Genomic DNA, 116,567 nt, shown 5'->3' with positions numbered 1-116,567 from the left:
GTAGTTAATCTCAAACATAGATTAATCAAAAACTAGATTCTGTAATGTTTACTGTTGTGTAGTGGGCTTCAGAAGGCAAGAACCAGACCAGCATAGCTGCAACAGCATTTATTGACTCAAAACTGGAAGTGAGGAAACTAAACATTAGATCTTGAGGACAGGGGTGGGATTCAAATTACTTAACAACCGGTTCTGTGGGCATGGCCTAATTTGTGAGTGTGGCTTGGTGGCCATGTGAGAGCACCTTTTACCCAAAATCAGGCAAAGCAGACTGAGTTGCTCGCAGAATCACAAGATTCACTCACAGATCTACCTTTCTGCAATCTGCTGCCTGAGTCTGCACTGAAAAATAGAAGCTTCAGTCCTAAGGAGGGTTCAGCTCTGCTCTCAGGCCACTTCTTCCCCACCGCCCCCCAATCCCCTGAATACCAGCCCTGACTGGGCCTCAGGGAAGCCTCCTGGGCGAAGGCAAAGCAGTACAACAGCGATTTAGATTAGCTAGAAAGCAGAAATCTGACAGGAGGGGAGGGGCCAGCCAGTGGTGCGATTTGCCAGTTCTCCAAACTGTACAGAATCATAACAACCGGTTCTATAGAACTGGTCTGAACTGGTAGAATCCCACCCCTGCTTGAGGACCTCTTGCTAACACCTCTGCCATTAACCCCTGGATCTATTCGGCGTACTTCATTGGCCATTGTCCTTTTCCTTGGAGGCCAGTGAGGTCTCCAAGCTTGGCCATGTGTCAGACCTGTGGACTTCAACTCCCAGAATTCCTCAGCCAGTATGAAAGTGAGCAAACTCACTTACTGTGACTGGCTGGGGAATAGCCCAGCCCTGCCTGGCAGCTTCCATTTCATTTTCATAATGATCCAGGCAAGAATAATTGTCCAGAGAGGTGACAAATCCCACTGACAAAAGTCTACATACAGAGGGTGTTCCTTTGGTCGAAGACTTGGAAAAGCGAATAAATAAATAAATGTAGGGCCCCGATGAAAGTTTGATGACTAAAAGGCAACCGGATAGATCTACTGTTCTCCTTGGCTGGTCAAATGAGAAAAGGAGGTTGAATATGATACGATGTTGATAAGCTAAAGAGGTGAGTGGCTAAAAAAAAAAAAGGCATTTACATCATTGAAATAAGAGCCGTGTCAGAATGGTATTCAGCAGGTGGTTTTCTTGCAGACTTTTCATGACCCAGCTAGGTAACATCATCAGTGCTAGGAGGAGGAAGACCAGAGCTGGTATTCAGCCAGTTTGGACCACTTCTGGAGAACCGGTAGCAGAAATTTGGAGAACCGGCAAATCCCACCTCTGACTGGCCCCACCAACCCCATCTATTCTCCGCCTCCCATTGAGTCCCAGCTGATTGGCTGGGTCTTCTTTGGTTGCCTTGCACAGGAGAATGGAGCTGAAAAGCAGGTTAGTGGGGTTGGGAGAGAATGGAAAGTTGCAGTATCCTTCCCCCAGGAGTGAGGAAGGAGTGGAGACTATGCAGTATCCTTCCCCTGCCACGCCCACCAAGCCCACAGAACCAGTAGTAAAAAAAATCTGAATCCCACCACTGACCCATGCCCTATTTATTTGCTTGCAGATGAATGTGAATACAAGTCGGCTAGTTGCAAAAGTTATAATTAAGGCAATGTTAGTTCTAGGTTTTTTTTTTTTTAAGTAGTAAAGTCGTCTGTAGAGATTCTCAGTCATCCAGGTCATGGGAAAACTGCAGTCTTCCAATATTTGAGGGGCTGCCCCAGAGAGGAGGAGGGGGTCAAGCTATTTAATAAAGCCCCTGAAGGCCAGACAAGGAATAATGGATGGAAACTGATCAAGGAGAGATTCAACCTGGAAATAAGGAGAAACGTTCTGACAGTGAGAACAATCAACCGATGGAACAGAAGTTGCCCTCGGAAGTTGTGGGAGCTTCAACACTGGAAGCTTTCGAGAAGAGACTGGACTGCCATCTGTCAGGAATGGTGTAGAGTCTCCTGCTTGGGTGGGGGGTTGGACTAGATGACCTCCAAGGTCCCTTCCAACTCTGTTATACTGTTAATCTTCCCCTCAAATGGAGCTGCGGATGTTTTGAGTGGATGTTTCTTTCTTTTTCTTTTTTGCTGGGAAATTTGCAATGATAAACGTGGGTTTTATGTTACAATGCTGGGAAGCAATTGTGGTTATAGAACTCCAGAAGCAAAACAAAAACCCCAAATGGACATCCTCTTCCAATTCAGTTAAGCGGACTTGATGTAAATTTATAACAATGATTAAGAATTAAACATCATTAAGTAGAACATAAAGAAAATGGGTACCAACATGGAGACAGCCACAACTTCTTGGCTTTCAGAAGTTGTGAGTGCTCCATAAGTGGAAGTTTTTAAGAAGAGCCTGGGCAGCCATTTGTCTGAAATGATATAGGGTCTCCCAGGGGTGGCATTCAAATTTTTTTTAACAACTAGTTCTGTGGGTGTGGCTAGGTGGCCATGTGACTGGGTGGATGTGGCTTTTTTTTGCAGCAACCACCACCACCCCGTTGTTGTTGTTGTTTTTGCCTCCTGGGCCTTTGGGAAGCCTCCTGGGTGAAGCAGTAAGACAGTGAGGGGGATCCCAGAACAGCTGATCGTCAGAACAGGTGATTGTTGGGAGGAGAGAAAAAAAGGAAATACCTTAAAGAATGACTGGGCGGAGGAGAACACAGTCAGTGATGTCAGGCATGTGCAATAAGGACTGACTGGCCAGGGAGGGGGGGGGCAGGCAGAGTGGGGGGGGGGGCATCCAGGGGCACAATTTGCTGGTTCTTCAGAATTACGCCATATTGTAACAACCGGTTCTATACAACAGTCCAAACCAGTAGAGTCCCACCCCTGGGGTCTCCTGCTGGAATAGGAGGTTAGAAGACCTCCAATATAGGAGTCGGATTCTACCGGTTCGGACCGGTTCAGGAGAACCGGTAGTTACAGCAATGATTTGGCCGCATCCATACACCCCTGCTCTTTTCTGTCCTTTATTTCCGGGGTTTTCAGCTCAGCCGATTTGCCTGGCACGGCAATTCCGCTCGATTTACTCACTGGGGCTGCATTTGAAGGTAAGTATTGGACCTCAAAATGGACATTTTAAAATGCTGCCCACCTGTGCAAAGTGCTCACAGAACTGGTTGTTACACCAGTGGAATTTCACCCCTGCTCCAATATCCCTTCAAATGCTGGTATTCTGTATTCTATATGACTCTTTAAGTTCAAAGATAATTAAGGACAACTGGAATAGAAAGGCCAAATCATTTGGCTTCAAAAATAACAACAACAACAACAACAACAACAACAAAAGGAAACATATAAAATAATAGGTTAACAGAGTTGGAAGGGACCTTGGAGGTCTTCTAGTCCAACCCTCTTTTTAAGCAGGGGATCCTAGACCATTTTAGACAAATGGCTGTCAGAGGCCTGAGGTATATCACTTCAAGTGAGACCTGGTGATTCTGAATTTTTCACTCTCTTAAAAATTCATTTGAGGAATATATTAAGCACCCTTGCTGCTGTCTTCATTAATGGGTCGGTATTTTTTATTTTCTGTGAGCTGACTTGAAAGACAAAACTTGCCTGATCAATAATCTTTTTGGGAAATGTAAATCAAGGATCTGTCTTCAGAAATCGATTTTCTAGCTCTGCATCTTCAGCAAAAACCTGTGATGACCCAGGGTGTGGCACAAAGGCAACATAGTCAAGATAATCAGTAGGAGTCCCTTTGTTAGCTACAACTTTGCTACCCATGTCCTGGTTACTTTCTGGACTGGAGAAAAACTCTCTCAGGAACAGCCTTTGGCTGCAGAGACTCAAGTCCAAAACATGGTCAAGAAAAGCTGCAACTATAAGTCCAATTCAAGGCAAAATGAGGTAATTAGTCCAGCAGAAGAAGAGAACGAATTCCAGACATGAAGGAACAGCAGTAATTCAACACAGGAACACAGATAAGCAAAGCCAACACAAGATAAACTCACGTTTGTTCCCAGCAGCTGCCGCACTCAGCATGCATCTCTTTTAAACTCTTATTCCCAGATGTGGCTAATGAAGGGAATCAGGACCCTTTCCTCCCCCGTAAGCCACCCAACCCACGTTGCTCTCTTCTCTGTTCCTCCCTGTGTGCCCTAGAATGATGAGGGAGTGGGCCTAGATCTTCCTCTGAACCCCCTCTCCCTTGTTCTACCACTCCCCTGCTCTGCTCAGCTGGACTTTGCCCTTCCCCAGTTTCCTCCACAGCCAAAGGAGCCACACTCCCACTGCCTGTCAGCTGTTTATCTTCCTCCTCGGATTCAGACTCCGACAGGGGCATGACAGAACCATCAAACCCTTAAGGCAGGAGAGAGAGAGAGACAGAGACAGAGACAGAGACAGACAAAGACAGAGAGAGATTGTAAGTGGCTAACTTCATTTGTTAAGTGAGTTTGGCCTCATTTTACAGCCTTTCTTGCCACCGTTGTTAAGTTGTTGAATCCCTGCAGTTGTTAAGCTAGTAGCCCAGTTGTTAAGTGAATCTGGATTCCCCATAGACTCTGCTTGTCAGAAGGTCACAAAAGCGGATCACACAACCATCATAAATATGAACCAGTGGCCAAGCGTCCGAATTTTCATCACGGAGCCATTGAGATCTTGCAAGAGGTTGCAACTGTGAGAAACAGTCGTAAGGCACATTTTTGAATGCTGTGGGAACTTTGAAGGTCACTAAATGAACTGTCGTAAGTCGAGGACGACCTGTGCTAGTTCAGGCCATTACTAAATATATCTTTGTTGCAGTTCTCTCCTCGAATCGAATAAAAATGTAATCATTTGGAATGGTTAAGAATATTCAGTGTTCCATTTGTCCTTAGGTATTCTGAGAAGTTATTATGGCCATGATCATGAAGAATCTTTCAATTTCCCTTTCTCAGCTATTTTTAACAGTCGGTAGATTTCTGCCTTCAGATTTCCATAAGAAAATCCTAAATTATACCATTATGCATAGATAAGGAGATTTTATTTATATATATATATATACTTTTCAAATCCACTGCAATGAAGAAAATATGAAGAGAGTATCATTTAACCACACTAGGCCAATCATTATTATCTATTTAGACCATTTAGTCAAAAAGAAGACCACTCTAAATGTACTTTCATCCTATAAAGAATGAGTAGATGGGAGGAGGGGGAAAATCACACTGATGAAAATAAATCATTGCAATATAATGCACCTTTTATCAAATTAATAGACTGCCCACCTGCATCTGCCAATCATTCTCTTGCACAAAAGACACAAATGCATGAATATACTTGTGCACATATATTCCACCTCTTCTTCCCGAACAAAAATCAAAAGAAGAAAAAAATACTGTGAGGGAAATGCGATGCGGCTGGGATGAAGAAAAAGGATAGTAGCAATAAGAAAGGAAGGAAAGAGATAAGGGGGAAGAAAATTGTGAGAGGGGAAGGGAAGGGAAGGGGGAGAAGAGAGGGAGGGAGGGAGGAAGGAAGGAAGGTAGGATGGTAGGAAGGAAGGAAGGAAAGGAAGGAAGGAAGGAAGGAAGGAAGGAAGGAAGGAACGAACGAACGAAGGAAGGAACGAACGAAGGAACGAAGAAAGAAGAGCGAGGGATAGGAAGGAAAGGGGAGAAGAGAACAAAGGAAGGGAGGAAGGAAGAGAAAGGGAGAAGAGAAGGGAGGGAGAGAGGGAGGGAGGGAGGGAGATATCAGGAGGGAAAGTGGAAAAGAGAAGGAAGGGAGTCCGTTTCTTAGTAGCTACTTAACTAACAATAATTCATCTGGAACAGTAGAATGTAGGATGGCCAAATCTAGCTTAGAACTAGAGAAAATAGAAAGCCACTTCAATTTTGTAAAAATAATGAAATCAAATCATCATCATCATCATCATCATCATCATCATCATCATCATGCAATACCTGTGCATTTCTGAATGTAACACATTTATAATTGTACCGTAAGGTTTATTAAATTTATACCTTTAACAAATAATAACAATGATTTACGGAAGGTGGGCAACAGCTGTTTTATAAGGACTGCAGGTAGGCCAGTGAGCCCTACTTAACCCCAATTATTACTTCTGTTAGAAAAATAACTGGACTTCTAATCGACGGCTTCCAGGAAAGACCCAGAGAGGATTTGGCTTCATGCCTTCACACATTATTGCCATCTGGCTGTTTTGAAATTTTGCAAGCTCTAAACACTAATTATGTAGCAACTGATAACTCTATTGGCCTTTGGGGAAACCAAATGGGCAGGCCAACGGCCTAGTCATCCTGGCATTAGCTAAAGCCAGTGTGCTCAGATAGCCCCAAAGTAGGCCATTATTTATGCTGGGAGAGGTGCTCAGGGAAGGACTAGAAAGTTCTTGAACAAAATTCATGAAGAACTACAATCAGTGATGGGATTCAACCGGTGTAACAACCAGTTCACTCAAACCAGTCTGAACCGGCTGAATCCTACCCCTAACTACAACTTCTCTCCCCCATTTGCCATTTCCTCACTCTTTACTAGTCTTCCTGATAGCTTTACTTGTTCTGTTGGCTATATTCCTTCCAAGTGTTACTATTATCCTTCCTTTCTTTCTTTCTTTCTTTCTTTCTTTCTTTCTTTCTTTCTTTCTTTCTTTCTTTCTTTCTTTTTAAAATTTTTGGCTTAGCTTTTTTGCTGTGTGGCTTAATTACCTCTTTTTTATTTGTTTATGCAGAAGGTTTATATGTAACCTGGTGTTTCTTTTTTCTTTTTTTAATGTGAATTGTGCAGGCTCACGAGGTTTTTAAAAACCCTAGAAAGATAAAACCAGGAAGAGAGCCTAGAATAATAAAAAGTAATAAAAAGCAGCCATGAAAAATGCACGGAATTAAGACAGGGCGATTAAAATAGCATGATAAAACCAGCAACGGAACAGCACAAAAACCAAGGTCTTTGCTAAAGGCTTTTTACGAGAATCAATCTGAATAGAGCTGGATGGGACCTTGGAGGTCTTCTAGTCCAGCCCCCTGCTTAAGCATGGGAACTAATAGAATCTCAGACAAGTGACTGGCCAGTCTCTTCTTAAAAACCTCCCCACAGCTTCTGAAGGCAAGTCATTCCACCAGTGGTGGGATTCAAAAATTTTTACTACTGGTTCTGTGGGCGTGGCTTGGTGGGCATGGCAGGGGAAGGATACTGCAAAATCCCCCTTCCCTTCCCACCCCACTAACCTGCTTTCCAGCTCCCTTCTCCTGTACAGGGCAACAAAAGATGACCCAGCCAATCAGCTGGGACTCGAGAGGCAGAGAATGGAAGGGGGGTGGAGCCAGTCAGAGGTGGTATTTGCCGGTTCTCCAAACTACTCCAAAGTTCCACTAACGGTTCTCCAGAACTGATCAGAACCGGCTGAATACCACCTCTGGTTCTCACTGTCGTACATTTGCAACGAGTGAAATTGTGGGTGGGTGCTTTTTTTCTGCAGTGGCTTCCAATGCCCTTTTGAGAATAAAAACTTTCCATGAACGGAAGAAAAACGAAGCATGAGGTGGCAAATTTTAAACAACATTACCCCCAAAGCCTAGTAGCAATGCTTTGCAAAGAGTCCACAACTCAAATGATTCAGGTAGGATTAAAGCAAGTTTGAATGAATTGATGGAATGCTGGGATAAAGTTGTAATCAGATCGTTTTTCTGATATTTCATTCATCCCGCAGTCTCGTGTTTTATGATGCTCATTATCTCCGGCAAGTTATTTTGCATTCTGCAGGAGGACGTGTTTGCTGGGAACGTACTGTTTGTTGCAAATTCTTTCCCCGTAGAACGGCGGCGTTTGGAACGCGGCGTGTGCCAATTCAATCCCGCTTTCCCGAAGATATATTTAGGAATTACTTTTGCTCTGCAAAGCATGGTTTCCACGATGACAGCAGGCGGTAGTTTAGTGGCAATTTTAGAATCAAACATCCCTGTAAATTATGTACAGCACAATGGAATTTTACAAAGCAGGTTCTCTTTTTTAAAAAATAAATAAAATAAAAGAGAAACCGGCTTCCCAGTGGATTGAAATACATCATTTGCTCATGTCAGGCTATAATAAAATGTTCTTGCAGCCCTGTCCCATTGTGCTAATTCTTCACCATGGTGGTAATTTCATTTCAAACACATTTTTTCATACTCAAATAAATGGATTGTGAGCTCATATGCACACTGGAAAATGCAAGAGGCAGAAGCTGGTGGATGATTCGTTTCTAACTAATTAGGTTAAATTTAATGATTGTGTGTGGAGCCCCTTTCTTTCAAGTCATCCCTCGCTAAGCTTTGCTTTCTTCTATGACTCTTCCACTTTCCTGATTTGGTTTACTTTTTAGTCTCTGCATCCTTCCGTCAGACAGCGAGCTGCTGGGGCAAGATCTGAGGCAGGTAGCGGGCTCCGTCACACATTTATTTTATTGATTTGACAGAATAACAGAGTTGGGAGGGACCTTGTCAGTCATCTAGTCCATAACATGGGACTGCCATAACGTGGGAAAGTTGGAGCAATAAAGGGGCATTTTGAACTATCAGCTGATTATGCTGCCTTTGTGCCTTGCCCTGGGTCATCACACAGGTGGATCATGTCTCAAACCTCACTCCCAATCTCCCCATGAAGGAAACCTAACGTCAACTCATAAAATATTTCTATGGTCTTTTCTGAGTTGCCAACAGAAAGGGAGGGGGAAGGAGTGCAGCAGCTTGCAAAACCGAAAGTGCATTCCACAAATGTTTTCCAAGATAGTAACTAGGTGACCGAAGTTTCTGCCATGCAAAATTCTAACTGGAGAGCTTGATGACTCTGGGCTATGGATGTGTCCCATTGGAGAATATGAATTATGATACACCCGAGGGGTGGGGGGAAACCAGGGTCAAGGGTGACAAAGAATGATGTGTCTCAGAGTCGGCTGTACCCAGGCAATGCTGGCATGTTAACTCCCAATAAATCCTTTTGAAGTTTTGAAAATTCGGCTAGGGACTCATGATTTAAATGGGGGTAACTGCCAGAATCCTGACATCTAATACCATGGAACCTTGGGTCACAACCTTGGGTAATCCATTCCAGGACTATGGTCACAACTGATTTGGTTGTGACCAGAAGCACGATTGTCTGCACATGCATGGACAAGAATTGGTGTCGAACGGTAAATCGCCCATGGCAGGAAAAATCACCGCAGCTGTGTCTGGTCACCACCTGAAGATGTGTTTGTGACTAGAAACAAAACTTTGCAGAAAATTCTGTTTGTCACCTGATTTGGTCATGAACAGAAGTGTTCATGACCCAGGGTTCCACTGTACATCCTGCTGAGAAAAAATGCATTAACTGAGCATTAGGACTGTGGCATCCTTGGTGCTCTCTGAGCTTGGTGGTTTTCTTACAGACGTCACATTACCACTATGTAACGTGATCAGTGCTGGAAGAGAGTGGGGTTTGCTCTCTTTTTATATGCTGTTGGCTTGCTCTGTCAGTATTGGTGAGAGTATTCTTCGTGGTTTCCTGATGAGGTATCCAGATAAGTAGAGAATAACACCAAGGTTAATCGATCAATTAATTGTTTACTTCTTGACCCGCAATCAAAAAGTAAGCAATAAACAATACGCAATCAAGGAACTACCAACTCAGACAATCAATCAAACAGTAAACAATGGCCCAGTAAGAAATTACCAAGAAGAAACCAACACTCCCACGAATACGAACAATACCAGCCACTAGTATATAAACAGAGAGTAAATCCCACTCCTTTTTAGCACTGATGATGTTAGCTAGTTTAGAAATGATACATCTATAAGAAAACCATCAAGCTCAGAGAGCACCAAGGACCTCAGATTTCAACGCTAAGCTCCAACTATTGTCTTCTACTAGTGTTATTTAAAACCAGCTTATTTAAACCTGGCTTATTTAAAACCAGTTCTGCAGGATGGGGTAAACAGTATGGATTCATTCACATGATGCACAAATCATGGTAATATTTTGCTTACCAATGTTTACTGAATAGATCAAACTGATTTATCTGGCACAATGGGTTACTTCTATGGCTTTGGAGAAATTCAGGTTCAATCTCTGCCTTGAGGAATTTTAAGTTTAACTGAGTAGGAAAGTCTAATAGAATAGGTAAATTTAATTGATTAAGGTTAATGTTAAGATAAACATGATTGTGAATTCTGTTGTGTTACCTTTCAAATTTTTTTTTGTTTATTGTAGCAATATGAATAAATCACGTCTTCTGAAAGGAGTCAGAATTACCAGGGCAGCCATGTGAAAAATATTCATTTATTCAGATGTGACATACCATAGCATTGTTCAGTTACTTTCTTTATTCTTGTAATATGGCTCCTTTATACTGACATAACTGTGACACATTATAATAATTTGCTATAAAAATGACAATAAGAATCTCAAAGGAATGCATTTCAGAGCAATGCGTGGTTTCAATATTATTATTTTTTAAATTTTTATACTGACATAACTGTGATACATTATAATAATTTGCTATAAAAATGACAATAAGAATCTCAAAGGAGTGCATTTCAGAGCAATGTGTGGTTTCAATATTACTATTTTTTAAATGCTACCATATACGGTATATGTACAACTTTTTTCTTTTTACAACCCCTGTAATCCCTTAATTTGAGGTAGAGTCAAGGCGACTGAATAGAGTTGAGTGTTTACTGGCTGGACGCCCTTCCTAATGCCTACAGGGGGTTCACAGCAGTGGTGGTATGCTTCCGGTTTGGACTGGTTCACCTGAACCGGTAGTAAAAAAAAAAAAAAAGCCTCATACGATCAGCTGAGAAGAGGAAAAAGACAATCAGCTGAGAGGAGAAAGAAGAGAAAAGTGCAGGATTGGCCATCCCATCCACCCATGTGCTTTTATCTTCTTTATCCTCTCAGTGGATTGGCTATGCAGGCCTCAGCTGGTGTGTGGAAAGCTGCGTGTGAACTACCGAACCAGTATTGGAACAGATAGGATCCAACTGCTGGTTCACGGCAGCTATTTTCTCTTTGCACTACAGCTAGTCCTTGGCTTACCACAGTTCATTTAGTCATTCTCATCATCATCATCATCATTTAACAACCCCATAATCCCTTGTGATGCGGTGAAGTCTGGGTAAATGAATGGAGCTAGCTGAGTGTTTTAATGGCCGGATGCCTTTCCTGTTGCCAATGCAGAGGTTTTTTTTTTTTAGCATATATATTCTCAGTGTGCCCCAAGAGAGAGAAATAGCTGCCTCTACCTAGTATCGAACTCACAGCCTCCTGATTGTCAGACGAGAACTCCACCTCTAGGCCACCACACCAATTCATTTAGTGACCGTTCAAAAGTTACAACGGCACTGAAAAAATGTGACGGAGGACTGTTTTTCACAGGTACAACCATTGCAGCATCCCCACAGTCATGCAATCAAAATTCAGGTGTTTGGTAACCGGTTCATATTTAGGACTGTTGCTGTGTCCCAAGGTCACGTGATTCCCCTTTGGTGACTTTCTGTTAAGCCATGTCAACAAGGAAGCCGGGTTCACTGACCCACCGAATTCAGCGATAAACTTATCAACTGCAATGATTTGCTTACAAAAGTGGCAAGAAGAGGTCGTAAAATGGGGCAAAACTCATTTAGCAACGGTCTCGCTTAACAACAGAAATTTCGGGCTCCATTGGGGGACGCGGTGGCTCAGCGGCTAAGACACTGAGCTTGTCAATCAGAAAGGTCAGCAGTTTGGTGGTTCGAATCCCCAGTGCTGCATCATGCAATGAGCTTCCGTTCCTTGTCCCAGCTTCTGTCAACCTAGCAGTTCGAAAGCATGTAAAAAAAATGCAAGTAGAAAAATGGGGACCCCCTTTGGAGGGAAGGGAACAGCATTCCGTGTGCTTTCGAAAGCTTTGAGTCCTGCCGGCCACATGACCGTGAAGACGTCTTCGGACAGTGCTGGCTCTTCAGCTTTGTAACAGAGATGAGCACTGCCCCCTAGAGCCGGGAACGACTAGCACATAGGTGCGAGGGGAACTTTTACCTTATTGTGGTCCCAAGCCAGGGACTACCTGTAGTCCTTTGAGTTGTTCTAGGCTCTGGTGGGTGTTGGATTTGATGGTATCCAACCACTGTGATCTGTGGTGGCCTGGTCTCCTTTTACTGCTAACTCTTTCCCACAGAATTGCTTTCTCCCGTGAATTCCCCCAGATGACATGGCCAAAATAAGTGACTTTTGTCATTTTGCCTTCCAGGGACACACCTGAGGTTATGTGTTCCCATGTTTGCTTGTTGGTCACCATCAACATCTTTGTAATACTGTGGTACTACAGGGTCTTCCCCCACGACCACCAAATACTCTCCTGGCAGCAAACTGTTTTTTTAGATTCGTACTATTTCCCTTGCACTTTCTAAAATGTTTATATGCACCTTTTAAAGCGAGCAAGCAAACAAACAAACAAACCGTTCAGCTTTTCATGCTTTTAAAACAAACATTTACAGCTCAAAGTTTCAACTCTGCAATTACAAGCATTCTCTTCCTGGTTGTATTTCATTTTCATCCATTAGGGAAATAAAATGTAAATCGTAACATCTTGTATTGTTAATGAAGTTTAATGCATATTGGGGGCAAAGAGAAGAGAACAAAAACCATTAAAGGGAACAAATGGATGGCTACAAAAATTGATAGCGGGTTCTCTCTCTCCTCCCCTCCCTCCCTCTCTCTCTCTCTGTCTTCAATGCAAGACTCTTTGGGGATCATTGTTATGCTTCAGGTTTGTTCTGTTCAACTACTCACATCTATTAAGTGCCCACCATGCACACGCTAGTCTTCTATACAAGCAGTTAGACCAGAGTTGTCCAACCTTGGCTACTTTATTTGAATGCTTTATTTGGCCATGTGCTGTTGTACACATGAGGAATTTGACTCAGGTGGTGAAGCTCTCTATGCGCAAGCAAAGCAACAAAGGAGTAGGAGAGGATTGTGCATAAGCGCACGATCGTGCCTACCGTCCCTGTCCTATTCTCCCCATTTATTCATATCTATTTCCTGTACTCATACTCATGTTTATTCTTAGACCTATTATCTTGTAAATGATTGACAAATCAAATCAATAAATAAAATAAATAGGATAGGATAGGGCAGTGGTAGCTAATCTTTTTGGGCTCCTGTGCCAAAAATTGCACGCGTGCCAGCATGCACACACTTATGTTCTAGCATCCAGAATGCAATGCATGCCACCCCATCCCCCCCATGCCACCCCCTTACGTGCACTGCACCTCACAGCTGATTTTTGGGCTGGTTTGAGGCCTGTTTTGGTCTCCCAGAGGCTTGGAAAAAGTATTACAGGAAGTGACCAAATGGGCCTATTTTTCAGCCTGCAAAAGCTTTCCTCAAGCCTCTGGGAGGCCAAAAAAGGACTCAAATGAGCCGAAAAATCAGCTATGAGGCACGCACATGCACAGTGAGATAAGTTTTCCTGCAGCTCGCATGCTGGCACAAATGGCTGTGCATGCCACTTGTGGCATGCGTGCCATAGATCCGCCATCATGGGGATAGGGTAAGGTAGGGTAGAGTAGGATAGGGTAGTATAAGTGAAGGGTGGGACAGGGCAGGGTAAGGTAGAGTAGGGTAGTGTACTATATCATACCATAAGGTAGGGTAGGGTAGGGTAAGGTAAGGTAGCATAGTGCAGCATAGCATAGGGTAGGGTAGAGTAGAGTAGGGTAAGGTAGAGTAGTGTAACATAGCATAGCATAGAGTAGAGTAGGATAGGATAAGGTAGGGTAGGGTACCATAGCATAGGGTAAGCTAGAGTAGGATAAGGTAGGGTAGGGTACCATAGCATAGGGTAAGCTAGAGTAGGATAGAGTAGGGTACGGTAGCATAGGGTAGGGTAGGGTAAGGTAGAGTAGCATAGCTTAGAGTAAGGTAGGATAGGGTAGAGTAGATTAGGGTAGGGTAAGGTACCGTAGAGTAGCATAGTGTAGGGTAGGGTAGGCTAGGGTAAGTTAAGGTAGCGTAGTGTAGCATAGCGTAGCGTAGGGTAGGGTAGAGTAAGGCAGGTTAGTGTAACATAGCATAGCGTAGAGTAGGATAGGATAAGGTAAGGTAGGGTAGCATAGCATAGGGTAAGGTAGAGTAGGGTAGAGTAGGGTAAGGTAGCATAGGGTAGGGTAGGGTAAGGTAGAGTAACATAGCATAGAGTAGGGTAGGATAGGGTAGAGTAGATTAGGGTAGAGCAAGGTATTGTAGAGTAGCATGGCGTAGGGTAGGGTAGGGTAGGATGGAACAGGACAGGACAGACAGAACAGAACAGAACAGAATTCTTTATTGGCCAAGTGATTGGACACCCAAGGAATTTGTCTCTGGTGTATAAGTTCTCAGTATACATATAAACAGCAACTGGACTTTCTGGTTTTTCTTTGAAAACATTTCGCTTCTCATCCAAGAATTCTTCCATCTTCTTCAGCTTCTCAGATGAGAAGCGAAACGTCTTCAAAGAAAAACCAGAAAGTCCAGTTGTCTCTTCAAGAGGCACCTTTGGGAACAACCATGACCTGGAGGGATGAGAATCTCCATAGACATATAATCAGCAAGTCATAGGTGATAAATCATAGTTACAATCATTCATCATATGTTACAAACCACAACTGATCAATTATAAAAAACCAACAGAAGAAGCTCGTAAGAAAGATGAGAAACGATGAGAAATGAGACAGGACTGTGGGAATTAAGTGTTCTGCAGAGTAATGGCTGGTGTGTGTGTGTAATGGTACCCATGCTGGCTCAGGAATTCTGGGAGTTGAAGTCCACAAGTCATAAAAGCAACCTAGTTCCCACCACTGCAGTCGAGAAAAGACACTACCTCAGGTGGGATTAAAAATTTTTAACAACTGTTTCTGTGGGTGTGACTAGGTGGGCATGGCCATGGGTGGGTGTGGCTTCTTTTTGGGCAGCATATACACACACACACACTGGGATTTTTTGCCTCCTGGGCCTCAGGGAAGCCTTCTGGGTGAAGCAGTAAGACAGCAAGGGGGATCCCAGCACAGCTGATCATCGGAACAGCTGATTGTTGGGAGGGGAAAAAAAGAAATACCTTAAGGAGTGACTGGGCGGGGGAGAACGCAGTCAGCAATGTTGGGCATACGTGCGATGTCACACATGCGCGATAAGGACTGATTGGGAAGGGAGGGAGGGTGGAGAAGAGTGGGCGGAGAGGGGCAGGGCCAGCCAGGGGCACAATTTGCCGGTTCTCCAAACCGCGCAGAATCATAATAACCGGTTCAAACCAGTAGAAACCAGTAGAATCCCACCCCTGCGCCACATCCTGCTATGACAGCAAAGCTCAGAAAATGGTTATGAGGGCCAAAAGGCCATAGAGTAAACCACAAGGATAAGCAACCAAAACCTGTTGTCCTTCCATAGCCAAGGTGGAAGCGAAGATTTTGGAGGCTGAGAGGCTGCACCATCCAATAATGATCAGGACCATCAGAGTCCCAAGGACGCCTCTGAAAGAAGAAGAACAGTTTAGGAAAGGTCAGGAGCAAAAATATCAGGACTCCCATGTTAACTTTCAGTTACAATTTGTCCTTCAAAAATCTACTCAACCAATGGTGACTGAACAACTTCACTTCTACTTCCATTGACCAACTCCAGGGAGGTTACGGAATGAGCTACAGCTTGTGAAGACACAGGTAGTTCTCGACTTAAAGCAGTTCGTTTGGTGACTGTTCAAAGTTACAAGGAAACTACCAAGCTTAGAGAGCACCAAGGACGCCACAGTCCTCCTCCTCCTCCTTTCTGCAAATCCCACCCCTTTCTAGCACTGATGCTGTTATCTAGTTTCGTCATGAAATGTCTGCAAGAAAACCACCAAGCTCAGAGTTCACCAAGGACCTCACTCCTCCTCCTCCTCCTCCTCCTTCTCCTTTTCCCCTCCTCCTTATTTCCTCCTCTTCCTCCTCCTCCTTTCTGCAAATCCCACCCACTTCTAGCACTGATGCTGTTCCCTAGTTGAGTCATGAAACGTCTGCAGGAAAACCACCAAGCTCAAAGTTCACCAAGGACCTCACTTCTCCTCCTCCCCCTCTTCCTCCTTTTCCCCTCCTCCTTATTTTCCCCCTCTTCCTCCTCCTCCTTTCTGCAAATCCCACCCCCTTCTAGCACTGATGCTGTTACCTAGTCTGGTCATGAAATGTCTACAAGAAAACCACCAAACTCAGAAGACCCCACAATTCAACCCGAGCTACAAATACTCTGTCGAAAAATGCATGAGCGCCATTTCTTCCCATTCACAACATTTCAGAGGATACTTACTGCAAAGAGAAAAATACGGCGCAGGTGGACAAGATCACCATGGGCAATAGACTGTAGCCAAGCACACTGGCGACGCATCCGTGGGAAACCCCTGCAAGGCTCATCAAATTCAACAGAGCATGGATGGCTAGGCAGCCGATCACACTGCTGCCGTAGACGTAGCCAAAATGGACTTTTCCTGCCTGCAGAAATGAGCAAAGAGAAGAGGAAGGTGGTTGGGTTAGAGAAGCGAGGCTGTACCCTATTTTTCAATCTGGGGTGTCCTCGACTTATGATGACATCTGAGCCCCAGATTTCTGCTGCTAAGTGAGACATTTGCGAAGGGAACTTCACCCCCATCTTACGACAGTCCTTGCTATGGATGATCCGTGAATCACTGTAGCTGGTCAGTTAGTAAACAGTGGTTAAGAGAACCTGGCTTTCCACCGAAGGTCACAAAAGGGGATCACATGATCCCGGGACACTGCAACCATCGTAAATAGGACTCAGTTGCCAAACATCCAAATTGTGACCCTGGGGATGCTGCAACGATCGTAAGTGTGAAAAAGCGTCATTGGTCACTTTTTCCAGTGCCATTGTACTGTGAACGATCACTAAAGGAACCATTGTAAGTTGAGGACTACCTGCATGTGTATCCGGTGTGTAACATCATTAGTGTCTGAAATGAGTATCTGCTTCCTCTGCAGTCGGTAAGATTTTCAATAGTTTTACTGTGTTTCCCCCAAAGTAAGGCCCTGTCTTATATATTTTTTTTGCCATCACAAAGGCACCAGGTCTTATTTTGGGGGAATGTCATCTACTGATTAATCTCACTTGCGTGGGTCACTACCAGCCTCCTTTTCACTGTCAGAGAGAGGCCTTCAAGAACTCCTTCTTCTGCGACCAGCAAGACTAGCGAAAATGTTTAAAGATAAATCAACAAAATGTTGGAAATGTCACCAAACACCAGGAACCAGTGGATGTATTCAGCAGGTTCTGACCAGTTCTGGAAAACTGGTAGCAGAAATTTTGAGTAGTTCAGAGAACCGGTAGTGGAAATTTTGAATAGTTTGGAATACCACCTCTTACTGTGCCCACCCTCATCTATTCTCTACCTCCCGAGTCCCAGCTGATTGGCTGTGTCTTCCTTTGTTGCCCTACAAAGGAGAATGGAGCTGGAAAGCAGGTTAGTGGGGTGGGGAGGGAATGAGGATTTTACAGTATCCCTCCCCTGGAGTGGGGTGAGAGTGGAGATTTTACAGGATCCTTCCCCTGTCACGCCCACCAGGCCACACCCACCAAGGCACACCACGCCTGCCAAGCTACACCCACAGAACCAGTAGTAAAAAAATTTGAATCCCACCACTGCCAGGAATATATTATCATATGTGGTGGACTTGCACAGAGGCTAAAAGGTATTGGACTAAAATACACACATGCTTGGAAAAAATGATTAAACAACATATAGAACTGAAACCTGAAATATTCCTATTAGGAATGGCACCAGAAGGTTATAGTAAAGAAAAGATTTATTTAATTATACATGTACTAACAGTGGCTAGAATTGTATTTGCCCAAAATGGGAAAAGTGATAAAATACCGATAGAGGAAAAAATAATTGAAAAAATATTTGAATGTGCAGAAATGAATAGATTGACACTAGAAATTTTTTTAAAAAGAAGTTGAATATTACATGGTATGGAATATGTTTTATCAATAGATAGAGAATAGAACCTAAAAAAGATTTGATGTATTTACAGAGAAATTAGAGAAATTTAAGCGAAGTTATAATGTGTGATATTATTATTGTATATGGGAATATATACAGGAACATTGATGAATTGTTAGATTTGATAAGAAGAATATCATTTATAATATTTCAAATAATTGAAATACGTATTCAAGTCAGTGCACAATTGAAATGGAGTGGTTTGTTGTATATTAAAAAAAAAACAATAAATGTTTTTAATTTTTTTTTAAAAAGGAACTTCTTCTGAGGCTGGCAAGGCTTTCCTGAAGGCCTCTGCATCCCATAACTAAGCTCAGGATCGATCATCAAAGAGATAGCAAGTGAAAGCCAGCATTGGAAGAAACCGAAAATCAGTTGCGTCCCATTGAAGTGTTCAGGTTTTATGCACAATCCCTGAATAAAAACAACAGTTCTGCTCAGTTTCCTAATCCGCAGTGCATGTGCACCTATTTTCATTTAAATTAACCCCTTCCCTTTTGAACATTAATAATGTCAGAGTACAATGTGTCCAGTAAGTTCCAAGATGAATGCTTTCAATTACCAAAGCAGGTGGCAAGGAAGGAATAACAGAACAATAGAGTTGTGAAAGGGACCCTGAAGGTCTTCTAGTCCAACCCTCCCTGCTCAAGCAAGAGATCTACCGTTCCAGGCAGCTGGCTGTCCAGTCTCTTCTTAAAAACCTCCAGTGATGGAGCACCCACAACTTCTGAAGGCAGAGCTGTTCCCCTGATTAATTGCTCTCACTGTTAGGAAGTTACTCCTTAGTTCCAGGTTGCTTCTCTCCTTGGTTAGTTTCCATCCATCATTTCTTCTCCTGCCTTTGGGAGCTTCAGAAAATAGTTTGACCCTCCCTCTTCTTTGTGGCAGCGCCTGAGATATTGGAACACAGCTATCGTGTCCACCCCTAGTCCTTCTGTTTATTAAACTAGACCTACCCAGTTTCTGCAACCGTTCTGCATATGTTTTATCCTCCAGTCCCCTAATCATCTTTGTTGCTCTTCTCTGCGCTCCTTCTAGAGTCTCAACCAGGGGTGGGATTCAAATTTTTTTACTACCAGTTCTATGAGAGGGTGCGCTTCCCACATGCGTGCGCACTTTGTGTATGTGCGCACGATTCAAAATACATCAACTTCAAGCACTACAGCTTACCTTCTAGGGCAGCGCAGGTAAGTAAAACAGCTGAGGCGCGGGAATCTACTGTGCCATGCGAATCAGCTGAGCTGAAAAACGTGGAAATATAGGACAGGATAGGGTGGGGCAGGGAGACGGAGTCAGCTGATCGTTGGAGCTACAGGTTCACTAGAACCAGTCCGAAAAGGCAGCATACCAGCTGTCAGGGCTCCGGTAGTGACCCCCATTTAAATCATGAGTCCCTAGACGGATTTTCAAAGCTTAAAGAAGATTTATTAGAAGACATGATGGTGTTACCTGGGTGTAGTCAACTCTGAAACACATCATTCGTTGTCACCCTTGACCCTGGTTTTCCCCCACCCCTCTGGGTTAGCCTAATTCATATTCTCCATAGCCCAGAGTCGTCAATCATGCTCTCCAGTTAGAATTTTGCTGCGGCCGAACTTCAGTCACCTAGTTACTATCTTTGAAAACATTTATGGAATGCGGTTTTGGTTTGCAAGCTGCCACACTGCTCCCCCACTCCCTTTCTGTTGGCAACTCTAAAAAGATCGTTGAAATATTTTATGAGTTGACACCACCACTGGTCTCAACATTTTTTTAATAGCGTGGCAACTCAAACTGGATGTAGTATTCCAAGGGTGGTCTTGACAAGGCCTTATAAAGTGGAAGGAATCTCCAGGTATGACTTATGCTACATATTTCTTTTTTAAATATCTCAGGCCGGCTATAATATTGGAGTCCATGATTGACCGTTAGGTTCCCTTCATGTGGAGAAGTCTAACCTACCAAGAGCCACGTGGATCCCAGAGCCAAGCAGAAAACCAAAGGCCCAGCCAGGTCTGTCTCATTCATAATGCCGGCTTCAGCTGGCTTCACGGGGTTCAGCACGGTTAATGTTTTTTGCCAAATGTGGTGGAAGTTGATTCCCAGCTCTGCAACAGAAAAAGATTCATTAGGTAAGTGGGGTAGGAAAAAATCTCTTGGTAACGGTGCATCAAGGATCTCAAGAAACAAAAGAAGAAGTTGGGTGTGATGTTCTAATGACTCATAAGATAATTGAACATCTTAATTGGGTCTCCAACTGTAGAAAGTCAGCACCCACCTATCCTCCTGGAGAATGAAATATTTTGAGGGTTATTCAGGATAGAATATTTCCCCTAAAGGAGAAGTGGGGGGAGGTAGAAATCTTAAGGGAGGTAGAAACTAGCCCCAGTTTCCCTGCCCCAAGCAGAAACTGAGGAGGCCAGCTTTTAGAAATGCAGATCCGGTAATCCCGTTCAGAAAGACTGGGTCAGGCAGAAACTCTAGAGAAGCAACCCAATAGGCAGGCTTAGCTCAGACAAACACCTAGGATTTGCACTTCCCTTTTTGCCTATAGAGCCAGCCATGACCGCTTTCTTTCTTAAGCAGCCTCCAACTTTATTCCCAACTTGGAACTGGAATTGGATTTTTCTTCCAACACAACTAAGGAGGGACGGGATTCTAAAATGATCAACATGAAATCCATGTCAAATTAGGACAGGGAAAACTGTGCAAAAACAAAACTATACTATAGGATTACTATAACTGAACATTCATGTCGTATCATGAATGAGATATCAGCAAAGAGTTTGGACTAGTGGTTAAAGCACCGGGCTAGAAAGCAGGAGACTGTGAGTTCAAGTCCCATTTTAGCCATGAAAGCCAGTGGGTAACTTTGGACCAATCGCTAGGAGAGCATGAGTTCTAGTCCTGCCTTAGCCATGAAAACCAGCTGGGTGACTTTGGGCCAATCAGTAGGAGATGGTGAGTTCTATTCCCGCCTTAGCTATGAAAGACAGCTGAGTGACTTGACTTTGAGCCAATCCGTCTCTCTCAGCCCAACTCACCTCACAAGGTTGTTGTGGGGAAAATAGGAGGAGGAGGATGGTGTGTTGGATATGTATGCAGCCCTGAGTTAGTTATAAAAATAATATAATACAAAACAAATAAATAAAAACTAAATGTTTCTCTGTTGCATTCTGTTCATTTGGATTTTGCCAGGACAAATATGGTATGCTTTGATTTACAAAACACGCGCACACACACACCTTTACAAAATGAACAATAACCTTAAAAACATGAATGATATCAAAGCTGAATGATATCAAAACCTGGGGATTTTTTAAATAACTTTTTAAAATAACTATATTATAAAATATAGACAAAACAAGATATATATTTTCCCAAGGTGACTGAGGGAGTCCCATGTTAGATATAAGCTTAATAATGGAATTGTTTCAAAGATCGTAAGGCAAAAAAACCCAAAGATTTAAACGGATATATCTTACATTGATTCAGAGAAATCAAATTCGGTTTTTACTTGTACAGATTTTTTTTTAAAAAAAAAAAATCCCCTTCAAGGGAATTAAGTTAATAAAAGACAACGGAATTATGGAATCAAATCCCCACATGAGTATCTCATAATGCTATTTTCTCATGAGTAAAGGGACCAACATTTAGCATCAATATTTTGTAGGGTTAAAGGCACGTTTGGGACTCGATCCTTGAACAATATTCTATAATCTGCAAAATTGGGGGGCTCATTGGGTCATCGACACTCGTGGTACAGTGGCTGGGAGGTAGAGCTCTTGCCTCACAATCAGAAGCTGTGAGTAGGTAGAGGCAGATATTTCTCTCTCTGGGCACAACAAGAATATATCTGCTGAACAAAACTCCACCTTGGTGACAGGAAGAGCATCCGGCCAGTAAACATTGAGCTCCATTCAGTTGCTCAGACTCCACCCCGCGAGGGATTATGGGATCATAAAAATAAGATGGTGATTGGGTCATTGACACTAAATTTCAAGGAGAGCCCAAAGGAAAGATGAGATATAACAGAAGTTAAAACAAATATCCGTTGTGTGGAACTTGAACAATTATGAATCTCTGTACTTCCCACCAAACAATTGCATATGCAGTGAGACTTTTGATGGTTTATTATTCGCTTATAAATTCTCTTAAATGAAATGAAGAAATAGAAGGATAAAGGCCTGTTAAAATACAAATCGATCCTAGACTTCCAATTAACAATTTATCTTTATACCCAAGATCAATTAATATTAAACCATCAAGAATACTTTCGAGGAAATCAATACAATGATAAAAAAAATTACATAGTTGTAAATCCAGTTAATATTTCTTTTGCTGAACCTGACCACATGTTCTATTAATTTTCTTCAAGGAGGTTGCTCTTAGGTTTCGGCTAAAAGGACTAAAAGATATTAATTCAATTTTCTCTTGTAAGGGATTTGTAGAAATAAAATTGGTGCAGATGTTATAAACCAAGTAGTGCAGTTTCTATATCTTTTTAACTTGTCAGTAACATCATTTAACGGGACGCGGTGACTCAGTGGCTAAGATTCTGAGCTTGTCGATCAGAAAGATCGGCAGTTTGGCAGTTCGAATCCTTAGCACCGCATCACGGAATGAGGTCCCATTACTCATCCCAGCTTCTGCCAGCCTAGCTGTTCAAAAGCACGTTAAAAAAAAAATGCAAGTAGAAAAATAGGGACCACTTTGGTGGGAAGGAACAGCGTTCCATGTGCCTTTGAAGGCGTTTAGTCCTGCTGGCCACATGACCACGGAGACGTCTTCGGACAGCGCTGGCTCTTCAGCTTTGTAACGGAGATGAGCACCTCCCGCTAGAGCCGGAAACGACTAGCACGGATGTGCAAGGAGGGGAACCTTTACCCTTAACATCATTTAAGGAAAGTTACTCTGAAGTCAACCAGTGTATGATTGCATTCCTAAGTACAGGTATTCTTCCACTTACGACCACGACCAAGCCCAAAATGTATGTTACTGAGTGAGAAATTTATTAAATGAGGTTTTGCCTCACCTTAGGATTTTTCTCACCGCTTTTGTTAAGTCAATCACTGCAGTTCTTAAATGAACAAAATGGTCGTTCAGTGAGTCTGGCCTCCCTGTTGACTTTGCTTTTCAGAAGGTTGCAACAGGGCATCGTATCACACGACCCCGGCAGTGGTGGTATGCTGCCAGTTCACACCGGTTGTAGTGACCCGGTAGTGCTAATCAGCAGTTGGGGGCCCCCCACCCTCACCCTCTCCTGCAGAGGTGTTATTCAGCTGGTTCGGACCAGTTCTGGAGAACCGGTAGAGGAAATTTGGAGTAGTTTGGAGAACTGGCCAATTCCATCTCTGACTGGCCCCGCCAGCCCCATCTCTTCTCTGCCTCCCATTGAGTCCCAGCTGATCGGCTGGGTCATCTTTCGTTGCCCTGCACAGGAGAATGGAGCTGGAAAGCAGGTTAGTGGGGTGGGGAGGGAATGGGGATTTTGCAGTAACCTTCCCCTTTTTCCCCGAGTTGATTCTTATTCCTTGACTGTTCCCTTCTCCTGGCAGCTCTGCACATGCGCACACTAGAAACAGGCTCCAGCTTTTCTTCTGCCCCACTGATCTCCAACTCCAAAGGCAGCTGATAACAGTCTGGTGGCCCTGGCTCCCTCTCTTCTCTGCCTCCCATTGAGTCCCAGCTGATCGGCTGGGTCTTCTTTGGTTGCCCTGCACAGGAGAATGGAGCTGGAAAGCAGGTTAGTGGGGTGGGGAGGGAATGGGGATTTTGCCCAGGAGTGGGGGTTTTGCCATATCCTTCCCTTGCCACGCCCACCAAACCATGCCCACAAAGCCACACCATGCCCACAAAGCCATGCCCACAGAACCAGTAGTAAAAAAAAGTTTGAATGCCACCACTGTACACTGGATACAGCAACCATCGCAAGTGTGAGTCAGTTGTCAAGCATCCAAATGTCAATCATGGACCGTAGGTATGCTTGCAAGGATGAAAATGGTCCTACATCACTTTTTTCCCTGGGCTGTTGTAACTTCGAACGGTCATTAAATAATTTTGTACACCGGATTTTACGCTCTTTGACATACCAAACTTAGTGGTTGTGCAGCAGAGTAGATCTACTGAGAGTCGCAGGAACATTTTTTGACTTTTGGAATAATTGACCCTTAAAAAGAACCTATGAAAATTTATGATGAAATATGTAAACGAAATGATAAGCATTTTGTTAATTATGGGCATCTTCGCATGGTGTCTGATTATGCCGTATAAATACAGAGGGAAAGGCAACGTGATGAAATCAGAGTGCAAAATTTATTGAGATGCTGTCATCTAGAGGCAATAAAGTGCATGATGCATGTGCCATAAATATGATTTTATGTCTTTATTTCCCATGCAAATAGGGGTGCTGTCATTTCAAACCTAAACATGTGTCTGTGGTTACAAATGCAAGGCAACAAATTAAAATGGATTTCCCCCCCCCTTCCCATGTTTGTTTGTTTGTTTTGCAGGAAATTAGCACCCACCTCTCTCCTAGAAAATTGAAATATCCTTGGAAATATTAAAAAGGCAGAATATTTCCCCTAAAAGGAGTAGAAACTCAGAAGCAGAAACTCACCTCAGAAGTAGAAGCTCACACCCACCTTTGTTAATGGGTGGGCCATTAAGGCTTGGGACAGAATATTTTACATAACAAAGATCTCCAGGTAGAGCTATAGGAATTGCCCAAAGCCTTTTCATTACATCATTGTCCAGCAAGGCTTTCAACCAAGCCTGGGACTCAGGACAGCCTACAGAGTTGCCCCTGCATGGCCTCATGGGAGTCTGACAACCAATCAGAATACAAGCTCAAATTCAAATCCCAACAGAGGGTATAAAACCCAGGCACTCTCAGCCCTCCTCCTCCTTCTTGATCTTTTCCATCACCTTGGAGCATGTGATCAGCCTTTTCACTTTGGAGCTCCAAGCCATGTGGTCCTGCCCACCATTAAACCATCATTCCAAACAGCCTCCATGTTTCCAGTGTCTTTTTTCCCCACTTGGAACTGAACCCAGAAGGATATTTTCTTCCAACAGTTTAATTTGGCACCTTTGGACATGAACATCATTTTAAACACATTTTACTTCAAAAGTTAAGATCAAGCTAGTTACAACTTCGGTGTGGCTTGTCTCAAAAAGAAAGATGTAAAGGTGTAGAGTAGAGGATCATTTGGTGATCATTTGGGGAGCTTGTGGGCTTCTTGCACTGGAAAGTCAGAACTTGCGCAATCTACATAAATGAATTTTATTCTTAGGATTTGGATATGGCCAGTCTAGAGAAAAGAAGGACTAGGGGCCACATGATAGCAATGCTCCAGTACTTGAGGAGCTGCGACAAAGAGGAAGGGGTCAACTTATTTTCCAGAGCATCAGAAGGTAAGACAAGAAGCAATGGATGGAAATTAATCAAGGAGAGAACCAACCTGGAATTAAGGAGGAACTTCCTAACAGTGAGGACAATTAACCAGTGGAATACCTTGCCACCAGACATTGTGGGTGTGTCATGCCCCTGTTGGAATCTGATTCCGAGGGAGAGGTAGAACAGCTTACAGGGAGTGGGAGTGTGGCTCTGGTGGCTGTGGAGGAAACTGGGGAAGGGCACAGGCCGGTTGGGCATTCAGAGGAAGACCCAGGTCCATCCCCTCTTCATCCTAGGGCACACAGGGAGGAACGGATAAGGGAGCAACGTGGGTTGAGTGGTTCACGGGGGAGGAAAAGGCCCTGATCCTCTTCATGGGCTGCAGCTGGTAAGACTGTTTAAAAGGGCAAACTGAGCGTGGCAAAGTTGCTGGAAGCAAACCGTGAAATTATTCTGGTTTGTCAAGTCTTATCTGGGTTCTGGCATCCTCCCAAGGACGTGTGTTTTGTTATCTTTTGATGTTTTCAATCCCTTATCCTGCCCTGTCTCGCTAATTGCTGCAGTGTGGTTTGTGTTGGTTTTGATTAATAATTTATAGGTACGTTGAGTTTGGATGGAATTTCTTCCCTTTAAAACCTGTTCTTGGGAGAGTTTTTTTCTCCAGCGGATGATAATTGGACATTGGAGGCCAAGCTGGGGGAATTAAAGGGACTTTACCTATTTTTGTGACTTTGTTGCTTTTGTGTCATGCCCCGAGTCATCACAGGGTGCTTCATCACTGGATGAAGAACAAACTGGACAGTCGCTTGTCTGAAATGGTATATGATCTCCTGTTTGAGCAAGGGGCTGGACTAGAAGACCTCCAAGGTCCCTTCCAGCTCTACTCAGATTGATTGAATACTGGCAGATTGTATGTAGAGGCTAAGATGTTGGGCTGACATCAAGAAGACCCAGAGTCTAGTCCTCCCTTCACCGTGGAGGCTGACCGAGCGACTTTGGGCCCGTAACTCTGTGTAGCCCAATCTGGACCACAAGGATATTTTTGTTGTGGGGGAAAATAGGAAGATTTGCTATCTTGAGAAGATTAGATTTGAGCTAAGTGTGGTCCTTTCTGATTCTACGTTTCTAGGATCTTGAGCTCCTGAAGGAAAGGGGAAATATAAACCCAAGAAAGAAATATGTTGATCTTCAGTAAAGGTCCAGCAAAGTAAAGATTTTATGTACTTTATAGAATTCACAGTATTAGTGAACATAATACATGACTGGGCAGTGCTGTGGCCCGCCAGCAGCCAGTGGAGCTGGCGGCAGAGTCGGACAGCGAGGAGGTTGGGGAGGAACGTGGGCCAGTCCTGGAGTCTGGGGAAGGCTCTGACGAGGGCTCTGCATCAGAAGCAGAGATAGGGCCAGGGCCATCCGACAGTTATCAGCTGCCTTTGGAATCAGAGATCAGTGGGAAAGAAGAACAGCTGGAGCCTGTTCCTGATGAGCTCATGCACAGAGCTGCCAGAAGAAGGGAATAGTTAAGGAATAACGGTCAACTCGGGAGTAAAGGCACAGGTGAATAGGGAATGGCCCCTCCCATAGGGAATAAAGAGGACTGAAAGGGGAGTGGGGTTTGCAGGAGACAATTAGTTCAATTCATTAAGGTGAAAATCTGTTCCTGACTTGTTGCCAAGTATTGTCTGCTACAGTGTGGCATTTGGAAGATATGGCCTGGCAACTCTCCAAGCCTGATAAAAGGTCCGTAGTTGTGAAATCTCATGAAAGACTGTTGGCTGGGACTTTGCTGGAGAGGAATTCCCTTTAACCTAAAATAAAAGGGGTTTTATCGGGACAAGAAGTTGGCTTCGTGATTTTGGGAAGCCTGGGCCAGAATAGGCAGGGGGAATGAATGGAGAACAAGAGGAAGGTAAGGTAAATTATTGGTTAGCCACGAATCTGTGAGAAGCATTCATCAGCCAGAACATACAAATGGTATAATTGTTTAGGTTTTGTACCTTCAAGCAATGGTGGCTCATCCTCCAAACTATCGAAATAACTCTGGTTGGATGGGAACGGAGAAGCATCTGTGGGTTGGAAGATCTGGCCTTCAAGTGGCTGAGAAGAACAGGCATCGGATGGCAGCCAAGGTCCTGGCTGGAACCTGGGACAAAGAAAGCATTCAAAACAGGGGCTGCTGGAATGGAGACCTTCGTGGGAAGGTAAAGATTCAGCGAAGGTTTCTTTAGACCCGGAGGGACATCCAGATTCGGCCACTTTAAGACTTGTGGACTTCAACTTCCAGAATTCCTCAGCCGGCATGGGAATTGAAGTCCACAAGTCTTGAAATGGCCAATGGAAACCTATGCTTTAGACCGTTGGTTGTCAACCTTTTTCTTCACCATGGACCCCCATTAAATACCTTCTTTCCTTCCTTCTCCCATCTCCCCATCTCCCTCCCTTCATATTCTCTTTTTCCTTCCTTCTTTCCTTCTCCCATATCCTTTCCTTCCTATCTCCTTCCTTCCTCGTCTCCTCTTCTTCTTTCTTTCCCTCCCTCCTATTCCCATCTTCTTACCTACCTTCCTCCATCCCTCCCCTCCTATTCTCTTCTTCCTTCCTTCTTCCATATCCTTTCTTCCTCATCTCCCTCCCTCCCTCTCTCCCTCCTTCCTCCCTCCCTTCCTATTTTTTTCTTCCTCTCTTCTTCCATCTCTTTTCCTTCCTATATCCTTTCTTCCCCATCTCCCTCCCTCCCTTCCTTCCTATTCTCTTCCTCCTTCCGTCTTCCATCTCCTTTCCTTCCTATCTCCTTTCTTCCCCTATCTCTCTCTCTCCCTCTCTTCCTTCTTCCTCCCTCCCTCCCTTCCTATTCTCTTCTTCCTTCCTTCTTTTATCTCCTTTCTTTCCTATCTCTTTCCTTCTCCCATCTCTCTCTCCCCCTCTGTCCTTCCTTCCTTCCTTCCTTCCTTCCTTCCTTCCTTCCTTCCTTCCTTCCTTCCTTCCTTCCTTCCTTCCTTCCTTCTCCTGCACTAACTCACCAGCAGAGTTGAGGCACTGATGAGGTGGAGGTGGTAAATGGGCTACATCGTTTTATTAGGGCAGCCAGTAGATAAACTCTCAAAAGTCCTAAAACATGGCACTGTTTAGCTGGATTTCTTCCTTTAAATAGGTACCATAAAGTGTTCAACTGTGCAAATAACTAGGTTTATTTATGTAGATTGCAAATATATGCTCCATTTCGTTGCAAATTTAATGCCATGCTAAAATGAAATAATGTACATTCTCACTTTTTCCCGGAGTTTTCGGTTCTTCCAGAGCTTTCCCCTTGATTGTCAGCAACATAGTTTGATTGGTAAAAATCGATATCGAACTGCAGAAAGTCTGCCATCCTAAGAAGGGTTTAAAAATGCTCATAAGCACTGAAGACTTAAGCGTTTTACCCAGGTAAACATTTACAGAGCAGTGAAAATTGCCTATCGGGCCAGGGGCAATTTTATTTCTTGCTAATTAGCAAATTGTGTTTCAAATCCAAGCAGGGTAACCTGCTTCAATCTTACCCACCTTCGTTTCTTTAAAAATATTTTACACAACAATTATTCCATGCGGCAGTTTTACTTCTTTCCTAATTAACAAAAATGGGTTTGCCAAATACAAAACAAACAAACAAACAAACAAAAAATCTGATTTATTTTTAATAAGTAGGGTAAACTGGGGGGTTTTAATGGGAAATATGACATTTCCTATGAATTATGCACAAATATAATTAGGAGCTGAAATGTCACCATTCCTAAAGCACCTCCAGATATTTTTAAATTTTCAATTGTGCTTTGAAATATCATTAATATTTCTTGGAAGTACTGAATCTGAACAGAAACAAGCCATCCACAAGCTGTTTTCCCTCATTTAAGAGGTGCAAAAGCTAAGAACAGCTGCGTTTGATGAAACTAGCCCCTTTAATAAAATTAATATTTAAAGAACCTACCTTAAAAACTGATTCAGTTTTACAAACCGCCAAATCAACCAACTGTTTCCTTATATTAACCCAGGTGATCCTGGGCTATTTATAACATCCTAAATTTGGCCTCCCAAAGGACAGAACAAAAAAGCATGTGAGGCAACATTTCCAAAAGGATTGACTTGCCAACAACACTAATAACTGAAGAGAAAGAAGACATCATGACCATTGGTTGTCAACCTTTTTCTTCACCATGGACCCCCATTAAATACCTTCTTTCCTTCCTTCTCCCATCTCCCCATCTCCCTCCCTTCATATTCTCTTCTTCCTTCCTTCTTTCCTTCTCCCATCTGCTTTCCTTCCTATCTCCTTCCTTCCTCATCTCCTTTTCTTATTTCTTTCCCTCCCTCCTATTCCCATCTTCTTACCTACCTTCCTCCCTCCCTCCCCTCCTATTCTCTTCTTCCTTCCTTCTTCCATATCCTTTCTTCCTCATCTCCCTCCCTCCCTCTCTCCCTCCTTCCTCCCTCCCTTCCTTTTTTTCTTCCTCTCTTCTTCCATCTCTTTTCCTTCCTATATCCTTTCTTCCCCATCTCCCTCCCTCCCTTCCTTCCTATTCTCTTCCTCCTTCCGTCTTCCATCTCCTTTCCTTCCTATCTCCTTTCTTCCCCCTATCTCTCTCTCTCCCTCTCTTCCTTCTTCCTCCCTCCCTCCCTTCCTATTCTCTTCTTCCTTCCTTCTTTCATCTCCTTTCTTTCCTATCTCTTTCCTTCTCCCATCATCTCTCTCTCCCCTCTGTCCTTCCTTCCTTCCTTCCTTCCTTCCTTCCTTCCTTCCTTCCTTCCTTCCTTCCTTCTCCTGCACTAACTCACCAGCAGAGTTGAGGCACTGATGAGGTGGAGGTGGTAAATGGGCTACATCGTTTTATTAGGGCAGCCAGTAGATAAACTCTCAAAAGTCCTAAAATATGGCACTGTTTGCTGGATTTCTTCCTTTAAATAGGTACCATAAAGTGTTCAACTGTGCAAATAACTAGGTTTATTTATGTAGATTGCAAATATATGCTCCATTTCGTTGCAGATTTAATGCCATGCTAAAATGAAATAATGTACATTCTCACTTTTTCCCGGAGTCTTCGGTTCTTCCAGAGCTTTCCCCTTGATTGTCAGCAACATAGTTTGATTGGTAAAAATCGATATCGAACTGCAGAAAGTCTGCCATCCTAAGAAGGGTTTAAAAAATGCTCATAAGCACTGAAGACTTAAGCGTTTTACCCAGGTAAACATTTACAGAGCAGTGAAAATTGCCTATCGGGCCAGGGGGCAATTTTATTTCTTGCTAATTAGCAAATTGTGTTTCAAATCCAAGCAGGGTAACCTGCTTCAATCTTACACCTTCGTTTCTTTAAAAATATTTTACACAACAATTATTCCATGCGGCAGTTTTACTTCTTTCCTAATTAACAAAAATGGGTTGCCAAATACAAAACAAACAAACAAACAAACAAAAAATCTGATTTATTTTTAATAAGTAGGGTAAACTGGGGGGGGTTTTAATGGGAAATATGACATTTCCTATGAATTATGCACAAATATAATTAGGAGCTGAAATGTCACCATTCCTAAAGCACCTCCAGATATTTTTAAATTTTAATTGTGCTTTGAAATATCATTAATATTTCTTGGAAGTACTGAATCTGAACAGAAACAAGCCATCCACAAGCTGTTTTCCCTCATTTAAGAGGTGCAAAAGCTAAGAACAGCTGCGTTTGATGAAACTAGCCCCTTTAATAAAATTAATATTTAAAGAACCTACCTTAAAAACTGATTCAGTTTTACAAACCGCCAAATCCAACCAACTGTTTCCTTATATTAACCCCGGGTGATCCTGGGCTATTTATAACATCCTAAATTTGGCCTCCCAAAGGACAGAACAAAAAGCATGTGAGGCAACATTTCCAAAAAGGATTGACTTGCCAACAACACTAATAACTGAAAGAGAAAGAAGACACATAATTTTTCAACTATCGGTCATTTTTGCTCTTGAATCTAAAGTCCTCGTTATCTAAAATTGATAAAGGAGACACCAACAGATATTGCTAAACTTACACAAAAGAGGGAATATTTGAGGATGTCAAATGCACCAAAACCGCGCAAAAGTTGTACTTATAAAAACGTGTGCAATAATTCTGTCTGTAGTCAAGAAAAACCCAACAAAAGCTATTCGAAAAGAGAGGATCCTAATCAATTTAACGTGGATTAGAATAGTACAGAATTGGAAGGCACCTATTTGGAAACAGAAAGAGTATTTGCTGTGTGAGCAAGAAGGAGACAGCAAGGAGCCTGGGCATGGCTTAGCTCACCTGTTCTGTACTAAAGCTGCTCAGTGCTGTGAAACTAAAACTGAAACTCCTCTCCTCTGCTTGTGTTTTGCATTTGGAAGAGATTTCCTTTCAGGTGGGGAGGGGGAGTAGAACTCCTTAGCATCAGAGCATGTTAATAATAATCATATAGAAAATATTAATGCTATGATGGTCATTTTGAACAATTCTTTCTTAGTGAGCACCTAGAAGCTAAGAGGAACATGCATGCCAAATTTGAAGTTTGTAGGCTTTATGGTTCTGGAGATTTTGTGATAATTCATGAGGGGTATTTTACTGTTATATATATAGAAGATTATTCTTCATAGCTAATGTCCCAAAAGTTGATGTGAGTTCCTTCAAAGGTATAATAACGCATCTCTTTTGTAAATCCAAAATAAGAAAATTGTCCATATCACTTTTCTGAATTAAAAGCCACATATCCAAGTCATTCTTTGGGTTTGTTATTTGCTTGTCCCATTAAACTATTGATACCTCAGTCGGTTTCATTTGTTGGTCTAGTAGACAGGCAGTCCTTGACTTGTGACCGCAATTGCGCTCAAAATTTCTGTTGCTAAGTGAGGCACTTGTCTTATGTTCAGGGGAATGGGGTAGCTTTTCAAGACAAGGAAGGAGGTAAAAATTAGGTGGCCATTTTGTTTTATTTTATTAAACATTTTGATTCCTAAAAGCAATAATTTCATCTTTCCATTACTATACAGAGCATTAAGCATCTGCCCAGCGAACCTTCTAAGCAATCAATGCATTTTGGCAGCAACATGGCATGGGTTTAAATATAATTTCTTAAATGTATTCAACAGTGTATTTAAATGCTAAGCATTTCAACTATAAGAACATCCTTGATTTCCTTTGCGGTATGAATTTCGCCTGATGCTGCAAAATTTCTAAAAGGTGAAGCAGAAACAGAGAATTTATCTTTTGGGTCAAATAACCATAAGTCAGGATATGTTAATCGCTGCTCTTTTATCCAGTTTGCTGAAGAGTTCTGCTATTTCTTGGCTGCACTTTGAGGTCCTCAATGTACAACGGTTCATTTAGTGACCATTTCAAGTTACAATGGCTCTGAAAAAAAGTGACTCAGTTAGGACCATTTTTTTCACACTTACGATAATCGCAGCCTCCCGGTGATCAAAATTCAGGTGCTTGGCCACTGATTCATATTTATGATGGTCTCAGTACCCCGGGGTCACGTGATCCCCTTTTGTGACCCTCGGGAAGCCAGATTCACTTAACAGCCATGTTATTAACTTGTGATTTACTTAATGAAGACGGGAAGAAAGATCGTAAAATGAGGCAGAACTCACTTAGCCAACGTCTCACTTAGCGTAAACATAAATTTGGAGCTCAGTTTTGGTTGTAAGTTGAGGACTACCTATAGGGTTATCCAGATTTTTACCGATAAAGGTAAAGGTTCCTCTCACTCATGCGTGCTAGTCATTTCCGGCTCTAGAGGGCGGTGCTCATCTTCATTACAAAGTTGAAGAGCCAGCGCTATCTGAAGACATCTCCATGGTCATGTGGCCGGCAGGATTAAACGCCTTCGAAGGCGCATGGAACGCTGTTCCCTTCCCACCAAAGGGGTCCCTATTTTTCTACTTGCATTTTTTGCTTGCTTTCAAACTGCTAGATTGGCAGAAGCTGGGACGAGTAACGGGAGCTCAGTCCGTGATGCAGAGCTGGGAATTCGAACCGCCGAACTGCCAACCTTTCTGATTGACAAGCTCAGAGGCTTAGCCACTGAGCCACCGTGTCCCTGTTTTTGCAGTTGGGGGAGGCCTAAATAGTATTTTGGCGACTGTGGTCAGTGAGAAAACCAAGGCAGGAAAAATTAAATTCGGGGGTTGCATAAAACTCAAAGTCTTGGGATATTCTGCCACAATGCAAAAAATGATGCGTACCAGTTCGAGAATTCTTCCATATTATTTTCTTCAGAATGTTTATATGTCATTACGTGAGTTTCTGAGTTACTGAAAAACATAATGGGCTTTATTAGCAAATCATTTTAAATGCAGCAGGCTGTATTATTTTTTTTAAAATTGCTATAGCCAATTGGCCTTTCAGAAAAATTGTTAAAATGACAAACAAGATTGTGTTGTTAATATCTCCGGCTATTCCGCTGTGCTGAAAACTAATAACACTAATTGTAGATGTTAAAACAAAAAACAGGCGCAGGGTACATTCCGAAATCTATCTGCTACTACTTGCTATAATAGAGGTAGTCCTTGACATACGACCGCCACTGAGTCCAACAAGTCTGCTGTTAAATGAGACATTTGTTAAGGGGGCTAACAAATGACTGAGAATCTCCATAGACTTTTACAACATAATCACCAAACTGGTTGTAACACCGGTTGAATCCCATCCCATCAACTAGGTACATATTTCTTGTGCTTACCATTATAATTCATGCTTTGCTTACCACGATAACAACAATCACATTTTCTTGTATTATCCAATATAATCTATTTTTTAAAGAATCTTCTTATTGCTTTATATATTCATCTTGTCCATTTTAATTTATGTTATTTTCTAACAGTTGATAAAAATACATCCCATCCCATATAATATTCAATTTCTTCTTTTTCTTTGATTACCATTGTTAACCTATTCATTTTAGTTTACTTTATTATCCAATATTTTTTTTTGTTTTTATGTTTTAAAAAACATCTCTTTTGGTGAACAATGTGGTTCCAGGCAGGGGTAGGATACGACAGGGCTAACTACCGGTTCGGGATTCACGAGCTTCCCTGCAGGCCGTGAGCTGCGTGCCTGTAAATCGTCATCAGCACGCTATGTGCAGAGAAGCAGCCTTTGAAACAGCCCTCTTTTCTTGCTTTTCTAACTGCAGCTGTGCCTCATTCGGCAGCTGAAGTTGAAAAATCAGGAAATAAAGATCAGGTAAAAGCCCGTGTGGGTGGGCAGGCAAAAACATCAGCAGACATAAAACCGGTTCTATGTCTGCTGGTCTTCAGAGCTCCCGGTTCTACAGAGGTGGATGGAACCGGTAGAAACCCACCCCTTGTTCCAGGTTTTTACATTTCAATACAAACATGACCACAGTTACATATTTACCTTTCGTACACAATTTCATATCGGATTATTACTTATTCTATTTTCTTTTAAATATTCTCAATGAAAATAAACACAAACATGCATCCTTCACATTCTGTACATTGAACTGAAAACCCCTGATATTGCATTAATATTGCACTCTACAGTAGAATCCAATAGAGTTACTGCTCTGGGATATAAGGTGTTTTTCAGCCTATTTGTCCTTGTTTTTATTATTGTCGTGTCCATTTAACAGCAGACATTGTAACTTGGAACACTCACCAAATGCATCATTGTACAGATGTTTTACAGATGGTATCTGCCTCCTTCAAGGTTAGCGAAAATGTATCCCAACATGAATCCAGCATGTTGGAAGTGTAAAAAGAAAAGAAGGTTCATTCTACCACATGTAGTGGTCCTGCACAGAGACCCAAAAATATTGGTGAAAAATTAAGCAATGGTTGCAAGAAATTATTAATGAACCAATACAACTAGAACCAGAACTATTTTTATTGGGGATATTCAAAAAGAAATACAGGAGAAATATAAAATATATAGTATTACATATTCTAACTGCAGCCAGAATTGCTTACGCACAGTGCTGGAAACATATATGCATACTACCAGATGAATTGATCATTCAAAAAGTAATGACTTGTGTTGAGATGGATAAATTAACTCTGATGTTACAAGAGAGAGAGGAGACCGAGTATTATAAGACTTGGGAAAAATGGTATGACTGGATTAAGCAAAGATAGATAAATGGATGATGAAAAAATTAATGATAAGCAACATATAAACTAATGTTTAAATTGCCATAAATTGTACATATTTGTAAATAATCCACAAAATAGTAGTATAAGACGAACACCACAAATTATTGAAGTTAAGATATTTGTACTCTTTGGTTTGTTTGTTTGTTTTTTAAAGTTATAAAAGACTGTTTATTTTTTTTTAAAAAACGCATCGTCGTACAGTGAGGACTACCTGTACCATCCACCCACCACTGAAGTCCCCTAAGCAAGCCGCAGCAACACAATTTTGCGTTAAACTACGGCTCCCATAAACCTTTGCTGCTGGCCCCGCCCCGCTGAGGCTGCCGGGAGCTGTAGTAGCTTCTTCCTCCTCCCTACCCACTTTGCGGCTAAGCCAATGAAACGCGTTCGCCCGGCTCTGTCCGCTCCAGCTGCTTTCTCCAGTTCCCGCTCCTTTATAGACTTATAAAAAGTGCAGAGTGATGGTATCTTTTATTTTAATCCCAGGTTGGCACTTCCGAGCTTTCTTTTCCACCTCCAAACCTTCCTAAGAGGGTTTTTTTTAAAAAAAGAGTTTTCCCAGGAGAGGAAAATCGATTTGCAAGTCCCAGCTGCGACTACTACATAACTCACCCCAAAGGTAAGCAGCTGCAAGGGAGGGGGGTTGCAATTGAGGAGGGAAGCAAGGAGCAGAGAGAAAGAGAGCAAGCAATTGGGGGGAGGGAGGGAAACTTCCTGCAAAGGTAAACACACAGACACCACTTTTCTCCCGCGCGTGCCGTTGCAATTGCACCATTGTCGTTGCAATGGCGCATTAACGGTGCATTGCAATAATTGCACCCGTTTGTGCAAAGCCAGGGACATCCCCCTCTGCACCTTTCTATTTCCTCCCAGGTGGAGAAAACCGACGTTGTTTCTTGGCTGGTACGCGTTGGTTTGCACGTGCTCCGTCCGGACCGGACCGGACCGGTGGAGGAGGAGGGCGCCCCAAGCTTTTAGCTGCGGGGAGGTGGGGTCTCTAGGCTGGGGTGGTAGGAGGGCCTCTCCTCTTGCATGAATCCGGATCCTGAGAAGCGCCAACGCCGCTCTGTGCAGGTATCCCTCGACTTGCGACGCTGTGCTTCGTTTAGTGACCGTCCGACATTCACAGCGGCGGTGGAAAAAAAGGGGACATAGTTAGGACCTTAACCCTGAACCCTAACCCGTTTTTTCCCAGTCATAAGTCCATAAAAAGGTACTTAGGACCCTTTGCAAGCATCCCCGGGTCATCTGGTCCAAGTGGCATTTGGCCACTGACTCGCACTTAGGATGGTTGTGTCCCCGGGAGGTCGCGGGATCCGCTGTTGTGACCTTCGGACCAGCCGAGGCCATGGGAAAGCCTCGTTTACACTTCACAACTAGTTTACTGACTTAATAACGGCAGTGATTTACTTAACAACGGTGGCAAGAAAGGCCGTAAAATGAGGCCCAAACTCACATAACCAAAGTCTCACTTAGCGACAAAAATTTGGGGCTGCATTGTGGTCGTAGGTTGAGAACGTCCTGTACTGCTACATTATAGGAATGTGCCTCAGTCTCATCATCATCATCATCATCATCATTATTATTATTGTTATTATTATACACAAAAATGACTGTGTACACAGCAAGCAAGATAACTATGCTGAGTTTCGTTTCACAAATCACTAATCTAACACTTCCCAGGTGTTTAGGACTTTGTGATTTTATTATTAGTATTATTTAGTGTGGAATTGTTGAGTGTTTTTTTTTAAAAAAAACACAATTCTTAATATATAATGTATATAAAATACATTTGTTTGCCTTATATATGCAACTCTGTTGCGAGAGCAAAGACTTTGGAAAGGCAGCATTAGAGAAAGAGTAAAACTTCCTTTTTAAGAAACATGATGTCTGGAAAGGACAAAAATACTATTAGGAAAGAAAGAGAATTAAAAAGAAACACAGGACAGAAAGGAATGGGAAACCAAAAGGGAAAAAAAGGAAAGTCATCCTCAACAAAACACCAACACAACTCAAGTTTTAAAGTTTAGCTGCTTTTATGATAATCCACTTGCCTAATTTTATATTTAATACATCCTGGAACTGTTGCATGTTTAAATAGGGAATTAAACCATATAAACTCATGTTATTTATCCAGCTAGAGACAGGAGCAACCAGCTATAAGCATTGCCAAACCTGGAGAAGCTGAATGCTACAGATTGCTCTTTATTTATAGATTTCCCAAATCAAATATTTTCCTCGAATTACCACCACAATTGAGCCCAAAATTTATGTTGCATCATGTATACTAGTATACTAGCTTGATACCCGGGTTTTGTACCATAACACTATTACATTTATCACTCTACTAGCTGGATACCCATGCTTCACTAGGAAACTATGCAGTCAGACTTAATTTTGGGGGAGGAAAATAAAGGGGAAAATAATTCTGCCTCTGCCGACCAGCACCCATCAGTATTCATCTGGCTAGCATCCTGTCAGTTGAAGGCTGGAAACTGAAACAGTATTTGCTGTGTGAGCAAGGAGACAGCAAGGAGCCTGGGTGTGGCTTAGCTCAACTGTTCTGTACTAAAGCTGCTTGGTGCTCTGAAACTGAAACTCCTCTGCTTGTGTTTTGCATTTGGACCAGATTTCTTTCCAGATGGCAAGGGGGAGTCGAACTCCTTAGCATCAGAGCATGTTAATAATAATCATATAGGAAATACTAATGCCCTGATGGTCATTTCGAAAAATCCTTTCTTAGTGAGCCCCTAAAAGCCAAGAGGAACATACGACCGGGTCAGTAACTTATCAAAACTGCGGTGCTTTGCTTAGCAACTGTTGGTTAGAAATGTTGTAAAATGGGGCAAAAACACACTTAACAAATGTCTTGCTTAGCATGAAGCTCAACCTTTCTCTCTGTAATGGTCTGTCAAGCTTGCTGCCATTGAAACTGTTATCCCTTATTCTTTTTAGGGCAACCTCCTATCAAGAGAAGACAAAGGAGTGAAAACCAGAAGCACAACGGAAAACCAGAGAAGAGAAAAAGAAGAGGAAGTTTAAAATTTCAGCTAAATTTAATTTACGGCGACTTCATTCACGATACGCCTCCATATTTTTCGTCGCTGCCAAGTCACTCTTTGCATCTCTCGTGCCATGCCTTACGACTCGCTCTCTGGGAAGTGACCTATCTCCCAGGAAGGAAGGAAGGAAAGAAGAAAGGAAAAGGAAGAAAGAGAGAGAAAGAAAGAAAGAAAAAGAAAGAAAGAAAGAAAGAAAGAAAGAAAGAAAGAAAGAAAGAAAGAAAGAAAGAAAGAAAGAGAAAGAATTTGCACCAAAACAGATTCCTTGTGTGTCCCATCACCACTGGGCCAATTAAGAATTCTATTCTATTCTTCTATTCTAAAGAAAGAGAGATAGAGATATATAGATATAAATATACATACTGCAAATTTAGGGAAAGGAAAATGGCAGCAACGGATGTGTATTTGTAAATAAGAAAAATAAAGCTGGCTTTTTTGCACGATTTATCCAGCCTATCCGTTTTATGAAGAAGAAATGGACACAGTAATAGATGCTGGGTTTTTTTTAACAGACAGACTAACTGCGTTGGAAGGGACCTTGGAGGTCATCTAGTCCAGCCCCCTGCTTACACAGGAGACCCTATACCATTTCTGACAAGTGGTTGTGCAGTCTCTTTTTAAAAGCCCCCCCCCCCCCATCCCTACTTTTTTAGTGTTCTTTATAAGAATACCTACTTCTGTCTTTTGGGGGGAAATTGGACTAAAGTTGCTTCTGGTCATTATAGAAATTGATCGCTGTAGAAACATTATTTTAAATAATAGGGTTCTGTAAACATTTCTTTTGTTCAGCCCGGACATTGATCTTGGGATTAATCTGGAAGGATGCCTTCATTCCTGAAAAGGGCATTATATATCTCCATCAGGCATCCGATGCCCCACAATACTTCTTTTCTTTCGTATCTTTCTCTTCTGACATTAAAACCATCTCTAAACCATGCTGCTCCCTCAAGGAAATATTGCTCCAGGACAAACAAGGTGATTGTAATTTGTTACTTGCTTGTACGGTTGGAGAGAGAGCAGGTGCATCTGTTGCATAAATGCATACAGTTATTACCTTTAAGTCAGGGGCCATGTTAAAAAGTTTGATTCCAAAGAACAGGAAATACAAATTATTTTTTTATATATTTTTATTAATACATTTTTCTTTAACATATATAAGCGTTTGGTGAACAGTGTATCGTCTGGGTCATTTTACATACCGGTATACATAATAATAGTAATAATATTATTTACTCGTATATAATAATAATCTTCCAACACTTAATTTCTACTTTTTTTTTCTAACCATTGGTAAAAAGAATCTCAAATTAAAAACTATTCCGTGTTTTCTTTATTCCTTATTTTTAACGCTAACCTACCCATTTCTGCGCATGCTAATATTTTTTTGATTATATTTTCATCTGAAGGATTCCTCATTTTTCTAGTTTTGCGCAAATAACATCCTTGCTGCCGTCAAAACATGTAATATTCAATATGCATTCCCTCTATTATATTTTTCTGGCAAAATACCTAACAAGAACATTTCTGGCTTTATGTTGCTTTGTCATTTTTTCTAACCATGTTTGTATGTTCATCGGGAAATATACATTATTATGATCCAATCAGAAGATAAAGGTTTTTATGAAAGTACTCTTTTCATGAAACAGTTTTTAAACAGCTTTTAACTAATCGGTGTTTTTCTTCTTTGATTTTTTTTTAGGATACAGTGGATATGTCCTTGTTCCCTGCAGAAAATATTCGAAATTTTAGCATAGTAGCCCATGTGGATCATGGAAAGAGTACATTAGCTGATCGGCTGCTGGAAATAACAGGTGCAGTAATTTTAATAAAATGTGTGCCTCTCTATTTGCCTATTTGGTTATGTGTTGTAATGCCAAGTTTCTTGTATTTTCTGAAAATATTTCAAATATCCGAGACCTCCATGTTTAAAATGTTGTGTTTCTCCATGGAAGTGACTCTTAAAATTTAGTTTATTGACAACTTTTAAGACTTGTGGACTTCATTTCCCAGAATTCTCCATCCAGCATGACAGCCTTGCATGGTTGGCTGGGGAATTCTAGGAGTTGAAGTCCACAAATCTTAAAATTGCTAAGTTTGGAGGTGGCTGACATATTCATTTGGAGTCAAGAAACAAGGAAGTGTTGAGATTTCTGTTCTATTTAGACATGATAAAATTAGGATTGTTTCATTTACTGAAATGGCATTGTAGGAAAAAAACATTGGCAGACTGGCATTGTAGGAAAAAAATGTTTACCATATATACTCACAGCTAAGCCAAATAGTTTGTAAAATACACCCCAAAAGATTGGCTTTTATGCAAGTGGTAGACCTTAATGACCGCAGGTGGTTTCCTTAATAATGGCAGGGGAAGTAGAATTGTAAATCTTGTCACAAGACATCTTGGTTAACAACCGCAGTTATTCACTTAACGACCTTAGGAGGTAACAGCAGAACCTTTTAATGATTCTTTACGAATTCCGTTCCTTCCCAGTTAAAAGGCTGTTTCAAGCTAATTGTCTCTGATAAGAACGCGCCTTGCCAAGGTTGTGCAAGGCTGCCAAGAACACTAGATAAAGTAGCCAAGGAATATTTCAAACACAAAGAGTCTCCAAACACCAACCAAGAATGCTTCCTGCAAAGAACTCTGGTTTCTCAGCTGGCTTTTATCTGCTTGAAGGAGGGACCATTACCTTGCAGCCTTACTCCTGAGTCGCCTGTGCTGCTGCAGCTGCTCTTTCCTTCAAGCAGCCCTGCGCGGATGCGCACTGGGCACAGGCTCCTCGGGGACCTCTTCATCACTGCTGTCAGCCTCTACCATCTCCAAAGGTAGCACTCCACTCCCTGATGGTCCTGGCCCCATCCCTGCATCACACACAGGCCCCTCATCCGAGTCCTCGCTTTCCGGGACCTCAGCCATCCTCACCTGCTGCTGGCAAACCACAACAATAATGATCATGAGCGCTCTCTCTCTCTCTCTCTCTCTCTCTCTCTCTCTCTCTCTCTCTTTCTTTCTTTCTTTCTTCATCATCCTCTAGGAGCAATTGCCAAAGCTGACCATAATAAGCAGGTGCTGGATAAATTGCAAGTGGAACGCGAAAGAGGCATTACGGTGAAAGCCCAGACGGCTTCCCTCATTTATAACCACCAAGGAACAAATTATCTCTTAAATCTCATCGATACACCGGTAGGTGCCTTGCTGGTTATGACTCGGGCTTCTTGCCTTACTTGCCGCCTTGCTAACTTCGCTTCCTGGGCTGCTCACAGCCAGAGGCTGTTGGAGGTGTGTGTGAGAGCTTTGCTGAGGTGTGATTAAAATTTTTTTTATAAATTCCTTTTTCTTTATTATCATTTGTGGTGGAGTTCCAAAGAGGCCCCAAAATATTGGCAAAAATTACATAAGTGGCTGGAAGAAATATGTGGGATGAAAATAGAACATAGACCGGAGGTTTTTTCGGTTAGGGATTAATATGAGGAAATATCACAAGGAAAACTTACTTAATAATCCATATAATTACTGCAGCAAGATTGGCGTACGCACAGAAATGGAAAAATAAAGATACTCCAAATGAATTTGAAATACTTAGGAAAATTATGATGTGCGTAGAAATGGATCAACTAACAAAGGAATTAAAAAATAAAGGAGGATTTGACTTTTAATAAAATATGGGACAAATTTTATGGTTGGCTAGAGAAGAGGAAGATTCAAGAGAATAAGGAATGATAATATTTAATGTATATTTGTATGAAATTGTGTATTATTATTATTGGATAGCAAAGTAATGACAAAGATCGATGTTAGGAAGACTGTGCCATGTTCAACATTTTTAATGTATTTTTTGTTTATTTTTGTGTTTTGTTTAATAAAGAAAAACTTTTTATTAAAAAAATTATTACCGGTTCTGTGGGAGTGGCTTGGTGGACATGGTGGGCATGGCTTGGTAGGCATGGCAGGGAAAGGATATACTGCAAAATCCCCATTCCCTCCCCAACCCACTGACCTACTTTCCCGCTCCGTTCTGCTGTGCAGGGCAACCAAAGAAAACCCAGCCGATCAGCTGGGACTTGGGAGGCGGAGAATAGATGGGGCGGGGCCAGTCAGAGGCGGTATTGGCCGGTTCTCCGAACTACTCAAGATTTCCGATACCGGTTCTCCAGAACTGGTCTGAATCGGTTGAATACCACCTCTGCTTTGCTCCAGGTCTTGCAGTAAACATGGGGACTTGGGGGGCAAAGTTGGAGCAATAAATGGGGAGTTAGACCTATTCTCTGGCTGTGTTGCTTCCGTGCCTTGCCCTGGGTCATCAGAGGTTTGAAATTCTTCTGATAAATAAGCAGTGCGCCATTTGAGAACTTGACGGCAATCTATTGATGCTCTTCATCAGACGTTTCTTCTCTTCTGCTCAGGGTCATGTGGATTTTAACTATGAAGTGTCACGGTCACTGTCGGCTTGCCAAGGAGTCCTGTTGGTTGTAGATGCAAACCAGGTAGGCTTTCAAAATTAAGCCGGGTTTTGTTTCCGAAGGGACGAAAAGATTTCCAGTTCCAAATACAGGCAGTGCAAAACTGGCTCACCAGACAAATCATCATCTTCTTTTAATCCCTTGCTGGGTAGAGTCAGGGCAACTGAATGAAGCTAGCAGAGTGTTTTATTGGCCGGATGCCCTTCCTGTTGCCAGTGCAGAGTTTTGCTTGGTAGATATATTCTCATCGTGCCGAGAGAGAGAAATATCTGCCTCTTCCTAGGATTGAACCCACAGCCTTCTGAGGTGAGAGCTCCATCTCTAGGCCATCACATGACTCTTGGCTCACCCAAGAAATGGCCCGTAGAGCTCAGAAAACAACGCGAGCCGCTGCCGCCACCTCCTCCCCCTCCTCCCGAGCAGACTGAAAGCAGCTGGGGCTGAGGAAACGAAGCCACCTCGGCTCGCATTGTTTTCTGAGATCACGAGCCTAGAGCTCAGAAAACAACGCAAGCCGCTGCCACCACCTCCTTCTCCCCCTCCTCCCGAGCGGACTAAAAGCAGCTGGGGCTGAGGAAGCGAAGCCACCTCGGCTCGCGTTGTTTTCTGAGATCTAGAGCCAGTGCGCTTTCATTGCACGGCGGAGTTTCTTGTTTCAGGAAACACCGGGCGTCGTTGCTGCCCCCTGAGGGGAGGGCGATTCTGGGCTGCGCGATTGGGGGACTTCGTGGCTTTGGGTGGGTGGGTGGGTGGGTGGGAGCGAGGACGGACGGAGTCCGCGAAGCAGGGCTTGCCTGCCCTTGCTGGCTGCCTCTGCTTCCTTAGGGGCGGGAAAGGGGCTCATCTGGACCAAGTCTCCCCCTCAGTTTCCCCTGAAGGATCTTCCGTCGCTTTTGCCTTCTCCCTGTGTCTTCCCTCTGTTAAAATCCCCCACACACACACACTTATTTTCAGGCGGATAGATTTCATGTCTGAACATTCTCACATGACAGTGGGTCTTTTTTCCCCCTAAAAACAGTTAAATAAAGAAAAAACAATATATCCTCATGCAAGAACTTTTCTGCTTCCGATTACCCCCATGCTTACAAGTTGCAAAGGAAACACGGAAGCAGGGAAGCGGCTGCCCAGCTCTGGAGCTCCACACCATTTTTCTTTCAGAGGGGAATCTCACTTGAGTATAAGCCAAGGGGGGTGTTTTCAGCACAAAAAATGTGCTGAAAAACTCGGCTTATACTCGAGTCAATAAGTTTTCCCAGTTTTTTGTGGCAAAATTAGGTGCCTTGGCTTATATTCGGGTCGACTTATATTCGAGTATATATGGTATATATATGTATATATGTATGTACGTACATACGTACGTGTGTATGTGTGTATATATATATATATATATATAAAAGAAGGGTCCCTCTTGAGATATCATCACTCATGTGGCCTTTGGCAACGTGATTTTTAAAATTGGGTTAAAACACAACCAAGTAAGTCAGAGTCTTAGGCTCCTGTCGTATTGGGGGTTTAGAAAATCTGTAGAGATTGTTCTCCTCCTTTGGCTTTCTAATTGCCAATTGGCTTTAGTATTGATTTTTAATTTAAGGGTAAACAAAGCTTTTTTAAAAAAAAAACCCATTCATCTTCTTGGAATTGCAAAGGTGGAACCTAAATGAAAAATATAAACTAGTGCAGTGGGAGAGAGGAGAGGAGAGAATTGTGTTTCCATTGTGACACTTAAAAGATGGACCACTTAATTTTAAGCAGGTTTTTTTTTTAATGTTTGTATTGTACATTTTTCTTTATTATACATCACATTTCCAGTTTTACAACAGCAGTGTACTGGCTATATCAAGTCCATTTTAAAATATACATCATATTATACGCTGTGGTTATAACCATTATTCTCACAGTCATACAGTATCGTCTCTTTTAAATACATAGTATTGTACGTCATAATTAAAACTATGGTTTTCATATTTGTACCATGACACTCTATTACATTTATCACTCTACTAGCTGGATGCCCATGCTCTGCTATGAAACTATGTGAATGGACTTAGTTTTTGGGGAGGAAAATAAGGGGGAAAAAATTGTGCCTCTTCTACCAGCATCCATCGGTATTCATCTGGCTAGCGTCCTGCCAGTGTGTGAGAGAGTTGAGAGCTGTTTGGAAACTGAAACAGTACTTGCTGTGTGAGCAAGAAGGAGACAGCAAGGAGCCTGGGCGTGGCTTAGCTCAACTGTTCTGTACTAAAGCTGCTTGGTGCCGTGAAACTGTAACTGCAATTGAAAGTCCTCTCTTCTGCTTGTGTTTTTGCATTTGAAGAGATTTCAAATGCAAAAACACAAGCAGATGGGGAGGGGGAGTAGAATTCCTTAGCATCAGAGCGTAATAATAATAATAATAATAATAATAATAATAATAATAATATAGGAAATACTAATGCTCTGATGGTCATTTCGAAAAATCCTTTCTTAGTGAGCCCCTAGAAGCCAAGAGGAACATAGATGCCAAATTTCAAGTTTGTAGGCTTTACGGTTCTGGAGATTTTGTGATGACACGTGAGTGGCATTTCTATATATAGATACGTTTACTCTATACTCACGTACAGTCCGTTAGTGAAATTGCTTACAGTATATATTCTTACTTATATCTAGATACCTGTATTTATTTTGTTAATCTTTTTTTGTTTTGTTTATTTTGTTAATCTTCTTTTGTTTTTAAGTTACTAGTCTCTGCACCTGTTATTTAACCATAAACAGGTATTCTTAAAATGGGATGAAGTGCTGGGAATTTAATCAATACAAGTGTTGTGTTTGTTGCTGGAGTAGTAAAGATTTATCAACTAGCAATAAAATGTTACTTGCTCTGCTTCTGCCATTTCTTTACAGCTAATCTTTGTTTCATGAGTACAAGCAGAAAAATGTACGTTGACTTCTGTTGTTCCATCAACAGGTTTCTTGGGGTTTTTTGTTCTGTGTAAGCTGCTATTTTATTTTATTATATTTTTGGCAACAGCATAAAATGTTAACTGCAATCTGTTGGAAATTCTGGTGTGTTTTTTTTGTGTGTGTGTTTTTTTAGGGTATACAGGCTCAAACTGTAGCCAACTTTTACCTTGCATATGAAGCCCAGCTCTCAATCATTCCTGTTATAAATAAGGTAAGATTTCCGCATTCTCCACAGCCTCAGTTCATTTTAGATATTTTGCGAATTGCACAGGCGGTCCTTGCGTTACGACAACAAACTGAGCTCAAGATTTCTGTGGTTAGGTGAGATAGTTGTTAAGTGAGTTTGGCCCCATTTTACGACTTTCCTTGCCACAGTTGTTAAGAGAATCACTGCAGTTGATAAGGAACTCACCGTCTCCTGGTGCTTGGCCCAAAGTTACCCAACCAGTTTTCATGCTTAAGGCAGGACTAGAACTCACCGTCTCCTAATGATTGGCCCATAGTCACCCAACCGGCTTTCGTGCTTAAGGCAGGACTAGAACTCACCGTCTCCTGGTGATTGGCCCAAAGTTACCCAACCAGTTTTCATGCTTAAGGCAGGACTAGAACTCACCGTCTCCTAATGATTGGCCCATAGTCACCCAACCGGCTTTCGTGCTTAAGGCAGGACTAGAACTCACCGTCTCCTGGTGCTTGGCTCAAAGTTACCCAACCAGCTTTCATGCTTAAGGCGGGACTAGAACTCACTGTCTCCTAGTGATTGGCCCAAAGTCACCTAACCGGCTTTCGTGCCTAAGGTGGGACTAGAACTCCCCATCTCCTAATTTCTAGCCTGGTGCCTTATAACCAAACTGGATTTTCTTTTTAAAATGGGAGTTATTTTGGGCACTTTCTAAGACTACACTTTTATTTGTCAAGCTGTTTCACATATTTGCTCTAAATAATCTTCTTTGCCTTAAAAGATCCAGATGTTTATTCAGATTATTAGTAAAAAAATTATAACAACAATAAATGCACAAATATCACCTCATGCACAGCCCACCTCTAATACCAATGAATATGTTATCTTTTCTCATTTTCTGGCAATGGAATTCCAGCTTTGCTTCATGGTAGGGGCTGATCTGATTTGAATTAATATAACAGTATCATTATTTTGCAGATTGACCTCAAGAACGCAGATCCAGAGATGGTTGAAAATCAGATTGAGAATACCTTTGATATCCTCAAAGAAGATTGCATTAGAGTAAGAGCCCTTCTTATGTTTACAAATACCTGTGGGTTAGTTTGGGTGCCTTAGAGCCATCCAAAATATGACCAGAAAGGGGAATTTAAAAAAATATAATAGTGGCATAATTAAAAATTAGACAGGGATACATAATGGAGAAATTATAATTCAATATAAATTTGTGAATTGCTATTAGAATTATATAATTTGTTAAACACTGCAAATCTTATTGTTAATATATTCTCTAAAGTAAAAGGAGTGACATCAAGAGATTGACATAAAAATAACATATTGTAATATTGAATAATTAAGATTGATAATTTAACAAAATATGGGTATTAATATTAACTATCAACTGTATTAAATATGAAGAATATTGTCATATTTGTCTTAAAATGTAAGACACTCCAGAACCACACCGTTTACACAAGGGTATCTTTGTTGAAACAAAAAATTAAAAGAAATATTGCCCCCACCCAAAAAAAAGACCCATCCCTGAAATGAGGCCAAATTGCCTCTTTTTTAAAAAAAAAAATTAAATCTCATTTCAGATTTCAGCTAAACTTGGAACAAACGTTGAAAAAATCCTTCAGGCGGTGATTGAAAGGATTCCCCCGTAAGTTGGCTTTTCTGTCGCATTTTCTCCATCACGTTGGACCTTTGAATAAAAACAGGTAGTCCTCCAACTTAACAGCAGTTCATTTAGTGACCGTTCCAACTTTACAACAGCACTGGAAAAAGTGACTTAGCCCACTTTAGCTGAAAATTCCTCTTTTGATAAGTGAGACATTGGTTAAGTGAGATTTGCCCTGCTTCACAACCTGTCTTCTTAAGATAGCTTCAGGGGTGGGGTTCAAATGGTTCGGACAGGTTCAAGCGAACCGGTTGTTCCAGTGATCATTTGGCCCCGCCCATCCACCCCTGCCCTAGTCCAGTGGTGGCTAACCTTTTGGGGCTCCTATGCTGAAAATTGCTTGTGCGCTTGTGCTTGTGCGCTCAGAAGGCAATGCGCGCTGCCCCCCCAATGCCCTCTGCATATGTATGCATGATCCCACACACACTACCCCCTTACCTGCACTGCGTATGCGCGCACCTCCCAGATGATTTTCAGCCTCCCAGAGGCTTGAGGGAAGCCTCTGCAGTCTTTGGAGGCCGAAAAATGAACCCATTTCGTCACTTTCCGGAAATACCGGAAGTGACAAAACGGGTCTGTTTTTCGGCCTCCAAAGGCTGCAGAGGTTTCCCTTGAGCCTCTGGGAGGCCAAAAAAGGCCTCAAACGGCCCAAAAATCAGCTGGGAGGAGCGCACATGAACAGTATAGGTAAGTTTGCCTGGGGCTCGCTTGCCTGCACAAATGGCTCTGCGTGCCACCTGCGGTACGCATGCCATAGGTTTGCCATCGTGGCCCTAGTCTATCCTATTTCCCTGTTTCACAGCTCAGCTGATTCACGCGGTTGTCGTGCCTCAGCTGTTTTACTCACCGGGCTGCAGTGGAAGGTAAGTATTAAGAGCTGAAACGCTGAGTTTTCAAACATTGCACCCGCACGCAAATCACAAGCTCACCGAACCAGTTGTTGCACCGGTTGAATCCCACCCCTGGATAACTTGCTCAATAGTAGTAACTGTGAGAGGGATCTTGGAGTCCTAGTGGAGAATCATTTAAATATGAGCCAGCTGTGTGCTGCAGCGGCCAAAAAAGCCAACATAGTTGTAGGCTGCATTAACAGAGGGATAGAATCAAGATCACCTGACGTGTTAATGCCACTTTATAAGGCCTTGATAAGGCCACACTTGGAATAATGGATCCAGTTTTGGTTGCCATGATGTAAAAAAAGGTGTTGAGATTAGAAAGAATGCAGAGAAGAGCAACCAAGAGGATTAGGGGACTGGAGGCTAAAACATATGAAGAACAGTTGCAGGAACTGGGTAGGTCTAGTTTAACGAAGAGAAGGACCGGCGGGGGTATGACAGCAGTCTTCCACTATCTGAGGGGCTGCCCCAAAGAAGAGGGAGTCAAGCTATTCTCCAAAGCCCCTGAGGGCAGGAGAAGAAGCAATGGGTGGAAACTCATCAAGGAGAGAAGCAACCTAGAACTAAGGAGAAATTTCCTGACAGTTAAAACAATTAACTAGTGGAATAACTTGCCTTCAGAAGTTGTAAATACTCCAACACTGGAAGTTTTTAAGAAGAGATTGGACAGCCGTTTGTCTGAAATGGTATAGGGTTTCCTGCCTAGGAAGGGGGTTGGACTAGAAGACCTCCAAGGTCCCTTCCAACTCTATTATTCTCTTCTAAAGGGGATCACGTGACCCCAGGACACTGCAACTGTCATAAGTACATGCCAGTTGCCAAGGATCTGAATTTTGATCACATGAACCATGGGAATACCACAAAGGTCATAACTGGGGTAAATGGTGATAAGTCACATTTTTTCAGTGCCCTTCTAACTTTGAATGGTTGTAAACAAATTGTTTTAAGTCAGGACTACCTGTGTACGTTCTTGTTGTTTTAAATGCTGTTGTAATCGGATCTTTTCTTTTGGTGGGAGCGGGAGGAGAAAGCACTCGATTCCGAGCGATAGTTTTCTACAGGTTTTTTTTGGTGACACCTGTCACAGGCCCGTGATTGATATCCATGAGCCCTTGAAAGCCTTGGTCTTCGATTCGACCTTTGACACTTACCGAGGAGTGATCGCCAACATTGCACTGTTTAGTGGAGAAATCCACAAGGGCCACAAGATCACAACGTCTCACACTAAGAAGGTTTACGAAGTGAATGAAGTAGGAATTCTGACGCCCGATGAGCAGCCGACTGGTAAACTGTAAGTTTTGGAAAGCAAAAGAGAGAGAGGGAGAGAGAGAATGACTGAGAGGTCAGCACAGTTGACACTGTGTGTGTGTGTGTGTGAGAGAGAGAGAGACAGAGAGACAGAGAGACAGAGACAATATTATCATTGGAAGTAGCTTGATTTCTTATTCTTTTTTTGCAATTTTTTTTATTTTTAATCACAAACATAAACACAAAGCATAGAACGTTAAATAAAATCTTCTTTCCCTTATACAGTGTGTGTACACATATCTCTTGTGCACAATATCAACAGTCATTCCCTCTTAATTTTATATTACAGTTCATAATATATAAGACTACTATCCGCATAATATCATATTATTATTATTATTATCAGATCGTTATCAGACTGTAATTGCAAGTTCACCTCATCCTTTTCGAGCAAGACTCAACTGTTATAAAACCTAGCTCATCGTATTATTCATTTCACAATAATCAAATATAAGATACCATATTATGATTCTTTCCATAGTAATCAATTATAACATATCATTACATTTCATTATCGTTATGTTATATTTATATTATAATATATTTTATTTCTCTATTTTCTTATCTAGCCATTGATAAAATAAATCCCATATTTTATAATACTCTTTTTCTTCTTGCTCCCCAATAGCAAATGTCAATTGATTTCTTATTCTTAAGGCTGCGATATTTGTTTGTTTGTTTGTGTAAGGTCCCAGAAGTTTCCCCAGGCCAAAGAGATGCCAAAGACGAGGCTTGCAAATTATAACCGTTTTTTTTTTAATGGTTTGGCAAAAGCAAAAAGACTGGGTGAATACTATGTCCAAAACGTACAGACAAAATGGGTGAATACTATGTCCAAAACATACAGACAAAATGCACGTAAGGAATAGCCACACCCTGCGAGAGTGGCTCAGAGTATTATATACTTTTTACGTTGATAGAAACAAGGTTTATCCAACCAGAAACAAAGGTCACAAAAAACAGGTGAAGTCCCTTTAATTCCTTCAACTTGGCTTCAAAGCTCCAATTATCATTGACTGGAGAAAAAAACTCCCCCACAAACAGTTGCAAAAAGAAAGAACTTCTGTTCAAACTCAAAATACATATGAATTATAAATAGAAAAAAACAACACAAACCACACTGAAGCAATGAATGAGACAAGGCAGGATAAGGGCTTGAAGACGTTCACAGATATCGAAATACACACACTGGGAAGGATGCCAGAACTCAGATAAGAACTGAAAGACTAGAATTATATCACGCTTTGCTTCCAGCACTGGGCCATGCGCAATTTGTCCTTTTAAACGGTCCTCACAGCTGCAGCCCATGAAGGGGATCAGGGCCCTTTCCTTCCCCGCAGACCGCTCCATACACATTTCTCCCTTATTCTCTCCTCCCTGTGTGCCCTAGGATGAAGAGGGGATGGGCCTGGGTCTCCCTAACTTCCTCCACAGCCTCCAGAGCCACACTCGCACTCCCTGTCGGCTGTTCCTTCTCTCCCTCGGAGTCAGTCTCCAACAGAGTCCTTGTGTGTTCGTGCTCCTAGTCACCCCCCTCCCCCCTTATCTATGGAGCAGGATGTTCCTGGGAATTGTCTCCAAGGGTGTGCCTAGCTCTGAAGCAAATTGCAGAGGCGAGAAACCAGATAGAAAAGGATACAATTCTCCTACAGAATGAATTCCTAACAAATGATCCTCATCCTTAGCAAAATAGGACAAGCAACTTCTTTAACAGAAGCAAAGAGCAAAGGTTAGACTGATTCATGTCAATATGTCCTTTCATTTGCTTTGAAAAACGATGTTTTTCTTTTTCTTTCATATACATGGCCTGCTGTACTGCTGTGCCTCAGAGGGACACGGTGGCTCAGTGGCTAAGACGTTGAGCTTGTCGATTGGAAAAGTCGGCGGTTTGGTGGTTCAAATCCCTAGTGCCAGGTCATGGAGTGAGCTCCCATTCCATGTCCCAGCTTCTGCCAACCCAGAAGTTTGAAAGCATGTAAAAAAAAATGCAAGTAGGAAAATAGGGACCCCTTTGGTGGGAAGGGAACAGCGTTCCGTGAGCCTTCGAAGGCGTTGAGTCATGCCGGCCACATGACCACGGAGACGTCTTTGGACAGCGCTGGCTCTTTGGCTTTGCAACGGAGATGAGCACTGGTGCCCCCTAGAGCCAGAAACAAGTAGCACGCATGTACGAGGGGAACCTTTACTGCTGTCCTTGTGTCTAGTAGATAAAATCAGATCATGGGACTCTAGAACATCTTCACCTCCTTCATAAATTAGAATAGAATCAAATTCTTGATTGGCCAAGTGTGATTGGTCACACAAGGAATTTGTCTTGGTGTAAATACTTTCATTATCTATAAAAGAAAAGATACATTTGTCAAGAGCCGAGAATCATAAGGTATGACACTTAATGATAGGAAGAACAAAAGAATGAACGAGAGTTGGAAGGGACTGTGTCCAACTCCCTACTGGGGGAAATCTGCCGTCCCACTGCTCAGGAACTCCCTTTCCCATTTCAGACAAATGGTTGCCCAATCTCGTCTTAAAAACATCCACAGACTTTGCGTGTCCCAGTTGGCACAACCATCTTTCGTAGCATTCTACGCAGTGGATGCCACCCGATTCTGCTGCCCGCCTTCATGCAATATCGTAAAAACTTTCATTTAGATACGCCGGCCAGGTTGGCTATATGATTGCTGGGATGAGAGAGATTATGGATGCCCAAATAGGAGATACGGTCTATTTGCAGAACCAGCCGGTGGAACCGTTCCCTGGGTTTAAATCCGCGAAACCCATGGTCTTTGCAGGTGAGGAGGGCACCGGTCGAAAGATTTGGGGGGTTGGGGGAGTGTTTAAGAGAGGGGAAGGGAGAGAGAAATATGGAGGGGAGAGGGAAGGGGAGAGAGAGAGAGAGATGGAGGGCGAGAGGGGGAAAGAAAGGGAGAAAGGGAGAGAGAGAAAGGGAGGGAGGGAGGGAGGGAGGGAGGGAGGGAAGGAGGTAGAGATATGGAGGGGGAGAGAGGGAGAGAAATGGAGGGAGAGGGAGGGAGAAAATATGGAGGGGAAGGAGGGAAGGAGAGAAAGGGAGGGAGAGAGGGAAGGGAAGGAGAGGGAGAGAAATGGAGGGAGAGAGGGAGGGAGAAAAATAGGGAGGGAGAGGGAAGAGGAAGGAGAGGGAGACAAATGGAGGGAGAAAGAGGAAGGGAGAAAAATATGGAGGGAGGGGGGGAAGGAGAGAGGGAGGAGGAGAGAAATGGTGGGAGAGGGAGATAGGGAGGGAGGGGAGAAAGAGAGGGAGAGAGAGGGAACATTTAAATTTCAATTAACATTTCAAAATGTTGCTATTGTGCACTGCCCAGAGTCCCCTTCTCTGCAAGGACATGAGCAGTTCTGATGATGGATGGATGGATGGAGATATAGATGGATTGAGAAGGATAGAGATATAGATGAATAGAGTGATAGAGATTTATAGATATATAGAGAGATAGATATGAATAGATATGGATGGGTGGGTGGGTGGATAGATAGTGGTGGATGAATGGATGGAGAGATGGATAGAGATATAGATGAATCGATAGATATAGGTGATAGACAGACCAATAGACAGACAGACAGATTTCCAAGTAAACTAGAGGAGGAGAAGGAGAAGGAAGTCAACTGGGGTCCATCATTCCAAAAAGGCTACCAGTATTAAAATGGATCGAACAACAATGCAGGATCATCTAAAGCTGAGGTGTCCAACCTTGGTCGCTTGACGACCGGTGGACTTCAGCTCCCAGAATTCCCCAGCCAGCCGTGGCTTGATGTCCAGAGGTCTTCAAGTTGCCACAGCTGGGGACTCCAGACCGACAGGACATCCATGGTTGCTTTTCTGGCTAAAGACCACCTTCTCTCTGGACAGGCGTTTTTCCAACGGACCAGTCCGAATATTCTAACCTGAAGGGGGCCTTGGAGAAACTGACCCTCAATGACTCCAGTGTCACCGTTCAGCGTGACAACAGCCTGGCTTTGGGGGCCGGGTGGAGGTGAGTACCCCTGCATCCGTTGAGAGAGGTAGTCCTCGACTTACAACAGCTCTGTTCTGATGTGATGACCTGGGGCGTGACACAAAAATAACAAAGTCACAAAAGTAGAATAAATTCCCTTTAATGCCTCCAACTTGGGCCCCAAAGTCCAATTATCCTCGGCTGGAGATCAAACTCTTCCAAAACCAGTCTGCGAAGGGAGTAAACGCAGTCTGAACCCAAGTAAAGGTAATTAGAAATTTTAAAAAACCAACACAAACCACACTGAAGTAATTAACACGGCAGGCCAGGATGATAAATTGCAGACTTCCAACAGATAATGCAGCAACCACAGTTGGGAGGACGTCAAAACCCAGATTAGCCTCGACCAAGATAATACACACTTTGCTTCCAACAAAGAGCTGTGTGCAAACACCCCTATTATATCCTGTTCTCCCAGCTGCAATTAATGAAAGGGGATCAGGGCCTTTCCTTTTCCTGTAAGCCACGTTGCTCCCTTCTCCATTCCTCCCTGCATGCCCTAGGATGAAGAGGGGATGGGCTTGGGTCTTCCTCTGAATGTCCAGCTGGACTGTGCCCTTCCCCCGTTTCTTTCATAGCCACTAGAGCCACACTCCCACTCCCTGTCAGCTGTTCAGCAAAGGCACAGGTATTGATCTAGTAGCTTATAGCTTTCGGTGGAATTACTGAAATGGAGTGTAATTTTCCTTGTTTGTATTTTATAACTGGTAGACGACCATACCAGTGAAATGCAAAATTTGGAACACGTTTTCTTTCCTTTGGCTTGGAAATTGAAGGTATTTAATTTGGCAAATTGCAGGTTGGTATCTTTAAAAATGTCGATTGAAATGTTTAATTTACAGGTTGGGATTCCTTGGCCTTTTACATATGGAAGTTTTTAATCAGCGCTTGGAGCAAGAACACAACACCTCGGTCATTTTGACAGCTCCCACCGTTCCGTACAAGGCGATCCTTTCTTCCCCCAAATTGATAAAGGTGATGATTTTCAAAAAGAAAGTCTCAAATCATCATCAGTGTGTAAGGATAAAGTGAGCGTAATTCTGAACAGTTTCCATAATTTAGTTGAATTCTCCAGGACTTTGATGATGAAGCTCTCAAATAAGACATTTTCCTCTAGAATAAGGGTCTTCAAACTTGGCAAATTTAAGACTTGTGGACTTTAACTCCCAGAATTCCTGAGCTAACATGACTGGAGGAGGAATTCTGGGAGTTGAAGTCCACAAGTCTTAAAAGCTGTCAAATTTGAAGCTCTAGAATATATATATTTATCATATGGCACATCGACATCACATTTTGATTTTAAAAAAGAGATCAAAATCTAAAATATGAAATAGAAAATGTAAAACATTATAAAGGAATGTCTAGATCTAAACACCACTCAGGCATCATCACAAAATCACCAGAACTGTAAATCCTACAAACTTGAAATTTGGCATTTAGGTTCCTCTTGGCTTCTAGGGTCTCACTAAGAAAGGATTTTTCCAAACCATCAGAGCATTTAGAGTATTTCCTATATTATTATTATTAGTAGTATTAGTATTATTAGTATTATTATTATTATTATTAACACACTCTGATGCTAAGGAGTTCTACTCCCGCTCCCCACCTGAAAAAAACTCTTCTAAAGGCAAAACACGAGCAGAGGAAAGGAGTTTCAGTTTTAGTTATCACAGCACCAAGCAGCTTTAGTACAGAACGGTTGAGCTAAGCCACGCCCCGGCTCCTTGCTGCCTCTTTCTTGCTCACACAGCAAATACTGTTTCTGTTTCCAAACAGCCCTCAACTCTCTCACACGCTGACAAGATGCTAGCATACCGATGGATGCTGGTAGGCAGAGGCAGATTTCCTCCCCCTTATTCTCTTCCCCAAAACTAAGCCCTTGATCACATAGTTTCGTAGCAAAGCACGAAGTATCGAGCTAGTTATAGTTTATTATGATTTTTTGCTTCATTTGTCGCAGCCAGGAAATCAGCAAAGTCTCCATTATAGGCTCTAATTTTGGCAATCTATATGTTGAATCATTTGTCTTTTGATCCTGCTGCCACAATTCAGTATAATGGAGTTTTGCCAAGGCCAGAGTGGATTTGGTTTAGTGTCCATATTGCATAGAGCTAGTGTTAACAAACAAAAAAATACTCCTTTGGTCTTTTTAACTGCCAAGCAGAAAGGGAGTGGGAAAAAACAGTGCATTCTTCAAATGCCTTAGATCAGGGGTGTCCAACCTTGGCAACTTTAAGATTTGTGGACTTCAACTCCCAGAATTCCTCAGCCAGCTTTGCTGGCTGAGGAATTCTGGGAGTTGAAGTCCACAAGTCTTAAAGTTGTCAAGGTTGGACATCCCTGCCTTAGATAATCACCCTGGCAGCCCAAAGTTGTCAGTGCTCAGAAATATTACTGGAAAGCATGATTGATGATTCTTGGCTATGGATGTGTCCCATTGGAGAATATACATCCAGGGGGTGGATAGAAGACCAGGATCAAGGGGAAAATGAATGATGTACTTTAGTGTCGGCTGCACCCAGGTAACACCAACGTGGTCACTTCTAATAAATCAATTTTATTTTCTCTGAGAGATGCGGCTAGAGACTTATGATTTGAACGGGGGTAGATTTGTAAGAGTCCTGACAACTAGTCAAATCCAGGTGTTGTTTCAAAATGCTCTCTAGAAAATGATTTGGGATTGTTTGGGAAATATCCGGAAATCCAGGTAGTTTTAGCATCCTGGTTTGTTTTCCTTTGCTATTGGCCCTTGGGGCAGAATTCATCCGGAGAACGAGCTTTAAATAATAGTCCAATTTAAGCACAAATTGATTTTGGACAATGCTTGCATGAATTCCTCCTGAGCCCTTGATCCTTCCAATTAGACTTTAGCCGAGGCTTCAAGTAACATTTAATTACGATAGTAAGTCATACCTGCTCTGCATTGGGTGAGAAGAAGAATAACCATCAATCAATTAAGCAATATGACACAAATGTAGGATGAACCACTGTTGCAGACAGAATTATGACATAACTCTAAATGTTTACTCCAGATAGCAAACTATGAATGGAGCTGGGTGTTTCCTGGCCAGATGCCTTTCCTGTCACCAGTGCGGAGTTTTGTTCAACAGATATATTCTTATTGTACCCAGAGAGAGAAATATCCACCTCTACCTAGGATTGAACTCACAGCCTCCTGATTGTGAGGCGACAGCTCTAGGCCACCACGCCACTCTGGGTTTCCCTAGTTTATTTGCTTAAAAATTATACGTCCTCCGTTTCCACTTCAGGTTGTATGGATGGCTTGCAATTATTCGGACAGGTAGACCTCGACTTAGAACAGTTTGTTTAGTGACCAAAATTACAAAAAAGTTTTTCAGAGTTACGACCTTAGCAGTTCATATTTAGGGCTCGCAATGATTACAAGGTTGCAGTCTCCCAGGGTCACATGATCAGAATTCGGCTGCTTGGCAACTGACTCGTATTTATGACGGTTGCAGCGTCCCATGATGGGGAAGCCGGATTCACTGAACAATCAGGTTCGTAACTTATCACCTGCAGGGATTCGCTTCTGTCCGTGAGAACAGCTGTCTTGCTTTGCAAACAGAATATTTTGGGCCCCGTTGTGGGCGTAAACTGAGGACAACCCGTGTATATGTTTTTTTAAAAAAAATCATTTAAAGAGTACTATTTTTTTTCTTTTATTAGAAAAGCTTTAAAAATACCCTCTTTTCCCCTTCTTTTTTCCTATTTCTCAGGAATATCGGAAAGAGGAAATCACGATCGTGAATCCTGCAGAGTTTCCTGATCATTCCATGGTGAAAGAATACTTGGAGCCGATAGTTTTAGGCACTATAGTGACCCCTAAAGAATATATTGGAGAAATATTAGCTCTTTGCCAGGTTGGTACATAAGGTGGAGAAGGTTATGGCCTGAGATGGTATTCAGCCGGTTCGGACCAGTTCTGATGTACTGATAGCAAAATTTTGGCCAGTCCACAGAACCAGCAAACGCCACCTCTGCTTTTTCCCATCTTTCATTCCATTGATTTTTAGCTCAGCTGATTCACATGGTAGAGTAGATTGCCACGCCTCAACTTGAGCTAAAAAAATAGCTCAACTCACGAGAGCTACCTTTGAGTGCTGCACGAGGGCGATCTTTGAGTACTGCACGGATCCTTTATTCCATTGATTTTTACCTCAGTTGATTTGCGTGGCAGAGCGGATTGCTGCACCTCAGCTGAGCTAAAAAACAGCTCAACTCACAAGAGCTGTCTTTGAGTGCTATGTGAAGGTGATCTCTGAGTGCGGCACGCATCTTTTATTCCCTTGATTTTTACCTCAGTTGATTCTCGCGGCAGAGCGGAGAATCACTGATGCCTCAGTTGAGCTAAAAAAACTCAGGGATCTTTGAGTACTACACAAGGGCGATCTTTTGAGTGCTGAGAAGCCCACAGAACCGGTAGCGCACAATTTGGAACCCCACCACTGGTGGTGGTGTAGAGGGTGTAATTTCTGATGCGTTCTGCGGTTGATTAATCTTTATTGAGCTGAGGGGCACGAGGAATTGTAAACATCCGCAGCCATTTGTCTGGCTTTGCTGTAGTAAACCCTGAATTCTAAATCAGTGTATCTCAACCAGCAATGCACGCTGTCACCAGCCCAACGCAGGCTGGTAAAAAATTTAAACCTTTAAAACTTATTGTCAAGAAAGGGAAAAAAAACACCTTTGGGACAACCTGGTTGACTGAGAATCTCCGTAGACCAGCAACCTGACTGCATCATTTGCTATGTTAAATTTCCCAGCTGGTTTTTATTTTTCATTAATTTTATTAATTTTCTACTGTTTGTATTCGTTAGTGCTTAATAAATATCATTGTGTCTGGATATTTAATTTGCTTAATGATACAGATTCTGTTTTTAATTTCCACTCCCTTTTTCCCAACCGCTGGTAAAATAAGTCCCACGTTTGATAATATTCTGTATCTTCTTTCTGTTCAGTTTTCAATGTAAGCCAGTTGGTTTTTATTTGTTACATCTCCCCAACATTGAGCCAAAAGTTTTTTTATCTCAGATGTTCATCTCAGACTGTTATGTGTTTTTTTCAGACTCGAAGAGCAGTTCAGAAGGACATGGTGTACATGGATGAACACAGAGTCATGATGATTTATCTCTTCCCGCTGAATGAAATCGTGGTGGATTTCTTTGATGTGTTAAAATCCTTGTCGTCTGGTTATGCCAGGTAAATTAACTTAGTTCTTATGGTTTTGTTGTGGCCCGTCAGTGGCCAGTGGAGCTGGTGGCAGATTCAGACAGTGAGGAGGTTGGAGAGGAACATGGGCCATTCCTGGAGTCTGACGAGGGCTCTGCGTCCGAGGCAGAGATGGGGCCAGGGCTGTCTGACAGTTATCAGCTGTCTTCAGAGTTGGAGATCAGTGGGGAAGAAGAACAGCTGGAGCCTGTTCCCAGTGTGCACATGCGTAGAGCTGCCAGGAGAAGGGAACGGTTAAGGAACAGTCAACTTGGAAGTAAAGCCACAGGTGGACGGTGAATGGTCCCTCCCATAGGGAATAAAGAGGAGCGAAAGGGGAGTGGTGTTTGCAGGAGTTCGTTTAATTGATTTGTTTGTGACTCTTTGCCAACTGTTTTCTGCTACAGTGTGGCGTTTGGACGCTATTGGCCTGGCGACTTTCCAAGCCTGATAAAGGTCTGTGATTGTAAATCACTCCTGAAAGACTGTTGGCCAGCACTTTGCTAGATGTGAATGGGAAGAATTCACATTAGTCTAAATAAAAGGGGTTTTGTTGGGACGAGGAGTCGGCTTCGTGGTTTTGGTGAAGCCAAGGTCAGAACAGGTTTAATGTTGTAATGACAAGATAGTCGAGTTGTTTGATCATGAACAACTGAATTATGATGATGATCTGAAAGTCTTTATTGGAGTATAGTCTTGCATTTATATACATTTTTAGTTATCCTCCATCATTGGTAAACATTGGTTACTGCTTCACTTTCGTTACTGTTCAGCACAGTAATCCATACAATTAATTATCTCTAGTTAAAGTCTAACATATGTTTACTTCCCCTCTCTAATCCTCCTTTATCCATAGATTGGTGACTTTGTTTGCCTGAGTTGTATTTGCTTGGAAACATTCTTTATCTGAGGTTTGCCATCCGAGATTGGAACATTCCAGCAATTACAACTCTACAGTTTAAGACTTCCCACACTTGTATAATTTTGAAGTTGGGAGATCCAATTATTATTATCTATTAATTTTTTGAAAATTTGATTTTTTTTTACCTGGGGCTCGAAACACACAGGATATCCAAATCCATTGAAGGCCACAAGGACTTCTGATACGTGTCCATACACATGTATGTACAGGTAGTTCTCGAGTTATAACAGTTGACTTAGTGATGGTTCAAAGTTACATGACTGAAAAAAAAAATGACCGTTTTTCACACTTACGACCGTTGAAATTTCTCCCTGGTCACCTGATCAAAATTCAGATACTTGGCAAACGACTCGTATTTATGATGGGCGTAATGACCTGTGGGGAGTGTCCCACCATCCCCTTTTACATCCTTCTGACACGCAAAATCCACAGGGAAACCCATCACTAAGTGAACTGAATGGCCACTAAGTGAACCATTGTAAGTAGAGGACTACTTGTGTACATTAGAAATTGTACCTTTCAGAACGCTATTCATATGATGCATCGTTGAATCGGAATAGAGCCGGAAAGGACCCTGTAGGTCTTCTAGTCCAACACACACACACACACACATCGCTCATTAGTTGAACTCTCTTCTGTTTTCAGCTTTGACTATGAAGACGCAGGATACCAGCCCGCAGATCTTGTCAAAATGGATATTTTTTTAAATGGAAAATCTGTGGAAGAGCTGATAACTATTGTACCTCGGTAAGTCCATTGTGTGTACATTCATTTTTTAAATTCAATTCAATCCGTGAATCAGAATTTGGAGATCATCTAGTCCAACCCCCTGCTCGAGCAGGAGACCCTGTAACCATTTCAAATCCTAAGATCATTTGAATAAACTACCCAAACCACCTATTCATTTTCCATGCGTTTTACCGTGTTTCCCCCAAAATAAGACCCTGCCTTAAATATATATATTTGCCACCAAAAAAAGGCAGCAGGTCTTATTTTCGGGGGATGTCGATCCATTGACTAACCTCACTTGTGCACATCGCCCCGAGTCTCCTTTTTGCTGTCAGAGGCCTTCAGGAACTTCTTCTCCGGCTGGCAAGGCTTTCCTGAAGGCCTCTGCAGCCGATAACTGAGCTCTGGATCGATCCTGAGCTTTGTTTTTAGCCACAGAGGCCTTCAGGAAAGCCTTGCCAAAGAAATGGGCCAGCGAGGCAGATGTTGGGGTGTGCAAGGCCTGGCTACAACTATCCAAAGGTAAGTAGTAGAGCAGCCCCACCCCCCCATCCCCACCCTAGCTTAATTTTTACTCATCCACTCTGGAGTGGGCGGGATCTTAATTAGGGCTTATTTTGGGGAAGGGCTTATATTGGGCACACGTGTAAAAATCAAGCTAGGACTTATTTTCGGGGTAGGTTGTATTTTCAGGGAAACAGGGTATTCCTGGGGGTAAGAAAACACCTCGACATCCTTGCAATTGAAAATTTAAATTGTTACACACATAACCTGTGAAGCATGAATGATAAGTAACGTAACAAGAATGCTGTGAAATTTATTTGGATTGGAGAAATTTTAATTATTTTAAGGGCGATTTGCTGGATTTGTTTATAACCTACAACTGTCTTTCTTTACATTCTCGGTTTTTTGATACACAGACATTGTCTGTCTCACAATTTCAATCTTTCTCTGGGTCCAATTGTGTTGATTTAGCCTTCTCCAAGCTCAAATATAGGGATGCCGTGGCTCAGGGGCTAAGATGCTGAGCTTGTCAATCAGAAAAGTTGGCAGTTCGGCGGTTCGAATCCCTAGCACCACATAACGGAGTGAGCTCCCGTTACTCATCCCAGCTTCTGCCAAGCTAGCAGTTTAAAAGCATGTAAAAAATGCAAGTAGAAAAATAGGCACCACCTTTGGTGGGAAGGTAAGAGCGTTCTGTGCGCCTTTGGCATTGAGTCATGCCAGCCACATGACCACGGAGATGTCTTTGGACAGCGCTGGCTCTTCTTCGGCTGTGTAATGGAGATGAACACCGCCCCCTAGAGCCAGAAACGACTAGTACGTATGTGCAAGGAGTGGAACCTTTACCTTTAAGCTCAAACGGAAAATATCATATTTTTTTAAATCCGTATTGAGAAGCTTACCATTTGAATACAGGCAGTCCTCAACTTACAACACTTCGTTTAGTGACCGAAGTTAACGACAGCACTGGAAAATGTGACTTACAACCGTTTTTCACACTTACAATCATTGCAGCATCCCTCCAATTCACATGATCAAAATTCAGATATTTGGCGACAGACTCATATTTATGACAGTTGCCTTTTGCAACCTTCTGACATGCAAAATCCATGGGGAATCCAGATTCATTAACTGAACAAATGCATTGTTTCCCTTAAGAACTCTGGCAAGAAAAGTCATGAAAAAAGGGGCAAAACTCGCCTAACAGGTTTCTCCCTTAACGACACACATTTGGGGCTCAATTGGGGTCATAAGTTGAGGACTACCTGCCATCGCTTCCTCCCACCTTCCAGGGTCTATGGGTAGGGATGAGCGTAGTAAAGTCTGGCAAGATTCTGTCTATTGTGCGTAAAAGCAAATCAAAGAACTGACTCAGCGGGAAGTTTTTTTTTAACATCGTTCTTGGGCTTAGCCGGACACCCCAATCCTGATGTCCACTGTTGATGTCCTTTGGAATAAGACCCAGGACTGACCCATTCTTACTTCTTTTCTAGAGAGAAAGCCTACTCTGTTGGTAAATCTATGTGCGAGCGATTAAGAGACCTCATTCCGAGGCAGATGTTTGAAATAGCTATCCAGGCAGGTCTCGGCAACAAAATCATTGCAAGAGAAACGTAAGTCGTTATGTTTAACTTGGTTTTAAAAAGATAACCTTCTCCTTCTTCTCCTTCCTCTTCTTCCTCCTCCCCTCCCCCCCTCCTCCTCCTTCCTCTTCCTCCCCTCCCCTTCTTTTCTCCTCCTCCTCCTTCTTCTCCTCCTATCTCTTCCTCCTCCCCTCCACCTCCTTCCTCCCCTTCTTTCCTTCTCCTCCTCCGCTGCCTCCTTCTCTTCTTCTTCTTCTCCTCCTCCGTTTCAGTGAATTATACAAGACAATAAGCTGTAACAGCCTTGTTGTGGATTAGCAAGGGTTCTCCCTTGACTTACAACAGCTTGCTTAGTGACCCATTCAAAGTTACAACAGCACTGAAGAAAAGTGACTCATGGCCGTTTTTCACACTTACAACCGTTGGCAGCATCCCGTGGTCAATGTGATTTTACGCTCGCATGCTTAACAACTGACTCACACTTGCAGTGGCTTGCAGCGTCCCGGGGTGGAGGGGTCGCACAAATCCCCTTTTGCAACCTTCTGACAAGCAAAGTCCAAGGGTGAAGCCAGATTTGCCGAACAGATGTGTTACTCATTTAACAACTGCAGTGATTCACTTAAAAAGGCGACAAGAAAACATCGTAAAATGGAGCAAAACTCAGTTGCCCCTCCCATCAGGGATAAAAGTCAGGCCAAGGTGATGAAACCTTTGCAGGAAGCAAAGTAGATCGGTTCTGAGTCATCCTTGAAGCTCGTTGTACTTCGGTTGTTGGTTTTTTTGTACTTCGGTTGGTTTCTTTTCTAGTTCATTGGATACTTCTGTTTTGGGCAGCACTCCACAAAACTGAAAGTGGGTGCTTATCTCAGGGGACTGTTTGAAATTAATTCCAGCTGGGAATGAAAATAATTCCCAGCATTGCAATAAAATAGGTTTTGTTTTTAAAACAAGTTTGTGAATAATTACAGTTTACGAAGTCTGGATCAGAATACTGGGCATCATGAATTTTGGGCTTAATTTTGGGCTACCAGTATAATCCTGATTTCTAAAGTGGGTGTCTCAGATTGGGAATTAATTAATTAAATTTGGCCTTTAAGGAAATGTGTCCCATAAAGAAGTAGGTGGAGTATATAGTTAGATCTCAACTTACAACAATTCATTTAATGACTGATTATATTATGTATACTATATCCAATTATATGAGGGGTGCAAGAGTCTAGAGGTAGCACTCTCAACTCACAAGAGCTGAGAGTTCAATCCTAAGTAGCAGCAGATATTTCTCTCTCTGGGCATGATGACTATATATCCACTGAGTATAACTCCATATTGGCGACAAGAAAGGCATCCGGCCAGGAAACGCTCCGCTGCATTCAGTCACCCCAATTCTAGCCCATTGAAAGGGGAAAAAAAATCCAATTATATTGTATTCCAGTAGCATGAAAATGGAAGCTTTAAATAAACTAGAAAACAAGAGTAGAAGATTAATTTTTAAATTAAGTAGCTGCTCAGTGCCAAAGAGCCTTATCCATTTGATTTAAGACATTCCTATTACAAAGGCAGCATATAGAGAGGTTTAAAAGCATGGAATTAGCAATTATTTGTTGTTTCAGAACTTCAAATGATGGAATATTTTGTATTATCCTTTTAAAACGCAACTCGGTTCACTTTATTTTCCAGGGTGAAAGCTTTTAGGAAAGATGTTCTGGCAAAATGTGTGAGTATCTTTTCTTTTCTTTTTTTCCATTTTCGTGAGTCTTGAGTTTAGTATTTCCTTTTTTCAAAAAAAAATCTTTTTAATATAAGTTAGCCACTTTTTCCCCCCCCTTAAGTAAGATTTTATCCACTTCATTTAAAGTTTGAACCTCAGGTTAAATTCACCTGGAGTGCTTGATAGAATTCTCATGGTTTTTAACTTACTGTTTATTATTTAGGATAAGAGCAATGCTGGGGGTGGGGGAAGGATCATCATTGACTGGTATCTCGGAGCATGGTCGTTTTCTTGCAGACATTTCATTACCCAACTAGGTAACATCATCATTGTCAGAAGGGAGCGAGGTGTGTGGAGAAGAGGAAAGGATTATGGGGTCCTTGGTGCTCTCTCAGCGGGGCGGTTTTCTTGAAGACGTTTCACGACCCAAACTAGGTCACATCATCAGTGCTAGAACGGAGTGGGTTTTCCTTCTGGTGTTCTCTTCTAGCACTGATGATGTTACCTAGTTGGGTCATGAAATGTCTACAAGAAAAGAACCAAATTCAGAGACCACCAAAGACCCCACAGTTGTCGTCCTCCTCCTCCTCCTCCTCCTCTCTGCAAACCCCACTCCCTTCTATCACTGATGATGTTCCCTAGTTGGGTCACGAAACATCTGCAAAAAAAGCACCAAGGACCCTTCCTTTCAGCCCTGAGCTACAAATATTCTCCTTTATCGGTATTAACCCAGAAACATTTTTTTGTTTTGTTTTGTTTTGTTAAAACAGTATGGAGGAGACATTACAAGGAAAATGAAGCTTTTGAAGAGGCAAGCTGAAGGGAAGAAGAAGATGAGGAGAATTGGGAACGTAGAGGTGCCAAAGGACACTTTTATCAAAGTTCTCAAGAAGCAGCTTGACAGATAGCTTCCAGCTGTTTGCAAAGTCCAGCTGGTAGGAACTGTTGAGCCAGCAGTTTGCAAACCGGGTATCACCCTGAATTGGATCTCATCTATTCGTGTACGAATTTGACACCACGTCTAATGGGAGCTGTTCAATAAAGCAGCAAAACTGATGGCCTAAAAATCTAAAATATAGTTTAGCGTCCGAATTTAGTGACCTAGGCTTCCCAAAATCATGAAGCCGACTCCTCATCCCAATAAAACCCCTTTAGCCCTTTTATTGTGGGTAAAGGGAATTCCTCTCCAGCGAAGTCCCGGCCAACAGTCTTCCATGAGATTTCACAACTGCAGACTTTTATCAGTTTTGGAGCTGCCAGGCCGATAGCTTCCAAACGCCACGCTCTAGCAGCAATTACTTGGCAAGAAGTCAGGAGCAGATCTTCACCATAATTAATTGTCTCCTGCAAACTCCACTCCCCTTTCGCTCCTCTTTATTCCCTCTGGGAGGGGTCATTCACCATCCACCTGTGCCTTTACTCCCGAGTCAACCCTTGTTCCTTAACTGTTCTCTTCTCCTGTCAGCTCTGTGCATGCGCACACTGGGAACAGGCTCCAGCTGTTCTTCTGCCCCCCTGATCTCCGACTCTAAAGGCAGCTGATAACTGTCGGATGGCCCCGGCCCCATCTCTGCCTCCGATGCAGAGCCCTCGTCAGAGCCTTCCCCAGGCTCCAGGACTGGCCCATGTTCCTCCCCAACCTCCTCCCTGTCCGAATCTACTGATAGCTCCACTGGCTGCTGGCGGGCCACAACACCGAGACTATTATGACCAATTTTGGATGCCATCTTTTAGAACCGTAGCCTTGGGCCTTTGAGGTGCCTATTTGTCTTTTTCCATATTGTGATTACAATCCAGGTCTTGACATTTGCAATCCCTTGGCTGCTACTCTAGGTAAATAAACCTGGCGTACAAATTAAAGAAATCCTCAACTTACGACAACAACGAAGCCCCAAAATTTCTCTTCCAAAGAGATGTTTGTTGAATTTTGCACCATTTTATGACCTTTCTTGGCACCATTTATTAAGTGAATCGCTGAAGTCGTGAAGTTAGTAAGGTCGCAAAAGGGAGTTGTGTGACTGGGACACGGCCACGGTCATAAAGATGAGTCAGTTATCAAGTGCCTTCATCACATGACTATGGGGATGCTGCCTAAGTAGGGAAAAATTGTTACTTTTTCCACTTTTGCCGTTGTAACTTTGAAACAGTCACTAGATGAATTGTCGTAAGTCAGGGACTGCCTGTTTGGGATCTTTGGTGTGAGCTTGCTTAGCCTTTTTCAAAACTACTTCCATCTTAAGGTGGAGTATAAATTGAATTATCCTGTCATGCCCCTGTTGGAGACTGACTCTGAGGAAGAGGAGGAACAGCCGACAGGGAGTGGAAGTGTGGCTCCGGAAGTGGTGGAGGAGGCTGGGGAAGGGCAGAGGCCGGCTCGGCAGTCAGAGGAAGAACCAGGCCCATCCCCTCCATCGTAAGGCATACAGGGAGGAGAGGAAACGGGAGAGAGGGAGAGGCATGGTCTACAGGGATGGAAAGGGTCTTGATCCTCTTCGTGGGCTGCAGCTGTGAGAACTGGTTAAAAGGACAGACATGCGTATGGGTCAGTGCTGGAAACAAAGCATGGAAATATCTCTAGTCTGTCGTTCCTCTCTGAGTTTGGCGTCCTTCCTAGTGGGTATTCCGATATTTGTGGACGTCTTCAAGCCCTTATCTTGCCTGGTTCCCTTAACTGCTTCAGTGTGGTTTGTGTTGTTTGTACTCTTTATAATTTATAAGCATTTTTAGTTTAAATGGCATTTCCTCCTTTCCATAATTGTTTGTGGGGGAGTTTGTCTCCAGTCAAGGATATTTGGAGCTTTGAAGGAATTAAAGGGACTTCATTTGTTATTGGGACTTTATTTTGTACCCCACCCGGGGTCATCACATATCCCCTTTGCAGCATGTTGACTTCCAATCCATTTGGATGCAGTTTGCAGACATTTGAAGAATCCACCGCAACAAAATTCTGGAGCTGGAGTTTTATTTTCTCAGCAGAGAGGAAGTACAAGACCATGTTTTTTTCAAAACTTGGCCATATCTTAAAAGTGACCAAGTGGGTTTCTCTGCTTCTCAACTTAAAAATGGGTTGGACTTCCCAACTCCCAGAATTCCTCGTAGTGGCTGGGGAAATCTGGGAGTTTGAAGTCCACAAAAATCTTCAAAAGTTGCCAAGGTTGAAGAAACAAATGATTTAAGCAATGACATTGTTCACGCAGATTTCTTGCTGTTTTCTCCACTCTTTCATTCCCATAATCTTTGGAAGAACTGGGTGGAAAATATCGAGAGTAACATTTTGACTCAAAGCCCTATAGAAATTGGGAGGCTGCGTCGTCAGCAGTTTCTTCAACTTTAATCTCAAATGCCAGAAACTAAATCCATAAAATTCCCCATTTACAGTGAAGAAAGCATTTGCAAAGAATCCTCCTACACCTCAGAAAAGCTCCCATCCTTTTTTCAATCCACAAGACGCTTGAAAAATGCAGGGTAAGCACAGGAGAAAGCAATAATGTGCCCCTTTACTTTAGTTAAGAGTCATAACGAGCAGTGGCTTAGGAGATTTTAACCGTTGCAATGGCATTCAAAATACATACATTACCCATTTCTGGCAAGAATAACATTGCGAAACAGCCCAAATTATCTACCCCGCCCTTCAAATGAGTGTTGTAGCAGAAATAAATGTCCTTTTAAGGTATATTGCGGGAGGGGGGGAGAAAGAAGGAAAGTAGAAGAGGGGAGGGAGGGAGAGAGAAAAGAAAAAGGGAAAGAAAGGAAAGGGAGGAAGAGAAAAAGGGAGAGGAGAGGGAAAGAAAAAATGGAAGGAAAGAAGGAAAAGAGAAGGGAGAAAAAGGGGAGGGAAAGAAGGGAAAGGAAAAGGAGAGAAAAAGGAAAGAAGGAAGGAAAAGAGGAAGAGAGAAAGGAAAAGAAAGAAGGGAGAGGAAGGAAGGAAAGAAAAGAGATAAGAAAGAAGAAAAAGGAAATATGAATGGAACAAAACATAGATTGTCTGTCCAGAAACTTTCAGAGAAGTACAATTGTTTACAAGACGGCTACTCCATTCATACTCTCCTGCACCCTATTCCCAGGAAAGAAGGGATAGATTTGAAGTGTGTAGAAACACCTAATTGTAAAGTCCTTGCTTCTCTGTTACATTATCACTGTCCAGAGGCCAAGATCTAAAGGCATCAAAGGAAGAGTTTCTATTCCAGCCACAGAGCCTGGGGGGTGCACCTGGGAAAAGCCCAGATGGCCATAACAAGGTTATTGAAGCCCCCTTCCCACGTAGTAATATTAACAATGGTAGTAGTAAGCATTTGACTCACAACACACCTGACATAACAATAGTTGAGAAGAAAAAGGTTTGGTTCATTGACATTGCAATACCTGATGATGCACGAATTGTAGACACGCAGTAAGGAAAAAAATCAAAGTATCAGGACTTACAAATGGAAGTTGAGCGACTTTGGAAAAAGAAATTGTGTGTTATCCCAATTGTAATTGGAGCTCTTGGTGCAACACCTAAAGGGCTATCTGGCTAAATCCTGAATTTATCAGACTTGGATACCCTGATTCTACAAAAAACCACCCTACTTGGAACAGCTTATATCCTCCGACGCTACCTGAACAGTTCCTAGGTCCTTGGTGAGGACTCGAGCTGTTGAGCTACCAACCAGCCCCAAAGGCTGTGAATCTCACTAAAGATTAACTAATAATAATATTTTTTTAAAAAAAAAAGGTGGAAGCAAAATCACACTGGGGCAGCTCCCCTCGGGGGTCCTTTTTTAAAAAAACACATCCTCCAAAGACCCCCTGCCAGAAGGTTAAATTCTTCTCCCTGAGCAACTGGTTTTGAGCTTCTCAACTTTGAACTGTTGCATCATTTCAGACCCTGTAAATACACGAAAGGGGGTGGGGGGGCAGGGGGAAGACGAGGAAAAAAAGGCTTTTGACAGCATAGAGAGGAATGTTAACACACCCATTCTGGACCGTGAGGAAAACGCACAAGCCCTGGATTGCAAAAAGATTCTTGGTTTTAGCCAAGGTTCCGCAGTTTGCCCTAGTGATTCTGTTCCCCAAAACACACGGCCGGGGTCCCCCACCACCAACAATGCGCCGGTGTGGTTCTGTCCATCAGTTTTGCTCTTTCATGCTACATAGAGGTTCCACCAGCTTGTTGTGCACATGCATTAAACCTTGGAGAGAGAAAAAAACACATAAATCTGTGTTAGTCATATTGCTAGTTAACGTTTATCTGTTTGTCATACAGGTAGTTCCCGACTTAACGAACAGCAATTGAGCCCAAAACGTATCTCGCTAAGCGAGGCATTTGTTAAGCGAGCCATGCTTCATTTTACGCCTTTCCCTGCAGTTTAAGTGAGTGAATCTAGCTGTGATGACCCGGAGTGTAACACAAATGTAACAAAATCCAAAATGTAAATGAATGTCCTTTAATGCCTCCAACTTGGCCCCACTGTTCAATAATTCTCCACTGGAGATAAAACATATTCAAAACTAGTCTTCAAAAGAAAGCAATACAGTCCGAACTTAATGAGCAGACAGAGGTGAAATAAAAAACCAAAACAAACTACAATGAAGGAATTTCCACAATGGAACAGGATAAGTAATTACCATCTTCAAGGAGATAACAAGGCACAGTCTTTTGGAAGGATGCCAACCAAGATAACTTCAGCCCAAAATAAAACACACTTTGCTTCTGTCAATGCTGTGTTGTAATCGTCTCTCTTATATACTATTCTCCCCAGCTACAACCAATGAGTGGGATCATGGCCGCTTCCTCTCTCGTAAGCTGAGTTGTTTCCTTCTCCGTTCCTCCCTGCGTGTCCTAGGATGAAGAGGGGATGGGCCTGGTTCTTCCTCTGACTACCCAGCCGGCCTCTGCCCTTCCCCAGCCTCCTCCACAACCTCCGGAGCCACACTTCCACTCCCTGTCGGCTGTTCCTCCTCTCCCACAGTCCGATTCTAACAAGGTCATGACGCTGGCTTCCCCATTGCCTTCGCTTGTCAAAAGGTCGCACAAGGCCGCAACCGTCATAAACACGAGGCAGTTGTCAAGCATATGGAAGTCATGTGACCACAGAGATGCAGTAAGTGTGAAAAATGGTGCATCGCTTTTTTCAGTGCCGTTGTACCTTCAAGCAGTCACTAAACAAACTGTTGTAAGTTGTGAACTACTACACGTAATTGCAATGTCAATTTTCAACTCCCATAACATCTGGGACAGCTGTTCCAACCTTGGTAAAGGGTTTCATTCATTCCAGGTTGCTTCTCTCCTTGGTGAGTTTTCATTCCTTGGTCTTGGCCTGCCTTTAGTCCGTGATGGCGAACCTATGGCACGGGTGCCATAGGTGGCACGCAGAGCCATTTGTGCCAGCACATGAGTTGCAGGCAAACTTACCTCATTGGGCATGTGCACACCTCACAACTGATTTTTGGTGGTTTGAGGCCTTTTTTGTCCTCCCAAACATTTGTGGAAGGCTTCTGCAGGCTTCAGCAAGCTTTGTAGGCCGAAAACTAGCCCCGTTTCATCACTTCCTGTTTTTTTCAAAAATACCAGACGTGATGAAACAGGGCTAATTTTCGGCCTGCAAAGCCTGCAGAAGCCTTCAAGCCTCTTGGGAGGCCAAAAAAGGCCTCAAAGCGGCCGAAAATCAGCTGTGAGGCATAGTGCAGGTAAGAGGGTGGCAGAAGTGGGTGGGTGGGTGAGAATTACTCATTATGGTGTGTGTGGATTTCATAGGGGGCATGCATTGCCTTCTTGGGTGCTGGCACGCGAGTACGAGTGTGTAAGCGCGCACACAAATTTTTGGCATAGGAGCCCAAAAATGTTAGCCACCACTGCTTTAGGTGCTTTGGAAAATAAGTGGGAGCCCTCCTCTTTGGGGCAGCCCCTCAAATACTGGAAGACCCTGAGATATCGCCAGCCCTAGTCCTTCTTTTCTCCAGATCATCCATGCCCAGTTCCTCCAATAGGATGGCACTCACCTTTGAAATACTTCACCGTTTTAACGCGGAGTTCTAAAGTGGCGTCTTCGTCACACACGAAGATGGTATGGGGATGTTGTTGGAAGGCAGAAACAGTCCACATGTGGTTGACCCCTTCTTCGATTGCCTTGTACAAGGCGAAGGCCTTGTGTGCCCCCGTGATAAGAATCATGACCTGGAAGACCAAGCAAGGATGGAAGCAGAGCGTCCAGCAAGCACCTATGAAAGCAGCATCCCTCCATCGCCATTAGAAGATGTACTAAGTCAGGGGTGTCCAACCTTGGCCACTTGAAAGACTTGTGGATTTCAGCTCCCAGAAATCCTGGAATTGAAGTCCACAAGTCATAAAGGGGCCACATGGTTCCCCACCTCTGCCTTACATCCTGTCATGCCCCTGTTGGAATCTGATTCCGAGGGGGAGGTTGAGCAGCTGACAGGGAGTGGGAGTGTGGCCCCAGTGGCTGTGAAGGAAACGGGGGAAGGGCACAGGTCGGACGGGCATCCAGAGGAAGACCCAGACCCACCCCTCTTCATACTAGGGCACGCAGGGAGGAATGGAGAAAGGAGCAACATGGGTTACAGGGGAGAAAAAGGCCCTGATTCCCTCCATTAGCTGCAGCTGGGAAAACAGGATATAAAGGGTGTTTGCACACAGCACCTTCCTGGAAGCAAAGCATGCATTATCTTTGTCACATCTTATCTGGGTTCTTGCGTCCTCCCAACTGTGTGTGTTTCGTTATCTTTTGAGTTCAGCAATTCCTTATTCTGCCCTGTCTTGTTAATTGCTGCAGTGTGGTTTGTGTTGAGTTTTATTTATAATTGATATGTGCTCTGGGTTCGGACTGAATTTCTTCCCTTTAAAAATTGTTCTTGGGAAAAGTTGGAGGAATTAAATGGACCTTTACCTGCTTTGGTGACTTAGTTGCTTTTGTGCCAGACCCCGGGTCATCACATATCCTGAGTCTTAAGATGTTAAAATGGCCGGCTCAGGAATTCTGGGAGTTGAAGTCCACAAGTCACAAAGGGGCCAAATGGTTCCCCACCTCTGACATAGACATTTAGTAATGGACATGTCTCACAATCAGGAGGCTGTGAGTTCGATCCTAAGTAGAAGCAAGTATTTCTCTCTCTGGGCACAATGAGGATATATCTGCCGAACAAAACTCCGTACTGGCAACCTGAAAGGTGTCCGGCCATTAAAAACACTCTGCTAGTTTCATTCAGTTGCCTAGACTCCACCCCACAAGGGATTATGGGGTCATTAAAAGATGATGATGATTTGTAATACGCTAATATTAAAGGACATGACTTATATAGCACTCCAGTTTTCAGACACGTTTCAAAAAAAATGCAAGTATAAAGACTGATGTTCTTACTTCTCTGGCATCCATGACTGTTCCCACGCCAACTGTTAAAGCCATAGTTGGGACCTTTGATAAATCCCCATCAAAGTATTTTGCATTTGCCAGAATGGTATCCATGGCGAGTGTTTTCAATCTTGTTCTTGACACCAAACTGGATCCCGGCTCGTTGAAAGCGATGTGACCATCTGGGCCAATGCCTGGGAAAGACGACAAACGGCAAACCCTGATGCGGCCCTCAATGAAATTGAGTTTGATACCCCTCCTCTAAGGAATGATACTGTCATGCCCCCGTTAGACTCTGAATCCAAAGAGGAAGATGAACAGCCAACAGGGGCTCCGTTGGCTGTGGAGAAACTGGGGAAGGGCAAAGTCCGGCTGGGCAGAGCAGGGGAGAGGTAGAACAAGGGAGAAGGAATTCAGAGGAAGACCCTGGTCTACCCCCCTCTTCATTCTAGGGCATGCAGGGAGGAAAGGAAAAGAGAGCAACATAGGTTGCATGGTTTCCGGGGGAGGAAAGGGCCCTGATTCCCTTCATTAGGCACACCTGGGAAGAGTTCAAAACAGATGCATGCTGAGTGTAGCAGCTGCTGGGAGCAAATGTGAGTTTATCTCGTGTTGACTTTGCTTATCTGTGTTCCTGGCGTCTTCCCAACTATGTTGAGTTATTGCCGTGCCTTCACATCTGGAATTCTTGCTCCTGCCCTACCAAACTGATTACTTCAGTTTGGCTTGTTTGGACTTATAGTTACAGTTTTTGTTGACCACGTTTTGGACTTGATTCTCTGCAGCCAAAGGCTGTTCCTGGGAGAGTTTTTCTCCAGTCCAGAAGGTAATCAGGACATTGGGGTGAAGTTGGAGCTAATAAAGGGACTCTTGCTGATTATCTGACTGTGTTGCTTTTGTGCCACGCCCGGGTCATCACAGATACTTAAATAGTATCCTGTACTAATTAGATTACTCACTGATAAGTTTCCATTTTCACTTAAGCCACCCCCCCAAAAAAACCCTCACCTCCAACAAACAACTCTATCCCCCCAGATTCTTCTATTTTCTTTTCAAAGGCGTCACACTCGGCTTTTAAATCCAGCGCATTCCCGTCGAGAATATGAGCGTTGTTTGGATCTATATCAATATGCTTAAAAAAATTGTTCCACATGTAAGAATGGTAGCTTTCTGGATGATTTCTCGGAAGACCTGGAACCAAAGCAGAGCTGGTTTAATTTGTGGACTTCATAATAGTTATAAACATGTTGATATCATTAACAGAATTCTAAGCAAGCTAATATAAAGAGAACCCTAGGTTAAAATGACTCTGCTACACCACTATTGCTGTTATTAGTATACATATTAATATCTCTGTTTTCTCCCTATTTTTGTAAGTGATGTGCCCTGACAATACACTGTATTCAAAATGTTTATGAGTAAAAATAAAACATATACAACATAATAATCATTCAAAGGAAATTTAAAGGGACATGGAACTGATGAGGCAGGCCACTCTGACCCAGTGGTGGAATTTAAATTTTTTTACTACCGGTTCTGTGGGCATGCCTTGGTGGGTGTGGTGTGGCTTGGTGGCCAAGGTGTGGCATGGTGGGCGTGGCTTGGTGGGTGTGGCAGGGGAAGGTTACTGCAAAATCCCCGTTCCCTCCCCACCCCACTAACCTGTTTTCCAGATACGTTCTCCTGTGCAGGGCAACCAAAGGAGACCCAGCCGATCAGCTGGGACTCGGGAGGCAGATGGGGGCGGGGCCAATCAGAGGTGGGATTGGTCAGTTCTCCGAACTACTCAAAATTTCCGCTACCGATTCTCCAGAACTGGTCCAAACTGGCTGAATCCCACCTCTGCTCTGTCCAACATTGAATTTTTGGGAGGATTTGGATTTGGCTAGTATAGGAAAAAGAAGGACTGAGGAGGACGTGATAGCAGTATTCCAGTATTTGAGGGGCCGCCAAAGAGAGGAGGGGGTCAAATTATTTTCCAAAGCACCAGAAAGCGAGGCAGGAAACAACGGATGGAAGCTAACCAAGGAGAGAAGCAAACTGGAGTTAAGGAGAAACTTCCTAAGAGTGAGGACAATCAACCCATGGGACAGAAGTTGCCTTCAGAAATTGTAGATGCCACATCGCTGGAGATTTTTAAGAAGAGGCCAGTCACTTGTCTGAAATGGTAGAGCCATGATGGCGAACTTATGGTACCTGTGGCACGCAGAGCCATTTTTACGGGCACATGAGCCCCAGCCAAACTTACCTGCACTGCAGATGTGCGCCTCCCAGCCGATTTTCAGCCTGTTTGAGGCCGTTTTCACCTCCTGGAGGCTGAAGGAAAGCCTCTGCAGCCTCAGGGGGGAGGGAAATGGGCCTTTCGGAAATACCAGAAGTGCCGAAATGGGCCCGTTTTTCAGCTTCCTGAGGCTGCAGAGGCTTCCTTTGAGCCTCCGGGTGAGTGAAAATGGCCTCTCCTGGACTCCAGAGCCATTTTTATGGGCACATGAGCCCCAGCCAAACTTACCTGCACTGCAGATGTGCGCGCCTCCCAGCTGATTTTCAGCCTGTTTGAGGCCCTTTTCACCCTCCTGGAGGCTGAAGGAAAGCCTCTGCAGCCTCGGGGGGGAGAAAAATGGGCCTTCCGGAAATACCAGAAGTGCCGAAACAGGCCCATTTTTTGGCTCCCGAGGCCGCAGTGTCTTCCCTTGAGCCTCCAGGAGGGCGAAAACTGCCTCAAATGGGCCAAAAATCAGCTGGGGGGAGGGGTGCATTGCATTGTGAATGCTGGCACATGCGCTTGTGCTTTCAGCATGCCATAACAAACAGGTTTGCCATCACTGTGATAGAGGGTCCCCTGCTTGAGCAGGGGGCTGGACTAGAAGACCTCCAAGATCCCCTGCAGCTCTATTCCGATTCTGATTTGTAAATATGGGCCCCTGTCACAAATACAGGCATGCTTAAAAACAACAACAACTTACCTACATATTCATCCATGTTGAATGTCTTCACATATTTAAAAGAGAGGTCTCCTCTTTTGTGATAGTCTATCAGTTTCTGGTAGCATCCCAAAGGCGTGCTTCCTGCATCGAGCGAATGGTTTTTCATTATTTTATGCACTTAGACCGGGATCGGCCACCCGTGGCTCTGGAGCTGCATGCGGCTCCCTGTATTCCCTGTATTCCTACCACTGGCTGGCCCCTCCCAACCCGTTCCAGTCACTCCTCGCCTGGCCCGTTTTCTGTAGGGAAAGCTCTTTGGGTGTTTAAGGTTGCCAACCCGCTGCCCTAAGAAAAGTATCTTGTAATTCGAATTGCAAAAGATGGAGTCGATCACAAGTCCAGCTATTATGTCAGGGCTCCGGCAGTTACCCCTATTTAAATCATGAGTCTCTAGCTGGATTTTCAAAGCTTAAAGATTTATTAGGAGTTAACATGCCGGCACTGCCTGGATGTAGCCGACTCTGAGGCACATCATTCATTGTCACCTTTGACCCTGGTTTTCCCTCCACCCCCTGGGTGTATCGTAATTCATATTCTCCAACGGGACACCTCCATAGCCCAGAGTCATCAATCAGGCTCTCCAGTTAGAATTTTGCCCGGCAGAAACTTCAGTCACCTTGTTACTATCTTTGAAAACATTTGTGGAATGCACTTTCAGTTTGCAAGCTTCTGCACTGCTCCCCCCTCCCTTTCTGTTCCAGCTGGACTCCCTCGCTGAAGGACCAAAATCCGCGATCATCCATGGTTTCCGTTCATGCTCTACTGTCAGAGGGCCCCGATCAACCTGATTTGGGGCCGAAGCCACCCCGTAGAGATGGCAAAGAAGGGGGAGACCGCCAGCTGGGTCGCAGTGAGCCACATCTTCCCCTCCCTGGCTTGGCAATACTCCCTTTCCTGAAGACAGCTGTAGCGGTGATCAATATGGCCGCCCTGAAGAGATGAGCTGACTGGGATAAGATCGTGCAGGAGCAGAGAAGAAGAGGACAGCATAGAAACCCGGAGAACTGGCCACAATTTCTAAGGAATAAGTAACTTTCTAATCACTTCTCAAGCCTTGCTTGTTTGATTACTGGAAATGCTCGACTTACAACAGTTTGTTTAATGATGGTCCAAAGTTACGACGGCACTGAAAAAATAGTGACTGGTGATGACCATATTTCACAGTTAATGACTTTCGCAGCATCCCCACAGTCACATGATCAAAATTCAGATGCTTGGCAACTGACTTGTGTTTATGATGGTCGCAGTGTCCTGGGGGTCACATGTTGTTGTTTTTGTGAACTTCTGGTGAGCAAAATCAAGGAGGGGGAAGCCACTTAACGACCGGGTTACCAACTTATCAACTTGCCGTGATTCTCTTAAGCACCGTGGCCAGGAAACTGATAACATGGGTCAAAATTCATTTAGCAGATGTCTCGCTTAGCTACAGAAATGTTGGGCTCCCTTATGGTCATAAGTCAAGGACTACCTGTAGCAGGGGAGAGGAGAAACAACGTAATATGGCCTTTGGGTGTTTTTCCCCACTTCTAATTGTTGAGGAAGCGGGAGACATCCAAGGATCGCCAACCTTTTGGACCTCAGGGATCACCAAACTCATAATTTTAAATCCTGCAGACCAGAGACCCTGGGAAAATCCCCAAAAAAGTCTCCTACTGATCAATCATTCTTTATTTGGGATCACAGGATACTGTTTCCAGCTCCATTCTCAGGGGGGAGAGAGAGAGAGAGAGACTTTTGGCTTCATGCAAGGAAAACAGCAGATGCAGCAGAAGTCTTTCTTTCTCTGCACCAAACTCCACCAGAAATGAGTCTTTGTGAGACTTGTCACACCGGCGCAGCCTCTTGGAGCAGGAGGCCTTGCAGGGTCCCAAAGACTTATTTCTGGCGGAGTTTGGGGGAGAGAAAGAAAGACTTTTGCTGCTTTCCTTGCGTGCAGACAAAGGCAGAAGAAAGAAAGAAACAGAAAGAAGCAGCCCGGTGGCCTGTGGAGCGAGTGGGGCAAGTTCCCCTTCCTCCCTTTCCCCCCTCCCCTCACTATCTCGTGTTGTCTGTAATGCAAGTGTTGCAAACCTTGTGTTCCCATGAAGCCTGGATTAATTGCTTTGGGGGAGGTGCTTTGGAGGTGACATTTCTCTGCAGACCAAGAAAAATTTATCACGGACCACCAGTGGTCCCCAGCCCACTGGTTGGCAACCACTGAGCTAGCAGATTCCAAGTACTGAACGTAGGCCAAGACAAGAGAAGGGGAATAGGGAGAAAACAAAGTCATAACTCTGGAAATGCACGATTTGTTTCCTAAATTTACTCCAGGTTTTACTCAAGCCCCTGATGAGTGAAATCTAGCCAACCCGCTAAACCATTAATTCCTCCTTATCGACAAGAGCAAAAATAGAGAACAGAGAGAGACAGAGAGACAGTAAGACAGAGGGAGAGAAGAAAATCAATTACCTGTCGGTAAGCCAAGGGTGAAATATCGGCTTTTGTTAGGTTTGAACTGAATGATGCGGTTACAGATGTATTTTGCAGCCCATTCACTCGCCAAATCGTAGTTTTCTAGGATGACAAGCCTCATCCTGTTGAGATTACAGCTGCCCCTGAAGCAACACACAACTGAAGCTGTGGAAGAACCCAAGGTGATGGTTATTCAAGCAAGCATCTTTTAGCATGGACAATGCTCCTGTGATGACCCAGGGCATGGCACAAAGGCAACACAGCCAGAGAACAGGTATGAATCCCTTTATTGGCACCAACTTTGCCTCCAACGTCCCAGTTACACTCTGGCCTGGAGAAAAGCTCTCCCATTAACCTGCAACAGCCTCTGGCTGCAGATACTCCAGTCCAAACAGTGTAAACAGACTAACTGCAATCAATCACCCCAGCAGGGCAAGATAATGAATCCAAAAAGTGAAGAATCATGGCAATAATTCCAGCAAGGCAAGATATGCACACAGGAGCATGGCAATAATTCAAACAGTCAGGTGGAAGGCCAGGTTTGCAGGCCACAACTCTCAACTCTAGACGAATTCGGTGTTTGTTCCCGACAAATGCCCCTCCCAACTGCTTCTCCTTTAAACTCCATCCCCAGGTATGGCTAATGAAGGGAATCAGGGCCCTTTCCTCCCCCGTAAGCCACGCAACTCACGTTGCTCCCTTCTCCGTTCCTCTCTGCGTGCCCTAGGATGAAGAAGGGGTGGGCCTGGGTCTTCCTCCGAACTCCCTCTCCCTTGTTCTACCTCTCCCCTATTCTGCCCAGCCAGCCTTTGCCCTTCCCCAGTTTCTTCCACAGCCAACAGAGCCACACTCCTACTCCCTGTCAGCTGTTCAGCTTCCTCCTCCGAGTCAGATTCCAACAGGGGCATGACAAATTGAGGAGAACCAGGTATTTTTCCCAAATTATGAAACTATATTATTATTATTTTCTTTCGCCAGAAAAAAACAGAAGCTTCACATGGTGCAAATTTCCTTCCTCTTTTTAAAGCTCAGCAATAAATAGCACATTTTAAACAGGCTGCAGAAATGTACCAGAAAGAATACTGCCTTCAAACTAGGTTCTTGTTGAAAAATACAAATATCTTGATAAAACTACATCAACCTCTGTCAAAAAAATAATGGCACCCACTGTAGGAAAAGATCATTAACAAGCAACCCTATAGAACAATAGCAATAGAAATCTTTATCTGTTCTGATTATAATTCAGGCAGCCAGATTGATCAGAATCGACTGAAAAGCAACAATCTCCACAAGCCGATATTTTTCTCCTGGAACGATTTCTGAAATTTACATTTTTAAAATGGCAAATAAATTAGGCAATGTTATGGATTCAGGTAATGAAAATCTGGAGGCTTTGGAGTGAGACAGGCAGACAGCAAAGTCCTAATGCACAACTATTGTTAATTAATCTATATATAAAAAGCAAAATACCCCTCACGCATCATCGCAAAATCTCCAGAACTGTAAAGCCTACAAACTTGAAATTTGGCACTTATGTTCCTCTTGGCTTCTAGGGGTTCACTAAGAAAGGATTTTTCCAAATGACCATCAGAACATTAGTATTTCCTATATTATTATTATTAACATGCTCTGATGCTAAGGAGTTCTACTCCCCCTCCCCACCTGAAAAGAAATCTCTTCCAAATGCAAAACCCAAGCAGAGGAGAGGAGTTTCAGTTTCAGTCTTAGTTTCACATCACCAAGCAGCTTTAGTACAGAACAGTTGAGCTAAGCCACACCCAGGCTCCTTGCTGTCTCCTCCTTGCTCACACAGCAAATACGCTTTCAGTTTCCACTAGTCCTCCAGTCTCTCACACACTGACGGGACGCTAGCTAGAGGAATACCAATGGATGCTGGAAGGCAGAGGCAGAAATTTTTTCCCCTTATTTTCCTCCCAAAAAACTAAGCCTGACCACAGTTTCGTAGTGAAGCACTGGTATCGAGCTAATTTTATTATAAGGCATGATTTTGTGCTTTATCTTTCCCTAGACTTTCAGATCTCTCTTCTGAATCTAAGAGAACCCAGAGCGAGTAGATTTCAATCAGAGCACCTTCTAAAGGCCCTTATAAATTTGAATCCCAAAATCTTCTTGTTTTTTATTACAACCCATTACTACCATATAAAAAATAAAGATCTACAGATGTCAAGAGAGCTGGATTTCATCCAGTTTCCAAAGTGACAATCCTGGATACCTCATCCCAATTCCTGTTTATTAAGAAAGAAAAGAGAGGGGAAAAAAGCAAAACTATAAATTCATTTGGGATCAGGGGATTCCAATCCATCGGTCATTTCTTCTTCCCGATACACCTGGCCCCTCTCTGGGGATAATGGGAGTTGTAGGTCAACACTTTAGGGATGTCCTTGGAGATTTTCAGCCCTCCAGGTCATGGTTGTTCCCACCCACTCCAAGAGGCAACTGGGCATTTTTGGTTTTTCTTTGAAGAGGTTTCGCTTCTCGTCCTGAAGAAGCTTCCTCGGCTTCTTGACAACTCTTTCGGGAGGTACCCCTTTTTAGAAAGCTGCTCTTGCAAGTTCACGTTCAGCCCAGCCACTGCTCACTTTCAGAAGGGGAGGAGGGCAATGCGATGTGCAATGCAAAGGAAACCCACCCACCTACCCCACCCCACCTACCTACCCACCTACTCTTCCACCAACCCACCTACTCCACCCCCCACCTACCTACCTATCCCTCCAACCACCCATCTACTCCACCACCACCGACCTACCTACCCCTCCACCCACCCACCTACTCCACCCCACCTACCTATCCCTCCACCCACCCACCTACTCCACCCACCCACCTACTCCACCCCACCTACCTACCCCTCCACCCACCCACCTACTCCACCCCACCTACCTACCCCTCCACCCACCCACCTACTCCACCCCACCTACCTATCCTCCACCCACCCACCTATTCCACCCCTCACCTACCTACCTACCCCTCCACCCACCCACCTACTCCACCCCCTACCTCCCCTCCACCCCCACCTATTCCACCCTCACCTACCTACCTATCCTCCACCCCACACCTATTCCACCCCACCTACCTATCCCTCCACCCACCCACCTATTCCACCCTCACCTACCTACCTATCCCTCCACCCACCCACCAACTCCACCCCATTTACCTACCTACCCCTCCAACCAACCACTTAGCCCACTCCCACCTACTTACTTACCCACCCCACCCACTTATCCACCCCACCTACCAACTATCCCTCCAACTATCCATCTACTCTACCCTCCACCCACCTAACTACCCACCCACCAATTCCACCCCTCCACCTACCCAGCCCCGGCCAGGATTTCCAAGCTTCTTCACCCGTTCCTGCTTGCATTAAGGATGCTTGTAAAAGCCCAGTCACGCTCGCCCTCCCTCTCAGCAAAAACAAAAACAAAAAAAACCAAATTCAACCCACCGTCCTGCCGCCTTTGGGAGCTCACCTGGCGCTAAGGAGGCGCCCGGCGGGGATCCTGCAAGGGAGGGCGGGGCCAAGGCTTCCGGGACGAGCCCCGCCCATTCCAGCTCCCGCGGCTAGCATCACGCCGCCCAAGAGGGAGAGGCGAGCCGAAGAAGGCACCGCGCGTGCGCAGGACGGGCCAGTGGAAGGCAACGGCGCGCTGGGTGGGAGCGTTTGCCTGGGCTTTTAGGAGGTGGTGGAAGGAGGAAGGAGGGAATGAGAAAGAAGAAAAAGATAGGAAGGAGGAAAAATGAAGGCAAAATGGAAGGAGGAAAAATAGAAGAAGGAGGGAAGGAAAAGATAGGAAGAGAAAGGAGGAAAAATAGAAGGAGGAAAAAGGAGGGAAGGGAACTAGGAAGAGAAAGAAGGAAAAAGGAGGGCAGAGAAAAAAATGAAAGAAAAATAGATCAAGGAAGAAAAAGTTAGGGAGAGAGAAAAGAAAGGAGGAAAAATGGAAGGAAAGGAAAGATAGGAAGAGAAAGGAAAAGGTAGGTAGGAAGGAAAAAATAGGAAGGAGGAAAAATGGAAGGGAGGGAGGGAGGAAGAAAAAGATAGGAAGAGAAGGTTTAAGAAAAATAGATAAAGGAAAAGTTAGCGAGGAAGGAAGGAGAAAATAAGACAAAGGAAAGAGAAGAGGAAGAGAAGGATGGATAGGTAGATAGATGGATGGATGGATGGATAGATAGATAGATAGATAGATAGATAGATAGATAGATAGATAGATAGATAGATAGATAGATGGATGATGGGGGAGAGAAAGATATGATGGATGGATGGATGAAAGGAGGAAGGGCTGAGAAGGAAGGAAGGAAATTATGCAATTAAGGTACCCATAAAGATTTGTATTCATATAGCTAGTGGTAATACCAGTACCAGTTAGGTCCTTAATTCTACTCCTCTGTGTAATTTCTTCACAGAAGACCAAGAGTTTATGTATTTTACCCTCGCCAATGATTCTAACATGTTCTATTAAAAGAGCATCTCTAATGCTACTCATTGCCTTGTTAGTTTGAAATAGCAAATAGTTTCTTATTTTCTTAAGTTATTTGACCATTCATATTCTCTGCTAAATCTGGGATTCAAGGGGAAACAATGTCATATCAGCTAAAGGAAGACCTGAAGGGATGGGTTAGTGTTGAACGTACAACCGTGTAGTTGTATCTATAGATACCGATGATTGCTAAATGACACATTTCTTAACTTATGTAGATTTTTTAGCAATGCAGATTATGAACGCAACTTGAGAAGCAAAAAAAGTTTGTGAAGGGCCAGTAATTAAGTCCAGATTTACCCAGACTCAGTTTCGTTGCTTCATTTTGTCATTTTGAATGCAATATTTACCTGTGTGTCTGGTTTCCAAATCTTACTTTACTTTGATTGACTTCATCTTTAAACTCTTTTTTTTATATTCACAAAAAATACTTGTGAAGGATTCCTAATTTTTATCACACTTTTTGGACTTAAGATTTATTTTTATCAGCACTCTAGGTATCATTTTAAGCCTTTCTCTTTTTTATTTTTTCCATTGAAAATAAGAGATAAAAATCTTTAAAATTCATTAATAAATATCCCTGCAAAGTCTTTTCTTGATCTGTTATAAATATATTACAGGGAGTCCTAGTTACCGTTACAACAGCACTTTAAAAAAGTGACTTATGGCCATTTTTCACATTTATGACTGTTGCAGCCTTCCCATAGTTACCTGATTTACAATCAATGTCTCACTTAGCAACAGAAATTGTAGGCTCAATGGTGGTTATAAGTTGAGATTACCTGTGTTGGATGGGGTGGTGGAATTGGGACTACTGTGCTCATTCCTCTTGAATTCTTGCTAGAAAAGGTGAAGGATATTAACCCAATGAACAAATAAAATTAATAATTCAAGCATTTAAGGAATCACAAATAGGAATGTGAATCTAAATATATAAAAGCAAAATACCCCTCACGCATCATCACAAAATCTCCAGAACCGTAAAGCCTACAAACTTGAAATTTGGGCACGTATGTTCCTCTTGGCTTCTAGGGGCTAAGAAAGGATTTTTTGAATGACCATCAGAGCATTTAGAGTATTTCCTATATTATTACTATTAACACGCTCTGATGCTAAGGAATTCTACTCCCCCTCCCCACCTGGAAAGAAATCTCTTCCAAATGCAAAACACAAGCAGAGGAGAGGAGTTTCAGTTTCAGTGTCACAGCACCAAGCAGCTTTAGTACAGAAAAGTTGAGCTAAGCCCCGACCAGGCTCCTTGCTGTCTCCTTGCTCACACAGCAAATATTCTTTCAGTTTCCAAACAGCCCTCAACTCTCTCACACACTGACAGGATGCTAGCCAGTGAATACTGATGGATGCTGGTAGCCAGAGGCAGAATTTTTTCCCTCCTTATTTTCCTCCCCAAAACCAAACCTGACCACATAGTTTTGTAGCAGGTATTGAACTAGTAAACAATATTCAGAATAGACGTCTTTCTTCCTGGAAATACGTGACCGTTGACGATCGATTCTAAAGATAAAAATTTTTTGGACCTTTTGGTTATGATGATGATTAAATTCTGCAGTTTCATTGTTTAAAATTATTATTATGTATTATTTTATTGGTTTTCTATTAAATGCATTTCTTAGTGCTTAATAAACAGCATGTTGTCTGGGTAGTTCATTTACTTAACAATATGAATTATTCTTAAATCTCCATCCTTTTTTTCCAGCCGTTGCTAAAATAAATTCCATGTTGGGTAGCATCCTGCACGCTCTGTTCTGTTTCATTTTCAGTGTCAAGTCTTATCCATTTCTGCACCGTCTAGTATCTCCTTCACTATTTCTTCATCTCCCGGTGTATCTTCCATTTTTTCCCCAATATTGTGCGGAAATAATATTCGCCGCATGTCTTAAATTCCACGGCTGCTTCTTCCAGAGGCTTCACCAATGTCTCACTTAGCAACCAAAACGTTGGGCTCCATTGGGGCCGTTAAGTTGAGGACTGCCTGGACTGCCTACCACGAAGGGTGCCACCTGCCAATCAGGGTTGCTAGTGATTGACAGCTTTCATTGTCTCCCAAACGTTATCCCAGTTTGTTTGTTCATTTGGCAACTTTGGCTGTCTCTCCTGCGAGCGCTTCCCCTTCCTCGCCGGCAGGGGGCAAGTGTGAGCCCGTTCAGGCAACCCGCGGCTCTTTCCCGTTGTATACTTCCGGGGAAGGGAGGAAAATGGCGCAGGAACCGGAAGTTCCGCCGCAGCCGTTGAGAGCCGCTGGTGCTAGAGCGGTCATGCGCTCGGTGAGCTACGTCCGCCGGGTGGCTCTCGACTTCGGCGGAAGCCTCTTCCCGCGCGCCGTCTCCCTGGGCGACGCCGACAACGACGCGGTGGGTCCCCGGGGGAAGGGGAGCAGAGGGGGGCAAGTAGAGGCTTTGGCCGGTCTCTCTATCCTCTGTCTCTCTATCGTCTGTCTCTGGATATCTATTTTTGTAGATCATCCACCGCATCAATATTTCCATCTACCCTCTGCCTTTATATATTACCTATCAGTGTCATCTATATATCAGCTATCAATATCATCTTTCTCTCAGTATCTAGATCTCTAGAATCATTATATATGTATGTACACATGTATGTATGTATGTGTATATACACACACTAATATCTATTATCTATCATCTTTATATATCTAGGTCTGTACTCTTTCTATATATATACCAACTATCAATATCTGTTTCTATATCTTTATATAAATATTATCTAGATCTCTAGAATCTTTATATATCAACTAATCTTATGTCATCTTTTTATATCAATATCTACATCTCTAATCTTTATATATATATATATAAACTATCAATATCATTATTTCTATATCTTTATATATTGGTATCTATATTATATATAATATATTATATGACATATAAATATAGATATTAATATCTATCATCTTTATCAATATCTAGATCTCTATATATCAACTATTAATATCTATTTCTATATCTTTATATAAATATCAGATCTCTAGAATCTTTATATATCAACTAATATCTACTATCTATCTTTATATATCAATATCTAGATCTCTAGAATCTTTCTACACTGCTCAAAAAAATAAAGGGAACACAAAAATAAGACATCCTAGATCTGAATGAATGAAATATTTTTTATTAAATACTTTGTTCATTACATAGTTGAATGTGCTGACCACAAACTCACACAAAAATTATCACTGGAAATCAAATTTAGCAACCCATGGAGGACTGGATTTGGAGTTACACTCAAAATTAAAGTGGAAAAAAACACTACAGGCTGATCCAACTTTGATATAATGTCTTTAAAACAAGTCAAAATGAGGCTCAGTAGTGTGTGTGGCCTTCATGTGCCTGTATGACCTCCCTACAACGCCTGGGCATGCTCCTGATGAGGTGGCGGATGGTCTCCTGAGGGATCTCCTCCCACACCTGGACTAAAGCATCCCCCAACTCCTGGACAGTGTGGTGCAACGTGGTGTTGGTGGATGGAGTGAGAAATGATGTCCCAGATGTGCTCAATTGGATTCAGGTCTGGGGAACGGGCGGGCCAGTCCATAGCATCAATGCCTTCATCTTGCAGGAACTGCTGACACACTCCAGCCACATGAGGTCTAGCATTGTCATGCATTAGGAGGAACCCAGGGCCAACCGCACCAGCATATGGTCTCACAAGGGGTCTGAGGATCTCATCTTGGTACCTAATGGCAGTCAGGCTACCTCTGGCGAGCACATGGAGGGCTGTGCAGCCCCCTAAAGAAATGCCACCCCACACCATTACTGACACACTGCCAAACCCGTCATGCTGGAGGATGTTGCAAGCAGCAGAACATTCTCCACGGCATCTCCAGACCCTGTCACGTCTGTCACATGTGCTCAGTGTGAACCTGCTTTCATCTGTGAAGAGCACAGGGTGCCAGAGGCGAATTTGCCAATCTTGGTGTTCTCTGGCAAATGCCAAACGTCCTGCACGGTGTTGGGCTGCAAGCACAACCCCCACCTGTGGATGTCGGGCCCTCATACCACCCTCATAGAGTCTGTTTCTGACCATTTGAGCAGCCACATGCACATTTGTGGCCCACTGGAGGTCATTTTGCAGGGCTCTGGCAGTGCTCTTCCTGTCCCTCCTTGCACAAAGGCGGAGATAGCGGTCGTGATGCTGGGTTGTTGGCCTCCTATGGCCTCCTCCACGTCTCCTGATGTACTGGACTGTCTCCTGGTAGCACCTCCATGCTCTGGACACTATGCTGACAGACACAGCCAATCTTGCCACAGCTCACATTGATGTGCCATCCTGGATAAGCTGCACTACCTGAGCCACTTGTGTGGGTTGTAGACTCCGTCTCATACTACCACTAGAGTGAAAGCACCACCAGCATTCAAAAGTGACCAAACCATCAGCCAGAAAGCATAGGAACTGAGAAGTGGTCTGTGGTCACCACCTGCAGAACCACTCCTTTATCGGGGGATGTCTTGCTAACTGCCTATGCTTTCCACCTCTTGTCTATTCCATTTGCACAACAGCACGCGAAATTGATTGTCAATCAGTGTTGCTACCTAAGTGGACAGTTTGATTTCACAGAAGTGTGATTGATTTGGGACTTGCATTGTGTTGTTTAAGTGTTCCCTTTATTTATTTTTTGAGCAGTGTATATATCAACTATCAATATCATGTCTTTACATACATATGTAAATGTATGTATGTATCTCTAGATCTTTCTACATCAACTATCAATATCTATTTTTCTCTCTATCCTATCTTTGTGTATGTATTACTATCTCTAGAATCTTTCAATATTTATGTATAAACTATATCATCTATTTCTGTTATCTGTTGATATCATCTAGCATCTATTTCTATCTAGCATCTATATCACATAGAGGAATTGCCATCCCACTCTCAGTGGGATTCTGGGCATTGTATGAATAAGCACCCCTAAGTCAGAAAAATAAATGCCTTTTCTTGTTTACAGAGGTTTTAATGGGGCTATCCCAGCATCAAATTGATCAAACTTAAAATTTGATTGGTATAAATTCGCTTTTCAAGTTTACAATAGAGATCCTGACTCTTTATTATCAATTGCACAGTCAACCAGAAGTTTAAACTGTGTTTCGCATTTTATCCACCTACTGAGTCCTCCCCAATGTGCTATTGGAGGATGTAAGCTCTTCGCAGTAAAGCTGCCTTTTGCAATTGACGGATGGTGAATTTGTCAATGTTAATAGTGTACCATTTAAATACACATAATCATAATCTTTCATTTGTCTATATATAATAATTATAATATGTTCCATTATATTTCAGTATACATAATACTATTTTCTACTTTCTACTTCTTTTTCTAACACTTCATACAATAACCATGTTAAAAATATTATATATCTATCCATCATCTCTTGTCCTTTTTGGAATTTCAACTCTTATTAACCGTTTGGTGAATCTTTCATGCTTCTCTGGTATCTTGTAACTCCTTTTTATCATGTCTATTTAATCTATTTCATGTCAGATCAGCTGCTGTTAAAGGCATTGTAGCTAATTCAATTTCGCATAATTGGAGATTTGTTAATTAAGAAAAAATGAAGGGGGGAGCTGAAGAATTTAAAAACAATTGAATTAAAATTTGGATTAAAAATGTAAAAAAATAAAATTAAAAAAGGACATTTTATTAATGTTTTCTCTCTCTCTCCCTCCCTCCCTCCCTCCCTCCCTCTCTCTCCAGCTGAACGAACTAGTGGTAGGAGACACCAATGGAAAACTGTTTGTATACAAGAATGATGAAAGTCAACCTTGGACTGTGCGCTCCTGTCAAGGAATGGTGAGTAGAAGCGAAATCTAAAGATGTGACAGGGAAGGGAAGGGAAAAAAGGCATTTTTCAGAAGATAATGCCACTTCCTAACCATGAAGAAGAAACAGAAATAGCAGTGCAGGGGGGTTGGTGGGGAAAGGACACCAGAGGGAGCTAATTTTTCAGCACGGCTCTGTCTGTGGCATCGTGATGAAAAGGATGCTGGCTAGCATGGTTGGGAATCGGGGTGGCTTTGATCTGAATCAAGTCGGTTTAGATCCCTAGTAAAAAGGCTTGGTTGAAATTGACTCGATTTGAATCATAATTTTTAAAGAGCAACTGTCATCTCTGTCCCTCAGCGGCTCCTCCTATGACCTGCTGTTGACTCACCGACAGTCCCATTCACATTAATGGGATAGCTGGGGATGCAGCGGGTGAGGGACGTGGCGGGCAGCAGGTTGAGTGGATCCCCGCTAACAGGCGCTGCCATGATGGATCTGAAATGACCGGTGCTCTTTAATAATATACTAGCTGGATACCCGTGTTTCTGTAGGAAACTATGTGGTCAGGCTTAGTTTTGGGGGAGGAAAATAAGAAAAAAAATGTGCATCTGCCTACCAGCGTCCATCAGTATTCATCTGGCTAGCGGTCCTGTCAGTGTGAGAGTTGGGGGCTGTTTGGAAACTGAAACAGTATTTGCTGTGTGAGCAAGAAGGAGGCAGCAAGGAGCCTGGGCATGGCTTAGCTCAACTGTTCTATACTAAAGCTGCTTGGTGCTGTGAAACTAAGACTGAAACTGAAACTCCTCTGCTTGTGTTTTGCATCTGGAACAGACTTCTTTTCAGGTGTAGAGGGGGAGTAGAACACCTTAGCAGCAGAGCCTAATAATAATAATAATAATAATAATAATAACAACAACAACAACAATAATAATAATATACAAAATACTAATGCTCTGACAGTCATTTCAAGAAACCGTTTCTTAGTGAGCACCTAGAAGCCGAGAGGAACATAGGTGCCAAATTTCAATTTGTAGGCTTTACGGTTCTGGAGATTTTGTGATGATGCGTGAGTGGTCTTTCGCTTTTAGATAGATTTGTAAGCTGCTTAGAAGGTTTTGCTTTCATTTTTACTGCTTGCCCTCCCTCCTCACACTTAGAGCCTTGTTGTAATGACAAGCCAGTCGAGTTGTTTGATCATGAACAACTGAATCATGATGATCTTTATTGGTGTATAGTCTTGTATTTATATACATTTTTAGTTATCCTCCATCACTGGTTAACTTTGGTTACTGCTTAACTTTCGTTACTGTTTAGTACAGTAATCCATACAATTAATTATCTCTAGTTAAAGTCTAACATATGTCTCTACTTCCCCTCTCTAATCCTCCTTTATCCATAGATTAGTGACTTTGTTTGCTTGAGTTGTATTTGCTTGGAAACATTCTTTATCTGAGGTTTGCCATCCGAGATTGGAACATTCCTACAATTACAACTCTACAGAGCCTGGTGGTACAAATGCATTTCACTCCAATCAAACAGTTTTTAGTGTACATAGATTTGCAAAACAATGGGATAAAGGAATGTTCCTGAACTTGGTTTCATGATTTATCTCACGGTTATTGTAAAATTGTGTGAATGCATCATCAATGCAGTACATGTTATCTCAGCTTGCAGAACTTGGATTCATGGAATTGAGTTGACCAAAAATGTAAATATTGCAGAATATACAGCCTCGGGCTACATAACTAAGCTCCATTTCATGTTGAATAAACTAAAATTATTAATGTATCTTAAATAGAAAAGTATAGATAGATTTTTAACTCCAAAAGCATTTTATTAAAATAAATTTGATAAAAATAAAAAAATTCTGATTTAAATAAAAGAAATTCAAATTAAATATTTAAAAATCCATTTTTTTTTAAACCATCGATTTTTATCCACCCTGTTGGGAATTGGAATTAGGACTAATGTTTACAAACTGGAGAACAATTCTGCTGTAAAGATTTTGGGCTTATTTTGAGGCCTATCCTTCTAGGCTCACCTGTATGGCTTTTACCAGCAATACTCCTGGTTTCTGTGTGTGTGTGTGCGTGTGCGCACACACACACACACACACACACAGTATTGATTCGCGTAACTTCTTCTTTATCCTTGCTTTCCTGTTGCTCTTTATTTTTTTGGAAGGGGGAGCATGCCTGCAAATCAAACTAATGCTTTCCTTTTTCAGCTCACCTGCGTTGGCGTTGGAGACGTCTGCAATAAGAAGAAGGTATCTGCTTTTAAAATAAAAAAAAACATCCTCCTAATTCTTTGTGTGTATACATATGTCTTTGTGCTATGTAGCAGAGTATCGAACACTTCCAACTTCTCTTTCCAGCTTAGGGAGAGGAACAAGGTAATAATATGCTAAGACATCTTTTGATTCCATTGTTAAATTATTGGCTTCCAATTTTAATCATGGTTGCATCTAGCTGAGGTTGCATTTGGGACACCCAAGAAATTGTCATGCTGCACTAGAAAACTTAAAACTTTGCTTGCTCTAGAGGAAGAAAACAAGGGAAGCTCATTTTGACTGATGGCTTCTTTGGAAACAGAGCAGATATTCTTCAGAGGTGTTTCTGATCTTAGGTTAGGAATAGGCCATACAGAAGCTTAAGCAGAATGGCATAAATTCCTTTTTTATAATTATTATTTTATAATATAAAATACAAAAGAAAACAATAGGAAAATAAGGGAGGGAGAGGGAAAAGAAAAATGTAGGGAAAGTTGGAAAAAGAAAGAAAAGGCGTTGAGTTCCAACTTCCTTTAATGCCGTAGAATAAGATAATAGCATTAAACCTTCAATGTTTTACTTTTACATAATAGTATAAACTAGCCATTTCTAGAACAACAAACCTGTCTCATCATTAAAACCCAAAATCCAAGTTGGTTTTTTTTTTTTCACCTCGAGCACAAAGTCCAGAATATTTGTTTCCAAGTAGAAACAAAGATAATAGTGTTTTTTTTCTTTCATCAAAGCAGTCAATTTAGCCCTCTCTGCTAACTCCCATCTGTTTTTGCAGCCCTTCGTCCGCGTGGGAATCAAAGCCTCCTTCTATTTTGGGGCATAAAATAATCTTGCTGCCGTCAACATATGTAACATCAAAGTTCCAAATCTTTTTTTTTTCCCCAAATCTTTTTCCATTAAACCCAAAAAGAAAATTTCCGGATTTATTTTTATATTTACTTTTGAGAATCTTCGGTATTAAAGATGTGTATCTGCTCCAATATTTCTTGGCTTTTTCTCACCTGTATAATTTCCATCAGGTTGATTGTGGATCGTGTTTTAAAAACTTGGGAGGGATCCCAAGCAACTAAGTTATAAATGGATGTTTTGTGATCCATCCGAGAGCCTCCTCCAGACTTTTGGGATATTCCTGTTTCAAGGGTTTCTTTTGGGTTTCAAAACTACCATAAGCATTCTTCGTGGCTCAGCCACCTAAGCCAATGAAATCATAACTGCCATCACAAGAACCTTTATGATGGCACCAATTATGGCTACTGGGTGGATTTATTACTGCAGAATCAGGATAATATGAAAAACAAATGGAGTCTAGAAGTGTTTTTTTGCAACATAAGGCTGATGCAATGAAGATGAATCACCATTGGTACTGCCTCTTTAAGACTGAGGATCTGTTCTACCCCTGGTGTTATATAAGGCAGCAATTAGAGGGTGTTTCCTCTCTCCTTGTGTCCAGTATCCATTGCAGAGTTCTCTGTGTAGAGTTAGAAAGGCTGACTGCTTGTCAGGTATTTTGCCTACCACATATTTCTGTATGTCTTGTATATAAACCACTGTTAAAAGTCTCTTGTGTGCTGTGTTTTGCTCCGGGTGGTCTCGTAATAGTAGTCACGCTGCAAACGTTCTGACAGCTTTGTGAACTAAAAGCTCCACTTATTCGCCCACTTACTTAATTCAGGCTTTCCTTTGCCAGAATTTGGTTGTCGCGGTGAGTGCCGAAGGTTGGTTTCATCTCTTTGACCTCACGCCTCCCTCAAAGCACGGGGATGCGCTGGGTCACCACGAGCTCCTCAACCCAGATGATCCAAAGCTGGCATTTAAGCAGCACATACCAGCCAACACCAAAGTTATGCTGATTGATGATATCGGTGAGTGGGGGGTCCCTTTGAAACAAGCAGCTTTTCAAAGCGTAAGGATCGAGCATAGGTATGTGGGAAAAGCAACGCAGGTTCGTAGAATAGAACAGAACAGAACAGAATTCTTTATTGGCCAAGTGTGATTGGACACACAAGGAATTTGTCTTGGTGCAAATGCTTTCAGTGAACATAAAAGAAAAGATACATTCATCAATTGTCAAGAATCATCAGGTACAACATTTAATAATAGTCATAGAGTACAAGCAATCAAATCATACTAGGAAACAGTCAATATAAATCATTAGGATACAAGCGACAAAGTGTCAGTCACAAGTGGGAGGCGATGGGCAATAAGGAGTGATGAGAAGATTAATAGTAGTCACAAGGATAAGTAGAAATGGAATAAAATCTTTTCTTCTCCTTTTTCTTCTTTCTTCTCTTCCTCTTCTCCCACCTACTCCCTTTTCTTCTTTCTTTTCTTCCTCTTCTTTTTATTGTCTTTCCCTCCCTTCTTCTCTTTCCTCTTTGAAAAAATGAAACTAAAATCTTAACCAGTGGAACAAAATCTACAAATTATAGTTTAGCAACATATCTTTTAATTGACTTTTAAAGAAATTAAAGCACAGTTTAATTGCCTTGAGAACCAATTTGAATCATTGGAATAGAATTAAGCATATCAGCTTCAGAAATCATTTCCTTTTATTGCAAAAAAAGATATTTATTTTTCGTTCTGTCTTCTATTAAGATTTTGGAAATAAGGAAATGTCCTAGGCCATTGATTTAAAAAAGAATTGATTATGGGAGGGCCCTTTGTATGATATTTTGGAACAAACGAGAGGGATTCCTTTTGTTTCTCCTTGATTTTCTACAATTGGTTCTTCCACGACACAAGTGTGTGAGTCTGCTTTGCGTTCTCCGCAGATGGAGATGGAAGAAATGAACTGGTGATAGGCTACACTGACCGCGTGGTGCGAGCCTTTCGCTGGGAGGACTCGCCCGAGGGTTCCGATAGTCTCTCTGGACAACTGGTGCTGCTGAAAAAATGGCTGCTGGAAGGACAGGTAGGAACATGAGGATAGAATGACAGCATAGAAGTTTCGCCAATAGTGGCGTGGTGGCCTAGAGGTGGAGCTCTCGCCTCACAATCAGGAGGCTGTGAGTTCGATCCCAGGAAGAGGCAGATATTCCTCTCTGGGCACAATATAGTAAATATCTGCTGGAAAAAAAAAAACTCTGCATTGGCGTCAGGAAGGGCATCTGGCCAGGAAATAACTCAGCACTGTTCAGTTACCCATCCAATCAGTAAACATTTATCTGCATTCAGTTGCCCAGACTCCATCCTGCAAGGGATTATGGGGTCATTAGAAGATGATGATGATGATGATTCTCTAGGTATGTGAGTTCAATCCTAGGTAGATATTTCTCTCTCTGGGCACAATATAGTAAATATCTGCTGAACAAAAACACCGCATCGGGGATAGGAAGGGCGCCCGGCCAGGAAACACTCTGCTAGCTCCATTCAGTTGCCCAGACTCCACCCCACAAGGGATTATGGGGTCATTAAAAAGAGGATGATGATAGTTTCATAAATCAATAAATCCAGAGAATGGAACAGAGAGTTGAAAAAAATTCCTAACCTTTAGACAGAGAGGAAGACACGCAGGAGATATAAATGATTTGATTCAGAATAGAGCTGGAAAGGAAGTCTTTCTAGTCCAGCTTCCTCCCTTTACCATTCCTGATAGATGGCAGTCCAGTCTCTTCTTGAAAGCCTCCAGGGATGAAGCTCCCACAATTTCCAAAGGGTTGATTGTTCTCACTGTCAGAAAATGTATCCTTATTTCCAAGTTGAATCTCTTGTTTGATTAGTTTCCAACCATTGTTTCTTATCCTGCCCTCTGATGCTATGGAAAATAATTTGACACCCTCTTCTTTGTGGCAGCCGATATCAAAGACACAGAACCATCAAGAAAAAGAAAGAAAAATTAACCCCTGCCACAATGAGGGTTAAGGAGAAGAAAGGGAAAAACAGGGAGGGAAGGAAGGAAGGAAGGAGATGGGAATGGGAAAGAAGAAAAAGATAAGGAGGAGGAAAAATAAAATGAATGAGGAAAAAGACTGGATGAGAAAGAAGGAAAGACTGGAAGGAGGAAAAATAAAAGAAAAATGGAAGGAAAATGGAGGAAGGAAGGAAAAATAGGGAAAATGGAAGGGAAAATAGAAGGAAGGAAGGAGATGGGAATGAGAGAAGAAAATGGAAGGAAAAATAGAAGGGATGAAGGAAAAGATAGGAAGAGAAAGAAAGAAAAGGAAAACTAAAGGAAGGAGAAATGGAAGCAAAATAGATAGGGGAAGGAAAAGTTAGGGAGAGAGGAAGGAAGGGAAGGAGGAAAAGATAGAGAGGAGGAAAAATGGAAGGCAGGAAGGACTCAAGTGCAGGGCATGGGTCAATAGTGGTGATAGCTGTAATGGACGTTCTCCGAGGTGACCATGAGCCTTTGATTCTCTTCCTTGGTGAGGACAGGTGGATAGCCTCTCTGTGAACTCGGGGGCCGACGGCTCTCCTCAGATGATGGTGTCCCAGCCAGGCTGCGGATATGCGGTCTTGCTCTGCAACTGGAAGCAAGAGCAGCAGCCTCCCATAGAGATTGGGAACGGTTCTGCGTCTAGCAGGTGAGGTAGCCCAGAATCCCCGAGGGACAATGCCTAGTGAGGCCCAGCCTGTTAGCAACCTCTTGTGGTGGTTGGGCAGCCCAAAGGTTCACTTTGCTCTTCCCGGGTGTACTCCTGTGTCGCCGTTTCCCGCGGCGGGCATTTTATTCTCACGCTCCTCCAAATTGAGACTTGTGGCAGCGCTCTCGGTGCACCCTCCACTGAAGCAAGCCAGGACGATGGGTGGCTTCTTTTAAAGGGGAGGCCAACCGCCCGAGCGAGAATGCCTACCCTCCAAACTTTCAGCTTTGGGTCTTAAAAAAAAGCCATTCTCTGTTGTGGCCTGTCGGCCGCTGGCCCCTCCAGAAGTCAAGTCAGATGAAGAGGAGGTGTGCCAGTCAGGATGAGCATCAAGGCAACCTGAGAGCTCCGAGGACGAAGAGGGAATGGAGCTGTCAGAGAGAGAGAGAGAGAGAGAGAGAGAGAGAGGCGGAGCCTGGGTCATCCATCAGCCCTCAGATGGAGACTCAGCAGCCCCCAGATTTGGAGGTGGCTGATGAGGAAGAAGAGGAACAGCTGGGTCCAGTGCCTGACGCATGGATGTGCAGAAGGGAGAGGAGAGCAGTGGAAATCTATAGGCCGGTCCTCAGGACGGAAGAGCCACTGCTGCTAGCGAGGCCCCACCCTCGTTCTGGGGATAAATGGCAGGGGGTGGAGACGAATAGATGTGGTAGACTTCTAATAAAGGAATCCTTGATTTAACTACAGAGGGTTTGTCGTATTCGGGAGCCGGGTCAGAACATTCTCTTTCTACCAAACGACAAGATAATCCTGTTGTCCCGTTTGACCGTCTGCATTTCTTTACTACTCTTTAGGGAAGGCCCCATCCGGGATGTGGTTCATCATCAGACATCAGGTAGAATTCACAACAAGAATGTTTCCACTCATCTGATTGGAACCATTGGCAGAGGTAAGTGATAGATGTTCGAGTCTTTGGGGAATTTTTTTTTTTTTTAAGAAAATATACTGGATTTCCAGCAAGATGAAACGCAAAAGCTTAATCTCTCCATGGCTTAGACTAGAGTTGGCCCCCACACTTGGGAGACTTTAAGACCTGTGGACCTCAACTCCCAGGATTCTCCAGCCAGCTGTGACCAAATGACCAGCCCTTAGAAAGACCCCTCAATAATTTCAGCTACTCCAGAACGCAGTAGCACAAGCAGGGATGCACTTGCCGTGCTGACAAAAAGAGGTTGCAAATTGTGACCATGGACCATGGGAGGCTGTGACCAATTATAAATGAGACCCAGCTGACGAGCCATTGAGCAGTGATCGTGTGACTATGCTGCTGGTGGGACAGTCCTAAGTGCTTGCACTTATTTCCTGAGGCCATTGTAATTTTGCTGTGGTTAAATGAACAGTTGTAAATTGAGGACTATGTGTTCTAAAAATTGGAATGGAATATCAGAATATAGAATAGAATAGAATAATATCAAAAAATAGAATAGAATAAAGGAAAATGGAATGGAATAGAATAAGGAATAGAATAGAATATGGAATGCAGTGGAATGGAATGGAATGGAATGGAATGGAATGGAATGGAATGGAATAGAATAGAATAGAATAGAATAGAATAGAATAGAATAGAATAGAATAGAATAGAATAGAATAGAATAGAATAGAATAGAATAATTTTTTGCTTGCTATTTCATATATTTTCCTGATCTATTCCATATGTTTTGTTGCGCTTGTGTGAACACATTCTAGCTATTAGCTTCTTTGCCCCAAATCAATTCCTGGGAGTCCTTCATGTCATAGCGTGGCTCCGTATCACAAAAGAACAAAATGTGTCTTGTAAACACACCTAAACACGTCTGTGTTTACAGTGCAGCAGAAAAAGGTCCTTCAAACAGGGTACAATTAGGGTAGGGTAGGGTAGAGTAGAATAAGAATAAAAATAATTCTTTATTGGACAGGTGTGATTGGAGACACACACAAGGAATTTGTCTCTGTTACATGTGCCCTCAGTAAAGGGCGAACTTTCCTAACCTGCCTCTTGCATTTTTCTTTTTTCCCTCTGCAGGTTGTTCGAAGGAGCACAAAGGCCTGGGTCTGTTCGCACTCTGCACTTTAGATGGTAAGTCTTGATTTTCTTGGACTGAGGATGGAGATAGGGAGAGAGATGCAGCTGTATCCAAGCTTTTCACATGGTTGGTGCAAAAATCGCAATTCAGTTGTCTCTTAAAACCAAAACTGTCTCGATATTACGCTTTCCCCAAACTAAAAATGGGATATTCCTGAAGAAATACAATGTTTTCCCAATCCACAACGGTTGAATTATGCGCGTAGATGAATGTAGCAGATAAGGACCATGGTTTTTTCTCCTTCACTTGCCTAAGCTTTACATGTGCGCGATTTCTTGTTTTCTGCCGCCGCCACCCGCCCCCATTTTCCACTTGCGCAGCCTGGTTGCGAATAGGCCACTGCGTGACAGCTGGCCATGGTCCACGGGGGTGGGGGGGACACCTGATTTATATAACCTGCCCTTCTTGGCATTCCCATAGCAGCCTACCAAGGGTTTAAACACTTCAAGTGTCAGGATTCCGGCACTTAACCCCATTTAAATCATGAGCCTCGAGCCAAACTTCCAAAACTTCAAAAGGATTTATTGGGAGTTAACATGCCGGCACTGCCTGTGTGTAGCCGACTCTGAGACACGTCATTCATTGTCACCCTTGACCCTGGTTTTCCCCCCACCCTCTGGGTGTATCGTAATTCATATTCTCCAATGGGACACGTCCATAGCCCAGTCATCGATCAGGCTCTCCAGTTAGAATTTTGCACGGCAGAAACGTAGGTCACCTTGTTACTATCTCTGAAAACATTTGTGGAATGCGCTTTTCGGTTTTGCAAGCTGCTGCACTTCTCCCCCCGCCCTCCCTTTCTGTTGGCAACTCTAAAAAGATCCTGGAAATATTTTATGAGTTGACATCAAGATGCTGGGACGAGCCTTGCCTGGACCTGCTCCTCCCAAGGATCCCTCCCTACAGCTTAATAGTTGAAACGCTATTAAGGTGGGGTTTTCTTTCCCCCCCACCCTTCCAGGAACCCTGAAGCTCATGGAAGGAGCAGACAAGCTGCTGTGGTCTGTACAAGTGGACCATCAACTTTTTGCTCTGGAAAAACTGGACGTCACGGTAAGTTTGTGCCTAGCTGACCAGCACACTTGGGGCAAACAAGGTGTATCCAGGCCACGGAAGGACTGTCAAGAGAACCATCTCTCAGTGAGAAATCAGAAGAAAAAAAAGCCTTTGTAAAGTTCTAGGTATCATTTTCTTGAGATAACGATGCCTCTGTGTAGGTTAATCCTTGACTTACAAGAGTTTACTTCGTGGCCATTCAGAGTGACATCTCTGATAAAAGTGACGAATGACCATTTTTCGCACTTACGACCGATGCAGCATCCCTCAGGAGATCAATATTCTATTCATTTCCCCGCCTGCACCTGGCCTGGCCCCTGGCCTTTTTGAAGCTATAGTCCTGCCCTCCTCTCTTTTAACAGCTGAGACCGTCTGATTTACAAATGTCGTTGCCTCTTGCTGCCTTTGATGCGTTCCCCGACTCGGGTGTTGCGGACAGAGAAAGAGACAGGAAGAGAGAGACAGGGAGAGAGAGAGAAGGAGGGAGGGAGAGAGAAGGCAGGGAGGGAGAGAAAAGGGGAGAGAGAGAGAGAACATGGCTGCCTTTCTGACAGGTGACTTCTTTCTAAGGAAGTTTCCTTCCCTTTTAGGGAAACGGTTATGAGGAGGTGATTGCTTGCGCTTGGGATGGACAGACGTACATCATCGATCACAACCGGACAGTGGCCAGGTTCCAAGTGGATGAAAACGTCAGCGCCTTCTGTGCCGGTGAGCAACTCCCTGGCCATTTTCTAACTCGCAGGTCCGCCAAGGTCCCTTCCGGCTGATTTTGAGGATTGGGGCAGCATGCATTCTGAAGACAGATTTACCCTTGATTATCAAGGAATGGGACATTTCCGCCCCAAACTTTACATCCTCCATAGAAATTTCTTTCGGGGAAATGCCTTTGCAGCTGCCAGCCATTGTGTACAGTTGAATTATGGCAGATTGATTCTTCCCACTCAGATTCTTTCTTAATGGTCTGCTTCTGCAGAATAGAGAGGCCGCCCCGTGTTTTGACAGCTCCTGTGGGTGGACCAGCTATATATTTCTAGATTAAATGACACATTCGCTTGGTGGCCTCACAGGATTTGTAAAGTTGTTTGGGGATTTCGGCAGGCCTGGTCATCAGATTTTTATTTTTTTTTATTTTTTTGGTCTCGAATTCTGGCGGTCCTTCTGCTTTTAACACTTTTAGCAATCTCTCCAGGCTTCTATTCTTGTAAAGGAGACTATAACAGCCCTTGCCTGGTCTACGTCAGTTTCAACCAGAAGATCTACATCTATTGGGACATCCAGTTAGAAAGGATGGAGTCCACCAATTTGCTGAAGACGCTAGAAAATAATTTAGAATGCGGAGAGCTCCTGCTTCGGCTGGATGTAGGTAGGTTTCTTTGTGGTTTCTACCAGAGTAGGTTTCTTTGTGGTTTTTACTAGGGTTTCACCGAGCAACTATCCAGTAGCTGACTTGGGGGAGATAAGATATAGGATCTTTTCACTTATTATCAGAGATGCCCCGAGGATTGTAACGTCAGACATCACGGCTGTAACGAAGAGTTATCATCAACATCCTGGCATCATTTCCTGGAGGCTGGTTTCCTGGACCATCTTTATTTATTCCCCTTAAAAACAGCTGAACTTTCCATCTTTTTAAGGCAGGGTTATTTGTGATGGAGAAGGGGACTCTGTTGATTTTATTTTTTGCTTTAGTTCAGTATGCCTGTGCAGCCATCTTACTGTCACCTTCATTATTTAGACGTTCCTCCTAATTATCGAGATAATTTTTTGACAGATTAAAGCATTGTGAAGATTCCGAATTTTTTTTAAAATGAGAAATCCTGGGGCAGTGATCCACTAGGTTTTTGAACTAATCCCGAGCATGGATTTCCATACACTGGAGAAATCCATGGGAATCTATGGATCACCTGAAGCCACGAGGAGTCTGCAAATTGCGGAAAAAAAACCTTATATCCACCCCATCCCACCTTCCCTATTTGTGCGTAGAGATGGTTATATTATTACAGGTTGCCACTTATCACAAATCACTGCAGTTAAGTTAGTAATGTTAAGTGAATCCTACTTTCTTATTGACTTTGCTTGTCAGAAGGCCACAAAAGGGGGTCACCCCAGGGACACTGCGACCGTCATAAATACGAGCCAGTTGCCAGGCGTCTGTTGATCACACATAATCATTGGGGGACGCTGCAAAGGTTGTAACTCGGGCATAAGTCCCGTTTTGTAACTTTGAATGGTCACTAAATGAATTGTTGTAAGTTGAGGACTACCAGTACTTTTCCTTGGTGCCATGTAGAGTGCCTCTCTCAACTAACAGTGTGTCTTCCCCCTTTTTTCATAGCCAAAGATGACGTTTCGGCTGTCAAAGATCTGATTCACAAGACCTTATACTTTTCCAAGAAAGTAATTTAAATAGTCTCTCGGCCACGAAGAAACTTCCATCTCCAGCACTCTGGGCATGCTCATTGGGACTCTGTTCCAGTCCTGCAGGTGCATCATCGGGAACGAGCCGCTCACAACGGAAGATTTATCAGCCCTGGTGGCACAGTGTGGCATTGCAGGCTGACTCTGCCCACTGCCAGCAGTTTGATCCTGAGTGGCTCAAGGTTGGCTCAGCCTTCCCTCCTTCCGAGGTCAGGAAGAGGAGCCAGATTGGTTTTTTGTTTTTTGGGTGGGGGGAGGAAGAGGCTGACTCTGTAAAACCGCTTAAGAGGGCTGTGAAGCGGTATATAAGTCTTTTTAAATGCTATTGCTATTATATCATGCTCCCTCTTTCCTTAGAAGATGAAAGATGCACGGCTGTGCATGTAAACGTCTACGTGTATATGTGTAAATATATCGTTGGGATGAATCTTGTGTTACTTCTTATTTTCTTCCCCTTGTTAGTTACGGGCTTTTAAGGAAAGTTTCAGTAAAGAAAAGTCTGGACAGAGGCCTCCTCGTTCGATTTGTAACGTTCCCCTTATTCCAAGATATTGCTGCTATTCCAGAAGAAGCCAGAGATGCTTGGCGCACGCGGGGAAGGATGAATACAGGAGGTGCTTTAGCAGTTTGGTTAGGTCCTCTGGTGCTTGGGGGTCTACTTTGGGGGATTCTGCAGACCCCTAAATTGGGTTGATGGAGAAGCAGGGCTCTCGGGAGAGGATTGGCCTAGGTTCAGCAGTTTGGGGCCATCTTGAGCCCCTTGCTCTCTGGGTTCGATTTCCCTTAATCCCAATAGTAGCAATAAACCGAGTCTGATCAGCACCTTGCATGGCACTCAGAATACAGAATAGCAGAGTTGGCGCCTTGTAGGTCATCTAGTCCAACCCTCCTGCTCAAGCAGGAAATCCTACCTAGACCATTTCAGATAACCGACTGTCCAGTCTCTTCTTAAAAGCCTCCAGTGAAGAAGCACCCACAACTTCTGGAGGCAGGTTGTTCCACTGGTTAATTGTCATCACTATTGGGAAGTTTCTCCTTAATTCCAGGTTGCTTCTCTCCTTGTTGAGTTTCCATCCATTGTTCCTTGTCCAGATCTGGTGCTCTGGAAAATAAGTGGACCCCCTTTTCTTTGGGGCAGCCCCTCAAATGCTGGAATACTGCTATCGTATTCCCCCTAGTCCTTTTCTCTAGACTGGCCAAAACCAAACCCTGCAACCCTTCTTCGTATGCTTTACTCTCCGGGCCTTTAACCATCTTAGTTGCTCTTCTCTGCGCTTTTTCCAAAATCTCCTCATCTTTTTTGTAATGTGACCAAAACTGGATGCAGTCTTCCAGCAGTGGCCTTAACTAAAGCTATATAAAGCAGTATGAATACTACGCGTGATTTTAATTCTAAGCCTCTGTTTATACCACCCAGGATTGTATTAGCCTTTTTGGCTGCTGCTGCACATGTCTGGCTCATGTTTAAGCAATCATCCACTAGGACTCTAAAGTCCCTCTCATGGTTCCTGTTTTTGAGCCAGTATTCACCTAATCTGTACTTTATACCTTTTGTTTTTCCTGCCCAGGCGTAAAATCTTTTCTCCACATTAAATTTCATGTTGGATAGGGCCCATTGTTCCAAGTCTGTCAAGGTCTTCTTGGATCCTGATTTAACCCAGAGTGCCACAGAAGAAACTACAGGGACTGTGTCTGCCATCGAGTGTATTCTTCCCTTCCTTCTACAATCAAGTTAAATTGCATTAGCGCCCCTCTCCATATTATACGTAGTTCCCCTGAATCCATGGGAATGCTTGCAACCAGGTGCAGCAGCACCTTAAAAAGACAAGGGAATCCTTTCTTGTTTTCGTTTGCGGTTGAATTTACGGGAAAGTTTCAAAAACCCGTTTTCCCACCCCAAGTAATTACATACACGCCGTAGAGATTATAACAGTTTTAATCTGCTTAATTGGCAAAACAGAGCGGTGTTGCATTAATTGTTTTAAAAAGCCAATTATGAAATGACTCCATTTGGGTTTGCTTTTCTTTCAGAAGCCATTACCACTTAATGCATACAGCCTTCGATCTGCTTATCCCCACTGGCCCCCGACTGCCTTGGCCTAATCCCTCGCTGCCCTTCCTAAATTCATGGATTGGCTGCAATATATTCTGAGGTCCCAGCCAGAGAGCTCCCAAGCCTTGTGTTATCCACACCTCACAAAAGTAGCAAAACAGGGCAATGACCATTTGGAAGACGCCCTTCAAACCTCATCCCAAGCACAGGCTCTCCAGGGTTGTGCCCTTCTTCCAAATTATCTGAGGCACGAATATCCTGCTTTTTCCAAGAGTCCGACTGAGCTGGAAGCATAAATTCTGATCCTGCTTTCCCAACCCACCTGCTCCGATCAGATATCCAAAACAGACCTCTGTGCTCCTTTCCTTGACCTGCAATAGCTTGGATTATGAGTGACCTTTCCCCTCGCTCCCCCTCCACCACCACCACCCTTGTGACTTCTTGAGCTGCTGGACTTCTGACCTCCCTTTCTCCCACCTGGGTGAACAAGTAGCTTTTCAGCAAAACCTGGAACTGTTGGCGTGCAGCTGTGGGCAGGCTTCCGAGGGAATTGTGGAAATGCAGACCAATCTCCTAGTGGCAACGCCTGATCTACCTTGATTAGGTGTTTCTACGCTAAATGGAAAGGGGTTGAGGAATAGGGAAGTCCCCGAATTTCTGACCTGCCGTAGGCCCCACCAGGTTGCTCTAGAAGGATGTCCTACAAACTGGCAGGTGTTCGAAGGCTTATGGCATATGTGGGCAGCCTCCTCCCAGAAACGGCTAATATCGCTGCAGCAACCCTTTTTGTAACCTGCAACAAGACCTGGCCGGATGTTGTTTGCCTGCCCTTTGATCTGTCCTCTTTACGCCAAAGCTCCCGCGGGTGGTGGATGCCATTGGCAGACATATCCTTTCATCGAACTTGTATCTCTGGGTGTTGCTGATGTTGAGCGGGGAGGAATATCTGCATTTAGAGTCCAAGGGCTACTGCCGCCTCCAGACTTTTTAAAGAATGTACCGCTTGAGCTTTGGTTCCCTGCTTCTTTCCTCTCCTGCAGAAGAGGAGCCCTTACCAAGAGAGTGGCCATCCCTGCTCAGAACAGAGGGGCCTCCAGGTCGACAGACCCAAAGAGAGAACGTTAAGGCTGCAGCAGAAAGGGGAGCTCTGGTGCATTTAGGCCCCTCATGCAAATAGCTGTGTGCATGTGCAGATAAAACTTTTCTTTTTAAAAACAAGGGATGGGGGGAAGGAAAGTAAAGAAGGGGGAATAAAATGTGACGTTTGATTAGGCCAAGCTGGAACCTGAGAAAGATGCCAGGAAACTGAGAAGAGGGATCCTAACAGAAACTTTCCAAGGTCAACAACAACAGAGTAAAGGATGCATGTCCGAATAAATAATACATCAAACATTACTTGGCTCTGTTCTGCCACCATTTCCTATATAGACGCTAAACAGCCCCCAGCCGTCGCCCCCTTACCGAATCAGATAGAAAAATAAAGGTCTAGAGTTCACTGGAAATTCTTCAGTTTTAGAAAACTAACGGGTCAACTTTCAGCCTCAAATCTCTATGTCAACTTCTGTTTTCTCCTCCACACCGTTCTGTTTGCTGTCTTTCGTGTCGGCCTCTTCTTTGCATCCTGCATCCAATTCCAACTGGAGAGGGGGGGAAAAAAAGGCATTAGGAGAAAAACCGAAATGAGACTCTTTTCATAAAAAGCTTTGGAGCATGTGTGATTGTGTGTGTGTGTGTGTGTGTGTGTGCACACACACATACATTTACTCCTGTCAGTAGCAACAGAGGCTTATTTCCTGGGTTTGCAAAGCGACAGGACCAGACCAGGAAAATACGCTAACTTCATTAACTTAAACGAAGTTAATATTTTCGTGACCTCCTGCTGTCACTTTGCAACCCCAGGAAATAAGCAAGCCTCTGTTGCATCAGGTACACACCACACACACTCCAAAGCTGCATTTTTGGCTTTGACTCTTCGACCACAGACATTCCTGGGTTAAGTCAGGTGAATGAAGTTACGGTTGCAGAAAAGGCAGCCATTTCTATTCCTTTGTACCTTCAGTATGCGTGCGTATCATGGGGCATATACGGGTGATTGATTAACCAGTTTATTGGTTACCTAGTGGGGTAGGTGACCTCTGCAACTCAGGGCATCTGATGACAGGCTGGCCCTTTGCAACAAAGGAGTGGCTGAGAAGCAGTTGGCAGTGTAAACACGGAGGGCTTCCAGACTCGAACGTGAAACAAAAGGGAAGGCAGCGACGTCAACGCTGAGGGGGGGTGAGCTAGAAGGAGCACCAAAACTGGCAAAACCAGAGATCACCTCAGGCCTTAATGTGCGAATACAGTCCTGGGACTTCACTGACGGTGACTTGAGATACAGGTTCTACCCACCATGGAGACTTTTCTCCCTTAGAGGGTGGAAGGCCCAAGAGGACAGCTATTCCCCCTCCCCAAGGTAGCAGTCAGTTTGTGTCTGTCCTGTACAGGTAAGACCTCTCAACTTAGGGCCCCCAGCTGAGCCCAAAATTTACGCGAGAAAAATGGGGAGAAAATTGGCTGAGTGAGTTTTGCCCCATTTTAGGGCTTTTCTTGCCAGGTATGTTTAAGTGGATAATTGCACTTGTTAAGTTAGTGGCATGGTTGTTAAGGGAATCTGGTTTCCCCCACCCCCCCACTGACCTTGCTAGTCAGGAGGTTGCGAAAAGGGGATTGAGTGACCCAGGGATGCTGCAACTGTCGTATATGTGAATCGGTTGCTTAAGCATCCGAATGTAAAGCAACTGTAACCATGGGAATGCTGCAATGGTCAGAAGTCACTTTTCACTTTGAACGGTCTATTCTATATTCTATTCTATTCTATTCTATTCTACTTTACTATTCTATTCATTCTTTTTTATTCTATAGTCTATTCTATTCTTCATTCTATTCTATATCTTCTATCTTCTTCTATATGTATAAAAGGAGAAATAACCACTATACGCATCATCACAAATCTCCAGAACCGGAAAGCCTACAAACTTGACATTTGGCCCGTAGGTTCCTCTTGGCTTCCAGGGGCTCACTAAGAAAGGATTTTCCAAAATGACCCTCAGAGCATTTAGAGAATTTCCTATATTCTTATTATAAACACGCTCTGATGCTAAGGAGTTCTACTCCACCTCCCCACCTAAAAAGAAATCTGTTCCAAATGCAAAACACAAGCAGGGAACAGTTTCAGTTTCACAGCGTCACCAAGCAGCTTTAGTACAGAACAGTTGAGCTAAGCCACGCCCAGGCTCCTTGCTGTCTCCTTGCTCAAACAGCAAATACTCTCTCTGTTTCCAAACCGCCCTCAACTCTCTCACACACTGACAGGACGCTAGCCAGATGAATACCGCTGGATGCTGGTAGGCAGAGGGAGAATTTTTTTCCCCTTATTTTCCTCCCCCCAAAACTAAGCCCGATCACGTAATTTCACAGCGAAGCACAAGTACAGAGCTAGTACTATTCTATTTTTAGAACAGAATATTACCTTTGCTTCTTTGTCTGCCAGTCTCTGGAACATGTTGGCGTACATTTTTTTCTCCCTTTCGTGCTGGTCGCGTATCTTCTGCTGGGAGATCAGGAGCTGGGCTTTGGCCGCCTTGTTACTTGGGTAGAGCTGTAGCACCTTCTGGAAATCTGCCCTGGCTAACTCGAAGTCGTTGACGGCCAAGCGAGCCTCGCCTCGCCGGAAGAGGCCCTTCTCGTTGTTGCTGTCCAATTCCAGCGCCTGAAACGATCGAAGGAGAGCAGTCGGACAAGACAACCCGAAGGCCCGGCCCAATCGCAAACGGGGCAGGATGGGTTTGCTCCAGGAGACAAAAACGGCGAGAAATTCAAAATTTCATCCGGGACGTCCCCCCAAAAGCATTCAATCCAATTTACCTTATTGCAGTTTTCCAAGACCTGAGAATACTCTTTCAGCTTTAAGTGGCACATGGCCAGGTTGAGATGGGCAGCGAGCCTCAGGTTCCTGGATTGGGACTTCTCCATATCCGACAGGCCGGTTTCATGCTCCAGCCACGATACGGTTTTCTTATACTGTAACGTTGCTCGCTTGTATTTCCCCTCCTGGAAAACAAGCTTGCGGTGAGATTCAAAGGGACCCAAAGGCCAAACGCCCACCCAGTAGCCGCACAAAGGTCCACATTCACAATGCATCACAACTTCAAAGAGCGTCTGAATGAGTGGTTCTTAAAGCAAGGCCCACCCGCCTTCAACCCTTTTGCAAATGGGGTCTAGAACAGCTCCTGAAGCGTTTATTTTCTTAAAACGTTCATAGTCTTGCAACTCAACTAATACATCCAAACACTTCATACCGTGATGTCAACTCATAATATATTTCTATGGTCTTTTTAGAGTTGACAACAGAAAGGGAGAGGGGAAACGGGTTTTGGAAGAGCAGTGCGGCAGCTTGGAAATTGAAAGTGCATTCCATATATAGTTTTTCAGAGATAGCAACTAGGTGACTGAAGTTTCTGCCATGCAAAATTCTAACTGGAGAGCCTGACTGATGACTCTGGGCTATGGACGTGTCCCATTGGAGAATATGAATTACAATACACCCAGGGGGTGGGGGGAAAATCAGGGTCAAGGGTGACAATGAATGATGTGTCTCAGAGGCGGCTACACCCAGGCATTGCTGGCATATTAACTGTCAATAAATCCTTTTGAAGTTTTGGAAGTTTGGCTCATGATTTAATTGGGGTAACTGCCAGAATCCTGACACTGTGCACCATTTTCCTTTTCAAGCGCTTACGTCAAAACCCTGGGCAAAAACGGCTATATTCATCCCAAGTTTCAATTTTGTGGCTACAGCCAACCAAAGTTTTGCATTTATAGAGACAAAAAAAGGTGATTTTTAAAAATCTTCTTAGCAGCTTGAGAAAGAACAATCTATACAGGTAGTCCTTGACTTTAACGGTTCATTTAGTGCCCGTTCAAAATGACAGCATTGAAAAAAAGGGACTCACGGCCATTTTTCAGAGTTACGGCCTTTGAAGCTTCCCCGTGATCAAAATTCAGGTGCTTGGCAACTGATTCATGGTTATGACCGTTGTTTTGTCCCAAGGGTCATGTGTGATCCCTTTTTGTGACCTTCTGAACAGCAAAGTTCATGGGGAAACCATATTCACTTAACTTAGCAGGTGCGCTCATTCGCTTAACAATGGAGGCAAGAAAGGTCCTGAAGCAGAGCAAAATAGACTAAAACAACCGTCTCGTTTCACCACAGAAATTTTGGGCTTAATTGTGGCCGTAAGCCGAGGTCTTCCTATACTTGCACAGGCAAATATACAAAGACAGTTAAAAGCCACTCAAAAGGATTTGGAAATGAACAGATTTTCTAGATCTGTGACAAAACTGCAAACCGCATTTTTGAAAAAGCCACCATAATGTTTTTGTGCTATTGTCCTCAGTAATGATGTTCAAAATCCCAGTATATCCTGGACAGTTCTCACAGTTCCAGAATATTCTGGAAGTCAACTCAGCATTGAATGTTCTGGAACACAGATAAGTTTCCTGACCGCACAAGCAATGTTTTTATGGAACAATAAGCTATTTTTTTAAAAATTTATGTTAGGCCTAAGGGATTAGGGAAACACTCCTTGTATCCAGAAACAAAAACTAACCTGCACTGGGTTATGTAGCGTAATTTAAAGCAGGCAAGACATTAAATCCAGCCCCCAACCACACCATTCCACCACCACCACCACCCTCTATGAATCCAAATTAAAGCATTTGGGACCGCTCTCTATCAGCGGGAGAGCATTCTGTGAGCTGGGTCATTCATTCCCGTCAAACTGGTCTTGCCACCAGAATTTTTTCCTTCTAACTTTCCACGGGAATCTGCTTTCCTGGAATTCATATCCATCATCCCATGATCTGAACTCTGGACCCAAGAAAAAAGAAACCTTTAACTGCCCTCCAAGCAGGCCTATCATCCACCTGTCACTCAAATTCAGCCTCCCTTTGTAGGTCTTGAAACTTAAGCCTCCTCCTCCTCTCCTTTCTTCTCTGAACCACTCCAATCTCTCTAAATCCTTCCCCGAGGCCAGAGGGCGGCAGTCACTACGGGATCAGACTAAAGCAGAATAAAGAGGAAGAATTATTTCCAGTGTTTTGGAAAGTATTTCTGGAGGTCCCCGACTGCACCTGGATTTTCTTAGCCACACCCAGGCTCTTTGCTGACTGGTTTTTTTTTTTTTGCCATCGACTCCACCGCCAAGTAGATTTTCTGAAGGAGGCGCTTCCAGCCCAGGAATACCTTGTCCCGTAACTGCGCATTTGAGTTCTCTTCCTGTAAAGGCCTTTTGTGCTCCTCTTTGCGATTTTCTAGCCAACGCCTCAAATCAACCAAAATAAAAGTGGAGCCTTCCTTCTTTCCTCTTACGGCTTCACCTATTCCTCCAATTCCGCCGTACGCAAATCTGATCTGCCTCTCCTCCAGCCCATGTTTCAAATCGTGAATAAGCATACTCAGCAGGGGATAGAAATTTTATCACTGGGAGACTGCAACTCAATCCTTCTCTCCGATAATTGGATGAGGAACCAGAAAAGCACATTCTCTCGGCTTCTTCTACACTCGCCTGGACATTTTTAGCGTTAGGCAGCACCGAAGGTAAAATCCCATCAGCAGCTGATTCTACAGGACAGCAGCCCAGGGCTGCTACAAACCCCTGCGGGATACCTACTTTGAAATACTGGGTGCCTTTTTCTTTTGCAATGGCGCCTTGTTCCAGCTTCTCTTGGGTGTTCATCTCCCAGGGCTCCTTTGCCTGCGGAAACACAAAAAGAGCCAAATCAGCCACCTCCGTTCTTGAAGAAAGCCCATCCTGGAAGAAGGGGACGGAATAAGTGACGACTTCAGCCGAAGAGACTCTGGGAGCACGCTTTCCTAGGCAGCACAGACAAGCGTGGTTGGCCCTTTGCGACCCTTCCTCCCCCACAGGATGACAGGAAACCCCACTTCTGTGTCCTTGTTTTGGTTTTTGGCTACATCAGGAGATGGGATCTAAGAATCACAGGAGATTTCAATCTGCAGACATATATTGGGAAATCAACCCCACCCACGATTGCAGACTCTTTGAAGACGATTTGATCTTCTAGAAGTGTGGAAGAGGGAAGCGGTGCTCCTACATTTGATCTTTGCAACAGAGAAGACCTGATCCGACAGTTAAAAGCCGTGGGAACTTTGGACGAAAGCAACCACATCATCCTGGATTGCAGTGCGAAACCAGAACACTGGGACTCCGGAGAAGCAGTAACGAGTTTAGACAAGTCCCAAGCAGTGTTCCCACGGACAGAAATCCTCCAGGTCAAAGAGAGAAAGGAGAGCTGGAAACTTCTAGGTTTTTTTCCCACGTATGGGGGTCAGGCGCAAAATATTGCTGATTGGTTATCCTCACGGGGCCCATTTATCATTTTATTCCTGCGGGTTACTTTTCATTTAGATTGTGCATTTTTCATCTTTAATTTTTTTAAGCACACTCACCATCCAAATTTGTATGGGCAGCCATAAAAATTAAACAAATAAATATGGACAGTGTGATAATACCAAGCAAAAGTGAGAGAGAAAAAAAGAGAATCCTATTGCGTGAACCATTTGATTTGTCTCAAATTGAAACTTGATGGGACAAGGGAGATCAATGCAAACATCTTTAAATATTAAATATATTGCATTAAAAAAGCCTGCATTATGTATCAAACCTCAATCAGTAGTTGCACACTTTGCAGTTGAATAAAACAAATGATGTTGAGTAAAAATTAGGGTGCTGAAATTACCAAAAAATAAGCCCATGCCTGTTACTTTAAGGCCAATTCTCTCCCCACCCCCTCTGCCTTTGTAGATGTGCCTCCTTACATACCTTTTCAAAGGTTTTGAGCTTGATTTCATATTGCAAGTCGGCATCTGGAGGGATTTGAAACTTTGGTTTCCCAACACTTCCAAAGCCGTAGCTGTAAAAGAGGCATGAAAGGTGTTCAGGAACAAAATATTTCTCCCTCAATAGATCCTCCTATCCCATCATTTCATCCCCCAAATCAAGCTTAAGGGCCCCCAATGATTCACACGGGCAAGACCACTTCAGGGCAAAAGGGCTCACTTGGGCTTAAGGTAAACCACAGCCTCTTCCAGCTTCTCCATTTTCTGTAGGGTTTTGTCCACGCCAGGAGGGAGGTCATAGTTTTCTGCCTCTCCTACTTCAAACCGCAGCTCTCGTTTGTCAAACACGCGACCTTCGTGCCGACCTTCAATCTCGACTGGCATTAAAAAAAATAACATTTATTTAGAACCGATTGCTAAAGTTCTCTTGGTAGAGCAGGTGTCAGGATTCCGGCGATTGCCCTAATTAAATCATGAGCCTCGAGCCAAACTTCAAAAGAATTCAGAAGATTTATTAGGAGCAACATGTCCGGCATTAACCTGTATGAAGCCAACTCTGGCATAAGTAACTCACAGTTACCTGTGACCCTGTTTCACACACACCCCCGGGTGTGTCATAAATCAGATTCTCCAATGAAACACATTCACTGGGCTGGGTGTCATCAATTACGTTATCCAATTAAGAATTTTCCAGGCAGAAGATCCAGTAGCTTAGTTACAATCTTTGTAAGGTAAGTATGAAATGTATTTCTGGCTTTAAATTTCTGCCCTGCTCCTTCAGACTTCCTTCCCTCCCACACCGCCCACTTGTTTATGGCAACTCTAAAACAGGCATAAAAATGCCGTATGAGTTGACACCGGGATCCCCAGCGCCACCGCCACCCTGGGCCATTGGGAACCAGGCTGGGCAGGTCATAGGCAAGCGATTTTGTGCAGAAACATCTGAATACGCTGGCCGCTTGCCTGAAATCACTTCTTCTCCCCCCACCCTTGCCAGTCCCCAACAAAGGCTGGGGGGCACTGCTGTAGAGGCCCACACGCTCAAAAGCCTCGAGGAGTTACATCGCTGTTTCCCAGCATGCTGTGAGTGCAGGAAGGAGATAGGATTCAGCTTCTCCTGGGACAGCCCAAAACAGCTGTCCGCATGAGAGTGAAAGAATGACTTTCACTCAGCACAGGGATGTGGGGGGGTGTGCGTGCATGTGTGTCAAAAAAAGGGAATATCTGCGTGATAGGCTGTTCCTTGGGTAAATCTGGCTGAAAGAGCAAAATGTGCGTGTCCATGGTGGAAACAGAGAAGTTACAGAGTCTTTGACTTACAAGAGTTTGTCTAGTGACCGGTTCAAAGTTACAATGGCACTGAAAAAAAGTCACGACCGTTTTTCACAGTTACGACCTTTGCAGCATCCCCAGGATCATGTGATCAAAATTCAGAGGCTTGGCAACTGGTTAATACTTATGACCGTTGCTCTGTCCCAAGGTCACACGATTCCCTTTTGCAACCTTCCAATAAATAAAGTCAATGTGGGAAGGCAGATTCACTTATTAACCCTGTCAGTAACGTATCAACTGCAGTGATTCCCTTAACAATAGTAGTAAAACGGGACAAAATTCACTATACAAATGTCTCACTTCACAGAAGTCTTGGGCTCAATTGTGGTCATAAGTCGAGGACTACCTGTGTTTCAACACAACTATCAACTTCTAAAACATTTTGTATACATGTTTTATAGTTAACAACAGAAAGAAGTGGGGGAAGTTTCAAAGAGCAGGCGGCAGTGTGGAATCGAAAGTACATCCCACTCATATTTTCTTCAAAGACTGATTAGATGGCCGAAGCTTCTGCTGCAAAATCTAATTGGAGAGCATGATTGATGACTCTTGGCTATGGACGTTTTTCGTTGGATGATACACCCAGAGGGGTGGGGTGGGGGGAAGCAGGATCAAGGGTGACAGTGAATTACGTATCTCAGAGTCGGCTATACCCAAGTAAATGCCGGACGTAGAATAAATATTTTTTTAGTTTTAGGAGCGTGGCTCAAGGCTCATGATCTAATTGGAGTAACTGCCGGAATCCTGACAACAACACTATTACAGAGTTGGGGCCCGTAGACCATCTGGAACCCTTTCACACCCAACCTGAAATACAGATTAATAATCCAGCATGTGTTTAAGGCAAACATGGAGGATTATGGCCTCTTTTGTGACTTGTGGACTTCAGCTCCCAGAATTCCTGAGCCAGCCAGGCTCAGGAATGCTAGCTCAGGAATTCTAGGAGTTGGAAATCCACAAGTCTTAAAAGGGACATCATTCCCCACCCCTGACGGCTCAGGAATTCTGGGAGATGGAAGTCCACAGGTTATAAAAGGGGCCATCGTTCCCCACCCCCTGGTTTAAGTAAGCCCAGCTCTGCTACTCACCCTCTACCAAGGCTCCCTCGTTGGGTTTGGAATAGCCTTCTCCTTTCTTTCGGATGCGCCGAATTATTCCCCCGTCTTCATCGTCAGTCAAGTCTTTCCCCTTGAACTCAAACAGTTCTATCTAGAGAGAGAAAGCACAGGTTTGCTTAGCACCAAGGGCACGGGCTGAAATTTAAAAAAAGGCGCATGACAGTGAGCAGAAGACAGTTAAAATGACAAAAAGGAAAAAAATTAAAGATTTAAGTCAAAGATTCCTTAAAACAGAAGTATTTCTTTTTCTGTGCACTTCCCACCATTGTACTCAGGAACTGTAGGGGGAGAGGTCCTCGACTTACGACCACAGTGGAGCCCCAAATTTCTGCTGTTCAGCGAGACATTGGTTCAGCAAACTGCCCCGTTTTACGATCTTTCCTGCCCCCGTTGTTAAGTCAATCACTGTGCTTGTCAAGTTAACGCCACGGTTGTGAAATGAATCTGATTTTCCACGTTGACTTTGCTGGTCAGATGGTCGCAAAAGAGGATGTCACATCACACACACACCCCCCAGAACACTGCAACCGTCATAAATAGGAGTCAATTGCCAAGCCTCCAAATTTTGATCACATGACCATGGGGATGTTGTCATGGCCGTAAGTGTGGAAAACGGTCATAAACTGGGGGAAAGTGGGAGTCCTCGACTTACGATCACAAATGAGTCCAAAAATTTATGTTGTTGAGGGAGAAATTTGCTAGGGGAGTTTTTGCCCCGTTTTACAACTTTTCTCACCATGTCTGTTAAGTGAATCGCTGCAGTTCTTGGAATTAGAGACACCGTCATTAAGTGAATCTGGCTTCTCAGTGGATTTTGTTCACCAGGAAGCAAAAGGAGGTCACGTGACCCTGGGCACACTGTGACCATCATAAAAATGAGTCAGTTGTCAAGCATCTGAATGTAAATCATGCGACCATGGGGACTGCTGCAACGTGTTGTTAAGTGTGAAAAACAGTCATCAGTCCCTTTTCTCAGTGCCGTTGCAACTTTGAATGGTCACTAAACAGTCGTAAGTCGAGGACTACCTGTATATCCAGAGTGGCTATAAAACAGCAAACAGGTCAGGGGTGGGGTGTCTGAGGAGATGGGGGGGGGGGGAGAGAGAGCAGGCAGAGCTTTCCTCCCATCCAATGTGCCCGTCTGCTGTGGGTCAAAGCCCATGGCCTCAAGCCTACCTCAAAAAACAAAGTGGCATTGGCAGGTATCTTAGGGGGGCTGCCGGCAGAGCCGTAGGCATATTCTGGTTTGCAGACAATCTGGCAAACTTCTCCAATCTTCATGGTTCCCACAACGATGTCCCATGCTTTGATCACCTCACCTAACCACACACACAAAAAAGAGAAAATAGATGACAATGTTACCAGCAGCTTAGATGAAAGGCTTTGTTAAAATGCAGCCCAACTTATCAAGGTAAGAGTCCCGCCCTTCAGGAATGGTTGGGAGAATATAGTATTTCCCTCCGGAGTTTTCTCTTCTTGCCACTTCGATGAGAAACTGTGAAAAGTCCTGCCTGCCAGCCCTAGGAAGGAGGGGCTGTTGTTACTTGTGTACGATTTGTAAGAAGGCAAAACTGTTGTGGGAAAGAGCCCAAAATGTTGGGGTTCCGTTCAACAAAGGGCCGAGACGAAGTTCCTTTTGCATTATGAATCTTTTGTCGCGCTAAGGAAGATATTACTAGTGGCCTGATTTAGATAGATGATTGATTGATTGATAGATAGAATTCTTTATTGGCCAAGTGTGATTGGACACACAAGGAATTTGTCTTTGGTGCAAATGCTCTCAGTGTACATAAAAGAAAATATACATTTGTCAAGAATCATCAGGTACCAACACATAATGATAGTCATAGGGAACAATAAGCAATCAAACCATACTAGGAAACAGTCCATAGAAATCGTAAGGATACAAGCCACAAAGTTACAGTCACACTGTCACAAGTGGGAGGGGATGGGTGATCAGGAGTAATGAGATGATCAATAGTAATAGTAGTTAGTAGTACAGACTCTGAATAGTTGGACAGTGTCGAGGGAATTATTTATTTAGCAAGTGATGGCATTCAGGAAAAACCTGTTTTGTGTTTAGTTGTTCTGGTGTATACCTTCCTTCTCTCTTTATAAGGCAAGTACAAGCAGTCCTCGACTTACGACTACAACTGAGCCCCAAACTTCTGTGGCTGAGACATTATGTTAAGCAGGTTTCGCCTGGTTTTACGACCTTTCTTCTTGCCACAGCAGTTAAGGGAATCGCTGCAGTTAAGCTGACAAGCTAGCAAACTCAGTTGTTCGGTGAATCTGGCTTCCCCACTGACTTTGCACGACAGTGATTGCAAAAGGGGATCACGTGACCCCATGGAACACTGCCATTGTCATAAGTATGAATCCGTCGCCAAGTGTCTGGATTTGGATCACTTGATCACAAGATGCTGCAATGATCGTTAAGTGGCTTTAAGTTGTGACTTTGAATGGTCAATAAACAAACTTGCAAATCAAGGACTAGCTGTATTATACAAAAGACTGGTCAGGATTTTAATTTGGGCAACCTTCCCAATCTGATCTTCTTACCTCTTCATCCAGATAGTTTTTCCTTCTTTAAGAAGCTCTATGTTTCCCATAGCATGTTGAGAATTAATGTTTTACTGGGTTGTGTTTTTTTTTAAAAAAAAATATATTCCACTGGCCCCATCAAATAATACGCCATGCAAAAAATAAGTTACGGCATTGAATTTGTGCAAGTCAGTCCACAATACAGTGGGACAGACGATGGCCGCTGTGTTCCCTGTGGAAATCTGGACAGGAAAACTTAATTATTGCAATCAAATATGAAATAGGAAGAGGGTACGTGTTGGCCTCACTGAGCTATTTCTGAAACAACAAAAGCGGGATAGAAATAAATAAGTAGAAAATTGAGAAGAGAGGGACATTTT

The 116,567-nt window shown here is 43.3% G+C and overlaps 5 protein-coding genes across 13 annotated transcripts in view; 2 read left to right on the top strand and 3 right to left on the bottom strand.

Moving 5' to 3' along the window:
• Nucleotides 1-14,280: 14,280 nt before the first annotated feature.
• On the bottom strand, nucleotides 14,281-31,303 carry YIPF7 (Yip1 domain family member 7). Of its 2 annotated transcripts, none has more exons than XM_087936807.1 (6): nucleotides 31,128-31,303; nucleotides 30,433-30,534; nucleotides 27,373-27,518; nucleotides 19,939-20,084; nucleotides 16,290-16,471; nucleotides 14,281-15,481 (listed from the first exon to the last, which is right to left on the bottom strand). In XM_087936807.1, exons 2-6 carry the CDS (start codon nucleotides 30,531-30,533, stop codon nucleotides 15,319-15,321), a joined length of 738 nt encoding a protein of 245 aa, XP_087792933.1. In that variant the 5' UTR covers nucleotide 30,534; nucleotides 31,128-31,303; the 3' UTR covers nucleotides 14,281-15,318. The 2 variants fall into 2 exon arrangements, with proteins under 2 accessions (XP_087792933.1, XP_026555415.2); XM_026699630.2 differs by lacking the exons at nucleotides 30,433-30,534; nucleotides 31,128-31,303 and adding exons at nucleotides 28,645-28,746; nucleotides 29,340-29,399 and having other exon boundaries at nucleotides 15,186-15,481.
• Nucleotides 31,304-35,983: 4,680 nt separating this feature from the next.
• On the top strand, nucleotides 35,984-65,804 carry GUF1 (GTP binding elongation factor GUF1). 3 transcript variants are annotated; one of them, XM_087936778.1, is made up of 18 exons: nucleotides 35,984-36,138; nucleotides 38,475-39,556; nucleotides 40,281-40,392; nucleotides 41,617-41,765; nucleotides 42,986-43,066; nucleotides 46,116-46,193; nucleotides 47,142-47,225; nucleotides 47,759-47,823; nucleotides 49,825-50,028; nucleotides 52,695-52,834; nucleotides 53,929-54,052; nucleotides 54,916-55,048; nucleotides 57,811-57,954; nucleotides 59,160-59,293; nucleotides 60,870-60,971; nucleotides 62,951-63,070; nucleotides 64,718-64,754; nucleotides 65,519-65,804. In XM_087936778.1, the coding sequence occupies exons 2-18, from the start codon at nucleotides 39,404-39,406 to the stop codon at nucleotides 65,654-65,656; spliced, it is 1,998 nt and encodes a 665-aa protein (XP_087792904.1). In that variant the 5' UTR covers nucleotides 35,984-36,138; nucleotides 38,475-39,403; the 3' UTR covers nucleotides 65,657-65,804. The 3 variants fall into 3 exon arrangements, with proteins under 3 accessions (XP_087792904.1, XP_087792903.1, XP_087792905.1); XM_087936777.1 differs by lacking the exon at nucleotides 35,984-36,138 and adding an exon at nucleotides 36,174-36,593; XM_087936779.1 differs by lacking the exon at nucleotides 35,984-36,138 and adding an exon at nucleotides 36,296-36,422.
• A 2,256-nt stretch (nucleotides 65,805-68,060) lies between these two features.
• GNPDA2 (glucosamine-6-phosphate deaminase 2) lies at nucleotides 68,061-82,155 on the bottom strand. 5 transcript variants are annotated; one of them, XM_087936804.1, is made up of 7 exons: nucleotides 82,020-82,155; nucleotides 78,529-78,674; nucleotides 76,060-76,161; nucleotides 74,105-74,287; nucleotides 73,106-73,290; nucleotides 71,730-71,904; nucleotides 68,061-69,919 (listed from the first exon to the last, which is right to left on the bottom strand). In XM_087936804.1, the coding sequence occupies exons 1-7, from the start codon at nucleotides 82,115-82,117 to the stop codon at nucleotides 69,858-69,860; spliced, it is 951 nt and encodes a 316-aa protein (XP_087792930.1). In that variant the 5' UTR covers nucleotides 82,118-82,155; the 3' UTR covers nucleotides 68,061-69,857. The 5 variants fall into 5 exon arrangements, with proteins under 5 accessions (XP_087792930.1, XP_026555577.1, XP_087792931.1 ...); XM_026699792.2 differs by having other exon boundaries at nucleotides 78,529-78,696; nucleotides 81,995-82,132; XM_087936805.1 differs by having other exon boundaries at nucleotides 81,995-82,132.
• Nucleotides 82,156-85,171: 3,016 nt separating this feature from the next.
• Nucleotides 85,172-101,664, top strand: ITFG2 (integrin alpha FG-GAP repeat containing 2). 2 transcript variants are annotated; one of them, XM_087936559.1, is made up of 12 exons: nucleotides 85,172-85,396; nucleotides 88,762-88,857; nucleotides 91,058-91,099; nucleotides 92,805-92,979; nucleotides 93,889-94,028; nucleotides 95,492-95,640; nucleotides 96,495-96,589; nucleotides 97,703-97,756; nucleotides 98,725-98,816; nucleotides 99,410-99,527; nucleotides 100,009-100,178; nucleotides 101,155-101,664. In XM_087936559.1, exons 1-12 carry the CDS (start codon nucleotides 85,241-85,243, stop codon nucleotides 101,185-101,187), a joined length of 1,320 nt encoding a protein of 439 aa, XP_087792685.1. In that variant the 5' UTR covers nucleotides 85,172-85,240; the 3' UTR covers nucleotides 101,188-101,664. The 2 variants fall into 2 exon arrangements, with proteins under 2 accessions (XP_087792685.1, XP_026555570.2); XM_026699785.2 differs by having other exon boundaries at nucleotides 100,009-100,182.
• A 1,493-nt stretch (nucleotides 101,665-103,157) lies between these two features.
• Nucleotides 103,158-116,567, bottom strand: part of FKBP4 (FKBP prolyl isomerase 4) — a 14,493-nt gene continuing 1,083 nt past the window's right edge. The window contains exons 3-10 of the mRNA XM_026699784.2: nucleotides 114,820-114,962; nucleotides 113,614-113,734; nucleotides 111,414-111,570; nucleotides 111,177-111,267; nucleotides 110,004-110,087; nucleotides 107,197-107,382; nucleotides 106,802-107,041; nucleotides 103,158-104,927 (exon numbers count right to left, since the gene is read on the bottom strand). Of these exons, the coding sequence (XP_026555569.1) occupies nucleotides 104,832-104,927; nucleotides 106,802-107,041; nucleotides 107,197-107,382; nucleotides 110,004-110,087; nucleotides 111,177-111,267; nucleotides 111,414-111,570; nucleotides 113,614-113,734; nucleotides 114,820-114,962 (1,118 nt within the window). The 3' untranslated portion in view covers nucleotides 103,158-104,831. The remainder of the gene's footprint in view (nucleotides 104,928-106,801; nucleotides 107,042-107,196; nucleotides 107,383-110,003; nucleotides 110,088-111,176; nucleotides 111,268-111,413; nucleotides 111,571-113,613; nucleotides 113,735-114,819; nucleotides 114,963-116,567) is intronic.

The sequence above is a fragment of the Pseudonaja textilis genome, chromosome 6, assembly GCF_049901715.1.
Source record: "Pseudonaja textilis isolate UNSWEBS1 chromosome 6, rPseTex1.2, whole genome shotgun sequence".
NCBI classification, from domain to species: Eukaryota; Metazoa; Chordata; class Lepidosauria; order Squamata; family Elapidae; genus Pseudonaja; species Pseudonaja textilis.
This window is presented reverse-complemented; position numbering and strand designations above follow the sequence as displayed.

What these genes read in the sequence shown, in the direction of transcription:
- GUF1 (XM_087936778.1), top strand. Translation starts at nt 39,404, where the DNA reads ATGCCTTCATTCCTGAAAAGGGCATTATATATCTCCATCAGGCATCCG. An exon ending in GTGATTGAAAGGATTCCCCC is followed by an intron (nt 47,824 to 49,824) that starts GTAAGTTGGCTT and finishes CACCTGTCACAG; the next exon opens with GCCCGTGATTGATATCCATG. An exon ending in GAAACCCATGGTCTTTGCAG is followed by an intron (nt 52,835 to 53,928) that starts GTGAGGAGGGCA and finishes CTCTCTGGACAG; the next exon opens with GCGTTTTTCCAACGGACCAG.
- ITFG2 (XM_026699785.2), top strand. Translation starts at nt 85,241, where the DNA reads ATGGCGCAGGAACCGGAAGTTCCGCCGCAGCCGTTGAGAGCCGCTGGT. An exon ending in GCGACGCCGACAACGACGCG is followed by an intron (nt 85,397 to 88,761) that starts GTGGGTCCCCGG and finishes CTCTCTCTCCAG; the next exon opens with CTGAACGAACTAGTGGTAGG. An exon ending in GATTGGAACCATTGGCAGAG is followed by an intron (nt 96,590 to 97,702) that starts GTAAGTGATAGA and finishes TTCCCTCTGCAG; the next exon opens with GTTGTTCGAAGGAGCACAAA.
- GNPDA2 (XM_087936804.1), bottom strand. Translation starts at nt 82,117, where the DNA reads ATGCTAGCCGCGGGAGCTGGAATGGGCGGGGCTCGTCCCGGAAGCCTT. An exon ending in GGGCGCCTCCTTAGCGCCAG is followed by an intron (nt 78,675 to 82,019) that starts GTGAGCTCCCAA and finishes GTGTTGCTTCAG; the next exon opens with GGGCAGCTGTAATCTCAACA. An exon ending in CAACATGGATGAATATGTAG is followed by an intron (nt 74,288 to 76,059) that starts GTAAGTTGTTGT and finishes CTTTGGTTCCAG; the next exon opens with GTCTTCCGAGAAATCATCCA.
- YIPF7 (XM_087936807.1), bottom strand. Translation starts at nt 30,533, where the DNA reads ATGGCAGACTTTCTGCAGTTCGATATCGATTTTTACCAATCAAACTAT. An exon ending in ACCGAAGACTCCGGGAAAAA is followed by an intron (nt 27,519 to 30,432) that starts GTGAGAATGTAC and finishes TCTTTGTCCCAG; the next exon opens with GTTCCAGCCAGGACCTTGGC. An exon ending in TGGGATCCACGTGGCTCTTG is followed by an intron (nt 16,472 to 19,938) that starts GTAGGTTAGACT and finishes TCATTTCTGCAG; the next exon opens with GCAGGAAAAGTCCATTTTGG.